This window comes from Hydra vulgaris, chromosome 03 (genome assembly GCF_038396675.1).
Source record: "Hydra vulgaris chromosome 03, alternate assembly HydraT2T_AEP".
NCBI lineage: Eukaryota > Metazoa > Cnidaria > Hydrozoa > Anthoathecata > Hydridae > Hydra > Hydra vulgaris.
The window spans coordinates 49,071,554-49,215,732 of NC_088922.1; the positions used below are offsets into that span (position 1 = coordinate 49,071,554).

Below are 144,179 nucleotides of genomic sequence, written 5' to 3' on the forward strand. Positions count from 1 at the left end.
ATATAATAGCAATTTGAACAAATGATACTTTAGGTATGAAAAAACACGGTCGCATGAAGAAAGAATTTTTACAAAAAACACGGTAACATGAAGAAAGAATTTATACACATTTATAATATACACACACTGTACCTAATATTTATAGATACAGCAAATATTAAGTTAACTTTTTATAAATAGATTAATAAATATGGTTGTACCCAAATTATTTATATATTTGTAATCCTTGATTACAGCTGGATATCTTTGAGACAGTGTTCAAACAAGTTGTGAAAGGTAAAATAAATTCACTGAAACTTATTTTTTAAAAAATCACAAAAGTCATTACCTCAGTATAATAAGTAATTCTTAATATTTCTAGATAAACAAAGCCTAAAATATTGAAATTTAATATATTCTTATCTGTATTGTTTTAAAATATTAACATATATCGTTGATTGAAGAGATTCAAACATTTTTAAACAATAAATCAATAATTTTTATATATTTTAAGTTGAAATCAATAATTATCTGCAATAAATGTTTATTTAAAGGGGCATCCATAAGGTACGTACGCAGTAAAACCACTGATTTAGACCCCCCTCTCCCCCCTTGTACAAACCTTTACGCTTTTAAAGACCCCCTCCTTCCGCGAACGTACGCATTATTTTTTTTCAAAATAAAGCCCTCCAACTTTCAAAACATTAAAAACAAAAAAAACATTTAGTTTATTTGACACTTCTCAGTACTTAATTAAAACTTAAAATGTTACTTAATGTACTTATTTAAATCTTAAAATGTTACAACATATTTTAACATTTTAAGAGAAATGATAAAAACCATTTTGCGTACAGAATTTCAAAGAATTCAAAGAATTCAAAAAAAGTTTTGAATTCTTTGAAATCTTGCCTTATTTTTGCACCTCATCTCGCTATCAATCAAATTACATTGCGAAAAATATAAAGTATTACCTGGAACGATTGCCGCTCGATTTCTTTTTTCTCTCCTCATTATTAGTAAATAACTGGGGTTGATATTTGAGCGGGGCCGGGTTCGATAAAATATAGCCAGGGCCGGAGTCGGGTTTGTGACCGGGGCTGCATAAATATTTATACATTTTAAAGTACATTTTATTTTTCAAAATATATGTTTGATTTTGTATATATATATGCATTTATAAACATCATTATAATCAACTTAATTGTCATCATCATGATCCTCATAATCATCATCATCATCATCATCATCATCATCATCATCATCATCATCATCATCATCATCATCATCATCATCATCATCATCATCATCATCATCATCATCATCATCATCATCATCATCATCATCATCATCATCATCATCATCATCATCATCATCATCATTATCATCATCATCATCATCATCATCATCAGCAGCAGCAGCAGCAGCAGGCTTTAGCCTTCCTCTTTTATACTGTTTCTCTAATCATGGCCAAAGCTCAAACGAGCTATCATCTCTGTTACAATAAACCAAAACTCATTCTTGCAGATACAGTAAAAGGATGCAACTAGTTGCATCCTTTTACTGTATCTGTCCTTATTTGTTAAATACTGTCATAAATATATGCCAGAATTCAATAAATAGTAAATGCAAATATAAAATTATAATATATAAAGAATAAGAAATTTATTTCTAGCCGCGGCTATTAACGTATTTTGTGACTGAAGTCAGAAAAAAAAACACAATACTGATTCGTTACACACGTGAAATTCAATGTTTTTTATGGATAGCCCCTAAGAACAAGAACGCTTTTAAAGCCCTTGCTGTTGACGGTAAAAAAAAAAATAAAAAGCTGGATCAGATCAAATGGTATTAAAATTAATACTTGTAAAAAGTTTTTAGCATCGGGTTGAATTAGTTTTGAGATTCAGAAGCCACAAAATAGAAAAATAAGCAGCATGCATGACTAGACTTTAGATATAAACCTTGTTACGAACATTGATGTCAGTCAATCAGATAATAAATTATTAATTAATACGTATCCTTAAAGTATTCATTTGAAATCTAAATAGTACAAGTGCCAAAAATATTTATTATTTATTATACAAAAATATCATTTCTTGTACAAAAATATCTTCTTTTTTTATTATTATTTATTTATTTTGAATTGCAACTCGAATCAGTTTTTTTATAATCAGTTTATGAATAATCACTAACGTTAGATTTAGTTATTTTAAAAGAATTTAAAGTTTTAGTTTTTATTCATATTCACGGAGCTTCCCAGTGGACACGCTCCGTCCAGGGGACGTCTGTCGAACATCTAGATGTCCGTATGATGTCCCCCGGACGACGCATGCCCACTGGGTTAAGAATAATTTTTACAAATTGGTCTTATTTTTTTTTATTCTCACTAAATATCATAGCTTGTAAAAGTAATTTCTAAACACGTGTAATAAGTTGATTCCAGTGTTTAGTATTGTTATTGGTATAACAATATCAAACACTGGTTTCAGCTGGCTTCTGAGAAAAAGTACTACCATGTCAAACTTTGTCTTGCGTCCTCAAACGACATAATTTGGCATGAAAGTAATAATAAACGAAACGAAAGTAATAATTTGACTCATGAAGTAAACTTCAAACTAAGATATGTTTATATCAAACAAGGACACTTTTTACTTTTGATCACATTCTTAATCGACGATAGAGGAGGGTGTACGCAAGATCTATATTTTTAGGTTCCATTCACTGCATTTTTTTTCAAAGATTTTAAATTTGAAATAAGCATAAACAATTTTGAAGTTTACTTGATGTCTTTCTTTGCTAATTGCTAATCTTTATCATTAAATGTTGTCGCAACCTTTGATTTTTCAAAGTCAATTCCAGAACACTTATTTTTACAGGCATGTAACAACGGGGGGGGGGGGGGAGCAGCAGGGGTATTTGCCCCCCAATAATTTTTCAAATAAATAACTGTGAAAAAATTGATTATAAGGATGAAGAGCTTTCTTTTTTTAGATGTAAATTGATATTGATACCTACTACCCTCAGTATCAATATTATTTTATGGGATAAAAATAAACCTGTTGCATTTTTTACCTTATGAAATCTTTACACATTTTCTTAAATGTGTAAAAATTTCATAAATCAAAGTGGAAGCAGCAGTTGTTTGTATCAATAAAAACGGGCCTACAACATATGTTGACTAGTGAAGTAAGTTTTGGAAAGATTGAATAAAAAGATTTTATATTTTGTTTAAATTATTACTTAAAGTTTTTCTTTGCTTTTTGAAAAGTTTTCCACAGCTTAAGTCCGCCGTCTGACATTTTATATCCAGAAAACTTGCCTTTTATTCTAGGGAATTTGTAAACATTCCATTGGTTAAAGAATACTTTTTTATAAATTTATCATTAAAATTTTTTGTTGAAAGCTTTGTTATATCAACACAGCAAATAATGATGGAATAAAAAAAAAATTTGATCTTGTTAATAGGCGACTAGAAAGATATATATATATGTATATATATGTATATATATATATATATATATATATATATATATATATATATATATATATATATATATATATATATATATATACATATATATATATATATATATATATATATATATATATATATATATATATATATATATATATATATATATATATATATATATATATATATATATATATATATATATATATATATATATATATATATATATATGTGTGTGTGTGTGTGTGGCCATATTTTGTTTAAGTGGAAAAAAAAATATATATGTGTGGCCATATTTTGTTTAAGTGGAAAAAAAAGCGTGAAGTTATAAACGAGTTGACCATAGATATATTTATCAATGCTCAATGTGGCACACACATTGTGGTTCACATAGTTACACCACTTAACGAGATATAAATTTTAATTACGTTTGTGAAAAATTAGATTATCATATTTACCACAATATGTGGTCTACATAATTATGCACCATTATGCGATAATCTTCGAACAAGAAAGGTTTATATGGTCTACATATTGTTATAGTATTGATCATATATATTAAACACATGATCTTGCCGCATTTTTAATTTTAATCAGATTTTAATTATTTTTAAATAAAAATAGAAAACTGTGACATCACAAGAATTCCATGACATCACGCGGTTTACAACGCTGTTAACTTTTAATAGTTTTTTTAGTCTGTTTAAGCGGGTTTTGTAATGAATATTTTTGAATAAGTTTCTAATATTTAATTTAAATGACGGTTGTTGTTTTTTTTCAAGAATACGTAATGGTTTTATCAGAGAGCACTGCGGAAAAGCTTTTAACATGTAAGTTTTAGCCTCCTTGCTTACCAATGACAATTATCTGGCCTTATTTAATTATTACCTTTTCACTTTACAATTTAATACAACTGAATTGGTGAGAATAAAAAACAGTACTAGTCCGTTTTTTTTAATTTGCACTTTTTTCATAACTTCATTTAACTTATGTCGATCTCTCTATGTACTACAAAAATAGTACTAGTCCATCTTTCTTTCATTATTTTTTACTATAAAGTAGATATAAACTAGTCGAAGAACATTACTTAAACATTGATTATTTCGAAATGAAAATATTGGAGTAGTACTGTTCTTCTTTTCACCCATTCAATTCGTTAATAATAATTTTAAACAATTACGAGAATTTAGTTCTAATAGTTGGAAGGGTTTTTTCGAAACCGTCGCGAGCGAAGTCTATCCGATATAACATGTGAAAGTCTATCCGATATAACATGTGAAGTCTATCCGATATAACATATGAAAACATTGAGCATTGAGCAGAGCGCACGTGTAAACGAAGAAAGTTAGAGATATTTTAATATATTTGACTTTTATATTTTTTTGATTATTGTTATGGAGAACGAAAAGGTAATTACTATGGGAATGCTAAGGGAATTAATGTCAATTCAATCTGACACAATTTTAAAGTGCTTTAAAGAAACTTTCAGAAGCTTCCAAGAAAAAATTGATAGCTTAGAAAGAGATGTTGAAGACCTTAAACGTGGCCTAAATTTTAACGGTGATCAACTTGAGACAAAAATAAGCAAAGTTGACAAAAAAATGGACGAAATTAAAACTTCGTTAATCGGAATCAAATCTTTTCAAGGAAAATTAGTCAGCGAATCCACCGAGAATAAAAGGAAAACAGTTGACTTGGAAGATCGAAATCGCCGAAACAATTTGCGAATTGTGGGTGTTGAAGAGAGACCCAATGAGACAAGCGAGGAAGTTTTAAAAAAATTGAAAACGCTTATTAAAGAGGATCTTCAAATAAATGAACCAATAACCATAGAAAGAGCCCATCGGGTTGGAAAATTTGAAAACAAGCCTAGGACAATTATTTGCAAATTATTAAACTGGCAGGAAAAAGAAAACGTTCTGGCTAGAGCAAGAAATCTTAAGGGGAAAAATATTTTTATTAATGAAGACTTTAGTGAAGAAACTATGAGAATCCGCAAAGAATTATTTGCACAAGCAAAAATCCATCGAAGTCAGGGAAAATATGCGAAGGTAGTATACAACCGCCTGATCGTAAGAGAAATGCCGAGTATAAGCAATGCGACGTCAAACAAAGATAGGTGAAAACAAATTTATTTTTATTGTTTTTATTTTTATATTACTTATTGACTTGATTAAAAATTATTAAACGATCTAATAAGAAATGAGTTCAACTAACAAGAATAATATAACAAATAATATTGAAAACTTAGAGTCTCCAGTTTTAAACTTTTTGAGAGCTAACAAAAATGAATATAGTTTTTTGACTGAAATAAATATTAGTTGTCTCGACAACTCATACTATAAACCTGATGAGTTTAATAGAGAAAAAAACGATAAAGATTTTAGTATCCTAAGTATAAACATAAGATCAATGAATAAAAACTTTGAGGCTTTTAAACATTTTTATTACTCTATAAACTATCTTTTTGATGTTATATGTATCTCAGAAACTTGGGAAGATGCAAAAATGCCTTTGTCAGAAAATTCTTTGTACAATTTATCTTCATACAAAATAATAAGTCAACCACGTGTTGGAAGCATGGGAGGCGGCGTTGCAATCTATATTCTTGACAAGTTTGTATTTAAAGCAAAAAAAACTTTTTGTAAAGCAAACAAACATATTGAAACTTTGTGTATTGAAATTCTAAATAAAACTGGTAAGCCTTTTTTAATCTCCTCACTTTATCGACCACCATGCGGTAAGCAAATTAACTTTCAAAATAGCCTTAGAGCAATTATATCGCAAATGAGCATTCAGAATAAGCATATTTTTTTCGCTGGTGATTTAAACTTGGATGCTATGTGTTATGAAAAGTTTTTAAATACAAAAAACTTTTTTAATTTACTACTTGAATTTAACATTATATCTACCATTTTTAAGCCAACGCGTATTACAAAAACTACATCGTCCTCAATTGATAATATTTTAACTAATAATTTTTTAGATACTTATTTCGAATCTGGCATTTTTATTTCAGATTTCTCTGATCATTTTCCTATCTATCACATTGCGCACGGAGTTTCATGTAACGACGGCAATAAAAAAGTATTTGTTACTAAAAGAAATCTTTGTATTAAAAGCCTAGATAAACTTAAAAAGAAGTTGTACGAAGAGCGATGGGAAGATGTCTATTCCTCAGCAGACCCCAATAGCGCGTTCGACAATTTTTTGAATACTTTTCAAAATGTTTATGACAATGTCTGCCCAAAATTAACCACTGAAATAAAAAATAAACAACTTAAAAACCCATGGATGACAAATAATTTGATAAAATCATCAAAAAGAAAACAAAAGCTTTATATAAAATTTCTAAAATCTAAAAAGGAAATTGACGAAAATGCGTACAAATCATATAAAAAGTTTTATCAAAATAACTTAAAACAAGCTAAAATAAAGTACTATTCTAATCAGCTGGATAAAAACAAGTTTGATATCAAGAAAACTTGGTCTATTTTAAATGAAGTAACTGGAAGAGAGAAAAAGAAACTCTCTTGCTTACCAAAACAAGTAATTATTAACAACAAAACTATAACAAGTGAAAAAAATATATGTCAAGAATTTAACAAATATTTTGTTAATGTAGGCGCCTCTCTTGCATCTAATATTGTTCAGTCGACTAAAATGTTTGATGAATACTTGGGAGATAAACCCGCGACTAGCATATCTAATGAAAAAATAAATAAAAACGAGTTTAACAAAGCACTATTTGAACTAAAGCGTAACAAGTCATGTGGATATGACGACATTACTAGTAATGTAGCTATCTATGTTATGGATAGTATAAGTAAACCATTATTTTATTTAATAGCATTTTCATTTGAGAATAGTATATTTCCTGATAAATTAAAATTAGCTAAAATTCACCCAGTTTTTAAAAATGGTGATTGTTCTTCTGTTTCCAATTACCGCCCTATATCACTACTCCCTGTCTTTTCAAAAATATTTGAAAGGGTAATTTTTAATAGAATTTATGATTACTTGACATTAAATACGCTTTTATACAAAAATCAATTTGGATTTCAGAGATACTGCTCTACTGAACACGCTATTATTGAACTTTCTAATAAAATATCTATGTGCTTTGATAAAGGGGAACAAGTACTTGGAGTATTTATCGATCTCTCTAAGGCATTCGATACCGTTGATCACGGAATTTTGCTTTCAAAGTTAAAGCATTACGGCATTAAAGGCCTAACATATAAGTGGGTTAAAAGTTATCTTTTTAATAGAAAACAGTTTGTTGTCCTGGAGGAGTCAGGAGCTCTTGATATTGATTGCGGTGTCCCACAGGGATCGATCTTGGGACCTTTATTATTTTTAATATATGTTAATGATATGAATAAAGCTTCTCATAAAATATCGTCAATTATGTATGCAGACGATACAAATTTATTCTACAGCAATTCTGATGTAAAAATATTGTTCGAAACAATGAACGCTGAACTGGAAAGCTTTAACCAATGGTTTATAGCTAATAAGGTATCATTAAATTGTAAAAAAACAAGTTTTACTCTCTTCCATAAAATAAGACAATCAACTAATCTTCCGTTAAAGTTGCCAAAACTGTCAATTAATAAAAATGAAATAAATCGAGTAAATTATACAAGGTTTTTGGGAGTAATATTTGATGAGAACCTATCATGGAAAAAACATATTAGTCTTATTGAAGCAAAAATATCTTCTGCTATAAGTGTATTATATAAATCTAGGGCCTTTTTTGATTATAAATCACGCAAAATGCTTTACTTCAGTCTTGTTCATTGTCATCTCTCTTACGCTAATATTGTTTGGGCTAACACACACAAAACTAAATTAATAAGATTACAGAGGCTACAAAACCACGCATGTAAAGCGGTTAACTATTTAAAAAGATTAGAAAACCCTTCCCCTGTAATGAAATACATGAATGTGTTAAATATATCAAAACTTAATTCGCTTCAAATATTAATATTTATGTATAAATATAAGAATAACTTGCTGCCAAAAGTATTTTCTGATATTTTTACATTGGCGTTTTCACAAAAATACAATCTACGATCAAATAGCAACCATAACTATCAATTGAGCAGAGTAAAATCGCAAGTGTCAAAATTCTCAATTATTAACCAAGGTCCGTCATTATGGAATCAGTTAAAAAATAACAATATAAAAGATTTGAAAAGCACTTCCTCTTTTAAACGACAAATGAAATTGCATCTCCTTAACTTCTGATATTTATGCGTGTATGTTTATATATGTGTGTGTAAGTATGTTTGCATATGTGTTTGTGTATGTGTATGTGTATATATGAGGATGTATATATGAGTTTTTATTCTTCACCTAGTATTTTTCAGAAAAAATATTTTACTGTAAATTTACTAAAGTCATGTGGGCTTTTAAATGTTATTAAATGTTATTGTAAATTATGTTATTGAGTTTTATTCTTCACGTAGTATTTTTCAGAAAAAATGTTTTATTGTAAATTTACTAAAGCCATGTGGGCTTTAAATGTTATTGTAAAGGGGCTCTATGAAAAGATTGTGGTGACACCAGTCATCCGTATCTTCTTTGAGCTCCTGTCTGTCTTATATATATTCTTTGTGTAACGTAAAAGTTTCATTGTAATTTTATTATTTTATTTTATATAAACAGCAAAAATAAAAAAAAATAAAAAAAAAAAAAAAAAAAAAACATGTGACTTGATATAACATTTTATATCAAGTCACATTTCTCCAACTTTTCTAGCCCAATGATTATTTGATTTGTAATGCAAATTTTATTTGCATTACAAATAAAATAATCATCGTTTTTTTTTTTTACATAAATTATATAAGGTGTAAAACTTAATTACTTAAGTTTTTTAAATGAGTAACTGTTACTTGAAAAAGTAATTTACTTTTACAAGTAAAAGTTATTTGCACTTTTACTTTTACTTGTAAAAGTAAATTACTTTTAATGGTAAGTCGTGTAAAGTAAATTACTTTGAAATGTGATTTTGGTTATAATTATGTAAAAAATTTACACCGAAATGTAATTTACTTTTTAAATGTAAAAAAAGTTATTTATAAATTAAACTTACGTAAATATAATATTTAAAAACTTACTTTACAAAGTAAAATAAAACTATATCATAACAACAAATTACTTTTACGTGCAAAAGTAACTAATTAGCAATAAAAATTTACATAAAGTAATTTGAAAAAAATTGTTATTTATTTTTACAAATAAAAGTAAACTTTTTCTTTGAAGTTTTATACTTTACTTTGTAAATAAGTAAAATGTAAGTTATATTATTTACTTTTTCAAAGAACAATCATTTCATATTGATTTAACATAAATTTTGAAATAGGTAGCGAATTCAAATCCATTGCCTGTTTGAGGCACTTCTGGGTAATACTTCAAGTAATTTTCTGATGTATGTGGGCAATGTTTGTGGTGGGGCATCGGGAAAGGATTTTTTTTCACGTATACCATAAAGGGTAGTTCTATTATAATAAGGGGCAAATATAGTCAACATTCGGGTACACCAGTAGTGTAGAGACGGCCTTCCTGCCGCATGAATGCTAATATGGGCTGCTAAATAATCATTGATTTTTTATTTCTTTTTTTTTGTTGAGCAGAATTAGGTTAATGACCGTAATGAAACTTTCGCAGAAAGAGAGGGGGAGGGGGAGAGAGAAAAGGGCATAATTTCTAAGCTATGGGTAATTCATGCATGTGTAAACCATTACGAGGTCACTGTTCCTTTAAGCACGCTTTTTCTCCTATTTTTTTCTTTGTATTTTCTTTTTCAATCAAGTATTTTGTTATGGTTATATGACGCAATATAACATTTTTGGTATCCGCAAGGACATCCTCTGCTAAAACAGTTTTCAAAAAGTTATAAGCCATTTAAACTATCTGATATGATTTATATGATTAAAGGAGTGTTTATCAGACAAAATCTTTTGTTTCGTTTTATCATATTTAATCTATTTGAAAAAACATGGTAAAGAAAGCTGTTCAGTTTTCTATTATAGGCACCCTAATAACCTCCTTTTTGTTGCGTTGGTGTCCAACACGCACAAGGATGATTAGAAAAATAAAATCTTATTCGATTAAAATAGTGCTTTAGAATAAACGTGTATTTTTTTTTCAAACGTTCTAGACTACCTTCCAGACTAGCTAGAGCTCTGAAACTTCCAGCATTTGAGTAAATTTAATAAAGTACATCTTAAAAATGTTTTCAGAGCCAACTAGAGAATTCCACTTTTTTGAATCTCTTTTTTTTTTTTTGATTTTACTTGATCTTTCAGACTTTACTTTGATTTTACTTTATCTTGACAGCATTTGAGTAGTCCCGATGAACATGCGTGTTAAACTTGTTTCCTGGGCAAGGGGGGTCGTACCCTTCTTTTTTTTCTCTAATATTTTGTTTTTCTTTAAAGTTGTTGTTTTAACTTTTTAGAAAGAAAGAATTTTTGCAAAAAAGTTTTGAAAAGGCATTTTTTTTGATTTATTTGTTTTAGTATTGATTTTTTTGTCAAGAGGAAATGGGTTAGTGGCCCTGACAAAAATTTACAGTAAAGGAGCCGGGCATATTTGTAGCGATGCTGCTGCTTTTCGCTTCTCTTATTCAGCGTGGTTATTGTGAGGGCCTTCTCGAAGAGGTCTCTCATTTAGGAGGGAAGGGGGATGGGAATTTGACATTTGCCATCTATGCTTCAAAACTTGCCAACTGAAATGCTAAATGTGCTAACTCAAATCCATATAAAACAGCTGGGGGGGATACCCCCTTCACCCCGTTCGGGACGGCTCTGGTCGTAACAACCACTCTCACAGAAACGAAATATTAATTTTTTTTTTAATTTTTTTATTAATAACTATTCATAAAACTGTTGTCTGGAATAAACTAATTTCAATTAGTCTATTCCAGACAAGAATTATTCCTTTATTATTCTATTATCTAACAATTATTTTAGTATTTTAAAGAAATAACTTTCATTTTGGTTTTTCATTTAGATTGGTTTTTAACACGCTGAATAAAAGAAGCCAAAATACAAAACGTAAAATAAAATTGCAAAATACGGAGCCATTTCCAAAGCAAGAACAATAAACTAGATAGTCTTTTAAAAAAACTTTTAAATAACTGATGTAAATAACATCGAGATTAATTAAAAACTTTTAAATAACTGATGTAAATAACATCAAGATTAATTAAAAACTTTCAAATAACTGATTTTAGGTAACATCAGGATTAATTTAAAAAAAAAAAAAGTTAAAAAAGTAAAAGTAATTAACTTAAAAAAATGTATAACTTTTCATAACCACAACAACCGCTTATTTTAATTTATTTAATATAGCGAATTTAGAAGGATGGTTCAAAAAAGCACACTTTCAAATTTAAAATTATATGATCGATTATGAAGAAAAGTGTCTTGATGTTATTTTATCATACAGATGAAATAACATCAAGTTCTTTTTATTTCAGTAAATTTTATTACTTTTTTTACTTTGAATTTTCAAAGTAAAAAAGTTAACAAAAGCGCAAATCACAGTATTTAAACAACCAGATTCCAATCATGTATTTAAAATCAGGCCCGTAGCAAGCTTTTTGTTTTTGTTTTAGAATTTAACTTTATGTAACGACATGGAGCAAACTCCAAACATTTATATATTCATGTTTATATAAAGCTTTTTAAAAGTATTGCAATAATCGGAGTCTGTTAACAATAAACCCCTAAAATGCTAACTTCCCATTTCATCGCTATTTTCATCGCTCTCGCACTAATAGCATTTCATGCCATTAGTGTGAGAGCGATGAGTTTACAACATTTATAAATAGGTACATTTTTTTAACATTTTAAACTAAATTTAAGTTCATTAACAATTATCTAAAGTCATGCAATAATCTCTTAGTGTTCAAAAACTATGACCATATAAATTTTGAGCAACCTCCCCAATCATCTAGGGGATTTAAAATATTATCTTAAATTAAGTTATAGGTTCGTCTGACAATCAAATTCTGTTCCTCATTTAAAAGTTCCGAGAGAAAGTTAATTTAACTCCTATTTCGTTAATAAGTAATCAAATGACGCGGAATTAAAACTTGTTGAAGAGTAACGAAGAAAATTAAGTTTTTATAAGTGACTTTAGTCTACAAGATCATTTGTATTTTTCAAACAATATTACAACATTGTTCAAATTATTCTTATTTTTATTATTATTAATTTGATAATTATCAAATTATACTTCTTTTTTCAAATTTAATTTCGTCATTGATTTTTGTTTTTTTTTATTACAAAAAGACATTTTTTTATGCACTGGTTGATTTTTAATTTTTATAATTTTTTATTTTTCTAAATTTGCCGTTACCAAGTATTTTTTTTCTTTTGTAAAATATACGAATGGCAGGGGCAAGAAGAAGACAAAAATAGTCTTATTGACAAGTCCCTAAATATCCGTACCATAAAGTCATTAAAAACTTATCATTAAAAATTGATGATCATGCGTTTTTCTGAAGTTTGAGTTTAATAAGTTTATTTTTGTTGACAATTATAGTTTTGTATTTTTTGGGAATATATCTAAAAAATTAATATATATGTAGTTGAAATACCAAAGCCTCCTGTTTTAGAATGTTATTATAGAAAAAGAGAAATTATTTTCTGAAATAACATACTAAAACAGTAGAAATATTGCACAAATAACAGAAATTTTGAATAATATTATTTTTTTAACATATAAATAAAATGGTTTAATAAATATTATCCATGAAAATATCAACTAAACAAAATTCAAGATTTAATTTTAAATTGATTTAAATACAAGTATTGCGTGGTATTATACCACGTGAAAAGCAATGCAAAATGGTTTCATAATTTGAAAATGCGGCGATTCCTTTTATCACCAAACCGATTAGAATTACTTAATTAACAGCATCTTTAACTAATAGTATTATTAATAGTTACGTACAAATGAGGTCTTTTAATGTGTTATTAAAAACCATATTAAACTCATTAAAGACGTTATTGTTACCAATAATATAATGTCTACTTGCGTAAATTTTGAGATGTAATTTTATTATAATTATAAAAAACCAATGATTTTGGTTAATAAATATACTTTTGGTAAATAAAACATATTTAAGTGCCAAACTTAAGTATGTTCTTATTCACATTAGAATGTTAAGGAAAATGTTGAATCAACCACCTTATTTGGTTTGGGTGTAAACTTCATATAATCATAACTTTTGAATTTAGAATTTTAAAACCTGTCGACTTAAATTTAGTGTAAAAAAATAAAAAATTAAAGTTACTTATTTGTTACCCTCACACTTGGGGTAGAGATGGTAAATGTTTCAGGGTATTTTTTTTCCTGGCTCCAATCACTGGATGCGTAGATTAAGATTATTTCTTAATTTAAGTATAAATCAATACTAAGCTACAGCTCGGGTTATACGTATATTACACTGTGGCGTAGCAAAATACTTTTGATCAGTAGACATACGTGGCCAAGGTGCCCAATTTCCGTTTCTCAGGAACAATAATTTTTCTAAAAAAAAACTCTTTAAATATATTTTAGGGCTCTTAAACCTTGCGGCTTCAGATTCGATTGCTTGAGAGACCGTAAGTTTTGCTTATACTGGCCACGCGGTAGCTAGGCCACTGATACTACACGCAGATAAAGATATTTACGTGAAAAGTTCTAAATTTTTCATGCCCATATAAAAGTACCGTAGTTATTTTATATATTGTTATTAAGAAGACCTTTCGGTCTTGTCACAGAGCACCGCGGAAGTGCATTTAACCAGGAAGTTCACGCCTTCTTCCTTACTGTGACGCGAAAATATGTCCAAAGCTCGTTTCGAACCTGGATCTCTTGCTTATAAAGCAAGTGCTCTAACCACTGCGCCACGGTCGCACAAACCATTATTTAAACCAAGACTTTTAGAATTAAAGGATATTCTTGAGAAGGTGATCTTTTTATACCTAAAACCTTGCATATCAAATGTTGCCACAATCTAAATGTTAGTGACTTGTTGTGTAAAATGTTAGTTAGTTTTACCTTTTTGCAATACTTTTGTACAAGATCTTGTCAAAGTTATTGTAAAATATAAGTAAATTTACTTACTTTATATAAATTACTTTTAATTTATTTTACAAATTATATAAAATGTAAGCTTATGTAATTTAAATTTTATTTTATATAATTTATTTTTAATAAAGGTTTTTTATTACTTTTAAAATAAAAAATTCCTATTTAAAAAATATAATTTTATTGGTAAATTTAATTTACATTTGGTAGCATATTACTCTTATGTAATTTACTTTCATATGCAAGTTATTTTTTAATATAATTTTTTTTTAATTAGTTACTTTTATAGGTAAATGTAAATTATAGTTGAAGGAACTTTTATATTATGTAATGTAATTTTCAAAAGTAATTAACTTTTAAATGTAAACAGCTTTTTTAAATGACTTGATTTTACATGTAAAAGTGAATTTCTTTTCGATGTAATCTTCTTACTTTTGAAACGTAACTTACTTTTGAAAGTAAAAAACTTACATTATAAAGTGAAAGTCATTTAAAAAAAATTTATTACTTATAGGGTAGATACGCCAATTAATGGCCATTAACCATTTACTGGCCACTTTTAAATAGTTTTCTTATAAAATTACTATGACACAACTTGTCTTATATTATTATTTATACTCAATGACTTCATTAAAGCTTTGTAAATATCGCAATTTCAGGAAATTCCTAGAAGGTTTTAGTCGCTAAAACTAAATGTCAAAAGCATTATAAAAAATATAACAATTTTACGCTTTGTTTTCTTAAATTCATACTTTAGAGTCTTTTTTTTGTGCGTTGCAAGTATTTGTGCCAGTCCATTCAGGAAGGAAAAAAAAGATAAATATCTTATGTACACTTTGAAAAAAAATTTTTAGTTGATGTTTCACATATAATGTTTTAACTGAATTAGATTAATCCTTTTCTAATAAACCATTTACTGGCCGGTTAATTAATCCATTTACTGGCCATGGCCAATAAATGGTATCAGGTATAAATTTTTTTAGTTTCATATTTTTATATAGGATTTTCTCACACTTAGTTATTATTCATGTGCGAGAAAAGTTAAGTTAAGATATTAACAAAATCCAAATTTAAAATAATTTCTGATTTTTTAAATTTGGATTTTGTTAATATCTTAACTTAACTTTTCTTATATATTTATTTATCAAAAATAAATATATAAGAAAATATATTTATCACTTATGCTGATAAATATGTTTATCACTTATGCTGCTAAGCTTGCTAAAAAACATTACATAAGTTTTTAAAATGGTCGACCTAGTGAAAAGTGGTGGCAACTACTTAAAAAGAGACACAGTTGTGTTAGTCTTCGTTGTCCAGAAGCTACAGCTTCTATACAACACATGTGTATGGATTGGATAAAGGTTTCCAAATATTTTACTTTTTTAGAAGTTATGATACAAAGTAAGAATTTACAGGACAATCCAGAATGTATGTGGAACATGGATGAAACAGGGATGCAACTAGAGCATAAACCTAGACGTGTTGTTGCCAAGATAGGCTCAAAATATATTCAGAGTCGAACAAGTGGCAACAAGAAAATAATTACTGTTATATGTTGCGTAAATGCAGCTGGTCAAGTCATACCACCTCATATAATAGGGAAAGGAAAAACTGTACAAACTCTTTATGGTTTTGATACCGAAAATGCTCCAAGAGGAGCAACATGGCGTGTGTCTGAAAAGGGCTGGACAAAACGAGGTATTGCAGAGTTATAGTTTGAGAAAACATTTCTTCCAAATATTGGCTCAGCAAGACCACAGATTTTAATCCTAGATGGACATGACTCACACAATTTTGTTGAAATGATTGAGCTGGCTATCGTAAACCAAATTGAAATTGTCGAGCTTCCAGCTCACACCAGCAACTGGTCGCAGCCTTTTGACAGAGGAGTTTTTAAGTCACTGAAAACTGCCTATTCTGAGGAATGCTAAACAATGATGAATGACCCAGGTGTAGTAGTTTCGCGTTCTAACTTTTGCGGTTTATTTTCAAAAGCATGGAAATATGCTATGACTGACACAAATATACGCTCAGGATTTAGAGCTTGTAGAGTTTATCCCTTTAATCCAGATGCTATTCCTAAAGAGGCATGTATTACCAAACATTTTATATAGTAAATATTCAGATGCTGTCCCAGATCAAAATGTATGCAACATTTCAACAATAAACAACCTTCCATTATTGTCTGATCTATCAGAAAACAGCTTTGCGATTAACTCGCTGTCTTCTACCAAACCAGAAGAAGAAAATGAGTTTATTGATTTTTTAATTCAAGACAATGCTGTGCAATATTCAAATATTGTTACAGAACAGAGCTATGCAAGAATCAAACAGGTACAAGACAATGAATTTATTGATTTTTCTGTTCAAGACAATACTCTGGGTTTGAATATTAATACTGATATATATCTTGAAGAAGTAAAAGTAATTGAATCAACATTAGATTCAAATGTTAAAAAAAAAGTTTTTTGCAAAACATTAACAGATCTTCCATTTGCTAATTCATCTTGTCCATCAGACAAAGACTCAGATGTTCTTACATATCCTTCTCCACAAATTAAGCAAACAAAAAAACACTCAAAAAACTCTAATTTAAATTTTTTTGTTCTGACCTCAGAGGAGGCTTATAATGCAAAGCTTGAAGATAGGTAGCTATTAAAAATAGAAAAGTTGAAAAACAAAAGATTTTGAAAGAAAAAAAAAGAAAATTTTGCAAAAAAAAAGCTAGATCATATATCAAACTTGAAGAAATTGACCAGGGTGAAAAAAGATGATATTTTATAAGAAGGTGAAAAAAGATGATATTTTATAAGAAATATTTTTTAGGTACTTTTGTTCATGTTAATTCATCTTAATGAGTGTATAAATAATTTAATTGAACAAGTTATCTTGATTTTATAATGTGCTTTTTATTTTTTTTTAATTTTATGATAATAAATCAATTACAATACCCTATTCAATCAAATACAGCCAACGGCCAATAAATGGTTAAGATGGCCAGTATTTGGTAAAATTGTTTACCTTTAATATCTGGGTTATATGTAATTTTATGTTATTTATAATCACAATAATTTTTACTTAAAGTGTCAGAGCTTTTAATTTTCTAAAATTTTATATATGGTATGTAACATATACTTAGGTATTTTTCTGTAACGGGTGTTTCTTGTAAAAATGTGGCCAGTAATTGGCGTAAGTACCCTACGGAAATGTAAATTTACATAAAACGTTTAAAATTACTTATGTAATTTACTTTTTGATGAAAGTTAACTCGTGTAAGTAAAAAAAAAGTAAGTAAAAGATCCTTACAACCTACATTTAAATAGCAAAACACTTTGATTTGTGAGTAAGGAATACAATCGCGAATTCTACTGACAATAGACATGTTCTGCAATTGTTTGCGATAACTTCAAATTCATTGCAATAAATTAAAATTAATCAACGTAGATTTTCACTTGATATTGACATACTGACATTAAATAAGTGAAAAAAAAAATTGATTTTCAAATTAGAAATAAGAAATTATTTTTATTTTCTTTAATTCAAACACGTTTTTATTTAAAACTAGTGAGCTGCCAAATTTTAAATTAATTAAAAAACAGTAATAAAATTTTTATATACATTGCGCGACATAATGATAAGACATCCCAAAAATTTTTATAAAACTCTACTATACATTTATATTTAAAAACTAATTTTTATAGTAAATGAGAGCAAAAGGATAACAAGACTAAACAACATTTAAAAAAATTTATTTTAAACTTAATTCGCATTTTATTAAAAAAAACGATTGCGACAAAATTATAAGACACTTTTGGAAAAAATTCATGTAAATTGTCATTTATATAAAAAGACGTCTCAATTTTAAACAATCAATAGTGGGTACTTTTACCATTTTTTTGAATCACTTCAATCATTCTAGAAGGTAAAGAATCTCACAACTTTTTTATGTACGAAATGTCAATTGCATCCCATGCAGATGCGATGAATGATTTCAAGTCAGCTAGTGAACTATATTGTTTACCACCTTCAAACACTATATGTGACAGCTGTGCCCAAGCATTCTCAATAATGTTCAGGTCTGGAGATCTAGCTGGCCCATTCAATGTTTCAATTTTACTGCTGTTTGCAATTTTACTGCATTCAGATGATTTTATGAAGTAAGTTTATGTTTATTCTACATTATTGTGTTATTAGGATATTTAAACACACTAAATATTACTTTTTATTTTATTTGGCTGAGGTAAGCAGGCTTTGTGATAGAAAAAAAATGCTTGAAATTTTTTGAAATTCCAAGTTTTATCTTTTTATTATCAGATTTTTATAATTGTTTATATTAATTATTATTTTTACATTTATATTTTTGTTTTGTTATCTGTTTTATTTCTTATTCATGAATTACAAAGTAATGCTCATTAAATTTTAAAATTGTCCGGATTTTATTCTTCTTTTTTTTTTTTGTATACTTTTAACTTCATTAAATATTTTTATGAAGGATAAACTTTTTACTTGGTTACAAATTATTAACTTATTATTAAGTTATTATTAAGTCGATAAACAAGTTTATTATTGATTACAACAGTTTTATTATTGAAAGACCTCCAGGAGTGTAAAGACTGGTACTACTGTAAATAAAATGTATAAACAGCTACAAAAAAGTATTTTAGGAATTATAACTAGTATATTTAAACGACTATTTGAATATGTTACATTATATAAGTAATAAACTGTAGCGTTCACAAATTTTCTATTTTTACAGATTTAAATGTTTTATATGAATAATTTTTTATACAAATGTTGGTGTATATCTTAAAAAACTGTGTTTCTCTCATTTATATTCATTAATATCCATTTATATGTTTCATGTTCAAAAACAAAAACAATTTGTAGTTTGTTTTTCAAAGTTGATAAACATCTGAAACAAGGTATCAGATATACTTTGTATGAGGTTATAGTATTCTGATACAAGGAATCAGGTTATTAAAAACCTTGATGTTTGTGTTAAGGTTATTTAAGTAAAGCCATGATCCAAGCAGGGATGCGGAGTCCCAAAAGGACTCCGGATTTGTATGTCACAAAAAGATTACTTCAAGTATTGTGAATTTCAAAATAGGTATCACAGATGTAATGACTTGCAAGGCTGCTCAGTTTTATGGCTCTTTATTAAAAAATTTGTGCTGGCAAACATCAAAAAGAATGTACAAGCAACAAGTTTTTTGGTTTCATTTTATTTCTGAAAATCCTTTTGCATTTTGATTATATCTCGATTTTAGAAATTATATTTGTTCAAATTAATTAATATATTTTTTTAGACTTGGATTATATTTATATCATTTCAAGATATTTTCATATAACCTTCATAAAAAAGATTAGATATTCAAAATATGAAAATAGTTTATTTCTATTAGTTTTTATAAATATTACCTGTTATAAAAATATCAATAAGATGACATCTTTCTTAATGTTATGCTTTTTTTTTTTTTTTAAGCAATCAAGGTGTAGATGTATATAGTAATTCTATTGGTTTAAAGTTAAGTTATTGTATTGGTTTAAGAATAAATTATTCTATTGGTTTAAGACCAAGTCAAGGTTAGCTATTTAATCCACAACAAATCTAAAGCTCGTCTGTTCAACAAGCTATGCAAGTTACAGTGTGTGTAGATTTATGAAATAGAATTTATAAATTGAATGAAAATAGAACATTTATGATAAATTGGTAGGACGATAGTAATTTTTTATTTTTGTTTTTAGGTATTGGCAGGCTGTACTTAACGGCAACAAAATCAAAAGAACCTTTAACTACAAACCAATTTAAAATAACTTTTAAAGCAGTATTTTATTGAAGAATTTTCCCTTTATTTTATTTACTAATTAGATTACTTATGTTTCATAATTTCTTTAAATTATTATTGGAGATTGTTTAATTTTGGTATTTTACAAAATTTTAAGTTTAAAAAATTATTTTACATATAGATTTTTAGTTTTTTAATAATTAATTTTTATTCAGAGGTACAAACTATAATTGGAGTGTCCAATTTTTGGGATATTTTTTTCTGAAAATATCAATTTGATATTATGTCATCAATGTAAATGTATAATCTCAAGATATAATTTAAAAAATGGAGGATGAGGTACATAAACATACGGTTTGTTATCTTATTAATAAAATTCAAGTTTAGCGCAAAATGTACCGATAGAAACCACTAGCAAAAACTTTTGATAGTAATTGGTTTATTAAAATTTTACTGTTACTTTTACATGGTTTCCACATACGATGTCTGTAAGTGTGAAAATGCGCAATCTGGCAATCGGGAGATTTTTGAACAAAAATTAACGCCGTGAGATGGTTGGTTATACAATTTAGTTTCTAATGTTTTTTGTATTATATCCTTTTTTATATAGAGAATGACAAAAGCATCTAAGACTTGGGATTATTTTTCAAAGATTACGGGTTAGACAGCAGCTAAGTGCCTTAAATGTGGTAGTTTTATACAAACAAAAGGAAGATATACTAAAGGATTGATAAATCATTTGCGCCTTTATGATATCCAAATTGAAAAATGTACAGCATCAGGAATTACCAACTCCATCGAGCCAAGTTCTTGTTCCAAACAACAAAAACATAGTAATGAAAATATTTTAAATTTTACGAAAAGAGAATCAAGAAATAAATTACTAGCTAAATGTGCCGGATTTAAGGATTTAAGGACGGATTTTCATTTAGAGGTATAGCACATTCTGAAGCTATTCGAGGTTATATTTTATCCAAGAATTTCTACATGCCAAAAAGTGAGGTTACAATTAAACAGTGTATCATGAAATTCTGCGAAGAAAAAAAAGTAGAGTTAAAACAACAATTTCTTGCAAAAAAGAAAATTTGTAATGCTAAAGTTTTTATAAATTGTAAATTTAAGAAAAGTTTAACATTACTGTTGATTAGTGGACAAATAATAACTGTACGCGATTCATTAATGTGACGCTAGATTCATCAAAAGAGCAATATAATCTTGGATTGACTAAAATCGATGGTTCATATAATGCAAAAGAAACAATTTTGTAGTAGAATCTACATTATATAAGAATGGGTTGAATTTAAAATCTGACATTGTTACATAAACACATGTCTGTGATGGTTAAATATGGAAATCAAATTGACACAATAAATCAACTGTGTTACAACAATGTAGTTCATTTGACAGTGCTAAGTGTATTTTGTTCAAAAACTTCGCAGGCCCAATCAAATCATAAAACAAAAGAATTTTCTGAAAATTATGAATATGAAGATAACGAGTTGAAAAGCAAGGTAAAAATTTGAACTTGTTGCTAGATTGTCATACGCGCTGGAATTCTTTGATTGATATGATAAATCGTTTCATATTATTATGTGACCTTATCTATATGACTTTAGAGGAACTAGGTGCAAGGGTACCATCTGGTGACCATACTTTACGCCTTAAAGAGCTTGTAGCAATATTGGAACCTTTAGCAGAAGCTGTTATTGAGTTAAGTAAAAAAGTCAACTTTGATTATTTCCGAAGGAACTATGATTTTCGTTTTCAATAAACTTAAAAAATTTGGCACAACTTTGGCTTTAAATATGTGTATCGAGCTAATTAAAAGAATCAATAAACGCCGAAAGACATCTATAGTTTCTCTATTGATGTTCCTTTACAATGGCCAATATACGCAACCAAATGAATTTTTATCGTATTCATCTAATTATAATGTAAAACTAATTGCATATAATAAACCCGGTAATCGGGTAATCCGAGTAGATCAAAATTGAAACGTCGAGTACCCGGGTAGTAAAATTCACGAGTAATAGTATTCCTTACTTTTTAATTCACGAGTAATTGTACTTCTTATTAAAAAACCTAAAAAACGCAAAGAAAAAACGTTAAAAACAAAAGCTTGTAGTTCAAAGTAAATACCGCCAAAAATACCGCCAATAATCGGCCGATAATTAAACTCCATCAAATTGGTTGAATACAAAAGTTTCAAAAATCGGAAAAATAAATTGGTCGAAAACGAAAACGTCATAAATTGTTTAAAAATAAAAAGAATCAGTTAAAAACACATTAGGCCTAAGTTGGACATTTGAAAATTATTTCCAATTTTCAGTAGATGTTTGTTTTTGTAATCAACTTAATAGGTTGAAGTTTTTGTAGATCGAAATATGCATTACCAACCACACCAATGCAATTCTTTAAAAAGGAATGGTAAATGCATAATTGACATAAATGTGGAGCTTGTTCTGATTTAGCGTGATTTTAATCCTATAATTATTATAGTCAATCATAGGCCGTATCAGTGCCATGCAATTAAGGAGAGTGGTACATATATGTTCAATGTGCAACTGCCACCTATGACCCACATGTCTCTAATCGTTTTGAAAGTTTCAAACTGTTGAAAAAATAAAAAGAGTCACAAATTAAAAAAAAATAATTTCTTTTCAAAATAATTTTTAAGTCGTATATATTTATGTAAAACCAAAGGGTTGCCTAAATCAATTGTAAGCTATTAAAGATATACTTTTAAATCTACCAAGTATATTTTTATCAAAGATATACCTTTAGATATAAAGGTATATCTTTGATAAAAGTATACTTGATAAATTTAAAAGTATATCTTTATTAGGGATGTCCGGATTTACAAAAGAGAACACAGTAAAAATTTATTTTCACAGTATCGGCGCTGTATTCTCCTACATAAAAGTCGTAAATCTGGCAACCCAATCTTTAATAAAGTATACCTGGTAGATATTAAGTATATCTTTGAAATATCTTATATAAAAAGTATATCTTTGATAAAAGTATACGTGGAAGATATTAAATATATCTTTGTAATATCTTATATAAAAAGTATATCTTTGATAAAAGTATACCTTTGATAAAAAGTATACCTTTGATAAAAAATTACCTTGTAGGTATAAAAGTATATCTTTAATAATACCTGGTCGATATAAAAGTATATCTTTGATAAAAGTATACCTGGTAGATATTAAGTTTATCTTTGATAAACTATACTTGACAGATATAAAAGTATATTTTTGATAAAATTATACCTGGTAGATATAAAAGTATACCTAGTAGATATAAAATTAAACCTGGTCAGCGACAGATTCAAGGAGGGTTGGGTGAGGGTATTCATTTCCCCTCCCCCCCTAGAATCTGAAAGTCCTAAAATATCTCAAAAATTAAGGACCTTTTTTTTTAAGAGACGCAAAAGTGGTGCAAAATACAAAAATTTTTCAACATCCAACACCCCCTCCCCCCACCACCAAAAATTCTTGGATCTGTCACTGAACCTTGTAGATATAAAAATATATCTTTGATAAAAGTATACCTGGTACATAATAAGTATATATATGATGTTTTAATAGTAATAATCATTTTTAAAAATAACTCTATTGTTTGAAACATAACACTTCTTTGGCTCTGTTTTGTTATTTTTAGAGTCAAGTGGGTCAACTTTATCAAATCTTAAAAAAAATTACAATTGAAGATGTAGCAGTAGTTATACATCAATGATACGACAGATAAAAGAGATGCAACTCATGTGACTGTCATATATTTCTGTTTAATGTCATTAATTGCAGCTGTTTAAATAATAATATTTATAGTACTTTCTGATTCAAAATATTTTTTATTTTTTTATATTTTTTATTTATTTAAGTGCTCGAAAAAATCCTTATGGTCTTATCACAGAGCACCGCGTATTAGCATTTAATTGGAAGTTCACGTCTCCTTCCTAACCAATGTCGTAAAACTTTCCCAGAGACGGGGTTTGAACCACGGATCCTTCGTTCCTGAGGCAAGTGCGCTACCACTGCACCACGGCTTCTCTAATATCTTAAACTATTTTGTTTGCAACCTTATATTTGTTCGGTGAAATATTAACCATTTATAAACTTTATCTTTAAGGATTTCTTTTTAAATTTATGCATACTAAGATTTCTATGGAGTTTATATTTTTAATTATTCTTTTTCATATTTTAGAAGATGTAGTAGTTATTTTTCAATAAAACAAACTGTTTTCTTGAATTTGATAAATTTAGTAGTTTGACTTTTCTTGAAGCAATAATTTTTGATTACTGAATATAACTCTTAAAAATAAAAGAAATGCGAGCTTCAGAAGAACAAAGTTTAATCTACTAACCCAAAACTTTTTCATTAATACAGAGTACACTTATATGTTGTTATACCTAACAACTTTTATAACTTTTCTAGAAACTTCTGAAGTTTGTTCTTATTTCATATTCTTAAGCAGTAGGAATTTTATCTGGCAGGTTTAAAGTATGACCAAAAGGTTTTTAAGTAAAACTTTTTGTTGTAACTAGAGATTTCTTATAGATATATTGACGAGTTAGAGATATATTGAAGAGTTTTCCAAATTAATAATAATAATTCATGAACTGTCAAAAAACGTCAATAAATTGAAAAAAAGTTTAAAAGTAAAAAAATTTACTTCAAAAGTTAATTTCTAAAGCATGTTATTAAAACAAACGTGCAATTTCATCTCATTTTGAAATTTTATCATAAAAATAAATCAAAAGAAGAATCAGATTCATTTAAATTACATAGTTGTTGCTTGGAATGTTCGCTTTATCTCAGATAGCAATAACTAACTTTACCTCAATTACTTTACTTTAAACTTTTGATTTTTTTTCATTTAAGCAACTAAATTAAAATAACAAAAAATATAGGTTGCATTCTAATCACAAAGCAGTTAATTATTTCATAAGCAAAAAAGCTAAACAATATTAATAACGCATTTTCATTTCATATGCACAGTTTTAACAGGTAGGGGAACCTGTTGTACCTTTGACCACGTTGTACCTTTGGTCACTCTACTCTGTTGGCTTACTATTATTATTTAAAAAAAAACGGGAAGTGTCATTTGAAATAGTAGTCCATGACAACTCTTCTTATCGTAAAACATTATACTTGGGATAGATGGTATTGATCCACAAGCAATTATAAGTTTTGACTCTTAAAAAGTAAATATTTGTGTTAATCTTATTCTGATTTTAAAACTGTGATAAATTGTTGTTTGATTCATCTACGACATTATAAACATTACCCAACATCTTTTTTTTGTTATGGAAAATTTTGGATGATTATGTCTGACCGTAAATGGGGATTAAGACAATAACTGTTAAAGAAACCCATCTCGTGTACCTTTGACCAGTCAAGGACGTTGTACCTTTGACCAATAAAAACTGCTTCCTCGGTAATTTGCGGACTTTAAGAGGGCAAGATTATAAAATTTATAATCTACCTTATTAGGCGTCGTCTGTGCTTTATTGCTTTTTAATGCAAAATTGTTTCTAGTATTATGATGATGAAATAATTCCATTGAATTTTAATGCAATTCACTATTTATTCTTGAACCACTACTACACTTAGAATAATCAATTTTGTTAATTTAGTTAGTTGGACAGCTGAAGCAATATTATTGTCAAGTTCATTTTATTACCTAGTTTCTGCTCAGCTATAGGGAATTAAATGTATCGAAATAGTTAATTAATTTTGTTAATATATTTTAGTTTTAAAATGCCAAGGAGCAAGATTGGTGTTTTTCGCAAAAAGATTTCCGAAATGGATATGCTAAATGCAGTGAATTTTGTGCTTCAACAAAAAATGAGTTTAAGTGAAGCTGCAAGACATTGCAACATTAAAAAGTCAACTTTAATATATCAGTTGAAGCAGTTTAAAAAATCTGGTAGTTGCGAATATTTATATTCACATACCAAACCAAAAAAAGTATTATCAACTGAAGAAGAATTAATTTTGGTAAACTACTTGGCAGATGCTGCAAATATGCATTATGGACTTACATTAAAGCAGATAAGATCCTTTGCATATGAGTATGCTTTAGCAAATCATAAAAAAATTGAAACTTCATGGATGAAAAATAAATGTGCAGGTGAACAATGGCTGCGAGATTTTCGCAAAAGATATAATAACAAGCTATCTCTACGTAAACCACAACCTACAAGTCTTGGTAGATCTTCTGCATTCAATAGAGAAACTGTAAGAATTGTATATAAAAATTACAAAAATGTTTTAGAACGTTATCATTTTGACCCATCAAATATTTGGAACTGTGATGAAACAGGAATTACCACAGTCCACGTACCACCAAAAATTCTAGCTCCAAAAGGTAAAAAACAAATAGGGAGCATAACTAGTGCTGAACGAGGCAACAATGTAACAATGATTGCAGCCATTAATGCTACTGGAAATAGCATCCCACCATTACTTGTATTTCCACGTGCTAAATTCAAAGACTACATGTTAAATAATTGTCCTCCCCGAAGTGTAGGAGCAGCTAATAAGTCTGGATGGTCAAATGAAGTCATTTTTGTGCAATTTCTTGAACATTTTATTAGTAATGTGCGACCGTCAATTAAAAAACCTGTTCTTTTATTAATGGATAATCATGAGAGTCATGTAAACATTTCTGTTATTGAGTTAGCAAAAAAGTCAGGCATAGTTTTAATGACATTTCATCCTCACACAACCCATAAAATGCAACCTCTTGATCGTGGTGTTTTTGGACCATTTAAAACTTTTTATAACAATGCCATGAATAACTGGATGATATCACCAGGCAATGCTGGTAAACCAGTCACAATTTATGATATATCTTACCTTGCTGGTCAAGCTTATCCTCATGCTTTTGTACCAAATAATATTATAAACAGTTTTAAATGTACTGGATTTTATCCATTTAATGAAAATATTTTTACTGATATTGACTTTTTAGCTGCAAATGTTACTGATAGGCCAATAGTGAATACTGAAGCTTGCCTTTCTAATGAGATTATTGATGTTAAAACTGCTCTATCCAGTGTACCATCAACGTCATCTATTGTTTTAGGGGAAATCCCTACTGTGAGTTTACCATCAAGATCAATTGTTTCACCTGAGATAATACGACCTCATCCAAAAGCCAAATTAAGAAAAACAAATACTTCAAAAAGACGTAATAGAAAATCATGTATTTTAACGGATACCCCTGAAATTAAAGTTATTCTAGATTCAAAATCTAATAACCAACAATTTAAAAAGACCTCTTCAAGCAAAAGAAAAAAAATGGCAAAGCAGATTATTTTTAGTCAGTCTGACATATGTTTAAATGATGAAAGCTCTAATGAAATTGATTTTGGAGTAAATATACTTGATAATGAAAGTGAAATTGTTTCTGGAGATTTTTTAATTGTCAAGTTGGCTGGAAAGAAATGCTCTAGATTTTATGTAGCAGAAGTTTTAGAAGTTGTTGGTATAGTTTACAAAATTAAGTATCTTAAGAAATCAGGAGACTTTTGTAACAAGTTTATAAGAGAAGATGACAATCTTTATGATTTGGAACTTAAGGATATTATTATGAAACTTCCACCACCAAGTATTGGTCATGGTTCATCTAAGCGTCAGTATCTTATGTTTGATGTTGATCTGACTATTTGCAATAGTTAATATATTTTACTCTTTTATCATTGTATTTTTTGTTGTCATCATTAAGATATTTTCTATAAAAAGCATTATGATCATATGTAAATGAATATAGACCGCCAGCTAACATAAGTTATAAAAATATATTTTTGCTCTTTTCTTATCTAAAATAATAAAAATAACTGTATATATTAGAAAATATGTTTTGTACAATTAAATCGCGTTTAAAGTTTTGGACCTTAATCCTAATTATTTCATGTAAGTAGCATCTAACTAAAGAAAATATGTGACTTTATCTAAATAGTTATAATAACTGATTTTATTGAAAAAAATTAGTAATACTGAGTATCGTAACTTTAATACACAAGTCTTTGCAAGATTGTAAGTATTGATTTTTCTAGTTTTTTTTTAGACAATTAGGCTTGATTACAAAATAATTAGATTTTTTTTATTGATATAAGATGGACCAAAAGTTTCTATATAATATATAACAAGCTAAAATATTAAAAAGGGTTCAAACATTGCATGATTTTTTAATAATAACATTTTGGTCAAAGGAACAACGCGCATCGATCAAAGGTACAACGTACGTGTTGTACCTTTGACCAATAGACTTCTTTTTTTAAAACGCGGGAAAAAGATACTTCTTGGTCAAATGAAAAAAAGTTCTAAGTATAATTTTTGGGCAAAATATAAGAGAATATTATAAAGTTTGAATGGTTTGGATTTACTCAATAGGCTACGCAAAAAACGCCTTAAAGCAAAAAGTGGTCAAAGGTACAACAGGTTCCCCTATACAATTTTTTACGATATTAAAAAAATAAATATATTGGATCAATATTTATATCACAAAATCTCTGGCAAACAAGGAAGTATTTAATTCTATTGTAGCATTTATATATATATATATATATATATATATATATATATATATATATATATATATATATATATATATATATATATATATATATATACATATTTATATATATATATATATATATATATATATATATATATATATATATATATACATATTTATATATATATATATATATATATATATATATATATATATATATATATATATATATATATATATATATATATGTATAAATATATATATATATATATATATATACATATGTATATATATATATATATATATATATATATATATATATATATATATATATATATATATATATATATTTATACATATATATATAAATATGTATATATATATACAGTATTGTGAAAAAGTTACGAACCAAATTTTTTTTTTTCAAATAAAGTTAATTAATTTTTATTCTAAAGATAATAAAATAGTCTTTTTTTTCAAACATATTAAATAGAACTTGAGAAAAAAGAAGATTTTTTTTTTTTGAAAATTAACTAATAGACCTATAAAAGTAAGGATTAAATACTATGTCTTAACTTTTTTTAATATTTTTTTTGTAAAAAAGTTAAGAACCACAAAGAATTTTTTCTGCTAAATGCGGCGGAAACGTCTTTTTTTAATTTATTTTTACCTTTTTTGTTTAAATATCTTATTAATGACCTGAGTCATTACCAAAAAGCCAATAAAAATGTTAAAAAAGTATTTAATTTCAAACAAAAAAAAAGTCATTTCTTTTGAATAAATGAGCAGAAAAGCTATTACCTATGAGATCGTGTAAAAGTGGTGCATTTTCACCAGGAAGGTAAAACCGCTCGTGAAATTGGAAAAATAATAAAGCGATCACATAGTTCGGTGCTAACAATCATCAAAGAATTCAAAGAGACAAAATCTTACATTGTCCGCAATTGTTCTGGAAGAACAATGGCGATCAACGTAAGATTTTGACAACACCCAATGATGATCGCCTTTAATCAGGTTGGCAAAGCAAAATCGAACCATGCCGTCGCATGAGTTAAGAAGGGAATGGAAGCTTTCAAATGGACGTCAAGCATAGGCATCACTTGTGCGTAGGAAACTAATAACTAACAATATGTTATGGAAAAAAGCTGTTCTAAAACCGCGACTTACCAAACAACATATAAAAAAGCGAAAAGAATTTTGCCAAAGCGTCGAAGAATGGTCTGAAGAAAAATGGAGGACAGTTATGTTCAGTGACGTGATGAATATCTAGGTTGATAACCGATAAAACCGAATTATGATTCGCAGGCAGCCTTCAGAAAAGTATAATCTCGATTGTATTGTTCAAAGAACAAAACAAGGTAGCGGGTTGGTTGGAATATGGTGCTGCATTACATATTATGGTCTCGGTATGTTGAAATTATTTGATGGTCGACTTAACTCTATTTATTACGTCGATATTTTAAATGATAACTTGTTGCCATCAATTGATGCACTTGAGCAAAGGGTTCCGTTCATTTTTCAGCAAGACAATGTCACAGGGCTAAAATTCTCTCTGAATGGTTTGAAAGCAAAAATATTAGACGTCTGACTTGGCCACCTAATAGCCCAGATCTAAATTGCATTGAAAATCTTTGGAGTTGGCTTGATAATGAGACCAAGGAGCCTTGAGGAGTTGCACAATATTTTACCAACAATACTTGGAAATGTTCCCAAACATATTTTAGAGAATTTAATAGGCTCAATGCCAAATGGTATAAATGAGTGCTTAAAAACTCATGGTAGAATTATGCGGTATTAGGTAAAAATGTTTTTTGTTCTGTGGTTCTTAACTTTTTAACAATTTTTTTTTTAAATAAAAATTATCTATAAAACTTTAAATACATTTTTTTTATTTGTTTAAAAGTTTAGCCGTGGCGCTTCCAATTAAATGCTCATCCGCGGTGCTCTGTGATAAGACTGTAAGGACTTCTCGGGGCGCCTAAATAAAATTATATATATATATATATATATATATATATATATATATATATATATATATATATATATATATATATATATAATATTTTTATAAATTTTCTTTATGTAAATTCTATTTTCTTTGTCAATATTTTATAGTTATTTATCGTTCATTATATTTCATTGTAATTTATGTATTTTTTTGTTTTTGTAAGTATAAAATAATAAAATAAACAACTAATTTATTAGTTACCTAAATTATAATTATTTGTTTTGTTGTTATTTTTTAAATATCATTATTGATTAATTTCATTTATCACGAGTTTAAAAAGTAAAAAGTAAAGAAAAATTGTGCACTGATACAATTCTTGGTTTCACACTGCCCAACAGTAATTAAGGGTTGTTTCACACTTTTTTTTTTAATTTAAAAAATCTAATCTTATCATATGATAACTGCTTTTTTGTACTAGAGGCAGTCATTTTTGCCGCTAACCATAGATTTAAAGAAAATATCTGCTGCTGACTCATCATATTATCCTAAGTCGTTTAAAGCAGTCTGTTGGTATACCACGGTTGACGCGTCTCATATAATCAAATCCTAAGATAGTATTAATAAATTTATGCATTTTTAATGATAAATAATATATAAATGTTTATATAAAATATAAATTGATTAGACAATGGTTAACTGTGATGACAGCGGTTAAATATTATATTAGGCCTTTAAAGCGACATAATTTTAAACCTCTGTCATTTTTCTTTAGCTTATTCACATTTGTCGATACTTAACGAATTATCAATTTTTGCTACGTTATTCTTTACTATCTATTATTTTTTACTATTATCATTACTATTTTTTACTTTTCTTTTTTTACTACCTTACTATATTTATTATATATCACAATATTTTTGACTGACGGGGTATCGCAGTGTTTTAATTACAAGCCAACAACACCCAAAACTTTGTTTTAATTACAACAACACCCAAAACTTTGTTTTAATTACAACAACACCCAAAACTTTGTTTTAATTACAACAACACCCAAAACTTTGTTTTAATTACAACAACACCCAAAACTTTGTTTTAATTACAAAAACACCCAAAACAACACCCAAAACTTTGCTGAGAACTTTGAGAACTATTTAAAAAAAGACTCGCTCACATTTTCTGATTTAATTCAGATGATTAAAACAACTTTTTTTAAATAAACTTGTTTCCAAATAGAAATACATTTATTTACTATAAGGTAGCGTCTTATCTTCTGGTATTACTATAGTAATTTGACCTCTTCGAGGTATATATACCTGGAGGAGATCAAATTACTATAGTAATACCTGAAGATAAGACGCTTGTAACTAGTATGTACGGAAAATCTATAACTCTTTGACTCTTTTAAGCATATGAATAACAACTTTAAAGTACTTTACTGTCGGTAAGGTATACAACTTTAAACCCCCAGACGGTAAAGGTTAACACCGTAAAGATTTAGGTTATAAAATGATACACTAGACCAAAAGTGACCCTATTTAACGCTAATCTAATAAAACATGATCAGTAACACAATTCTAATGTTAGCCCTATACCCAACAAACACCTAGTTTAAAAAAGACGTTTTTAATACGTTTTTTAAACTTACTAAACGTTTTTTATTCGCTTAAAAGACGTCTTTTTTAGACCGAATGTTTGCTTGGGTCACAATCAATCACCCACATGCAAACTCAATGCATAAGTAGACGTTGCAAACGCAACGTCTACAACTTAACATTAACAGTGGCCAAACGTAATATTCACTAAACGAAACAATTACGGTACCAACATCAATCTGACGAGATTTTTACTAATAATATTACTACTCCCTGGTGCAAACTTAGTAAGTCAATAAAAGGTTTTTAGCTATATTTAATTACTGGTGTTATTATTCTAATAAATGTAGATTCATTATTGCTTAGCCTAAAAGTTACTATTTGGTTATTTTTCTAATTATATAAAGTGCTTCAAGATCGGTTGCAAAGCTTGCAATTTATTACAAAAACAGTTTACAAAATGCGATTGCAGCTCATATGGGGTCATCCATAAAGGACGTCACGCTAAGTCCATAAAGGACGTCACGCTAATGGCAAGAAGTCGGAGAATTTTGGCTCTCGTGCGCAGAGATTTTTATGTATTATAGCGCCTTATGTTCAATAAAAAATCTCCGCGGAAGGGAGCCAATAAACTTCTACTTCTGGTTAGTATTTAAATTTTAAATGACGTCCTTAATGAATGATCCCTGTACCGACACAATACCAACCATATTTGTTCGTTGGGCTTTACCGTCAACCTCTTACAGCGTTGGAAATTTATACAAATACAAATTACTTCATTTTTCTTGCAAGAAATGATGTTCTACACAACTTGCACATAACAATGCAAATTGTTAACAGGAAAAGGATTTGCTTTTCTCATGCTTCAAAATGCTTCCCGAGCAGTCTGTATTGTTAAGCTGACTGCATTTTGCTTCAGTTGGCGCAAATGTACTGGATTTGCAGTTGAATCAACCGCATTAGCAAGATTGTAATAAAATGTGCTTCTCGGGTTTGTTTTTACTTTTAAAGGAATTAAAGATAAAAGTAAAACAAGTAAAAATTTATAACAACGTTATAATTTAAATAATGAATTTAAGTGTCTTTTTATTAAGAATCATTTCTTTTTAAATATAAATTATCATTCAATAAATAACTTTCTCTCAGCCCTATACTTCGAAACACGTTGTTATGCATTTGAATGGTTGGTGTTTAAAAAGTACAGAAACAAAAATGAAAAAATCTTAAAAGCCTGTTAATTTTTAAAGCAACTTACTCTTGTAACTAAGAAACAGAGATTTTGTAACAAAAGAACAATGGTTTTAAAAACCAATTACATTATTTTTTTTACAAATGACTATTTTTAAAATATCCATTTTAAAAATCCATTTGCCACGTCATTTGGTAATTGATTAAATAATTAGGTAAATTTACACGGAAGTATTAATTAAAAGGATGTCAGCAAGGAAACTTTTTTTCTTACAAAATTAAAACTTACCGGGATGGAGTTGTGAGCCCGACCTTTAAATACTGGAAAAATTTAATGAGAAAACAATTAAAAACAAACAAAGCCAAAACAAAATTAACAAAATAACTATATACGAGTAAACAATATAACAATAATAAATGAACTGATATAACTCTATCGCCATCATTTTTGGTGTATTGATTGCAGTTTTAGTAAAGGTTTATCTCTTGTGCTCACGTAATTTTTTACATTGAAATTATTTAACTTTAACAAGCTTTTAACTACCTCTTATTAAATGGTTTGTAATTCTGGTTAACTCAAACTAGTTCATAATATTTTCTAAAATTTATAATATATCCGAAACAAAATTTCTCTTAAATTAAATACTTTAATAAGCATTTTATATTTTTGTTGATATTCTCGATATTGTCGTCTCAACAATCAGCATATTTGTAGAATAATGTAAGATAACTTACGCGATTAAAAATTTCAGTTGCAGACAAGTAAATTATAGCAAGTGGTTTAAAATTTTGTAGGGAGGATCAAGATGTATCTTTTGTGGGATTTAATATTATCATGTAAACAATTTTCTTCCTCTGAAGGTCATACTTTTTATAATTTATTTAGTATAAATTTATAGCGAATATCATTTTTAAAGAGTTACCTTTAGTTCAAAACTCCCTCTAATGGTCCTTATACGCATCTATATACGTTGGTAATGTTTATGTTTATATAAACATGCATGTTTACATTTACTAGGTTTTGTAAAGTACATATAAAACTATTAAATTAACTTAAATATAAAAAAGTTATGCAAATTCACAACACAGTGTTGTTTAAAGTGCTATTAATCAAATTTAAAAAAAATTAAAGGTCAATAAAGAATACAGAAATGACTCTAATTTACAACACTGAAGGAAAAAGTAGCAGTTTATAATTATATTGAGCAAGGAAAAGTCCTTGCTCAATATAATTAAAAGAAAATGATTCAAATTGAAAAATCCAATGTTTAATGCATTTGTATAGATATAAGAAGAATTTAAAGAATGAAAATAATACGCATTCAAAATCTAAATATAGATTTCGCTTTAAAAACTTTCTTGCAAACGTTAAATTTTTTTTTTAATAAATCATTTTTTACAATTAGTACATCAATTTTTAAATAGTTGCGGTTACATGGTTCCTTAGTCGTGGATATAACGGAAAGATATGAATTAAAAACAAGTTGGTTAAAGCATCCTTAAGCATCCAACACAATTCAACAAATTGCTACAAATTAAATGCGTCGTTAGTTTTAACGAGCCGGAAGATAAAACTTTGATTTTGTCCATTGTGAAAACTTTATGATTATGTATATATGTTTGTTAATATGAAGAGTACTATTATTCAAAATATTTAGCTACATTTGTCTGCAGTATTTATTATGACTAATCTCACACAAACCGAGCTTACCGAAGTAGAATCGCAGCTTTATTTTGATATGGATTGTATAGACGATGATATTTTGGAACGTTTTATTATTGAGCTTGGTATGAGAAGAAATCATGTAGTATCCGACCCTAAATGCTTCATATGTCGACAATATAATAATAATAGACTAGAAAACCTTCTCTATCCAAACACACGAACAACACATACTATACATTATAAAGGTTCACAAGGATCGACGTAGTTTTAATGTTAATATAGCAAAGTCTTTACCAATTTAAGTCTTTACAAGTTCAGTTTTTTTTTCTGTACAAACATGTAATTTTTTTTTTTTCAAATTAGATTTTTTTCTGTACAAAGCTGTAAATTTTTTTTCAAATTGCAATTTTAGTATGTTTATAAAACAGAATTGTTTCCATACTTTTGTTATGATTATTTGTATATTAATATATTCTTCAGTATTTATTTGTCATGCAAATACATATTTAGAAAATGTTTAAAGTTATTTATCAGGTTATTTTCAAAACGATCCCCGCACAAAATAAAACCCTTGAGGCAATAGTAACAACTACTCTGAGTCCGCATTAAAAATTATTATGATATTTAAAATTTTACCAAATCTAGCTTTTTTTTCTTAAAAGTTCTTATTAAAATACTTTTTACATTATTTTTTAAATTTGCACTTTTATATTTAAAAAAAGTTTTTAATATATTTATTTTTTAATAATTAAAAAAAACATAAAGATTAAAAGAGAAAAAAAGAATTATAAAAAGAATTATGTTTATCCTATTTTTTATATTGCGGCTTTCTAGCGCCCCTATTTTCTTTAGGACCAAAGCTCTTTGCTTTGATAGGACCATTTCCCATTCTCTCCAGGTGGACATAACCCCACAATCAAAAATAAATACGGAGATATGTCATAAGAAAACAAATAGTGATAACTTTATAAAAATATTTTTATTACGTCTGAATGCCCAACAAACTTAAAAAAAAAATGCACAATTAAAAAAATATTAAAAAATAGACAAGCCTTAGATGCAAAACTTGGTGTTAAACTACGTCATGATACTTGGTGTTATCCTACGTAATGATTTTCAAAACAACCAATGGTTAGCGCATTTGCTTTATAAGCAAGGGATCCAGAGTTCAATGGTAAGGAAGGAAGAGTATACTTCATAGTTAAATGCTTATCTTCGGTGCTCTGTGACAAGACTGTCTGGTCTTCCTGGTATGCCTAAAATAATAATGTCCTTTTAAACAGATTTAAAAAAAATTTTGTAAACAAATTTAAATAAAGTATTTTAACTAAAAAAATTGCGTTTTTATTTTTTTCTTATTACTGAAAAAAAAAACTAAACTAAAACCACCTAAGCATTTTTTAGGAATTTTTTTTTGGTTCTTTATTTTAGATTTAATGTTTATTTCCATACAATATATAAAAAAGAAAAAAAAATTACAAATGAGTTTATCGATAAAAATTAAGAATGTGGAGAAATTGCGGTTCTGTGAGAAAAGACCATTTGGTCTTGTCACAGAGAACGGCAATTTGAGCAACCCTTAAAAGTGGTCCAAGCGCTAACAAAGAAAAAAATTGCATCTAATAAATTGTTAATCTTCGCAGCAGATGAAACTCTTTGATATTTTATAACTTTTCATGATCTCAATATAAAACAGTCTAGTATACAAAAAATCATAAAACAGAAAAAAAAAAGTTATTAAACCAGTTAATTGTTAATTAACAAAAGTTTTTCTTGCTTATAAATAAATGATATTATTTATTTATAAGCAAGAAAAACTTTTGTTAAACAAAATTTTGCATCTTGAATGACACAATAAAACTTGCTATTGAAGACCTTAGCCTAAAAAAGGGATTATATTGTTTTTGCACCTAGGCCTTCAATTGTATTTGGAGGATATTTTAAATAATAGTCAACCTTTATTTTTTTACGACAAAAATAAAGATCAAATACTATTTAGAATATCTTTCAAGTGCTTTTATGCAAGCTACACTTCTTTTTTGGAAAAAAAGTGTAGCTTGAATATAAATCTTTTTTTGCATCAACTTAATTAGAATCTAGTACTTACTTTAGGGTGTTTATGGATCTTATTTGGACTTTGATTAACTTGTTGCCCATCCAGGCCCAAACAGATTCATTTGAATTCATATCTGATGATCGAGCTGGCCAGAGCAATAAATCTACTTTGTTTTTTTTCATCTTTTAAATGTATGAGTTGTGTGAGCAGGCTCTAAACCTTTTTGTGACTGTCACCATTTGTTTTAATCAATCAGTATGGCTACTGATCTCTAACGTTTTTATATATATTTGAAGCAAGACATTTTTTATGATTGGATTTTTTGAAGTAATTAATCTGTTGGTAAATTCACAATTCTTTAACCTCGATATGGCTCTTGACGAAAGATAGGATTACTTTTGCACTCCTTTTTTTTTAAACTTTCCAGATCCTGCATGACGTTGGTTGCCGCCTATCGTTTTAAACATTTTCTGAGTATTCTTACGTGATTCTCTAAAATTTTTAATCTTCATCCTATTTCTTTGTGACTTATCATGAAGCCATCCTCCATAACTTTTTTGCCATTTTGTTGATTCTCTTACTGTTTTTCGACCCATTTTTGTGTATCTTAATTTTTAGATGATATCAAAATATCAAAATATTTAAAAAGATTTTTAATGTGAATAAAGTAATAATTATAAGCAATTATATGCAAAACGTTTATGGAAGATTGTCAAATAAATCATATATATATATATATATATATATATATATATATATATATATATATATATATATATATATATATATATATATATATATATATATATATATATATATATATATATATATATATATATATATATATATATATATATATATATATATATATATATATTAATAATATTAGTGTTACATTTCAAATTGCATTTAAAGTGACTTCTTCAAAGAAGTTCTTTATCAAAATAATAAGTGTAGTGATTTTTAAAAAACTACTCAAGCGAAACGTTTTGATAACTCGGCATAGGAGTAAGAGCGAACGAAAAACTAGTGTTCTGGTTTTTAACCGAAGTTTGCGCTTTTGTAAAGTCTAATTTGAAAGATAATAAACAAGTTTAAAATTATTACAATTAAGAATATTAAATTGTATACGTAAAATCCTAAAGAGTTTTATTACTTAAAATAGTGTAATAATAAATGGTTATGGTGCACTCAAATAATGACATCTAGCCGGATTCTTTATCTCTAAGGTAAGTAAAGACTTAACGTATAGATATTTTTAAAACACTGCATATATGTAACTATACAACATTTAACATATTTTTCTTTTTTTATCTTTTTCATGTTCCCCTCTATAGTTTAAAAAAAAAATTAATTTTTTTTGGAGTTATACTAATTAAAAAACTGTAGTCTTCGGTGGGTAGCCCATTTTTGCAGAGAATCGACTTTGTTATTTGTAAAAAAAGATTTTTTATAATTCTGGCTTACTTTTACTTTTAGGTCTCAAGTAACTCGGAGGTTACTAACCAACCTTAAACAAACCTTATTCATATTATATTTTTACAAGGAAAGCGCTATATTAAATATATAGTTTACATCTGCAACGGTTTTAATTATACTGCAAAGCACACATTTAAAAATTGCTGTTTTTTTGAATATAAAAGCAAATTAAGTTAAACAAAGCTTGATCTGAGAAATCCTAAACCCCTAGGCATTTGTTTTGAAAATTACTTACTAAATGTCTTTTAAACGTTTTCTAAACGCTCTTTAAGTTTTTAAGACTTTTAAACTAAAGATATTTATATGAAATTTAGAACGCTGTTTAACTCTTGTCAAAAAGTCCTATAGGGTCATACATGAATTTAAAACAAACAAAAATTTTTTGGACTTAAACCCCATTAAATTAAAATACAAAAGTTAAAAAGTGTTTATAGTTATCAAAGTTTTGTCTTTTTTTTTTTGCTTCAAAATTGTATAGGTCCTTTAGAACTTTTTAGCTAGGGAAGTTATTAGTAAAAAAGTTGCAGTTTGTTTTTAATCGTTTTATCTTAAAACTCAAAAATGAGGAGATAGAACAAGATAATTTTAACCTCGGATAATATCAAAATGCCGTTCCAAAAATAAAGTTTTCAAATGCAATTTTACTGTTATTTAAGCTAACATAGTATATTATTTTTTGTAGCTACGGTTATACGTAGTACAATATTTTTTTTAGCTTTTTAGCTTTAAACTTGAAACACAGAGTTATCTTTAAAACAAATTCAATTCTAATAATTTAATCTATAATATATATATATATATATATATATATATATATATATATATATATATATATATATATATATATATATATATATATATCCAAATGGTTTGAGTAGCACTAATTTAGTAATAGTTTAAATGTTTCATGATTCACAATTGACGTCATGAGGCCTATTCACAAATTGGACTTGATGATGTCAATTGTAATTTATAAAACATGTTGTCAATATATATATATATATATATATATATATATATATATATATATATATATATATATATATATATATATATATGTATATGAATATAAATATATATATAAATATATATATATATATATATATATATATATATATATATATATATATATATATATATATATATATATATATACTCACACACACATACATAGATAAAGAATATTTAAACGTAAACAATAGATTTTAGTTATATTAATTAAAAGTGTAAATAAAAATTTAACTAAAACTGCTTTATTTAGAATGGCAGCGTGCAATCTCTTAGTTGGATTATGTCTTTTTTTATTCTCACCAGTTTTAGGTAAGATATAAGTTATAAAGAAAAACTTAAAAAACACATAAATAATATTTAAAAATAGCTTAATTGATTCAGTAAATTAAATCGATTCTATAAAGTAATCAGGATTTTAACCAAAACGAAGGAATACAAAAGAATGCAAAAAAAAAAGTCGAATTATAATTTTATTCGTATGATATTTAGCGCAAGTCAATAGAAACAATAAATCTTACAAATATCATGTTATTGTCATACCTTATCGGTTCTGAAAATATTTTTTTAAATGTTGCATGCATATGAACGAAAATTTTTAAAACTAACATTCAAAATAATAAAAATTTCTTTGAATTTTTCAGCGGTTTCAGTAGAAAAAGGAAAACAAAATAACTTACAATTGTTAGACGAAATCAATAGGAGGCAAGCAATACCTTTGGCGGTTGTTCAAGTTAGCACTTTAAGAATTTTTCCTCATCAAAATAAGAAAGCAGACGATGAAAAAACAGCGACACCAATTAGCGATTTGGAAAAACGTCTTCAAAACTATAGCCCATTCATAAAGAAGCAGGCACAACAAGATATTAGGCTGAGAGAATTAGGTGGAAAGTTAAACATAACAGAATCATTGTATAACGGATCAATAGCTTTTGCGATTGACAACAACAAAACGACCGCTGTACACAACAACACAATACATCTTTTGCAAAGTGTTGTTTCATCGGAAAATAACAAAATAAAGACGGTCTCGTTAAGCCAAGTGTCTAATAAGACAATCGAAAAGAAAAATAAGACAATTACTATTCCGATAATGGTTTTGACGCCTGATCTCAGAAATACTTATACTCAGACAAATAAATTATATAACGATCAGCTGTCGCAAAATGGGTCAGTTGTTGTTTTATCTGAAATTAAAAATAATACAAAACACGTAGCAACTATTTTATCAAATGTTAAAAATACTACCAATAACGATTCAATGGTTTTGTCAGATATTAAAAATGATTCTACCAACGCCTATAAAAACTTATCTAATGCAGAAGTATTTAATGTTTTGGAGAACAAAGAGAATCTCCAAACCAAAGTAAAAACGTCGGATTTAATGCACAGTTTGCCGTCACAATTCACAAATATATACTACTTGAACAAACTTGACTTCAATAACTCGTCAAATAATAGTGAGAAGTTCCCATTTTTAAGTCAGTGTTGCTAGAATCTATTAAACTGGTTGAGAAAAGAAATTCTAATTTTTTTATTGATTAATAATATTTGTTGCTTGATACTAATACTGAAAACTTGAAATATTTTGATTAATTTAAATCTTTAGGTAAACAAGAGGTTAGAATTAAAGAAATAACAGAAGAACAAGGTGTATTAGTTGGTCCACTAGACACTTTGCCTAACTACCCAAATGGGAATGGTCCGCAAGATAAAAAACTTAAAGATCTTGGTACACCGGGTAAAATTGGATTAGGTAATAAGTTTTTACTTACCTCACAAAACATTTTAGTTATCACCATAAGTTTAATGTACAATATGTTTTTAATTTAAGGTAATAGTAATACAAAGAAAGAGAAAAAACTAAACAAAGAAGTTAAAGTTCGAAGAAAGAGACAATTATACAACTTTCGTGGACCAGGAATGCACATGCCTTGGGATTATGCAATTGATTCGGAGCAATTTGAAAACAATGGCAACATAAACGAGCAAAACAATGATTTTTTTGTTCCCACTAGTCCAAAAAAAAACATATTTTTGAAAAATTTATACGATTCAAGTACTAACGTTTTTAATAATTTAGCGCGGGATAGCGTTGCAAGAAACCAGTGGTTACCAAACAGTTACTTCTTTAATAGTGAAACTCCAAAACAAAATTATAATCAGCTTTTAGAACATGAGGCTACTTTGGTTGATAAACATACTTCACCTATTATAGGGTCTTTTTACAACACGGAAAATCTGATGCATCGTACCAACCAACCAAAATTTCACTCTCCTTTAATTGTTGACGAAGATGCCAGTGATGAAAATGAATTTCAAGGAAGTTTTCAAAAAACATATATACCCGATAGCAAGTTTAATTTAGGCCCAAGTACTTTTACAAATGATTTTAGTACAAATATTAATGACGGACCATACACAACTCTGGAAAACTACAATGTTAGACCAAACCCTCGAGATCAAATAATTGAAACTTTTTTGAACAACTATGATCAAGAAACAAAAAAAATGGCGGATTTTTATAAACAACAAGCTATAAAAAATAGTATTGACTTTAGCCGCATTAACCCAGAATCATTAACGGATCCTGAAGTGAGCTTAAACCAATACCGCTCAGATCAGTTTCAAGATTCATATTTTAACACAAAAGTATCTCATGAACGAGTTTACCCTGATGCAACATTCCAAGATCAGAGGCGAGATTTACTTCAGCGACGAACGGAAAAACCTTTTGAACTTGATATTCGCGCTAAACTCGCTCAACCAAGTTATTTCCCATCATATAACTTTCCTGCTCACTATTTATCTAATCCTAGTATTAATAAAAGAACAGAGTTTTTATCCAATCCGTATCCATACAAAAGAACAATTGAATCAATTCAACCGAGCCTACTATCTGATTTAAGACCAGAAAGTATACTTTCAAACAATTTTTTACCGGGAAATGTGCTCACTTCGCAACATGCAGTTACGTTGAATTTGGCTATTCCTACCAGCTACGAGGGAGATTTTTTTATAGGTGATAAACAACCTCGTAATGATATTACTAACCAACAAGGCGTCGTTATGTTAATGGTAAAAACTCCAGTGAAGGAAGATGACGAAAATGAAAGAGTGCTTATCGAACATAAAGGTTTATTTAATTACTTTTTAGTTGTTTCTTAGCACATGCAACAAAATTTTTTGTTTTAAGTACATTTTTTGTTTTTATAAAGTTTTTATTTGTATTATTTTTAAAACAAATTAAGGTGATAATTTGTTTTAAAAATATAACAGTAAGAAAAATTTATTATCTTTTTATTCTACATATACAATATGTTATTATATGGTGTTTAGATATATGGTATTTAGATATATGGTATTTAGATATATGGTATTTAGAAACATAAAATTCATAAGAATTAGCAAACATTAAAAGCAGTAATAACTATTGTAGTGTAGATGTTAATGTGTAAATGCAGGATGCCGAATTTCAGATTAATTAAAAGGAAAACATCGCCAACCATAGAAATATTGTTTTAAAATAAACCCACTTTGAAGACAATATATTAACTATTTTTTATTAGAAGTGTTATTACAATTATTCAGTATTCGAGTCGTTTATGCCACGCTTATGCCAAGATATATCAAAGCTATATGTAATTTCTTTAAATAATTCACTGATTTACACAACAATTTACTGATATGCAATAGTTTTTCAGCTGCACTTACATTCTAGATAAAAGTAGCACCATTGTGTTTTTTTTAGTTGATTAAAATCCATCATAAAGTTAAAATCCTGTATAACTTTTTTTTTGTTAAACAACTTCTTGAACGTGGCTAAATGAAGAATACTTAAACGAAAGGTATATCTGTAGTTTCGGTAGAATAAAAAAACGTTATATAACTGTTCGCATTACATACATTTTTATAACTGTTTAAAATCTTTTCCAACAAATCAACAAATCAACAATTCAACAAATCAAACCAACAAGAGGCAGTAAATGGATATAAACAAATCATTGCTATGAACAAATATTTGCATGAAATCATTTTTATACAAACTTTTACTCATAGTAAATATTAAAAATAAAAACAAATTTTTTTATAGCTAACTTTTTTTAATATTTAGTATCGTGTAACGTGTAACGTGTAACGTGTAAGATATACTTTGAATAAGATTTTTTTTACAAAATTTTACTTAAGCATAAATTTATTGTAACTGCGCGTATTTTTTCTTACATAAATTAGATTTTCTTAGGCAGGGGGCAACTACTATAAACAAGGCTACAAATTTTTTTTTTTATCTCCATCTTTTCACTCTATCATCCAAAACACTTGAAAAGCATAGCCGCATCAAGAAGAAACAAGTTATATTTCTACAGAAAATTGAATATAAATATAATTAATAAACTATTATTATTTAAAGTCAACCTTAGAAGACCAAATGGTTTAATCTTAAAGCAACACGGAAGCAGAGCCGCCGAGAGCCGTCACGCCGCCTGGGACAGCAACCGTGATTGGTGCCCTTATTTATCAAAATTTTCCTTTATTATAGATGAAGAACTTTTTTTTAACTACCTTCTTTTCATTTGACGCCCTTTCGATATCTGATGCCCGGGGCAAACTGTCCCTTTTGACCTCCCCTTTCGGCGGCCCTGCACGGAAGAGTATTTAATAAAGAAGCTTTTTTGCTGACTATTGGTCGAAGGGGGCATTAATATATCATTTTTTATATCGATTTCCTCATGTTCAAATTTTGTAGATTAATGCATTATAATGTTTTATTCTAGTTAAATTTTAGTTTTAAAGACTTATTTGAAATTTAATCACAAATTAAATTGAAATATTAAGTAATTGAAGTTAGCATGTGAATTAAAATTTATTAAAAAAGATTCAACAGGAAAATTTAAAATCCCATCGGTTTACCGATATTCTGTAGTATACAGAGCATAAGATGACAATTTTAGACACAAATAACTTGCCAATAGATAAATATTACGTTTCAAAGTTATCCTAGTATTATGAAAATAAAAAGTGGTAAAAAATACAAAAGTAATAAAACTTTTGTATCATCTTTTTTGTTCAAGTTTTTCAAGTTTTATTTACTTCATACGAGAATCGTCAAACTGATAGTTGCCACTACTGATATATACCCATTTATGTTAAAACGTCCAAAATACCTTTACTGCCATTATTAAAATAAATAACGTAGAATAAGTTTTTAACTCTTTCTTTTCATTTCAACTCTTAATAATATATGATGCTTTGTTTTATTCCAGTGCATGCAGCAGTTTTCAGAACCACGAGGATAAAAGTGGTGGCGTTCATCTTGATTTAAAATATTAGTAAAATGGAAAAGAATAACGTACATAGAAATCTTAATAGCAAATATTGGTAGTATTCCTTCTAATGGTCGTACTCTAGTAAATCTGAATAGAGTTTATAATTATATCTGCCGGTTTATTTTTACTAGACAATGGAGTTTTGGTACAATTATGCTATTCTATTAAACTTTTGGTAACTAAATCATCTGGTAACCATGCGCATGCGCAAAACATGTCTAATACATACAAGCTTTACTGGAGTTACTCTTTGTTCAACATAATTTTGTGTTTTTACAACATCAGAAAATCAACTTGTATCGCCACTTCCAAGGTACTCTTTATAAATCAAGTTTTGATCAAAATTAGAGAAATAAAATTTGTAAAAACCCGAAAAGTTTTGTTTGACAAATGTGTTTGCTTATGTTTTTTATTTATCTATCTACATTTTGCAGCCATAAAAATGCCGTGACCTGATTTTCACACCAAGATATTTGTTTTCTGTTATAACACAATGCAAAGAAAAATAACCACGTTGTTAATATGAGTAATATATTAACAGAGACTTTAATACAATTGATATTATTAACAGCATCAGTGTATTCGGCTACTTTTTATCCAAGTTGTTACAGCTTTTTAAATCGTAATTTTAATCTGCTTGTTTATAAAATGTATTTTACTAAACAATAAATCTGACATATTTTTATCCGCAACAGTTTCTCACAGCATACCCACAGCCAATTTTTAAAAGGCAAAATATAGCTCGAGAGTTTCTCTTCTTTGAATTGGTTCCTTGAATTCTTTATATTTCTTTTATTTCTGGAGAGGTATAAAAATGTTACATAAAAGTACGTTTTTGATTGCAACATTGCAGTAATAAATTATAATTATGTATTTATAATTAAAATAAATTTTTTTTATTCTGTGCACAAAAATAACAACAAAACAATAGTAAAGTAAAAAGTAAGCAATTAACAATGATTAACATAAATAAACAAGTTAGAACATTAAACAACAATAAACAATATCGAATCAAAATAAAACAAACTGATATATATTATGTATATTGTGTATAGTGCTTTTCTTTCATTGGGATAATTAATAATAATGTTAGAGAAACAATAGATGCATGAAAAAAGCTGAACAATATTTTATAACGCAGTAAAACAAGATAAAGTAAGGTAAAGAAATGTCATTTTGTACCCTTGACGAAGATAACTTTCTGTCACGGAAAAAAGAGGATTGAAAAGCATTTGAAATCTTACAAGATACTCTCTTAAGTATAGCAAAATTCTATATTCTTTATTTATTCCAAGAAAGTTTTTTTTATGAATTTCTTTTTTCATGTGTGTTTTCTATTCCAGATGAATAAAAAGTCAAAAACAAAAAACTTTTGTTTTTGATGTTTATTTTATGTGAGTTATGTGAGATATAATTAATAATATAATTAAATAAATTTTCTGTTTGTTTCGTGTGTTTGTGTGTGTATGTCTGTGTGTATGTGCGTATACACGAAAAAAAGATAAATTTATTTAACTATATTTTTACATTTATCTCACATAACTCACATAAAGTAAACATCAAACAGTTAATTAAAATAGTAGAGGAGTGAGGAGAGAACTTCAATTACGAGAAGTCACTAACCAGCTTTATCTATTGTAAACAATGAGATTTTCTTTCCCTCTCTTTACCAGGCATTGCGTCGTCTCCATGCGTGTAGTTTAAACCGCATTTTTGAAAAGCACCCTAATTTTAAAATAGGTAATAAAATATAAAACTAAAACAACTTTTTGAGGGTTGTAGTTGGACAAAAAAACTGATATCCCGTTTCTCCTATATCACGTGGGCGTAATTATACTGTGGAAACCTCCAGAATTCTTTGATGAAGATTGCGTGGTTTACAATTTTTATAATTTTTAACTAATGTTTTTCGTTAAGGTGATGTTAATTACTTGCTTTTCCCACTTCAGCTCATACCTGTCCCACATTACGAAAATGGCACGATTCCTCTAAAAACAAAAATATATGTACATTATGATAACCTGCAGTCAATTTTAGGGGATGGAACCAGTGCTCTATATGATGTTTTATTTTTTTAAATCTGTTTGGTGCAATGTATATTTATGTAAAAAAGATATTAGAATTATTTTAGAAATATTTTTCAATGTCTTACTCTCCCCTACAATATCAAGAGTTCATTACAACTACTTTATAAAATTTCACAAAACAAATTTGATTTTAAAGTATAGCTTAAAACTCTATTTAGTGCTAAGAATATAAAAAAAAAAAAAATACTTTGGCATAGACTTTAGGTGTTAAACAATGGTTCTTCAAATAAATGTGGATAAAATTTGAAAAATGAGTTCAAAAACAATTTTTGGATATTTTACGCAAAAACCTAGTAGTCTTCGACGTTAATGAAATCTAAAATTTAAAACATTTTTGTTTATGATAATGTTATGTTTATGTTTATAAAAATGTTTATGATTATGTTATGGTTATTTTTATACAGAGATTAACGCATAAATTGGACATGAAAAGACAGTGGAAAATTTTTTTTTTTTTGTTATTGTGCTTACATTGGGGAATGGGGACCAAAACATCAGGGCTTTTTGTTCCCAGGTTCTGATCGTTGCATTTCTATATTAATATAAAGTATAAACAATTTTTATTGATATGAACTTAAAATATTTTTTATAGTTTTTTCCAAATCTGAAAGTTACGAATCTTAAACACAAAAAAAAAGATGTTAACGTCCATGAATAATAGATTTTAAATATAATTTTTATAAACAGCTTTGATACTTATTTTATTAATTTCGTTATTTTACTTTCAATATAGAGCTAACTCACGATGGTATAACAAGACTGAGTAGCAATATTTCCAATGACGAAGGTTAGAATATTTTACATTTCTAAACACATTCTTTTTATTTCTGATTAAATTAAAGCATATGATTAGTGTTTCAAATATATTTTATATTTTTAATGTTTCATACTTTAAAATGGAAGTGTTATGTTTTTATTGTTATGTTTAATAATTCATATCTTATTTATATAATTTGAAAAAAAACTTAATTACGCACGATTGTTACCCAGCAAACATTGTTTTAGTGGATTTGCAGTGGACGTATTTAGGTATTTTTGAGCGGTTCATTGAAGTTTTGCTCATTGTTACTTAGTGGACAATTAGTGGCAGCCACTATAAATGGCCAGCCATAACTTTCCTCCATGTTATTAGTGGCTATCATCCATTAGGCGATGACAACCGCCTAAATTGGCTGTCATCGGCTAGCCACTTTAGGCGGCTGCCTAATGGTCCTAAACTAATGGTCCACTAAGCAACCGATAAGCAAAACTACAGTGGACCACTCAAAATGTTTTTATAGGTCCACTGAAATTCAACTGAAAAATGTTTGCTGGGTAGGCAAATTGCATTTTGGGAGCGAACTGACAAAGTGCAAACCTTTTAGCGTATCATAACCTTGTTTCTAGTTGATGATGTATAGTTTCCTAGTGTCAGTCAAAGTAATTGCGCTTAAAACGTATAAAATATTATTCAGTAAACTTATTTATAAATTAATAAAGTATTTTTAGTCTTTAATAGAGAGTGTTTTGGTTTTGAAAAAAAATTTGCATTTTATTGGTTTGCAGTTGAAAGCTCAAATTTTTACCAACAACCGTTTTATACCATACATTGCAAACTAATGAGGTTTAGCTTTTAAAAAAGTTTGCCGTAACACAAACCATAAAAAGAGACAATGCTAAAGTCAATTATTGTTAGTGTATCAAAAAGTATTGCATCATGACAGAAAATCTCATATGAATCGACTATAAAGACTAAAGCTAATCATTTTTTTTTTAATTTAAAGCTATTTTAATTTTAAATTTTACTATTTTTATTAATTTGACACAAAATCTAGTTTTAATGAAAAGTACCTCTATCATTAAAATTGCCTTCAATTACCAGCTGTCAATAATGCAGTTCATACTTTTTAAAAATGAAAGAAGTTTGCGTAACAGAATATTTTGAAACATTAACAATATTAGTGTTATTAACTGTGCTGATATGCTTGTATTTAAAGCAAACTTTGTACACTGGTAACAATTACAGAGACAGCAACTGCATGAGAAAACAATGACAACTGCAGAAGTTAGAGGTAAACTCTTTTCACTGGAAATAGTCTTCAAATTTTTCTAGATTTCAGTAAGATTTTAATCAGGCACGTAAGAGTTTTGTTTGACAGGTTGGAAAAGAACTTGTATGACTCTCATACTTTAGATCCTTTTAAATTTGTAAAATCTTCATATATTAGGTTCAAGTGCGATTTCAGAGTTGCTTTCATAAGGGAGAAATTTATTTTTAATTAAAATCTAGCATATCTTTAAATAGTAGTAACAGAAATACTTCAACAACAACCTCGTGGTTTTTAAAAAACCAATTCAAACATAGTTGACCTAGTATTAGTAGTTATCGAACTTAAAGAAAAAGAACTCTCATTTTTTTGTTTGTATCTTTGTTTTGGAATTAGAAGCTAAAGGCAGTTTAAGACAGGACCAAAAACACATGAGTAAAATAAAGATGCGCGTTTATATTGATTTGGAACTGACTGATTAGCTGGTTCAACAAAAAAGACCAGTTGAAATTTGCTATGTCGCCATACAAATTCGTTCATCAGTTCTCAGTCCAGAAAGGTCTAGTATAGATGTTACTTGATTGGAAATTTTTCGTTTAGTGTTATATTCGGTGAGATAAGGTTTTCCTAAGAGTTATTAGAAATTATTTTTGCAAATTGTATTTTTAATCAATAAAATAAACATGCATTTTTAATAATATACAAAAATGTTTGTGAATGCTATTATAGTTGATTCCATTCATCAACATTTTACATAAATATAGTATTGAACAAAATATTTACAATATTACTCTTTGTTGTTAATGCAAGTTTTATATGCTATTATAGTTGATTCCATTCATCAACATTTTACATAAATATAGTATTGAACAAAATATTTACAATATTACTCTTTGTTGTTAATGCAAGTTTTTTTACTTTTATCTATTTATTTATTTTTTACTTCATGTATTTTAACTACTGTTTTTTTTAATTTTATATATTTTAAATACTACATAATATTTTCAAGTGTTAACATTATAACACTTTTTCTATGAAAAAAAGATTAATTATAATTAGATATACATTATTACTATTTATATTGTCAAAAAAATTAAATGAAAATAAAAAAGCTTCAATTAAGTTTGTTTTATGCATCTGTTCGTATATTTGTTTAGTTGAAATAAAATAATATATATGAGACATAGATATAAAAACACAGAAACGAAGTAGTGTTGTTTTACAAAGATTTTTATATCTGATTTTTAAATTATTAGATATATTTTTAAGCAACTGCTGGTTTAAGGATTGAAGCTTCAGAAGCATGGTTTAATTAATTTCAGATTAACCAAGGGCTTTTATTTTGTTTATGTCTTGTTTTATGTAATTTCAATAAGGTTCACTTTGTTGCTGCAAATGATCAATCATTAAAAGAAAAATGCTAAAACTTGGTTTCAACAAAAATAATGTTAAACATTAAACATATAAATGTACACCAAACTATTCTGAAAAGAAATTATGTTCACGTTATGTTCTTCGTTCACGCAGAATATTCATTCATTTGTTCATGTAAAATACTCACAAAACAAGTTTTCTTAAAACAGTAAAGTGCAAAGTTCAACAGTAAAGTTTAAAAGTTCAACAGTAAAAACACTGGGTGTTTTTAGGGCTCTTTTGTGAGCATTTTTGTGAAATCTAAAATAGGCTTTAAATTTTCCGTTGATTGCTATATATTGTTCTTTAACAAACTTCTATTACAAGATTTGCTGATAGCTACACACTGTGACTCTATAGAAAGCCATTTAGTTACAAAACATTGATATTGAAACTTTAAAGCTGAAAAAATCTTAGGTTTATTGTTGCTAGTCGTCAAGTGAGAGAGTTTATGAACTTAAATCAAATGCAATTCTCGAAAATATTTGGCATAGACGTTTAGTTTTAACATTGCTTTTGATGATTGTATACAAGAAGAAATTCTAAAATACAAATATGATTATAATAGACCAGGTTTACAATAAATATGTGAAAATATCAATATAGAATAATTTAAATATATGTTTAATTAATATTTTATCAATATTTAATTAATATTTATTGTTTAATTAATGCTATTAGTCCTAGAAATGTAGAGTTTGTTTGCTCAAAAAATGTGTCATGTATGTAGATCCCTATTTCCAAAAATATATATAAACTCAAAGAAGAAACAAAAAAATCCATGTTTTACTGACAAAGTAGGTTATTTAGTTTGAAAAAAAAAAAATTAAAGATAGCAGAGTTTACCTTATAAATTCAAAAACCCTGGTAAAAATACTGAGTATGAGAAAATATGCGTAATGGTCACAAAAGAAGCTATCAAGGCACAAAAAAATTTTGTGATAAAAAAACATAAATAAATAAAAAAAGCAAAAATGACTTAAAAAGATACTCTGTAAATATGAATAAACAAAAAGAAATGTAAAACGATATATCAAAGTTTTAGAAATGGTAACGGTTTTGTTATAAATTATCAAATAGAAATTGTAGATTTGTTTACTTAACAATTTCAAAATATTTTTACAGTTAAAATAGCAAAACACCTTTACCTGTGATAGGAAATAAAAAAAATGGTGAAATAGGATTACCATTAAATGATAAGAGTTATCATTTAATGGTAAGTTATTATAAAAAATTAAAATAGTCAGCTAATCATTAAAAAGATTAGTTGAGTATTTTGATTTTTTGAGCAGATTAAAACAAGTTAATTTAAATGAACTGTGTAGAGTAAATGCAATACATCCAGCGATTTTAAAAAAGCAAAATAAAACATGTTAGTATCTGTGAAGCAGCACTAAACCTGGGTTGAAGTGTTTTTAAGAATATGAATACAGTCTTGCAGGGTAAAATTTTTTTTTTTGGAGAGAAATATCAAAATTTGTCAACTGCAGATGTTTTTTTGTTTGATAAATAATTTTCTCTGCTATTTCCAAAAATGTATAAACCTTTTTTGTATTGCTGACTGTTTTAAAGTTATATAGTTTTTAGCGCCAACCGGTAACTGAGCGCTTATACATCGTCAATACCTCACAAAACTTTTCAGGTTGTTAGTTAGGAAAAAAAATCACTTAAAGTTACTCTAAAAACAATATTTTTCTTTTTCGCGGCTAAAATTTTTTGGTAAAACGTATAATAAAAGTTTTGCATGCTTGCCATCAAATAAAAGTTGAAAAAAAGCTTGGTGTGTATTTGGTGATGTAGTTTGGGGATTTCTAGGAAATTGCAAAAACCCTAATTATAAACTTGTGACAAAACTTATGAAAAAATCAAAAACTGGGTTGTTGTAAATAAAGATTCATAAGATTCATATGTTGCACTCACACCTAGTTTTTTCTCTGAAAACATGGTTGATATCAGTGTCTGGCATGTTGAAAGATTTCATCAGGACATTGCAAAAATAAAAAATAGATATCCGATTGTCCGATGGGATACTGACTTGAAAAAAGTTTACATATGGTCTTAAGTGGGAAAAGATGAACGTATGCAGGAAAATTGTGATCACCATAACACTTCTCGAGGAAAGCATTTATAGTAAAGATTTGTAGTAAAGATTGTGACAGTAAATTTAAAAACATTTTTATTAATAATTTTATTATTTTTTTTTGTTTTGTTTTCACTAACATCATGATTAAAGGGCTTAAACCATAAGCAGGTTAAAATATACCGGTAATACCAAACAAGGATCTAGTATTTGTTTTGTATTTAAGTTAAGTAACTTCTAAGTAAGTTTACTATTTTTTGTATGCTCACAGTTATGTCATATAATGATGTTTTACTAAAAAGTGCACTGATTACCGATTAGGAACAAAAATATTCTAAAAAGCCGCATAGATGGTGGGAAATTGGTTTTTCAAAATACTAATTTTTGTATCTTGGAATAGATGAAAATTTATTCAAGCATTTAATACTTCATTAAATATTTCTTTCCCCTCCCACACACTCACACACACACACACACACACACACACACACACACACACACACACACACACACACACACACACACACACACACACACACACACACACACACGCACACACACACACCCACCACTTAGCTTATAATCTTTACAATATGGTATAATGCTTAAAATAAAAATCTCTCGCTAACATTATATGTTATTAACTTTTAGTATTTAGTTTTTTGGCTTCATTGGGGGGTTTTTTCAATTTTTTTTATTGGTGAAAACTTAAAAATGAACTTCTTTGACGTTTTAAAGAGATTATAAACTGTATACTGTTATAACCTTTAAACGACCTAAAATTTTTTTTGATAAAGTTTCAACTGTACTCATAAATTTTGATTTTATTTAAGGAGGCAATTATTTGTTTTGAATAAACTGGCCTAAACCCAAAAAAAGAAAAAAAAAGCTTGTCCCACAAGGGTTCCATGTGGGTTCCTCAAGGAACCCACATAAAACCCATGTGAGAAAAGCGTTTTTTTTTTCACGGAGAATGGGGGCATTCTGAGTGAAAAAAATAGGTGAGCAACGCTCACGTTTAGGGTATTTTTTTCTTCATGTCTTAATCAGCGTAATTTTTATGTACATACAAATTTGTAAATTCAAAACCAAAAAATCCCGAAACTTATGTTATTAAGGCTTTTAGGCTAAAGAAGTTTTAACTATTTTTAGGCGACTTTTCAATAAATTTAAAAAAAGCAGCTGATTTTGTGTTAACAAACGCCGTATCACAAGGCAATATTACAGTTAAGCAAAGAGATGCGATTGAGAGAAAGTTAAACATTATCCTAGAAAAACGTTACAAAAATAAAACTAGAGGTACTGATAGATAATTTGGTTAAAAAAATTTAAACAATAATAATATTTAATTATCTTAACTAAGCATAAAGTTTATTAATCATGTTTACTTAGTTGAAATGAGTGCAATGACTCGTGAAAACATTCCGCGAATATGTGAAGACACTATTTCGGATTGCGCACAACTTAAAATTGGTGGTGTATGTCCATTTATGACAACATTTATGAAAGGAACCTGTACTAAAACCTGCAGTGATTGTTCTCCTAGTCAAGGTTTACTTTATGAAACTGTTAGAGGATTTATTACACATCCAAATTATATCAATGAATATCGTACTTTCAGAGGAACTCAACGATCACTTATAGAAACTGTTTCCCAACGAAAGTTCACCATAAAAACATTAAAAAGTGAGTTTCACTTTTTATTCAACTTTGTCAATCTTTTAATTCAATTTGATTCGATACTAAACGATGTACGGCAGGTAGGCTGTTTATTGTTTTAAACAAAAGATGCCATAAATCTCTTAATTAAGTCTGTTAATTGTTTTAAACAAGTTTACTTTTTGTTCTTAATATTTTCACGTAAAATAACAGACTATTAAAAAGTATATTTAATTAATATAAATTAGTACCTGACGATCCAGTAATGTATTTGACATTTGAATATACAAATCAAGACGGTGTAATTGAAGATAGCTCTCTTAACAAAAACAACGCATTGCTTGAAAAAGGCGCTTCTCTATCGCCAAGGGTGCTGGGTAAGATTTTAAGATTGAAAACTCTTTTGTGACAAAAATTTTATAATTCTTAATTATAAATTAATAAGTATAATTAATAAATATAATTAATCATATTGCGCATAGTTAAAAATATCAAAAAAATCAGTTTTTTATTATTAGGTACTTGTGGTAAAGCTGTTGAATTGAATGAGGGAAGTGTGACATGGAGCGGGGAAGAATTCAAAAGAAAACCCGATGTAGCAATATCAATTGCAATGTATGTAAAAGTAAAAAAAAGTGGAGTTATAAATTGGTTTGCAAATGGAAAAACAGGTGATAAGAAATTTTATGCAAAAACTAAAAAAACTGTGGTACCAGCGAAGATATGGACACACGTAGCAGGAACGTACGACTCTGATTCAGGTAATCATTTGAATAAGAGTTTATTGGATGAAACTAATACCCGGGACAGAATGAAAATATATACAGCAGTTAATTAAACGTTTTAGCGACATTTCTTGCTGTATGTAAAGTTATAATAAGTTATAAAACATAAAAAAATCAGCGTACAAACTAATTTTCTTTTATTTCGGTCGTATAGTTTGTATAGACAGTCATTAAACGTAAAAAGCAGCAGTTAATAAATTTTAATATTCAAACATCCTATATTGATTCGATATCAGTTAAAATCATTTTTTCTTCATATTTGATTAGGACATTAATTTCTAATAAACTTTTAATATTATTGTTTTTTTATATTACTGTATTTATAATTTCTACTTTATTTAAATTTCTACTTTATACTAACTTTTTTTCTAACTTTATTACTGTAATTATCATTATTAATTTTTCTCTGTTCTAGAAGTCTCATTAATATTATTTATAATGGTAGTGAAAGTGATTTCATGGTAGTAAATATATATATATATATATATATATATATATATATATATATATATATATATATATATATATATATATATATATATATATATATATATATATATATATATATATATATATATATTAGGGCCCTGCGAATCTGCATTTTTAGTTTCGAATCAAACCTCGAATCGAAGCGGGTCTTGATTCGCGAATCAAATCGAATCACGAATCGAATCAGTAATATGAGGAAATCCAAGTTTAAGCACCTTATTTTTAAATAAGAAAAACTTCACTCAAAATTTTTTTTGCCCGGGATAATATTTTAGCGATTGTTTGGAGGCAGGATTACAATTACTTTCGATTTCTTTACTCTGGCTGAGATAAATAAAAACATTTTGATAGCATCTTAGCGTTGGATATCTGAAAAAACAATAACACTCACAAAATAAATAGTGATTCGAAAAACTCGAATAATTTTTTTCAAATCGAATTTTGATTCGAAGCAACAGTTAATTTGCAAATTGAATTGAATCGATTCACAGGGCTCTAATATATATATATATATATATATATATATATATATATATATATATATATATATATATATATATATATATATATATATATATATATATATATATATATATATATATATATATATATATATATATATATATATATATATTATATATATATATATATATATATATATATATATATATATATATATATATATATATATATATATATATATATATATAGAAAGAGAGAGAGATCTTTTAGGGAGGGGGGTTTGAAGTATTTGTTTTATGTCGAGTAAGGCCTAAAAAAATATTATTGCCGACTAAGATTTACTTTTACATGGGCATAATTTCTAAATATATATTTTAATAAACTTTCAGTAAATTTTTTATCTAGTCTTACTTTAAAATTATTAAACTCAATTATTAAAATAACACGGAACAGAATGAACCGTAAGTTCATTATTAACTAGCAAGCTAACTTGTATAGTTGCAGTAATACAGCCACGGAAAATGATGTACTGTGATAACTATGATAGTTGCTGGTCTAGTTTTTTTTTAAACTGTTGATAGCAGAGGCATTGACAATATCATCTGGTAAAACATTCCAAGTATCCGCAACCCGAATATTAAAAAAGTTAAATTGAACTAGACAACTGCTAATAATTTCGCGACAAAAGCGTTTGCGACGATCAGAGATGGGAGAAATGAACTTTGGGTCAGTATGCTAGTTAATTAAATCAGTTTTTTTTTAATTTCGACTTTTTGGATAAGTTCACCACATTTTCTTCTGTCACTTAGTGAAGTTGGTCTAAGTTTAGCACATCTTGACTTCTAACCAAGGTGCTTTAGCTCATGAGGTATTTTTGTAGCACAACGATGTTTTTTTTCAATTTCAGTAATGTCTTTTTTTTTAAAAAAGGACATTAGGCAGTCAGGCTCGTCCCGAAGAGGTTTTAAAGAAGGAGGGTTGAAGTATATGTTTTTTGCCGAGTAAGTCCTACAAAAGTTTTTTTGCCGACTAAGATCTGAAAAAAAAAAGCCCTCGTTGGCTGACATTTGCCAACTGCCGACTATAGATCAATTTTGCCGGCTCTAGTGTCCAATTTGCCAACTAATAAATTTCGTTGGGGGGCTAGACACCCTCCTACGCCCCCACCCTCCTCAGGACGCATTTAAGTTGTACAAAGGCTTTTCCAGACAATTGTATTTTTGCCAACAAAGGTGTGCTTTAACATACCTAAGATAAGTTGCAATGAACGCCTCCCCTCTTTGTCACCGGTTGCTAGAAACTTCGACTTCTCTTGAGAATATGATGATAATTTGCGCTGATTTTGAACTTTTTTTTTTTCAACTACTTGGAGTATATCTTAATCCTTTCTTTGTCTTTTGTCACACCTAAGAAATTTTAACATAGCATTACTCCTCTTTCAGCAGTTTCGTTGACTACTAGAAGACTTTAAACAATTGTCTTCATTTTAAGAAAGTCATCCATTTTTGTCAATTTATTAGTTAATGTTTAAAGAAACTTATTTGGAGCATTCACAGTATGGAAAAACCTCATTGATTCAGAGCGAATTAAATTACTCAGTGAATTTATCTCCTCTGAAATTGGCTTAAGGTTCGGCTTTCCAAAGGATGCTTCTACACAATCCGTAATATTTCCAGTAATTTTAAACTGGAGGAGCCAGGGGCTGTTTTCAGTCCTGGGTAGTCATCAATTATCTGTCCCAACGTAACACCATTTTTGGAGAAGGATTCCATTTGTATTTCATTTGCTTGCTGATATGGGACAGTACTGATGCTCGATATTGATGGGTTAACTGGAACATAGATTTATCCTTGAAACATCTTCTCGAATAAGTTCATCTTAGTATTAATAATGTTATTCCTGACACTCCAGCCAATAGTAATAGGATTCTTGAGAACATCATGCGGAGCAAATATGTGTTTACTAGATTTAAAATACCAATTCATTACAAGAACTGATGGTTAACTAAAACTCAAAAATTTATTTGAACATTACCGAGTGGTCTCTTTTGGGAAAAGCTTTATTATAAGTTCTTTTCTGCCTTTCTCAACAACTTTTGCATGGACTTTGTCAATTCCTAAATAGGATGTTCTCCTATCAGTTATCATGCTTTGCATGAAAGCAATGTCTGCATTGATGGATTTTTTCTATTGATGTGTTATGTTATTTTTGAGCTTCTATATCCTGGAGAACTAATTTCTTATAAAATTTTGAGGTAGCGTCTAATTTAACTTTAACTTTACATTTTTTGATGTTAAATTGCATAAGCCATATTTGGGTACAATTGAAAATGTTATCAATATCAGGTTGCAGACAAAGTTTGCTTTCTAAAGTGTTAACTACACTGAGGACCTTTGTGTCATTTGCATACATTTTGCAACTATTTTTACTGCTAATATGTTTTGATAAATCAGTAGTATAGACTATAAATAGGGTTGGGCTCAGTTCACCAAGAACTGAGCCCAGAGGAACGCCACTAGTAACCTGCTCTCAATCGAATGCAACATTTCCACGGATGACATGTTGTGTTCTAATGGAAAGAAATACACTAATCCGATTTAAGACATTGCCTTAAATCTCATACGGTTCAAGCATTTTTAGTAACATTTTGTGAGGAACTTTGTCAAATGTTTTTGCAAAACCAAAAAATAGGGCATCAACAGTTAACTTTTGTTGAGGCAGTATAGATCAAAAAATCTATAGTTTCAAGTAAACTTGTAATACAGAATTTTTTACTGACAAATCCGTGTAAAAATTGAGAGAGAAGATTCTTAGATATTAAGTGATGTATAACCTTATCTTTCACCTTTTTCCATTATTTTACAAGGTACGGAAATTGAAATCGGTCTGTAGTTTGTTGGGTCAGTTCTCGATTTGTTTTTGAACAATGGAGTTACATTAGCAACAAGCCATGCTTTTTTTACAATCGATTGTTTCCTTCACATTTGAAAAATTATTTTAAGTGGAGCTGCTATTGTACTGGCGCATACATGGCGCAGAACGTATAGACTAATTTTGTTTTCTCTAGTAGATTTATAACAGTCAAGTGTCTCATAGCGTCTTTGAATAGATTTATAACCAAACGAAATGTTAAAAAGAGAAACAGATGTGCGTTGAGCAAATTGAGGTAGATTTTGATTATGAGGCTCTATAAAAAAGACAGATTGGAATACCTTGCTCAGTTTGGTGGCGGTCAAAACATATATTATCGGTACAAAGTTCACTGGAAGGTGAACGCAATATGTTGATATGATTATTGACAGTTTATTTGCTATGAAAGAAGGCAAAAAATATTTCTTGATTATTCTTTTCTTGAAATAGGTTGTTTTTAAATGAACGAATTCCAGCTCTAGTTTTAGTCTCTTTTTTTTAATAAGATTGAGAGTACACGAGTAATAATTAGCCAGGGAAATAATTTTTCACTTGCTGTTTTAGTTAAGAAACCACAGTTCTTTCTTTCGTTTAATTAGCAATAAGAGTTCTTTAGTTAACCAAGATCGCTTCTTATGCTTCAAAGGAATAAATAACATTTTTTGCAGCCTTTATTTTAGATAGGGTAGGTTGGAGTGAATCGATCGCCGTAGTAGTGTTTTGTAAACTGCAAACAACCCGATATATATAGAGAGACTTATTAATTACTAAACTAAACTAGAACAATCTGTATTTAAGTAAAAATAAATGTTTTAATAAAAAAATCTGAAATTGAACATGATGTAATTCAATATTACAACAACTCTTGCAAAAGATCAATGTATCCCATGCAATTGGGTACTATGAACTCCGACTTGGGGCGCTTTAATCTTATGTGAATATCATTATTTACATGTTCAATACTGCTATACCTAAATGCTTAAGTTGAAGGGTATTAGTATATATTATACAATAAATCTAAAAAAAAAGTAAAATTATTATAAAAAATATATATCATTACGACCTAAAAAGTATAATATATACACACACGCACACACACACACACACACACACATATATACGCATATAAAGTTTTGAAACAAGTTTTCATTTCGGAATTTCATTTCAGAATGACCACAATTGTATATATGAAAATAAGCTCTTTATATACTACTAACATATAAATATGTGTAAAGTTTTACAAACCTTGAAGCTTATAAAGTTTATATGAATACAGCATTTAAAAGTTTTGTATGAGTCTTAATATATAAGATTCATACAAGACTTTTATTAAGACTAAAGTTTACAAAATTATCTTTTAATTTCATTTGTTAAAGTCAAGTCGTGAGCTTACAAAATTATCTTTTAACTTCATTTGTTTACAAAACTCAACTTTCAAAAATTTACAAATTCAAACTTCAATTATCTTTTACAAAATTATCTTTTAATTTTATTTGTCATAGTCAAGTCGTGAAGCTGCTTTTACTTACATTAATTTTTATTCTTAAGCAAGTAGCTTTTAACTTCTCCTCTTTTTTTAATGTTTTGTGATAAGTTTCTTTTTGTTGCTTAGTTTGGTTTAGGGTTTTCTTTTCTTTAACCAAACGAATTTCATTTGTTGCCTACAATTTGATTTAACACTTCTTTTTCCAGCAAATGCTTTTAGGTAAGGTTTCAAAACTTTAGGTGAGAGTAATGAAGCAATGCTTGGTGACACTTTGTTCAAAAAGCTTGTTTCATAATGTACGACAGGCATTTCAGGCTCCATGCTATCAACATGTGCTACATTAATTTCAGGTTCTGTAAGAATCGTGTTTACAGCATTTGGAGCAGCACGATCTTTAATTGATGATGGTAGATATTCATCATCTTCAAAAATTTCTGGATTAAATGGTTCAATGCCAGCTACTTAAAATCCTCTCTGTATATGAGATGGTGAGAAAGCTTTTGTATATGGTTTGAAAACCATTGAAAAAATATCGTAAATTGTCATAGGTCTTAGATTTGTGACCATTCAATTGTCACATGCAGCATTGTAGAACCTTTTCAATGGTCCGAAAACAGTTTTATCCAATGGTTGCAATTCATGGGTGCAACGGGGAGGAAAAATTAGCATTGTTATTTCATGTTGGATTGCAAGATCCAAAGCTCTAACAGAAATATGACTTTAATGGCTGTCCAGAAGTAGCAAAACTGGAGATTCGTGAGAGTAGTTTAAATACCTCGCAAAATGTTTTATCCACTCTATAAAAATGTCTGAATTCATCCAACCAGAAAGGTTTAATTTTTAATGCAAGTAGTAAACGATAGTTTTGTAATTAGACTTAAAAGATTCATTTAAATTGAGCTTCTTTTTATGAAAATATCTTTTAAAAGTCATTCGATTTATACTAAACTTGCGAGCTACAACATTCACTGGTCTGCAACATTAACTGGTCTGCAACATTCACTGGTCTGCAACATTCACTGGTCTGACCTCTAAAACTTCATTAACAGCTGCTTTCATTGTACCACATGATATAGCAACTCTGTTTTTTTTTTCTATATCTAACCATTTAAAGATCTCTAAAATTAAATTTTTTTTTTTTAAATAAAATAATTGTTTAAAAAAAAGTATTTTACATAATAATGTTATGTAAACTAATTGTAAAACTTATGTAAAACTAATATAACCAATATTAGTATTTAATACTATAACATTTTAAAAATGAAATGTTTAAAATTATATTTGTTTTATAAAACTTTTTATTCGTCATAATTATATGTAATTAAAAATAATCATAATTAATTAAAAATAAGACTGTTGATGATGTTTACAAATTTTTTATTTAAACTTGTTCAATGTTTGAAGCGTATGTCTACCTTTTTTTCCATTTGATGTTTGGGAAGTCTGCGTACTTCTTTTTTTTAGTAAACGATTTCGCATATGAAATAGTATTTGCAATTTCATTAAAAGCTTTTACTCCGCTAGTTGGTGGGCGATGAATACAACCAATAAAAAAAGTGATTTTAAAAAAAGTGAATAAATTCAAAGTGATTTTGAGCCAGTTTGAAGTACCATACATTGCAATACCACTTAATAAGTAGATCGGTCTTTTCTGAAAATATTATAGTTCGGAAGAGACGGGGCGGAAAAATTGTTAGACCAAGCCTCTGTGATAAAAATGATATCATATTTATAGTCAGAAACATTGAAAATTCTAGAAGTTTGTTTTGGTTTAAAGATGTAGCATTGGTATAGCTTAAAAATCTATAAGGTGATGATTTAAGGTTTAAGGTTTGGTCTGTACTTGATACTTTGTTAAATTTATTTTTGACTATTTTATTGATTGATAGTTGCTGTTGATTGTGTCAACGATGATTTTAACATTTCTTGCGACTGCCTTTTGCTTGTCCACAAACGGATATTTTTTGACTCCATTGATGATAACTTTTTGGGTAACTTTGATACAAAGAACAGAATTTCCGCAGACAACATATTGAAAAGGCTGATCAATTTTAAAATTGGCATTAAGTTTATCATTGAGTTTCTTCTTTTTTAAGTTGAACTTGTTAAAGTTTGCTTGTTCTTATGGGGTACGGTTCGAATCATATAAGTCGAATGATGATCTCTTTGTTCTTTGAATAGCTAGGTTTCTTGGTACAGAGTTAACCTTATTACGAGCTTCTACTGTGTAGAAAAATTCAACAATAAAAGAAGGTGGGAATTTATTTATTGTTAAATATGCAGATGTTCGGCTTGTGTTAAGTAGACGGTGAATTGATTTTATAATCGCAGGTGAATCAATTATTACAAATATATCTCTAATTGTTTTCGTGTCATCTTTAGAATGCTCTTTTTGAGTGCCTTTTTTTGAGTTTTTTTACACCAATATCAACTATTTTGGTGACTCTGTCGGCTTGCATGGGCTGATTTATGTTAATTATACTCATAAGAGCATAGTTCGCAGTTGTTCTAATTTTTAGTTATATCTAGATAAGATGGCCTACTAGGTTGAATCTGATGTGGAAGAGATTTCTCTTTTCGAAGACATTCTATTTGCTCGCGCAAACTAGTGTTTTAATCTCTAGGCATTAGAGTTTCGTTTGTCATGGCTTTTTTAAATTCAAGAAACTGATTGCGGAGCTCTTCGTTTTTACTTAAAACAAAAGCCACCGAATTTGTTTCCAGATACGACGTTGTTAAAACTGACACAGTTGATCCAACTAATGCTGAATATTGAGATAACCCGCTAATGCTGAATATTGAGAACTACCGCACTTAATTACAGCGGATTACTTCCTGGTTGTGAATTACTTATTATATTAGTTAAAGAAACTTATTAACTAAAAAGTTTCAGTATGTGTGAAACAAAACAGGACACATAAGTAACCATAAATCTACAGTAAATACAAAAGTTTAACATACTTAAAACAAATATACATATGCATAGATATATCAATATTTAAATCGAATAAATAGATGTTATTTTTGTGTTTTAGCTATGTTATATACATATATATGCATACCTATATACATATAAACATATACATGCATACCTATAAACTTACACACACACACACACATATATATCATATTTATCTATGTATCATATTTATCATAAAAACATATTAATCTATGTATCATATTATTACACAGGGACTAGAAAGTTTCATTGTGTATTTTTTCCGTGATTTAAATAAAAAATCAATGAGTAGTCCTTTTTACCATTTATACCTTTATAGCACAATTCTAAAAACCAACAAAACATAAAATAAAGATTAGAGAATTTACCAGTATGAATATACTGCATTTTAGTTCGCAAAACAAATCGATAGTTAGTATTTAAACTATTTGAGATACGAATCTCCTTTCTTTTGTTCAATTTTAGTTTAAAAGTTACCCTAGTTCATTAAAACATTATTGGGTAAAGTATAGCTTTGCAAACTTTTGCAAAACTTTATGTGTTTTGAATAACATAAACATGCCTTTTATTTTATAATAAAGCGATCATAAATTTTGAGTCATTGCACCTAAAGTAGGCATGTAACTTAAAAAAGAAAGTGATATGAACTTTTGTTATACATTTTTAGGTCTTGCAAGAATATATATTAACGGGGAATTAGAACAAGAACAGACACAAAGGAAAGGAGAAAAGCTTTCAAAAGATTGGTTAGTAAATGGTATTGGCACAGGATTTGGTGACGACAGTTTGCACTACGCAGACGAGGTTTTAATATACGACAGAGCTCTTACGCAAAGTGAAATTAAAATGCTTTTTAATCGATGCACTTTCAACCGAATGATACTTCACTTTGGATTTCAAAAAGGTAACAAAACGAGCATTTCGGACCAATCGGGATTAGATAACGATGCAATTTTGGTAGGAGGTAAGGTTTAATTTGGTATTACATATTATAAAAACATTACCAAACGACCGTTTTCCCGCATTAAATAATACTAAAAATCCAGAAATAATTTTTTACTAGAACTTTTCAATTAAAAAAAAAAAAATTGTTTTTGGTTTCATCCTTGGTAAGTAAACAAAATTAAGATTTTATATGGTAAAGTATATGGGGAGACCGGGGCTAGTTGCAAAAGGGGTAAGTCGCAACAACTGGCATAAGTGCGAACTGGCACAAATGCAAAGCATAAATTGGCACGTGTGAACTGGCATATAAACCTTCAAAAAAATTGCAAAAAATGGTATAAGTGCACCAGAAGAATTTGAAAACATTAGCATAGAGATCGACACTTATGCTAATGTTAGCAAAGTTATTTGGCGCACTAACGCCAATTCGCACTTACGCCAGGTTTTGCAACTGCTTCGCACTTATGCCAGTTTTTGCAACTGCTTTGCACTAATGAAATTTTACTCATTCAGCCTCCCGGATAAATGTAAGTGATAGGAGATAAATGCAACTAGTCCCGGTTAGAGGGTTTAAAAGTTACCAAAATTTGTATTTTTACAAAATGAAGGGAAAAAAATAATGAATAAATTAATGTAGTCAATAATATTCAAAAACTCATTAAAAAAATATTTGATTATCTTGTTTTTCGTGTCTTTTTATCTTGTGGTTTCTTTTTAAGAAAAAAAGAACTATTTAAATAATCCCTTACTTATTTCCGATTTATAATTCCAAAACAGTTGAAAACTCTAAATTACAAAACTTTTTATATAAAAAAAATACTATTATGCCCTACTAAGCTTTTTTTTTAATTTTTATAGGTGCTCGACAAAAGGAAGACGGAGAGAAATGCGGTTATTGTCTTGATCTTACTAACGGGCCAGACCCAGCAATGAAAATTGAACAAATAGCAGTTAAAAAGTTACCAAGAACTAAGATATCTATAGCTCTTTGGATTAATTTAAATAGCACGAACGGAATCCACAACATATTCACAACCGAAAGCAGCGAAGGTAATATTGGATATCGTTTACAAGTTGTTAATGGTAGAGTAAGATGGGCTATCGGTACAGATACAGTGCCAGTGTTGTTTGATCACATGACTGAGTCACAGGTTATATCTGAAGCTTTGTGGACGCATATAGTTGCTACATACAACAATGAAAACGGTATTGTTAAAATTTACGTACATAGCAAAGAAAAGCTTAAGGAATTTGTACCCGACGAAAGGCGCGAATTTCTTCCGACTAATTGGGACAATGATGCAAGTATTGGAGATCGCACCTTTCGAGGATATATCGACGAATTTATTATGTACAACTGGGACCTAGATAGTTCTGAAGCACTTTATGTACGCAACTACTGTGCTGACCGTCCAAAACTAGTCAGATTTACAGTAAGAGTACCTCTAACAAAAAAAACTGTCGTTCCACATTCTATTGATAACAATTTGGAAATAAAAGATAAAAAAAAATTGATTGCCTACAGGAATGAGTTTGTAAATGCTCGTACACTTGAGCAACCAAGTTTAAAGACGTCAAAACTTGAACAAAACGATGATCAGAAAAATGTTAAATATAATTTTTTTAAAACATTACACTCAAAAGGAGTATCTTTACAAAATGTAGCTGCATTGAATATTGTTCAAAAAAAATATAAAAAGGGATTCATTTACCGGAATAAAGATATGAAAAAAAAAACTTTTCTAGAAAAAAAACTTATTGAGCTAAAAGAAAAAATCAAATAAAGAAAAAGTTGATTTTTCAATAGATGATTCCAAAATATTTAACAAAGATCTTTAACAACTAACCTTCCTATAATACCAAAATTATTTGAACCAGACAAAGTATTTGTTTTACAGAAACGCTGCAAAAGAAACTAAACCACAAAGAGCTCCATAAATCTGAATTTTAACCAAAATGTTTGACAGAAAAACAGTAAAATACGAAAAGCTGACTTACTAAAGATTCGATAGTCAAAAATAAACAGGAATTTTACGAAAATTTTTTAATTTCAAGGAAGCAGAGAAAACCTTAACAATAATGTATTAGATCACGTGTTTAGCTTACATTTTTTAAAGAAAACAAGAACATTTCCACCGAAAAAACTGGAAGATTATTTGAAAACAAAAATAAAACTTTTTAAAGAAAATATTTAAACTTAAAAAACTAGAAGTACAAATTATATTTTATAAAAAGATAAAAACTTTTACCAACAAAAATAAAAAAAAATCATGTACATAAACAATTACAAACAAAAATTTACATGAGGTAAACTAGACTATCTGTAGAATGACCATTTCAAAGAAAAGTACATTTTATTTTTAACAATTTGGGTATATAAATCGATCATTTTTTATCAATAAAAATGCAAAATTGAGAATACCAATAACATAATAACATAAGTGAACATCACCAATAACATAACATCACCAATAACATAAATAACATAAGTGAACATCACCACTTCATTCCAAAATGATGTAATTTGCCCCGATGTACACACACACAGTACTTTTTTTATACTCACCACACCAATATTTGTGTGTGTGCGTGTGTTACGTTACACAGTAAATATCTTTCAAACGTATGAAAATAAAATCTTTAATTTAAAATAATAAGAAAAAAGCAACCAACAAGAACAACTTCAACAACAACAATCATTTAGTAGTAACTAAAAAAGTCGTTCACAAATTTGCTTTAGCAGAAGTTGTTCCCTAAAAAACATGTTTTAGTAGAATTTATGAGTGTATGAACAAGTTTTTAGTTATATAATCGCCTTATACGCCTTAGAAGGCGTATAAGGCGTATAACATTATTTTATTCTAAGTAGCCTTAGAATAATCTGGTAAAAAAATTACCTTTACAAGCTCATCTATCGCTTCATTTAATCGACGTCCAAAATCCTGATGGACATCAGAAAAATTCTTTATCTAAAAAAACATCTGTATGTTGTTAATAATATATATATATATATATATATATATATATATATATATATATATATATATATATATATATATATATATATATATATATATATATATCTGTGTGTGTGAATGTGTGTATTGAACACCTCAACAGCAACAGAATAGTGTCGCATTGGAAATATCTACTAATCTACTAAACCACGTTTATATTTCTAAAACAGCTAACGAATTAAAAAAACATAAATAATTGATTACAAAATAAACAAAAGTAAACAAAACATAAATAAAACAAAAACAAAAGTTATTTAATTCTGCAACGAATTTTAAAACCACTACAAACCATACAAACAATATAAATATTAAAATTTCTTTCTTTTTTATACGAGAATTTAAACTATACTGGCAAAAAACGTAGACAAATAATTGCTGACTTAACGACTAGAATGTGACATTGTCTCAACTCTAGGTCTTTTCGATTCTCTCAACTCTAGGTCTTTTCGATTGTATTGTAGATAGCAGTAAATAATTTTTAATAAAATCTTATTGGTAAATTTTATTAGATTGCTCAAATATAAAACTTACATCGGTTAAGTAATTTTTTTAATTACTTAATTAATAGAATATACCAAAATGAATAATTTACAAAAGTTTAAATAGAAATTAGAAATTTAAAAAAAAAAATAACTATCTAAAAAGAACTGTTAACAGAGATAAAAAAGATCAAACCAGGTTGAAATAAAACATCTTACAGTAATATTCAATTTCTAACCACAAAATAATTGTTGTTACAATCTGAATATTTTCTTACACTACTATGTTTTAAAATTATATTTACTTCTTCAATCAAAACAGAATTAAAATTGTGTGTGTGTGTGTGTGTGAGAGAGCGTGTGTTAAAAAAACAGAATTAAAATTGTGTGTGCGTGTGTATGAGTGTGTGTGTGCGTGTGTGTGTGAGAGAGCGTGTGTTAAAAAAACAGCAAAAACTAATAAAAAGTAGTATTTTAAATAAAATTTTAAGGTGCTGATTTTTTGCCACAACTGCAAATAACTTGCCAAATCAAAGTTTTATTAGCGAACTTGTCATGTTTTGTGTATTTAAATTTCTTATCTGCTTTTTCCTCTATATTTGGCAATATAATAAACAGCACCAGGAATTTATTGATGATCGTACTTGATATAAGTTTCATCGTCATCAATAATACAGAAATTTTTAGAAATAAAATTGTCATACAACTTTCTGCCGCAGGTTCTTGCACTTTTTTGTTACTTATATCAAGTACGATCATCAATATATTCTTGGTGCTGTTTATTATATTGCCAAATATAGAGGAAAAAGCAGATAAGAAATTTAAATACACAAAACATAACAAGTTCGCTAAAAAAGCTTTGATTTGGCAAGCTATTTGCAGTTGTGGCAAAAAATCAGCACCTTATATTTCTCAGTCCACACTTTCTGGTCAATATATGTTAAAGAATGTTTACAAAAACGCCTTTTACCTCTCATTAAATCACACAATAACAGACCTGGGTTCTGGCCTGATTTAGCTTCAATTCATTATTGTAAACTAGCTATGGAATGGTATAAAAAGAATAATGTGAAATTTGTGCCTAAAACAGGAAATCCTCCAAACTGCCCAGAATTGAGGGTTATTGAAAAGTGCTGGGCTATTATTAAAAGAAAAATGAAAAAAACAAAAAAGCTTTGTAGAAACATTAGAGATATTAAAATATCATTTTAAAAAGCATCAAATAGTTTTGATTCTTATTCTGTGCGCAAGCTTATGTGTACCACTAAAGCAAAAGCTAGAAATTTTATTAGATTTCCACAGGAATAATTAATTTTTTTTTTAATGTTTGAGCTTCTTATATTATTGTATTAAAATCATTACTTGGTTCGAAATAAAAATTGAGGAGTACTTTTTTTTAGTTGTTTTTCTACTTTCACATTTATTTCGTGGACACGCTTTACGCCTTCTTCTTTAGTCATTTTTAAAACTAATTTTAAGTTAAATCCAAAAACTAACATATTTTTTTGAAACCACAACACATTGTAAACAAAATACAAAACAATTAAGAAGATTTTAATACAACCACTGAAAAAAAATGACGTGACTATTCTTTCGCATTTATTTCGTGTACACGCTTTAAGCAATTTAATAAAATTTACAAATAAGATTTTATTAAAAATTATTTACTACTATGTACAATACAACCGAAAAGACCTAGAGTTGAGAGAATCGAAAAGACCTAGAGTTGAGAGAATCGAAAAGACCTAGTAAGCTTAAAGAAACAGAAAAAAGAAGGAAAAAAGTTTTTGCCATGCATGTTTATGCCAGCATTTTCCACTGTTGCTAATAACATAACACAACAGCATTTAATAGACATAATAATCCAATAAACAGCATAATAATCCAAAATAGCTTTTTGCTATAAAACTTCAGATCCCTGTGTGCTTGAAATGCACTACATTTAAATTTGAAAACTTTACTTATCAAGCATTTTTTATTTTTTCACTGTAAAGCAAGTTCCAAAAACAAGCTATAACTAGGTGGGAGAAAAAAGGGGAGGGAGAGGGTTTTTTTTATAAATATTTAGCCTTCTACTTCAATTTCAATCAAAGTAATTATTTTGACAAAACAATCAATTAATAAAGTGAAAATTTCTCTTTTTCAATATATTCATTCTCAAGTAAAAGGGCTGCCTTGCAACTTTAAACAAGCTTAGATAGAATTTGTCTTGAATGCCTGATGTAAAGGCTACTGTTCCTGTTATATTTCCACAAGGAATTGTTAAAATTGACATTATCATTCATTTCTTCTGAAGCCCATTGCAATGAGTGCCAATCTGATGCTTAAGTTCAATGTTATTTGTAAGTGTTATATCAACTCTAAAAATATTTAATAAAAATGAAATACTCATTAGTTATTCTATCATTGTAATTTTCTCCCAACCAGTAATAACTTCTTCTCTTCTGTTGAAGAAATATAGAGAAAATATATACTAATATATAAATATACATTAGATATATACCTACAAACCAACTAATATCTAATCAAAGTGTTCTTTAGTATTATTTGAACCTGACCTCAGCTTTTTTCAAATTAAAAAGAACAATTTTTGCTTTTCATTCAAACTTGTGTAATTCCAAGTGATCATTTGATTTCGAACAACTTTTTCAAAATTCAACAACTTTTGATTCAAAACAGAAATACAATTATAACTGCAAAAACTGGTACAAAGATTAAAGAAACAAGGATTATTCTGATTTTATTTAGGTTTCAATTTGGTTGCTATAGCACCTTTTTGTGCACAGCAACAACCTATTTTTAGTACTTAACGGTTTTTTATTTGCACTATTTACACTATACTGAGCATGTGTATTAAAATGAGATTCCCATTTCTTATGGATATATTTTTAAGTGGTTATATTTTTTAGGATATATTTTTATGTGGTTGCTATGGATACTTTAGTTGCATAGCAAAAGCATATTTTTGATTGTAGTTAGTAATTTAATACCAAGAATCAGTGGTCTGTGCAGCATATATAGTATAATATTAACTGTTAAATAAAAATTATTTGTAAATAAGAACTATTTTTTAAGTTTAGATATGGTTTTTTTAAACTTAGACATAACTTTCTCAAAGAAAATAATCTTGGTATTTAAAAAATATATATTATTGAAGATTTATTCAAAGTTATTCATCCAAAAAGGCTGAACTTGAAGTTGTTGATGTTAAGCATGCTGTTCAATAATTTGTTTAGTTGTATAAAAAAAGGGGAAAATTTGTAAACTTTAATCAAAAGTTTTAAAAATAGTTTAGTGAATTGGCTTAATGATTGCTTAATCCTCAGAAAAAAAAGAAAAACGGACAAACTACAAGTCATTGACATATCCAGAGGTTATTTGGGGACACCGTTATTAAAAAAAGCTCCTTATACGTCCACTTATTTGTATTGATGTAGCAATACACGCTGATGTTCTGAGGACTTTTTTAAAACACTTTTAATGTAACATTCAATAACAATTTACGTTAACTTATTGTCAAGGGAGCATGTTGTATACACTTTTTTTCTATATTTTATATACACTTTACCTTTTTACCTTTTATAATGCTTTTACTTCCCTTTACCTTTTATAATGCAAAGAACTTATGCAAAAATTATATCCATAATTAAGTACTGGAAATCGGGCACAAATTTGGGTGCCCAAACCAGTATACCGGTGTCAAAATTGTCCTGGATATGTCAATGCAATGTGGTTGAAAACCAGATAATGCTTCTATAAAACTAAAAAACAGCATTATCTGGTGTGAGTCTCATTCATTCAATGAATTAAACTTGTTGCTAGTAAGAAATTGTGAGATTAATGTTATTGCTCCTAAGAACATTAAGCAAACAAATAATATTTGATGTCAGTTTGACCAAAAGCTTTCTATCAATTAATTACAAGTGGAACCCTGGTCACAACACCCTGGAGAGAGATTTTTACTCTACTTACAAGGATGTCAGTGATGTCAGGGATGCTAGTCAGGGATGCAAAGTTAAAATGTTATTCTGCAGCAAGTCTGTCAAAAGTAAACATTTAAAAAGTTTAGTATAGAAAGGAGGCCAGAGACAAAATAACTTTGATGGTAAAACTATTAGTGATGTACCTTATTGTGATGTAGTGATGTAAATTATTAGTGATTAAACATTTTTGGCCAATGCTGATACTGATAAATAAAAAAAGGCCAATACCAATGCCAATCACCTGATACCAATTAATTAACCAATTATAAAAATCAATAATATACAACTAAATATTACAGATCAAGATCAAGATCACTATAATTACCCAGCTTCTGGTAACATGCGGTAGTGGTGTAGTGGTAGAGCGCTCGCTTCACGAGCGAGAGGTTCCGAGTTCGATTCCCGCCACGTCTCTGGTAGTACCACGCTCAACTTGTTTCTCAGCGCAGCGCCCTTGTTCGTCAAGGTTCGTGTTTCGGAGTTAAAGAGTTGAGAGAGGGTTATAACCACAAGTAGCCTCTTCATCTGTAATGGCCTTCTCGGCCTTGGGGAGGTGAATTATAAAAAAAACAAAAACAAAAAAAAACATGTAATTAAGTATAACCTGTCAGATGTCATGCTGCCTTGTAACTATGAGTACAAAGATTTTCTGTAAGCAGAAAACTTTTGCAGGACAACCTTGCACTCCTTTTTCATTAATAAGCTAGCATAGTTTTAAACTTGTGTACATTATTTCCTGCCTAGGACAATATGTTTTTCATCTATATTGATCTTCCCAATTTTCCCTAAAATGACTTTATTTGCTAGTTGGGATAACTATATATTTTGTTCAAAAAAGTTATGTGATTTTAATTAGTGCTCCTTGTTCTTACTCCTGATTCCATTCTATAGCTCTATAAATCTCTTATTCATCCTTATATGGAATACTGTTGTCATATTTGGGCTGGTCCTTATATTTATGCGCATTCTCTTTTATTTTATAATAAAAAAACACATTGTAAATGAATTTGGACCTGCACTAGCTGGGAGCTAAACCAGGTCCAACTACATTTACAATGTGTTTTTTGAGAGCTTGTGCTTCTGTCCCATATGTCATATGGTTGCATCTTTTTTTATTTTCTACAACTACTACTTTGGTCACTGCTCAGGCGATGTACATCTCTTACATATCTTTTGGTAAATTCAAAAAAATCAATTTGTCCCAACACAAAACTCTTGTTCTACCTAAACTCAATCTCACATGATTCAACATTTAGCAAAGTCATATCCCTTAACTGGATTCTACCATGCTCAAAAAACTTTTAAAACCTAGTTTTTTACCTCAAACACAATACTTCAGAAGTCCTATCTTTATGTTTTCCTCACACATGCAGTTTACAGTTTTGAAGGTCATCTCTCAGCCATTTTTTTGTTATTTAACTTTCTCCTTTGCTTTCTGCTAACTACCAACTGGAGCCATTTTGGAAATAAATTTTCTATTAAAAACATACATTTTAAATTGTATAATTTTGTCTCAAAAATAAAAGGTATATATTATATTCATATACCTATATTATATATTAAGAGAGTTTGGTTCATTTAGTATGTAACTATTTTCATAAAGCAGAACTAAATTTTTTAAAAAAAGCAATCGGTTAGAAAATTGGTAAATCAATAAAAAAAAAAAGAAAATATGAAAATCAATAACAAACTTTCCCAGGAAACGCGTGCAGTTTTTCATTTTGTATGACCACATGCGAGTATTTTATTTTAGATGGCCATAGATAGACTATGTCACGGCCATTTGCAAGTTTTATAATAATCATTGTGAAAAAAGTTTTAAAAACAAAAAAACCAAAACTAAATAGGAAATAGAAAGCAATCTAAATAGAAAAAATAAAAATAAATTAATAATTTAAATTTGTGTGTTGTTTTTATTTTTGTTTCTTAAGAGTGTTTGTTACATTCAGCAACAAAATTAGATATGGCGAAGCAAAAAAAAAAACAGAAAAAAACAACATTTTCAGGTCTACAATAAAAAGAATGATTTTTCAAAAAAGTTATAAAAAATAAAAAAATAAACTTACAACTACAAAAGCAATAACACCCTAGCAACTAACTGTATTATAAAAGTAATAACACTATAATAGTGATACTACTTTTATAACACACTTATAACTTTGACGGAGGTGTACTTGATTCATGGTGTTAGGGGAGGGTGGTATATCTTAGATGATTTTAATTAAAAAAAGGCTAAAATAAATCATTGTTTTATTTATACATGAATCAAGTACACGTCCGCCATAACTTTTATAATTCATTCTTTGTTTAAACAACATTAGTAATCCCAAATTTTCATTGAAGTAGAAAAGCATCTAAAAAATAGAATGGATATTCAAATAATATTTAAAAGTTGAGGAACATTTACAAATCACTTAAACAACTTTATAAAAACATACTGTATAAAAAGCTTAGCATAATGAAAAAATTTACTAATGGTCCGTAAAAACGCGCATTAATTTTAAAATCAACCAATTAAATTTTTTATTGGTTTTTTTACAACAATTTTTTTACAAACTATTAGTAACATTTTTCATAACACTAAACTTTTTATAAAGTACGTTTTTAAAAAAGTTGCTTAAGCGATTTGTAAATGTTCCCAAAGTTTTTTATAGTATTTGAATATCCGCTTTATTTTTCTAGATGCTTTTCTACTTTAATTAATGTTTGGAATTACTTATGTTGTTTGAACAAAGAATGAACTTTAAAAGTAATAAGTGCTTTATAAAAGTAATAACACTATTATAGTTTTATTACTTTTATAATGCAGTTAGTGACTAGAGTGTTATTAGTTTTGTAGTCATAAGTTTTTTGTTTTGCCTTTTATAACTTTCTCGCTAACAAACTTATAATAATTTGCTTTTTGAAAACAAAGTATACGGCTTTGCATAAACTAAAATTTTGAAGACCAGATATTTTTCTAGAGTTTGCAAATCACGATCACTTAATTTAACCCTTGATAGGTGGCCTATAACAGGACCTAATTTTGAAATTTCTAAAATCATAGAGTATGACAATTTTGATTTTAAACCTACAACTTTTGATTTACTTACTACTAATTAAAACATGAACTACTAATTTTAGGGCCTTTTCAACCTTCTGAATTCTCAACCTACTGTATTTTTGATCGACTTTATAACTACGTCTTTTATGGTATGTATTTTATTTATTTGTTGTTGATTTGAATTAGGGCTGAATTTATTCAGCCATGTCGCAGTGACTGGAGTGCTGACTTATAATTGAGAGGTCAAAGGTTTGATGTCTGGTCTAGGTATATAAAGCGGCGTGAAATTTCTTCTTAAATGCTCTTCCACGCAGCTCTACAACAAAACCGTTAGGTCTTGTTAGAGCACCTTAATAATTAAAAGAAAAAGAAAAAAAAAATCATTTTCTAACAGATGTAAATGGCGGTATTTTATTCTCCAAGGAGAATCTTATCGTAGAGCACCATGGAAGGGCATTTAACAAGGATGTTTACGCCTCTTCCTTTTCTAATGCCGCTTATCTGACCTCTTTTTTTTTATATTACTCTCGAGCCCTTAATACAAGGTGGGGGGGGGGGGGCAGTAAAAACACAGAATAGTAGGTTGAAATAAATATTGCCTATAATTATTTGAAAACCAAACTATCAAAATCCGGTTGAAAATAAAAGTCTTAAAAATTGGTTGAGAAAAAAATCAGTCAAAAATGAAAACGTCATAAATCAGTCAAATTAAAAAAGGACTATAATAAGTTAAAAACAATTTGGGCTTCAGTAGGACATCTAAAAAGTATTTCCACTTTTTAGTAGATGTATTATTTTGATGATCAAGTTTGTAGGTGCAGGGTTTTGTAGGTTGAGCTATGTGACACGCCTTGATATATACTTGTTACATTAAAATTATACAAGTATATTTTACAAATAGATGACAATTTATATTTTCGCTTTCCTCTTAAAAAAATAAAATATAGGAAAATCATTCTTTTTAATGTTTAAAATTGTATTTATTTTTTGCTTTGACTTAGAAAATTTTGCTGCCGAAAATAACAATCACTATGAAGTAACAAAAATAAAAATAGTACACAAATTATTTAAATTATTGTTATTATTATTTTCTATTTAAGTTTATTTTAATTTTCTATTTTGTTATTTTGCTTTCTTATTTTTGAAACTTTTTCAGCAACACATATAATAAAATTTGCAAATGGCTGTGACCAAGTTGTCTAAAATAAATTACTCAAGCGCGGACATACAAGACAAAAAACCGAACGCATTTCCTGGGAAGCCTTGAACAATGATACAAATGCACCCTCACTGAAAAATAAACTTAACGAACTTTCATTATTAGCACAGTTAAACAAAATAGATGTTATAATGGAAATGTGGTTTATTGCAGACTCAGTGTCAAACATACATGACGTATATATTTTCAGAAATGACAGAATTAAAGGAGGAGGTTGTGGAGTATGTATCTACATATGAAAAAATTTTATAATTTTTGAAATTAACTCAATTGAATTGTTAACCCAAAAATTGAAAAAATAAGATGTAGTCTCATTACCGATTAGAGTCAACAAAGTTCTAAACTCAGCAAATAAGTTAGACCTTAATAATTTGGTTCTGACTGCAAAACACATATACAATTACCAACTTAATCCATTAGGCTGGGGCAGATGTATTCTTAATACATTGTTTCCAGTTTAGGATGTTGAACGCTGGATCTTCTTGACTCAATGCATGGGTTTTGCTTGTGTTTCCATTTTTATGACTAGACAACTCCTTCTATCATCTCCTAATGAGGGTACAGCTCTAAAACTCAGTTTTATGGTTCTGAGGCTGGCTGGTAGTCAAGTTTCCCGAACTCTGTGGTAGCTCTCAGAGAGGCTGATACCTTAAAAGCTAAAAAATATCAAAGTATTACCAGTGCCATGTTGCGCATGGATGGTGTCCCTGTTTGTACTTTTGGTGTGCTTTGCCAAGGCCACATCTGACACCCTTTATTACGGCTTAGGGTTTATTAATAGTAATGAGGCACTTGCTTGGACTATTAAATAGTGTACTGAGTACTATGCATGCTTTGAGTCAAGCTCTTTAACAAATTTAAAAATGACTAAAGTACCAAAAACTAAAAAACAGAAAAAGCGATCGCCATCACCAAGTTCTTTAAACCTATCATTCACTAATAATTGTGGTCTTTGAAGTAACTTTTCTTCTGTTGAGTCTTCTCTCTTGCAAAATTCATCAGACCTACTTGCTACAGATTATTCTTTTTCGTGCTTTCGTTTAGCACCACTTCACTCTATCACCTTTCTCTTTGTTCTATATCGCTCTCCTTCATCTCAAGACTGCACTCTTTTTGATGTTATTTCTGACCAAATTGACCAAGCCCTCTCTCTTTATACACCAGCCAATATCGTTGTGTTGTTGGTGACTTTAATACTCATCACACTGAATGGCTTGGCTCTAGCGTCAGTGACTCTGCTGGCATTAAGGCCCTCAACTTATGTCTTCTTTCTGATCCTAGTTAGTGCTCAGTTTCTCCACATTCACCCTTAAGTGCTTCTGATCACGGTTTGATCTCTCTAAAACTATTATCTCATTCTTTTTCATCATCAATCCCCCTATCATGGTACCTCTTAGAACTACCTTAAAGCTGACTGGGACACTTTCCACGATTTTTTCTTTTTCAAGAAGACATTTTCCAAGAGTTTTTCTTTGTGATGACCCTTGGGTAGAAATCTTTTGTCTACCTGCTGACAAATGTGCTTCTTACATAACTTCGTGGGTTCAGGCAGGCATGGAATCTTTCATTTCCTCTCTACGATTCCAATTCAAGCCTTACTCTTCTCCATGATTTTCCTCACATTGCATTGCTGCAATTTCCAATCAAAACTGTTACTTCCATATATAGGAGCAAAACAATTCCCCAGATAGTATCAATAATAAGGGCAAATCTGTTATTCCACCTCTCTTGTATGGTTTAGGCTTTGTCACCTAACCTAAAGACAAAGCTGAATTGTTTGCTAAGAACTTTTCATCAATATCACTTGATTCCACTAGTTGCGTTCTACCTGATATAGCCATCAAACAGGTTGGTCTATTGCTTGACATTTGTATTACTCCAGCTTCTGTATCGAAAGTGATTTAGACTCTTTTATAGCTTGTGGTCCAGACAACATACCTGTTGTAGTCTTGCAGAAGCGTTCTCCAGAGCTGTTATAGAAGTGTTCTCCATACTTTCAAAACTAGTAACAACAAGTGCCTATCAGAGTCTTGTTTTCTGGCATACTGGAAAGTGGCATCTGTTATTCCTATTTTCGAAAATTCTGGAGAGTGATCTGACTCATCTAACTACCGCCCCATTAGTCTTCTTCCTATCATAAGCAAAGGTTTTTGAATCTTTAATTAACAAACACTTAATCTCTCATCTTGAATCTAATAATTTCATTTCTGACCATCAATATGGATTTCGATCTTCTCGTCCTACAGCTTGCTAACAATAATAGCCAATAGGTTTGTGGAGAGGTAAGGGCTATCGCTCTTGACATTTCTAAAGCATTTGATAAAGTTTGGCATGCTGGTCTTCTCCATAATCTTTCTTCTTACGGTGTATCTGGTAACATCTTTACGATTATTGAGTCTTTCCTTTTAAATCATAGTATAAAAGTTGTCCACAATGGACAGCATTCTTCTTCATAGCCTGTAACTTCAGCGGTTTCTCAATGTTCAATCCTTGGTCCTATACTCTTTTTAATTTACTTTAACAATCTTCCAGATATTCTCACATCTAAGGTGGCATTGTTCACTGATGATACTACCATTTATTCTTGATTGTCTTGATAAGAAGCCTTTGTCTTGATAAGAAGCCAACACTTTGTCTTGATAAGAAGCCAACACTTCTTTGTCTTGATAAGAAGCCAACACTCTCTGATTGCTTGGAGGGGGCATTTGTGCTTGAAAAGGATCTCACTTCTGCTACAGCATGAGGCTCACAGTGGTTGGTGAACTTTAATTCAACTTGTTTCTCCGCGCAGCGGCCTTGTTCGTCAAGGTTCGTGTTTCGGAGTTATAGAGTTGAGAGAGGGTTATAACCATTATTAAGTAGCCTCCTCATCTGTAGTGGCCTTCTTGGCCCTGAGGAGGTGAATAACACAAAAAAAAAAAAAAAAAAAAAAAAATTCAGATAAAATCCAATTTTATTCAGCCAATTGTTATCACAATAAATTAGATCTTTTTGTATTTATGAACAGTAATGTACTCGATGAGTCATCTACCCTTCATCTTCTTGGATTAACTCTTACTTCCGTTCTTTCTCAGAAACCATATATCAAATCCATTGCAAAATTAGCATCTGCTAAGGTTGCATCTCTTTATCGTGCTCAACACTTTTTTACTACGCATTCTATTCTTTATCTCTATAAATCTCAAATCTGTCCTTGTATGGAATACTGTAGCCATATCTGAGGTGGATCTTCCAATGATGCCCTTCCTCTTTTAGACAAGGTGCAAAAACGCATTGTAAACATAGTTGGACCTGCTTTTGCAGCCAACCTCCAACCATTATCACATTGTCATGTTACTTCTCTTTCTCTTTTCTACAAATACTATAACGGGCACTGCTCTAAAGAGCTAGCGTTTCTTGTGCCATCTTCTAAAATTCATTCTCGTGTTACTCTATATTTAATTAAGTCTCATCCTTTTTACTGTGAATATTCCTAAGTGCTCCAAAAAGTCTTATTCATCTACCTTTTTTCCTCAAATATTAGTTCTTTGGAATTCGCTTCCTTCATCTTGCTTTCCTGATTCATATAATTTGCAACCTTTTAAGTTGTCTGTCAATCGTTATCTTGTTCTACAAACTTCATCTTTTCTCTTCAAATAACTTCCAACTTCTATAGTGGTTGCCTGCCGCCTTGTTGGAAGTGAGGAAATGTAAAAAAAAAAAATGTAAAAAAAAAATTGTTTGCTATTGTTTGCTGGTGATTTTAAATTTTTAAATATAAAATTGATTGACAACAGCTTTATCATTTCATGTTAAGATCAAAACAATTCTGAATTTAATTTTATAGAAATAATAAATGACAACTTTTTGTCACAAAATGTATTCTTTCCAACATTTCAAAGGCCTGATAAGGAATCATCTAACATACTTGATCTTATATATACAGAAAACCCAAACCGTGTTTCTAAACTTGCATCAAACCCTCCTTTAGGTAAGATAGAGATAAAAAATCACTTTGACATTTTACCTTCTTTAGCTAAAACGTCAAAATAATGTGTGCTCATACACACATTATTTTATTCGATAATGCAAATTAAAAAATTATTTTTTAATTTGTAAAAACGATATAAATAAAATAATCAGCTAATATAAAAATGATATAAATAAAGTAATCAGCTGAAATAATTTTACAATTAAAAACTTTGGAAAAACACAAAGCCTTTGGAAATGATGTGAGCAGGTACTCAATACATATGGAGTCCATCCATATGTATTGAGTACCTGCTCTGGAAGTTTAAGCATCACAATTGAACATATTTTTAAACTATCCCTTGAATAGGGAGAGGTATCAAAAGCCTTGAAAGATTCAAACATAGTCCTAATTTTTAAAATTTGCAATAAGCTTGATCCTTCTAACTATAGACTTGTTTCTCTTTCATCAGCTATATGTAAAGTTTTAAAAAGGATTATAAAAACAAATCATTCATCATTCTGCACCTTTTAGATAATAACATGATAAATAAGAATCAGCATGGATTTTTACCAAGTAAATCTCGCATTACAAATTTACTTGAGCCAAGATATTTTAACTCTAGCAATGGATCAAGAATACCCTATCTATATCCTCTTTACTGATTTTTCTAATGCATTTGACAGAGTTTATCATAGAAAACTTATATTCAAAATTGAAATGTATGATATAAAGGGTTTAGTCGATAAAAAGGAATCAATCCAAAGTGGATTGATTCCTTTTTATCGAAAAGTAAGCAAAGAGCTGTTCTTAGACACTTTACTTCTACATGCCTTAGTGTTTTAAATGGCTCAAGTTATGAGACCAATTTTGTTTTGAACCTATATAAATGATCTTTCAGATAAACTAAAAAATATCTTCATGCTCTATGCTGATGATTGCAGCTTTTAAATGATCCATAATAACAGTTGTAATGATCTTCAGGTTGACATAAATTTTATTTTTAAATGGTGCAATGACTGGAGTATGCAATTAGATATAGAAACATGTAAAGTTATGCATGTAACTAGAGGAAAAAAGTTTAATAAAAATATTAAAAAACATTAGATTTATAATTATCAATTAAGTATTTAAAATGTGAAATCAAACTTGGTGTTATGCTAAAAACAATTTGAAATATAATCTACTTGTGTTTCTAAAGGAAACAGCAATTTTATATCTTATCTGACTCACACATTCATTTTTAAATGCTGATACAGTTCAGTTGTTATATGTTTTGCAAGCATGCACTCATCTTGAAAAAGTTTCAGCTATTTGGAATCCATTTCTGAAAAAAGATATTAGTCATATTGAAAGAATACACAGAAGAGTAACGAGACTAATTCTAAGACTAGTGAGACTAATTCCATGATGCTCAAAGGTACAAGAGGAAAGATTAAAAAGATTGAATATCAATGAGAAAAAAAGAAGTGACATAATTATCTTTTTTAATTGTATTAATAATCTTTACCAGCCTAAAATGGTATCTTTCTTAAGGAACTTTTATCTACCAACAGAACCAGCTAGAAGTGTCCATGAATAAATCTATAATCAAAGATAAATTTCTGATAACAGTAGACACTTAATTAGAAGAAATTGCTTTACCAATCGCGTTATCCAAATTTGGAACAATTTGCTGTTTGCGTCAAACAAATTACATCAGTATTGAACTTAAAAAAAACTTGATGAAACTTTATGTAACTTTAATTGTTAAACTTTTTAAACTTTCTGCAAAAGTGGATCAATAACAGAATTTATTGTATCTAATATGCACCTGAAAATCATATTTGTTAAATGACTTCTCTAGCTCTAGATTTATTAAAAAATTTCATTTCATTAAACTTATTAGCAAGCTTTGTGTGATCAATAACTGCATGGAGAGAAACACAAGAAAATAAAACCAAGCTTAGCCAATTTTCAATTTTTAAAAAATTACATGCAGCTCTTCTTATAAACAAAAACAACTGAAATTCTTTACTCAACCTAGTTCAAGGTGGTAAAATTGAATAAGCAACTAAACTTTTTAATTTTCAACCCTGCTTTTTCTATTTTTATTTAGCCTTTTTTTGTAGGTGTGTGTATCACCCTGATCACTATTGTTTACCAAAAATAAAATTGGGTCTAGAAATCTTGGGATACTGAATCAATGATTGCCATAATAAATGTTCTGATAATGGATTCATGATAATAATGAACAGTATAATGTAAGAGATTTTGCAGATTGATCATACAGTATACAATGATCATACAATAAATCATTGTACATATGAATTACTAAAAAGTTTCTATTTGAAAATTTCATGTTGTCGCTGACATTAGACATATTAGTAAATATTATTAACAACCTTACTGTTTAAAAACAAAATTAATTATTATTTAAACAACAAATTCATATAAATTAACTAATTTAATAAAAATATTAAAAAAATATTAAAAATACATCATAACAAGCATCATGGATTGCACCATAAAAACATTTTGTAATATTACTTACAACTCTCTTGCGAATAAATTCTTGAGCATTTTTCAAGTGTCCAGCAATATTAGATATTAGATCTGATTTTTCTTTATCATCCAACACATTTTCCCAAAACAATTTTGGCTGAGAGAAGTTATCTTCATCACCTGATTGATATCTTCTACACTCCCCATTGTACTAAATATAACAAAATGCTTATTCAAGATTTTCAGAAAAGAAAAATTCCAAAAAGAATTATTAGCAAACAACTCTCCACAACCTTCATAATAACATTAAAAAGAAAACTCCAATATATTTAAGATTTAATTTAGCATAAAAGTAACGATGATGTAACTTACTTGTAATTTTAATAATATATAAACTTAGTATAAGCAAAGTAATAAACAAAAACTATAAAGTGATCAGATATAAATGTTATAACCTAATAAAAAAAACTTATATTATTAGTCAAAATATTTCATAAATCGAATATCACCACTTTCCACTAAATCACACAATTGCAATCTAACTTGGTTTAAATAAAAAATTGAATAACCATTCAACCAAACACTGATACCATTGCCTGACAGGCTAAACATAATATATCCTATCCAGGTAAAGTAGAAACAAAACAGCAGTAAATAAAAAACCTAGAGAAAAGCTAAAATTAGAAAAAGAACTAAAAATTTTCTCACAGGTCAAAACTTTTCCTGAACTATCATTATTTTAAAGCAGAATTGTAAAGTACCCAAAATACTTATTCAAATTTTTCCTGCATAGATAGTTCTTTGTTTTCCAATGAAAATTGAAATGTAAAAATGTGTCTTAAAAGTTTCATAATAATATTAAGATATACTAAGATATTTAAGAACAAAAAGTTTCTAACAGATTATGATAATGAGAATTTTTTTTATAATTAAAAATTAACAAATAAAAAAGGTAGGTATGTTGTTGTATTAAGTTGGGAAGGATTCCAATATCCAGCGTTAAAAAAAACTTAAAACTGGGATCTTCCCCATGTTTGACAATTGACATCTTAGACAAGAGCTAAAAATAATATATGATTAGTTGGTTTTATAGGCTAAATCAATAATTGATCTACATATTTACAATGCTAGATCATGAAGATAAAATATAAGATAAATTATAATCAATTTTGACACCCAAATATTTTATAAAACCAACAGGATTGATTTTTTGACAACTTAATATTAAATTTGGGTGTTTATTTATGTTTACCAAAAAAAAACTAAAATATGGTCAAATTTTAGTTTTTTTATGGTAAGAACAAAGTTTTTTTGCTAGAAGTCTCAGAACTGTTGTTTGTTTATAATTTGTGAAAACCAAGTCACAACACTAGTTTAGTTATATCGCGGTTAATGTTTTAAATTTATTTTGTGATTTGCTTATAGCTTAAAATTGTCACAAACCATTAACAACATCAAATTAGTTAATAACAACAATTAAAATCGATAATCAATTTAATACATTCATTACTTAATGAACATTTTGATTTAACTATAAAGCAATATATTAAATAATATAAAGTAATTTTATGATATAAAAAAATTGAAAAAGGTTGAAAAAACGATTCTAACAATCGATAAATATTCTATTAAAAGTTTAAACAAACACATACACTATCAACATGATTATTAAAAGTTTAAACAAACACATACACTATCAACATGATTATTAAAAGTTTAAACAAACACATACACTATCAACATGATTATTAAAAGTTTAAACAAACACATACACTATCAACATGATTGCTAAACTCTCTTTGTTCTTGAGGACCATTAAAGCTGTTAGGGAAGTAGTTTGGAGCACTACCTTGATTATTAAACGCTTGAGGTCCATCTCTCTGGTAGTTATGTTGACCTTTTAATGGACAATTTACTGGCAACTGTTGATAATTGCATCCTAATCGATGGCGATGTGTATCACCATAGGAAAATAATCTGCCCTAAAAATATATTAGCAAACTAATATTACAATGCATGTTAAAAAAAAAAAAAAAAAAAAAATCAATTTTAATTAAAAATATTTGTGTGTGTGTGTGTGTGTGTGTGTGTGTGTGTGTGTGTGTGTGTGTGTGTGTGTGTATATTAAAATATTTTTAATGAAAAATTACAAGTTTATAATGGAACTTAAAGTTTCATGCTATTCGGCAATCATCAGCCATATCATTCAAATATAAAATAAAAACCGTTATAAAAAATACAAATTTAGCGCTGCAACGACATCTGATGTCAAGTATACATGATCATTGCCAAATGGCATGTTACTTTAAGTTCCATTATAAAGTTGTATTTTTTCATTTAAAATATTTTAAAATGATTTGATTTATTTTTTTAAAAAAGATATTGATCACTCTTAAACAGAAGAGAGTTCTATTTCCAGCAGTGTACAATATTGGAGCTTGGGAACAAAAAAAACCCTAATTTTTGGGCCCACCCAGCCCTTAATGTAGGAGCAACGAGTTTATAAAATATTTTCTTTACTATTTTTATCTAAATTCATATTCATCAACAAATTTCAAGCTTCATGCAATAATCTCTTAGTGTTCAGTTTTTATGACTCTGCAATGTTTACAGCCCCCTCAAATTGAGGGGGATTAAAATTTTATATGGTCATAGTTTTTGAAAAATAAGAGATTATTGCATGAAATTTGAAATTTATTGATGAATATAAATTTACATAAAAATAGTAAAAAAAATATTTTATAAACTCGTTGCTCCCATGTTAAGGGCTGGGTGGGCCCAAAAATTAGGGTTTTTTTTGTTCCCAAGCTCCAATCACCCCAATTCTTTGCAAAACATTCTTTTTTGATATAAGCATTAACATACAAAAGTTTGGAGTTTGCACAATGCCTGTAAGTGTCAAAACTCAAACATCTAAAAATATAGTGTACACCACTGTATATATATATATATATATATATATATATATATATATATATATATATATATATATATATATATATATATACATATATATATATATATATATATATATATATATATATATATATATATATATATATATATATATACATATATATATATATATGTATATACTTAAATATACTATTAAAGTTTAATCTTATTCATGAATTTGGGATAATAATGCAGAACATTAATTAATACTTTTAATTGATTGCAACAATGAATCTAAACATAAAAATTGCTACTACAACACAATGATCTAATTAATTGATTTAGACCTTTATACAAAATAAAAAATAAATGTTTGAGATTCAAGTAATTACTAGTTTATGAAATGAGTAACAAAACAAAGTTATAGAAAACTTTAATTTCCTTATTATTTGTATATAACTAATCAATTGGAAACAATGTTACAGATATTAAATTAAAATGTTTCTATATTAGATTCAAATTCACTAAAATATATTTAGACTTGGAAAAGATAAAACTTACAAAAGAAAAATTAAAATAAAATAAAAACTGTATATATTGTAAAAATATGTATTTCTATTATAAAAGAAAATGTTGGTAACTGATGTTTCAATAAGTCGAACAGAGTTATATTCATGCATTTATATACATATTTACTAAAAAGGTTCTACTTTTTCATCAACATTGATGCTTTATCAAACTTTGGTATGTTCCTTCTATGCTGTTCCACTAATTGGAAAAGGCACTGCTTTTGATTTTCATCCCATGTTGGACTTTGATTAAAGTCAGTAACTAGTTTAACTGACCTTTCCGCTAAATCGTTGACAACTTTTAGGTCCTTTAATATCCCAGATATGTAGTTAAATTCATAATTTTTTGACCACTCATCGGGGTATAGTGAAAGCCACTTAGTATTTACTTTCAAAAGATCAAAAAGAAGTTTCCATATTTTCATTGTTAATTTTTTTCAGTATTGTTAAAGCAATTTTCTTTTTTTCATGGGTAGACACAGATCCTGAAAAGAGAGCAAAGGGTGCAACTTCTTCACTTAGGTACCATAGGAGTCTTGTTTGAGCTATCAAAGCTGCTTCTGCTTCTCCTGGGTCAATTTTTTTAAACATTCGCATGTTCTTCCAAAACTGTAGGTCGTTGATAGGAGCATCTATGGCGTTTGAAGATGTCAACCAAACTTTTACATAGAATAAGCTTGTAAATAGGCAAAAGCAATGCAGTTTCTGAATCATATTTTTATCATAACCTAAGTACTCACTGAATACATACATTTTAGCTGCATATAGAATGTTTGCCATCCATCTAGCAAGATGGAAAGCTCCTGGCTTAAGCCACTGTTCTCCCTTTTTCACACTTTTCTCACCAAGGAGTAACAACATGACATAAATGCATTCCCTATAATCATCTCTTATAAATGTATGTTCTTGGAGGGACAGTTTAAGAAAATTAATCATATTTTCTTTTGTGGATTTCATTGAACATTCATTTACGTCCAGCATTTTAAAATTGTCATTCTTTTGAGGGATTGTGTCTCAAGAGTTCTTTAGTTTTAGAAATTCTATATTGGTCGGGCCTGTCGTTGGGCCAAACAGGTGTTTCCATACGGACGACAAAATAATCTAAAAGATATGGTGGTGACATGGTAAATAAAACAGCTTAGAATTCAACTTTTTTTCTAGAATGACAGAAGCTCAATTTTTCCATCCTGAGTTGGAAACTGTGGTATCAAATACCATACCGATGATAGATTTGTTCAACTCCCAGTCTTTGATGAGATCAAAGCTTGTCTCTGCTTGGACTAATCCTGTCCCATTCATGATTTTTGGAATGCCCAGCAACTTTCCTTCTACATAATTTGGTGCACCTGCAACTAAAACTGCCAATCCCCTTCAATAATTTTTCCATCCCAATGAATTGTTAGAAAGTCCGGCTTGTTAAAGTCAGATTTGATTTTTTTCTCTCTTGCTCTGTTTTGGTTCGTTCATCTTTTATTTTTAGTTTCTTTGCGTATTGATTATTTGGTGTTCCCAGTTTCACTCTTTTGTTATCTTTGATCGCGATTAAAAACTTAATGTCTTCACTTTTTTGTTTATCGTTCCGTAGTCTGTCTTTCCGAATGGTTTCTTCAGCGTTAATGTGGGCAATGAAAAAATAGTTTTCAAGCATTGCTACAAAATTATTTTCTTTAGTTTCATTTGATTTTTGGCCTTTTCTTTTTTGAACGGTCCTGTATTCATCGTGCAATTTAGTCATTTTTTCTTTGATTTTATCTTTCCTTTGGGTTTCAATACCGGTCTTATGCCAGACTTCTAGAACTGCTTCATATACTGCATCAGCAACAATTGAATTTGATTTTATTGATTTCTCAGTTTTAAATTCACAGTTCTTATGGTGAAAAAATAATTTCAAAATATCCCCATTAGTAGAAATAACTGTTTGGCTCCGAGCATCAATAGAATTTCCTATCAACCAAATATTTTGTGACTGTTGTCTTTTTTTCGATATTGTTGATTCAGCCATGCCTAAAGCAATCACCAATCATATACTAACAATATAGTTAAGGTATATATATGTTTTATTCATTTATATTATAATATTTATATTATACATATAAATTGTATTCATATTAGGTAGTTGTTTAAACTATATTAAGATAAAACTAAACCCATCCAAAGGAAACAAACGTAACATTAAACCCATTTTTTGATTCAACAATGTTTCAACAACATAAGGCTGCCAACTATAATTTAAAAGGATATATCAAAAACCTGAACAATGTAATAAAACACCCACACTTAGCAACAGTCAACTTGTCAATGGAGTATAGCATGAGGGTTAGCATGAGTTGAGATGTCAATTCATGTTATAACACGATTTTGCCACATACAATCCTGTTAATTACTATACAATTCACTAACACTATAATATATATATTCAACTTACTATTAATTCTGTTGATATATATGTTTGTTTAGTGTTTACCAACTTAAAATGTATGGTATGAAAAATTACATTAAATATAGACTTTTGTATGGTAAAAAACCATAAAAATACATAAATTCTATTAATTCTAATGCACAGTGGCAACCTTAAATGTTAATTCAGACTTAAAAAAATTTAACAATATGTTTATATAAACAATAGAAATGGGAAAATTGCCAGGGAGCAGAAAAAATCAAAAAAAAAATTTTCTCTATTGAATTACGGAACGCCCTAATATAATATATACAGTTTTTATATATATATGTATATATATATATATATATATATATATATATATATATATATATATATATATATATATATATATATGTATATATATATATGTATATATATATATATATATATATATATATATATATATATATATATATATATGTATATATATATATATATATATATATATATATATATATATATATATATATATATATATATATATATATATATATATATATATATATAAAAACTGTTTATCAAGTTTTCTTAATTACTTATACAAGTATTTTGAAAGCAATTTCGAAGCAAAAACTATAAAATAAGCAACTATAACTACAAAAACAAAGTTCAATTTACCACAAACGAATATTTAATTTTAGTAGAATTGCTTCAAGTTTTTTTTTATTAGTTATTTTGTTTTGAAAATGCAATTTTAATAAAACATAAATTTTTATAACAATAAACTTTAATATATAACTCTAACATTTTAGGATTAAATAATGGCCAGAAATAAATATAGTAACTTATTTAAGCAAAAAGTAACTGATGATTTTAGTAATGAAACTCAGCAACAAGAACTAACTGTCAAGTATAATGTGGAAAAACCTTCAATCAACTGATGGGTCAGTAGATACTAAGTCGTACATCAAAAACAGATCACAATGGAGATCATCCCCTAAAATATTAAAATTTCCTGACCGTAAGTAGGTAATATTTGTGAAAAAATGTTCATTTGCTGCTACACAATTTATAATTTAAAAATTAAAACAAAAAGTTTCAGAAACTACTGTAAAAAGATGCCTTGATATAGCAGAAATATTAAATTACAGATCTGCAAAAAAAAAAGTTTAATGCAGAAAAAACCTTCCTTATGCTTATAAAAATTAGCATTTTATGGAGTCAAAATTTAACTTGGGTAATTCAGATTGGAAAAAAATGTCAGATGCTGAAAATGCAAGCAGTTAAACTTAAAGTATATATGACTTGCTGTGCAACATCACATTTTTTTGTAAACAACATGCACGCTCATACTGTAAGCAGAAAACATTAAAACTTTATAAGAATACATTCATAAGTTACTATATACAAACACACAAACAAGTGTTTTTTGCATTTCTTTTCATTAAATTTCAAGTAGTTTTTTTGCAAATTTTAAATTTAGATTGCTCTTGTAAAACAAAACCAACAAAATTCTTATTTTTAAATTTTGCTTTTTGAAATTCTTTTGAAGCTTAATAAATAATATTATAAATAAAATATTTTATATTGGAAAATTAATAATTTTAACCATAAGTAGTGACAAATCAACAGAAAATGTCAGGAAAGTTTACAGCATATTTAAGAGACCTAGCTTTAAAAAAAACTATAAATTCCATATAAAGACCTAGCTTCTCTATAAATTACTTTATAGAAAAGCAGATTGCTGAACATCCTGCCCAAGTCAGAGAATTTAACAAATTTTGCAAAAGTCAAGAAATTTTGATTGATTTCTTTGGAAAATTAGATAATTTTTATGAGTCAGGGAAAATTCATGGACAATGAACATAAAAATTTGCTGGCCAACCTTATAATATACATTTACATTAAGTAACTACACTCCTATTAAGTTGAACAAAGTCATTAATATCATTAATACCATGGTATTATCTAACGAATTGAGTGATCCACACAGTCATATAAATAATGGGAAACATTATATACTTCAAATTCATCCATTCACATATATACAAACATTAGAAAACTGTCTAGATTACTTTTGAACATGGTGGCGATAAAAGAATGATTGTTTGAGAATATTTTGCAGGTATTTCCCATATGGAACCTTAACATAAAATCAACTGCATTATGGACCACTTTGAATATAAAAAGATTTGGTTAAAAGAAATCCTTTTGCAGATAATAATAAATGCCTTTAAGATGGCTATTTTAGCAGGATATTGACCCTAAATAATAAATATACATCCAAACCAAACATGATTTACATAAGTTTGGATGAAAAATCAGTTTAATGAGATGGCCAATTATCTTGCCAGACCTGAACTCCATTGAACACAATTGGAGGAACCTGGGTGAGACCATCTGACAGAAAGGAACAATTAGTAATGCTGATCAGTTGTACATTGGGTTTAGGCAAGTAACTAATTTGCAAAATCATAACAGCATTGATTGAATCATTGCCGTGCCATTGTTCAAGAGTGTCATTAAAGAAAACTTATAAAAAACAAAGGATATGCTATTGACTATTGATATAACCTGGTTTTCAAATAAGTAATTTCCTATAGACAAATGGTATTAGCAATGTTTTAAGCTGGATTTTTCAAAATAGCTTTAGTTTTGGAAGTAAATAATTTTACCTTTTTGCATTTTTTTTTTTAATTTTCTTCACAATATTAATTTAAAACTTTTGTTTTCTTATTATTACTTTTTTTTTAAATGGTTTTCAGTTATAAAATTTTTTTTTAAATATTTTTTATAATTTTAATGTGTTTTATATATAAGGGTTAAAGATGCTTTAATTTTAAAGTGTGTGTGTGTGTGTGTGTGTGTGTGTGTGTGTGTGTGTGTGTGTGTGTGTGTGTGTACACACACTGATTGATAACATGGTTTTAAGGTTTGATAACATGGTTTTAAATGATAACATGGTTTTAAGTATACACACACAATCAGATAACATGGTTTTAAGGGTAGCTTTTGAATATAATCTTGCTTGTCATCCAACTGATATGATTATCATACATATATATACAACTTTCACAATAAATATAAGTACAATAGTAATTATGTACATGCAAAAACATAGTTAAACCTGTAACATTTTATCAGGAGATGTTTCAACACCTGGTGGCATATGTGCAGGAGAAAAAGCAGCCTGTTCAACATCAGCAAAATAATTTTCAGGATTACGATCCAACACCATTTTTCCAACTTGAATCAATGGATATTCACTGTGGCTCCACACCTAAAAACATAAAAGACATCTGTGGCAGTCCAAAATATTATACATATATACATATATACATATATATATATATATATATATATATATATATATATATATATATATATATATATATATATATATATATACATATATATTTATATATACATATATGTATGTATGCATATATATATATATATATATATATATATATATGTATATATATATATGTGTATATATATATATTTATATATATATATGTGTATATATATATATATATTTATATATATGTATGTGTATATATATATATTTATATATATATATGTGTATATATATATATATATTTATATATATGTATATATATATATATATATATATATATATATATATATATATATATATATATATATATATATATATATATATACATACACACACACACATGGTTGTACACTTGGACTTCGGTCGGTCGCCAGAAGGGAAACTGAAAGTAATTAGTTAGTTTTTGGTTGCTTGCTGATTTTTGAGTCGGATATCACTATTTTTATTAAAAATTTTTGCATTCAGCAGATTTCTTGCATATTTTAGTCATTTTTCATTATAGGGCTAAATGTTGACTAGAAATAAATTGGGTAAATAAAATTAATATTGTAAGCTATTGATAACATTCACTTTTCTACTTTCAGATAAAGCGCATGCAGATATATACACCATTAGGTTTTTCACTTGAACTGAGTGCTTATTTTATTAAAAAAAGATGCACACTTATTTACCAATATTAAAGTATTGACAAGTTTAAAAAAACAATTTACAAACACTTTAAAATCCTTTGCTTTTGATGTGTTGTTTTAATGTGTTAGAACTTTTATTTAAATGATAAAGCTTTTTAGTTTTCATTAAGGAAGTATTTTATTAAATACATTTAAACACTCATACTTTTTTTTTATGTTCTAATTAACAATGAAAAATGCGAAAAAAAAACTTTGACACAGTTACTTTAAAAATATAGTTTTATTATTATTTTAGACAGTTTTTTTTTTTATAGAACTCTTGAATTAAAAGAAAAAACAAAAAAATACTAGAACTGCTGATAAAAATCATTAGTCACTCTTTCAGGCAACTCAATTACATCAAAGGAATATTTTTAGTTGCTCTTTACCACGAGTGTACACCCCTGATAAAATATATATATATATATATATATATATATATATATATATATATATATATATATATATATACTATATATACTATTGTGAGTATGCATTGAAAATAAGTGTTTTATATTGAGACTCATAATTTGGCAAGTATATATCCAATTGCGCCGAAGTAAATTTGAAAGCTAAAACCCTAGGCTGCAAACATCAGTCCAATTACAACTTTCAGAATGTAAAAACACTTTTATGAAAAACTTTAAACTTGGTTGAGTTTGTGCCTACAAAATCGTTTTTTCGGGGATTTCTTTTACATTACTTTCACAAAAAGACAACAGCAGCTCAGGTGCATAGAATATTAGTGGAAACATAGAGAGACAATGCTCTTTCAGAACAAACATGCGGAAGATGGATTCAAAAATTCAAGGATGTTGATTTTGACCTTGAAGATGAAGAACATCCTAGGGCTGAGAAAAAGTTACCAAAAACAGAGGCATTACTTGATGAAGATTCATGCCAGAAAAAGGAAGAGCTTGCTGAAACATTGAGAGTCAACCAATCAACAGTTTTTAGGTGCTTGAAACAACTGGGAGTGATTCAATAGAAAGGAAATTGGGAGCCGTATGAGTTGAAATAAAGAGACATTGAAAAAATATTTTTTTACCTGCAAACAGCTGCTTGCACAACAAAAAAAGAAAAGGTTTTCTACATTGAATTGTTATTAGTGATAAAAAGTGGATCTGTTACAACAACCCTAAATGCAGAAAAACATGGTTCAAGCTTGGCAAGCCATCAATATTGAAAATAAAAGCAAATATTCATGGTTCTAAGTTCATGCTCTGTATCTGGCAGGATCAGCTTGGAGTAATATTTTATAAGCTGCTTAAACCAAATAAGAATATTACAGCAGACGGTTACCACTGACAATTGATCAAGCTAAGCCAAGCATTGAAGGATAAAAGGCCACAATATGCTAAAAGACATGAAAAGATTATTTTCCAACATGACAACGCACAACCCCATGTTACAAATATTGCACAAACTACCTGGAGAACCTCAAATGGGAAGACCTACCCCACCCACCAAATTTATCAGATATTGCCCCCTCCAATTAACATTTGTTCCGGTTGATGATACATGGCCTGGCTGAGCAGCTATTTTCTTTTTATGGCGATACCAAAAAATGGGTCAATGACTGGATTGCCTCAAAAGACCAAGATTTTAGCCAACCCTAATTCCAAGGGTTGCAACATATATATACAAAGTATATGCATAATGAAATTTTTATTTTTAATACAATTTATTTAAATACATATATAAAATAAAATAAAATTTTTATTTTCAGGTTATTGTTTTTTCACAAAATATTCAAAACCAGTCTGAAAATCCTTCTTTTGATAAGGAAAAAAACTTTAAGAGTTACTTGCTCAAGTTGGCTGTGCAGGCAAGTCTTCAGAAGTGTCATTCTAGAAAAAAGACGATCTATGCAAGCAGTATTAAATGGAGAAACCATTAACAATTGCAGTAAATTTTGGAAATTTGGATACATTTCTTCGATTATCCTGAAGCAGTTGCTCCATAACTTTGCTGGTATGTAATGGCTGTATCTCATACATAGGATCTTAATTACTTCCTGATTCTTTGCTTATATAATTTTCAAATCAAAACTTTCTCTGAACTCTTGAACTTTTGAAACATGATTATCATCACTATTGTAACCTCCAAAATAATATTAACAAAAAATATTTTTCTTATGAACGCACGTTAAAGAGAATGCCTCTTTACCTGCACCATAATACTCTGTAAGAGCAGGGATCTCTTCTATACAAACCATCAACCTATTCATTTGCTTTAGGTAACATCTGTTGGTCAAAAATAACAAACTTTAGCCAAAACTCAAGGTGAACAAACTCTCTATTGATTTTAACTTTGAAAACAGATAAAAAGTCTTTGTATATGCTTTATTTGTAGACATATAGAGACACTTTATTTGCAAAGATTTGTCTCAACAGGAAACATAGCAACTTGTTCTGAACTAATTTGTTTAAATTTATCAAATTTTTTTTTTAAAAAACAAGGGCAGTCCCCGGATAGAAATTTATCAAACAAAGATTTAGAAGTGTTAACATAAGTCTTCACAACTTCACAAGTTTCTATTTTAATAATGCTACATTTAGGGGAGATATAACTGAGAATACATCATAAAGTAAGAGTAATGTGGCTAAAAATTCTTTTAAAAAACCGACAGCAAATAAATTAATGGCTTTAGGTTCATACTTTCCATTTAAACTGACCAAGAGACCACCTAAATATTGTTGGTATCCATCATAGCAGCCTTACATGCTCTTTCATGAGCTGTCCATCTGCGTAAATATTTGCAATTTTCTATAGAAAATTGAGAGCTTAATGAAAAAACTTTACAAGTATTTAATAATGTTGCATCAGAATAACTAATTGAATAAAAAGCTCCAAGCAAATCTTTAAAGCAAAGAGCTAGCTTTTGATTCATCGAATCCATGGGAATGGCATGGGAATGGCATGCTTCAAAAGACATTCTAATCCATCAATTTTTCCCAGAATTAACATTGGTGTTGTCCATACAAGAAATGCAACAGTTGGCAATTTGAACTTCAACAGTTTAAAAAAATTCAATCAGCACTTTTATGATGTTTGCTGTGCACAGTGATGTTCAATCAACTAATTGGTAAAATATATAACATACTAATTGGTAAAGTACCAAATTTGTATAGAAATTCCCATTTAACTCATGAGTTTTTAAGGACTTGCAATAACATTTTGAGTTGTGTGAAGAAGACATGACGTAAGATCATGACAAGACATAGCGAAAGTTATTTTTTTACATTAATAATTTTCACATATTTTGCTGCCAAACATTTTTTAATACAGGTTTTTATTGGTTTTATTAACTTCTTTTGTTTGATCTAACGTAAAGCAAGAGTTGCTAGTATCATACTAAGGCTTTGCAAATCAGAAATTCTAACTTTAAACTGAAGTCACCTATATATTTGCGAATTGAATCTTAAAAAAGTAAGTTTTTTTTCTATTTCTAATACTTTTTTTTTTCTAAAATTTTGAAAAAGATAGGGTAACTATTTATAAGACCTTAATTTATAACTTAATGCAGTAAAGTATTCATTGCCATCGCAAAATAGCTTGCTACATTGACATTTTGTAGAAATCACAACATGCTTAATGTTTATTTGTCCTATTTCTCCTTATAATCAAAAACACTAAACTTTTTTTTTTAATTATATTGTGTAATATGGGCAGGGATGCAAAGTCGAAGTCCGGAGTCCCTGTTTTTACCCCGTCTTGAGTCCTGACTATCTTAAAAATAGTTGGTACTCCAGGAACCCGGGATTTTTTTAACTTTATATCAACATTTTAACATTTCCTAATGAACCCTTATTAACTAATATAAGTTTATTAATTTTAAACTGTTTAGCCAACATTTACATATCTTTAAACCAGTAAAAGCATCAATGTATTATATAGCACTGCATATGGCAAGCCTTCTGGCATATAAATTATTCAAAAATGTGAAGTGTGTTTATGGCTTATACACCTATAGCATACATTGCTTTTAAAGAATATAAAAGGCAAATCACAGCTATCATTGTATTATCATTACACCTTTAGTGTACACCGCTAGCTAGATGCCGATTTATGTTTAAGTACAAATATTTACACACTCAAACCTGCGCCAAAGTAAAAGAAAGTATTTTTCTAATGGCTTTTTTCCAATGTTTAAACTAAAGATAAACTAAGATTTAAACTAAGATATGGTTTTACTGATAAAAAAAAAAGTATGAGTCATATAAAAAGTATTGAACAAGCTGAGCGCGGTAATTGAACTCAGAACTTCTTGCACACAGCATTACACCACTAATGTATGTAAGTACAATAGAAACAAACTTGTTATTTAAAGTATATTAGTAGAAATACCTTCAACCTTAAAGAAATAGTTATTTTTTGAACGAAGACATAAAATCAATAATAAATTAAAATTTTTTACAGCATAATTAAAACTATATACAGTCTACTCTAGCATTTCAAGGACTATTTTATCCTTAAAAACTCTGGTTGACTCAAAAAAATTATTAAAAAAAAATTGGCCAGGAGTCCCTATTTCTTAACCCTGGAGTCCCCTAAAGGTTTATATGACTTCACATCCCTGAGTGTGGGTCATTTACTTTATAAAATATTATAAAATTTTTTTTTTGAAATTTTTTTTTATGAAATTATGAAATTTTTATGAAATTATGAAGCTTTTATGAAATGAGCTTGATTTAAATAATGGAAATTTTCTAATTGAATCTTGAATCACTTCTCAGAGTCAATTCAATGTAAAATTTCAAAGATTTGCAAGGCTCTATTTCATATGCGGTCAAAAGAAGTTAAAACAAATGGTGTAATTGTAATTTTTTTTACTTGATAATAGCAAATCGATACAAGTGTGAACATTTGTAAAAAAATATGGATACTGAATATGTCTGCAAAAAATTGTAAAAAATGCACTGGTTCAGAGACAGAAAAGAATTATTTACATGCAGATAAAAGGTATCAAAAAAAATTTAAAAAGTATTCAGTTTAAAAGTAATTTATTTTTTTCATACTTTATTCAATTCATTCTTTTTTATTACAGCAGCTACATTTTTTTAGACGACGGTTATATTTTAATTATCACAAATATTATTTTATCATTTTTTAATATAAAAGTAATTTAATTTAAAAAAAAAAGATTATTTTTATAATTATATATTGAACAATATATATCATTATAGAACCTATTTTTGCGAACAAAAACTAAAAAAAAGAAAAAAAGAAATTAAAATATAAATGTAGTTCAGCCATTTACTCATGGAAAAGATATAAGTGAAAGTTGCTCTATTAAAATCAGCAACTTAGTACTGAGTTTAATAAAAATTACACTGAGCAAAATAGCATTGAACTTTTTGAAAGACCTGAAACCAAATTTTGAATAAACGAGTTCTTTGGCAATTTATTTTATCTTATACTCCCTCTGTTCCAAAACACTGTTCTGATTTGCATTCAATGTAGAAGAATTATTGAAAACAAATTATGCTTTTAATTGAAAACATTTTTTATATAAAATATAGATGTTTTTCTATATTATTATGAATAATTCATGGCAATAATATTATCCTTTACAACCACACCACTAATTTCTAAAAAGGATGTTTTTTTTATGAAACATTTTGTTCTGAAATACTGTTCAGATTTGTTAAAAATGAATTATAAACTTAACAACATAAAAAATTTAACGATGTAACATTTTTAGCGGAAAAAAATTATATATAGTAATAGCTTTTGAAAAATTCTTATTTTGTATTAAATTATTTAATAGTGGTTAAAATCATTTAGTTTAAATATGTTATGCTTAATAGATAACTTTATTGTTTTTAAATCTGTAACAAATAAAATCAGGAGTTTAATTGCAAGCGCTCTTATTGCATTTACTGCAATAACATTGAACTTAGAAACAGACAACACTTTGGTTTATAAAGATTTCAAATGTGTTTTGAATATACGCATGAACTTACAAACGAGCAACATAGAGTTATTTACAATGAATTATTATCTCAAAGCATTAACAGAAAAAAAAAGGGCTTACTTTAAAAGACTGTTGAAGAATTCAATGTGTGCACTAATACAATCAGTAACCTTTGGCATTGTGGAAAAGAAATCTTACCAATTTCTTTTTTTGTCTAACTAAGTATTCTAAGAAAGGCCTTCAAACTTTTACGCCAATTAATAATCTAGATTTTTGATTTACTTTATCATATTATCATATGTAAGCATGTGTAGACAAAGAGATAAACATATATATATATATAAGATAGATAGATATCCTAGATTTATTGTGGTAACTGCATATATAAGATAGATAGATATCCTAGGGTTATTGTGGTAATTGCATAATTGTGTGTATATGCACATACCGAACCCTTTGGCTTTGGTATGTGCATATACACACAATTGTGTATAAACCAAAAAACATGAGCTGAAGCACCAAAAAAACAAAAAATGACCAAAAAACAAGAGCATATATATATAAACAAATATATATATATATATACACACAAGGGCCAAAGCCCTAAAAAAACCTAAACTAATAAATAGAGTACGGCAAAAAATATGATATGTAAAAAAAAGTTTAGCAAAAATCTAGAGGGGGCACAAGGCCCTCTTGGTACTCCCAAGTCAACAATTTAAAATTTTTGTCAAACTTTTAAATTGTTTTGCGATCACAACATTTCATTTGTGCCTAATACAACATTTATTGGCTTATATCATAGAAAAAAACAACTTACCTTTGTGATGTCAAATGGGTTTACAGGATGCTTCTTTGCTTGTTCTAAACTCATGATTTGTAAATACATTGTCCAAGAAGGCTAAATTTAAAAACAAAAAAAATTGAAAATGCAAAAAAAATGTATTAATATTAAATCAAAAAAAGTTATATGATTTACTTACAAAGTTACCTTCTTCAATTGAGTCATACAAATCTTGGATGTAATAGTCAGGATTCTGTCCTGTTAATAAACCAGCTTCTTTATCTGAAAGATTTTTGATACCTTGATTGGTCTATAAAATCAATTATTTAAAAAATCAATAATCTATTATAGGAGGTTTTTCAATTTCAAAATTTCAAAAATTATTAGAAATAAATGTATTTTTTAGATTTGATAAAATTTAGTTTTTACTAAAACTAATAAGCATATATATTTTTTTGCTAATTCTAATATTGTACTTTTTAATTAAAACATTTTAATAATTTAAACAATTTTTCATTTTAATTTATATAGTTACAATTTTTATCTTACAACCTTATGTACAACACATTTAAAAAACAATAAGAAGTATAACAAAAAATATTTTTTTAAACTTTATACAATTTTTTTTTTCAGTAAAAATATCTATCCTTTATAATTATCCTCTAAAATTATCCAAATAACTATCCTATTATAATTTTTTGTTTCAAATTTTGATATTGTTATGGTAGATAAATATATAAAATGCAACTAACATGGAAGAGAATTTTTTTTTTTTTTAATTTTTTTAATTTATTGATGCATTTTTTTTTCAACTTAATAGCTCCAAATTATTAATCTTGATTAACCATTGAAAAAAAAAATTGTTTAGAAAAAATGTTGATAATAACAGAAGGCATTATTCAACTTGTTTCATTGGATGCAAAAAATAATTATTTTATTAGTTGATAATATTTGTTAAATTTGCATAAAATTCTAAATTTAACTAAATTTAAATGATTGAAGTCTCATCAAGTTTATTTGATTTTTATTAACTTGTGTTTATAAGAACATGTTTTTTGCACAAAAAATCACTTTAGTTAAGTTATGTGACTTCCCATAAAACATTTCATTAACTATTTCACAAAACTATTTTAAACAAATTTCTAAATACCTTTAAAACAGTTTCAAAGGAAAAAAAAAGAAAAAAAAAAAATTTTTTTTCTTTTCCAAGTGCAACAGTTTTTAAATAATCTTGGAAAAATTAGAAATAAAAACTATATATACCCATATTAATTAATCTAAATTTAGCTATCTATTTAGCACACGTGCCAACTGATTTGAGTAGACATTTATCTACACCACAATAACACAGCAACATCAAGCAGAAGTATGCATGAAGATTTTTTGCATGAAGATTTACTTTCGTGGAAAAATTAACAGCCGGAACTACTTGAATGACCAAGTTCATCCTATAGTTTTAAGTACTGTTTCAGAAGAGGAAATGCCACCCTTCAAGATTATAATGCCCCAATCCGTACAGCTAGAATTGTGAAAGAATGGCACAAGGAGCATTTTGGGGGTTAAAGAGTTACCACATTTACTTGCAAAATTTAAACATAGAAATATTTCTATTTATATCTTATATGTTGTTAACATATAATAAGCTTATAACTAAAAATTATTCTAACAAAAAACTTTGAATAGAATATGAAAAACGCAATAACTTTTTTTTATATTTTCATTTTATTTATAGGAATATCACGATTAAACATTTTCTATAAATACACAAGTTGTTTTTAGGAATTTATTTTTAAAAGAAATCAATTTGGCTGTGGAATTTTAGTCTTCTAAAATTCTCTTATTTAAATAATCTCGAATTTGAAATTTGAAGTTTTAAAAATACTTTGAAAAATTTTAAAGAATTTTACAAATATTTAAAACTCACGCACTAACATTCACAATAATAATAAATTTAATTTAATGGAAACAACATTTGTAATACTCATTATCATAGCAAGGATCATTCCTGAAAATAAACATAGATCTAGCTACAGTAAAAATATGATTTTGAAGATGCAAGTGAGGAAATAAAACAAATAAAACAAAGTTTTATTTAAATTTTTAATAGTTAATTATTAATTAATTAATTTTAAACATTTTTAATAGTTAATTATTTTATGTAAAGGTGTCATTATTTTTTATTACTTAAAAAAGTTTAAAAAGTATCAACATTTAAAAGTTAATGCAAAAGTTTAACAAGTGAATTAAAAATAAATTATAAAAATATAAAATTAAAAATATAAATTATTCTAATTCTATTCAAAATACTTTTTTTTTTTTTTAAATTTAACGATATATTTAGACTTAAGGGAATATAATTTGACTTATTAAACTAAACTTTATTCTCTTATTTAATTTAATTGCAAATCAATTCGAATGAAAAAATCGAATGAAAACGTCGACTTAAAAACCTTTAGAATGAGGTTTTTAACCACGGTATTTAATAATTTTAGCATTTTTTTTTAGTTGACTCTTATTTTTTTGATTTGATCTTATACCACAAGCACACCGAAAATAAAACAAGTTTTAAAAATAGTACTTGAAACATGTTTTATATTTTTTCATTCACATCAAATTTAGAACTGGTTTTAATTCCAAACAGAAAACAAAAAAGCTATTTAAATAAAATAACCTGGCGATGTTGTTTTCTGAAGACACTATTAAGTTTATTTAACTGCAGTTATGGCATGAATGGAATATAACACATTTGATCTATAGATAGATCATATTTTTGCAAAAGTATGATAAAGTGACCAAGTTGTCTAAAATAAAATCATATGTGGACATACAAGACGAAAAATCGCACATGTTTCCTGAGAAGGCTTGTTACTCGTTAATTTTTTTAAAATAAAAAAATCATTTTTAGTTGCAAAGCTACAATTAAAAATTTAAGAAATAATTTTAAAAAAATTTAGCATTTTAATTAATCTATACAAATGTAGAGAAAAGTAAGAAATTTTTTTATATCAAATATTTTTAAAAATGTAATATTAAATTTACTTATTTACAATAAAAAAGTTGAAAGAAAATAAACATTCCATAATAGCATTTTTACATTTATTTAACTCGTTTTGAGGTAATTAATAATATCAAAGGAGTTTAAAAAAAAGTTATTGTCTTAAAAAATAAAGAGAATTTTATGACATCAAATTCACATTGGGCTTTTCGAACATAAAACAAGGCCTGTATTATGTTTAAAAAAATAGCAATAACAAACTAATGCACAAAAGATACAATTTATTTTAACGCAACCACAAAATAAAAATATTTGCGTTAATTCAAGCCTGCTGACAAATTATTAATCTAAGGCATCACAAATAATTCTACTGTTTGTGTCTTCCTCATGTAGCTTTTACTTGATTTTCGAAAAAAAAAAAATTTTTGTTCTTGGACTATGGAAAATTAAATTTTCAAGAAGTATCTAACAGTCTGAGAAAAAAAAGTTACTTTAAACATGGACGAACAAGGCGTGCCACCACATATGCTTCCCAGGAAGGATATATCTTCCTGGAAAGCATATGTGAATTATCGTCATAAAACTTTAAACTTATTATTTGTTTAAAAACATGCTCTATTTATAGACCAAACAAGTAAGATCAAATCAAAAAAACAAACAAGTACATTAAAAAAAAATACTAAACATATTAGATAACTCATTTTTTCTAACTAATTTGCTTCTTGATCTAAAATATGATTAAAAATTTTAATATAATTAATTTTTTTATTTGAAGGGTTTTTAAGTGGACATTTTTATTCAATTTTTTTTTCAAATTATTTTGCAATAAAATAAAGTGAGAGAAAAAAAATTTGGTTTAATCATATTATATTTTCATAAGTTTAAGTATATTCTTAAACTTTTTTTTTGAACATAAATAGAATAATTTTGTTTTTTTAAATTTAATTTTTATCACTTTTATGTTTCTACTTTATAAACAATTTTCCAGAAACAAAAAAATGACGCCTTTACAAAAAATGTTAAAGTATTAAAAATGTTTACAATTTAAATAAAAAAATTCTTCCTCCCTTGCACCATTTTCTAAATCTGATATTGTTACTGTAGCTAGATCAATGTTTAATTTCAGGAATAATCTTCGCTATGCCACAGGGTATTATGGATGTTGCTGCAGTTTTCATTTGATTAAACTTATAATTATTTTAAATCAGCTTTAAAATTCTTCTAAATTTTACTTAAAATTTTTATTTAAAATTTCAAACTCAAGATTATTTGAATAAGAGAATTTTTGAAGTCTAATCTTGGTCAAATAGGTTTTTTTAAAAACAAATTCCTAAAAACAACTTGTGTTTTTATTGAAAATATTTAATCCTGATATCACTATAAATAAAATGAAAATATCAACAAAAGTATTGTCTTTTTCAATTTTTTTTTTTAATATTCTGTTCAAAATTTCTTGTTAAAATAATTTTTAGTTAAAAGCTTAATTTGTTTTAACAACATGAAAGATATACATAGAAACATTTCTATGGTTAACTTTAATGATTGTGTAAACTTAAAATTTTTTTTTATATTTGTTTAGTTATTCTTATACTTATATTTGTTTAGTTAATTTTATATGATTTTCAGCATAAATTTAAATACTAATATTTCTGATAGAATATTAGTTATTAGTATTGTTATGCTATATATTGCAATTTTAGTCTATCTGCTGCATTAGATTTATCAAAGATTTCAGGAACTTCTAAAGAATTCTTACCCCTCCAACCTCCAACCTCCTAAAAAAAAGAGTTATTTGAATTTACAAGCTAAGTAACTTTATTAAAAATTTTTTATAAATTTAAAAAAAGGGACCTTAAAATGAAATTTGCACCAACATGCTTCTCCATCTTTATTAACAAGTTTAAAAGTATGACTACCATAACCGTTCATATGACGATAGCTTGCAGGTGTGCCTCGGTTTGAAAACAAAAACATAACTTGATGCGTGGTTTCAGGTCGAAGTGAAATGAAATCCCAAAACATATCAGGGTCCTAAAATTTTTTTTTTTCAAAGAAAAAAAGAAAAAGTATATACATATATATCAAAAAATATTTTATGATAATAAATGTTCTCCCCCAATAGATATAAAGAATAAATAAAATATATAGGTTTCTATTTAGAAGCATACTTTTAAATGAGTCTTTGGGTTTCTCTTTTGAGTGTGTATAAAACTGGGAAATAAAATTGGATCACGAATAAAAAAAATTGGTGTGTTGTTTCCAACTAAATCCCAATTTCCTTCCTCAGTATAAAACTTTAAAGCAAAACCACGAGGATCACGTGCTGTATCAGCGCTTCCAGATTCTCCTCCTAGAAACAAAACAGTAGTAGTAGTGATAAAAAATATATATACATCATCTTGAATATTTTACAAAAATAAATTGTAAGCAAGTTTAAAAATTTTCAAAAATCTAAGGTACCATTTATAATATCTATACACCTCCTTCATTAACTAACTTATTACTATACTATATCTTAAAATTTTTATAAGTTATGCATTACCTACAGAGGAAAAACGAACAACCATTCTAGTTTTCTTTCCAACTCCATTCAGAGCAGCCAATTTTGTGTATTTGGATACATCATGAGTAACTTCAAAATATCCAAATGCTCCTGCACCTTTAGCATGCACCACACGTTCAGGTATTCTCTCACGATCAAAGTGTGCCATGTTTTCAATAAAGTTGTTATCTTGAATAAGCAATGGCCCATTTGGTCCAACAGTCGTTGAGGCTGTATTTGTCTCCATTGGGGATCCTGCTTCAGTTGTCAGAGCAACAGCCTAAGGCCAGTTAAAAATAAGATTTTATTTATTTCAAAAACGGTTGTTTTATTTTGAACTTTTTTTCTTTTAAGATTTCTAATTTTATTTTGAATTATTTTAATAGAAACTGTGTTCAGATAACAACAAATAATAAAAAACAAAAATCAAAACTATTTATTTCACAACTTTTTTTTTTTTTGCTTTAAAGGATTTATGAAATTAGCATTAAAAGAAATTTTCCAAAATTTACATGTTGTAATATTTAATGAGCTTATTTTTTAAATATTGATGTATTACTATTCAGGGGTGTACCCTCTGATTTTTTCCTGGTTGCCCTGCAGGCGACTGAAATAGTTTTTATTTCTTATTTGAGTCATCCGCTATGATAATCAGTAGTCCGGTGTAAAAGTTTTTTTTTGCATTTTTTCTTGGGTGAAAAAAATGAAGAAAAATTTAAACTTATTACATCTAATAAGAAACGGTTTAGTTGAAAGCAAATTAATTAATTAATTAAAGACGTGTTGTCATTTTTGCCGTAGTCGATTTCTGTTTCATGTTGTTTCGTTTTGTCAATCTTAACAAAGGTTTCATTATGTGAAGCAAAGAAGTTGAAAGTCAAAACTGCAAGAAATGTTTTATAAATAGAAAAATATTCCATTATTCTCTCTCAATCTTCAATCAAACTTAATTTAGTTGAATGTTTAGTACATTATTTTTTATATGTTTTAAACATTTTCCATAATACTAAGATGTTTTTTTTTTAGAAAAAAAGAATTTCCACATGCATCATTAATCGGATTCTTATAATGATTTTTCACATGCATCTTTATAATGCTTTTCATTTTGCTAATTTTGTTTGACAAAGTTGAAATAAAAATTTATTTTACTTATGAAAAACAAAAGAGATTCATTGTTATAAAAGATTCAACTGCCCATTCAAGTAATTCAAAATGTGACTATAAAGTATAAAAATTACATTTACATTACAGCAAACATTAGCATTTGGAAATAAAATAAAATATAATTTTAAAATTCATTTTAAAATGAGAAGAAATGTGGTTTAAAATGCAAAAACAATGTTAAAAAAAACAGCCGCACTTCGAAATATTAAATCACATGTAGGCTTCTTTTTATAAAGTTTTTATAAAAATATATGATGCATCGTAGTTTAATACTTGTTTAATGTACCATTGTTGAAAATTTTAAAATTTTCTTTTAAATAATCGCAATAAAATAAAAATCATAAATAAATTGAATAAAATTCAATAAAATTCAATTGCAGATCAAATTATGGTTTGAATAATAAACATATTTTTGCAAGTAAAAACTGTCTGCTCATCGTATTGCTTTTTTTTTTTTAAATTTCAGTCCTTCTTAGAGAAAATGAGTTGTCCCGTGCCACCAGAAAACCATGAGGGTACGCCCCTGCCATTAGTACAAAATATTGAAAAGACAACTATTTTGCTATTGTGATAGTGATTTATGTGGCACTATAATTTGTTTTGTTGTAACTTTAATTTTTAAAATGCTGACTTTGAGGGGTAGCCCATAAATTATGTCATGCTATAATGGGGGTGGTGGAAGTAGGTGTTTTAGGATAACTCATAGAGGATTAGCTACTAAATTGTTATGTTGCGACGAGGGGGGAGAGGTTAGAAACGGTCAAAAATTGCATGAAGTATTTTATGGACGACCCCAACACATTTTTTCAGACAAAGAAAAACGATAAAAACTGATTTTTTTTAAGCTTTGCTAAAATAAATGTTCACGCAGTCTGCTTAAATCAAAACCTACGGCTATTTATATATATATATATATATATATATATATATATATATATATATATATATATATATATATATATATATATATATATATATATATATATATATATATATATGTATGTACAAAATAAAATAATTATATTTAAATAATTATATGTATATCATAAATTATTAAAACCATTATATTTATATAAAAAGTAATAATAAATAATTACTCACATGATTTTTGTCACGATATTCTTGAAGTTGATTTGCAGACTTTGGTCTGTTAGCCATTTTCAAAGAATATATTGAAAATCTGTGCTTTTCCTTACAAAATATACAAATTTATTAGGATTTTATTAAGCTTATTTAGCTAAAGAAAAGTTTAAAAACATATTCAATTACTTATTGTTATATTGTTATTTTATCCAATAGAAGAATGCTATACTAAATTTTAATGCAATACATTAATGTCACACCAAACTTTTTGACAAAACAAATCTTTTCAGATTTTATTAAATTTTGTGATTTATATAGTAGTATAAAAAACTTTTTTAAATAAAACTACAACCAATCAAAAACCAATAAAATATAAATTTTTGAAAAAGAGAAACAGACTAAGTGACTATTTTTAAAATTTCAGAATATCTTGTTATTTATAAGAAATATTTATATTTATAATAAATATTTTTAATTTATTTTCAAAAAATTTCATGTTTATAAAATGACTACCACAACCAACCATTGTCTTAAAATGAGAGAAAATCTGAAGTGTTTAGAATGTCTGGGTTGATGTAAAACTATGTGCATATAACTGAAATAGTCATTGCTACATAAATTATTAAGTACATTTTTTGTAAACATACACATTTATCCCAAATTTTTACATATATACATATATTACAACGTTTATTAACATTTATTAAAATTTTAGGTATCTTTTTTTCAAATTTCTTTAAAAGATTACAATTTTTCCGTTCTGTGTATCAATCCCACATTATACAATAATCCCACACTGAGCCAAATTCTAACATGGTTTAATGGCTATTATTATTTATTTTTGAAAAAAATTTTCATACAAGTACACTCTAACACATATAGTTTTTACACATAAACACATTTACTTTTTTATTAAGCAGATCTTCAAATTTAATGTTTTAATATAACTATTGAAACATGAGGATCTCTAAATAAAAAATAATAAAAACCATTAAAAACTTTTTCTTTTACTATTGTTTCTGATATTTTCTTTTTTTTGAAACAGTTTTTATTCGCTTTATATTACTTGTTATTAAAAACTGTATGCCTTAAAAGTTTAAACAATTTGATTTAAAAAACTATGATAATACAACAGGATGTAACTATTCTGATTATAATTAAACTAATTAAATGGTGTTTTAGATTATATGTTATTTAATCTAATTGCAAAGACTTAATTCATTGTAGTAAACAAACTTTTTGTAATTTTTAAAGGAAATGTTTCTTTAATTTTAATTTTTTTGTTTTTTTTTTAACAGTATTGAAAAGAAAAATACAAGTTTTTTTTAATTCAAAATAATTTTTTTTTTAATTTAAAAGTTTTGAGTTTTAAATTTTTTTTTAATTCTGAAATTTAAAAAAATATATTTATTGGTTTTCTACGTTGGACTTTAAAGTTTGACAATATTTCTAACATTTTAGGAATTGTGTAAACCACATTTTTAAACATGAAATGAGAAAAGTCTTAAAAGTAAAATATAGTTTATTAGCTACTTAAAGACTAAAAAAGATAAAACAGAACGCATATATTTGGCTTGTCTAAATATCACATTTCAAGAGTATGAGAAAAATTAATTTAATGTTATTTTTTTCTTGATTGTTATCTAAAACTTGGGTAATTTTTATCCTAAACCTTTCAATAACTGATAAGTGAAACTTAAGCTCCTAGTAAAACTTACAAAAATAAGACATAATTGATAAATATTTAAAATAAATATTTAAGCCTTCATGTTGCTTTTCAGTAAAAAAATTCTTCTTATATTTTTAAACTTAAATTCCTAAACTTATCATTAAAAAGAAAATTTGTTTAAATAAAAGCCTGAATGGTTTAGGGAGGGTTGAACCAAATTATATTTCAACAAATATCGGAAAAGCATTTTTAAAATTGACAGACAAACATGATTAATAAAAATGAATTTCTTAAAGACAAAAACACTGAACATTTTTTGCAACAAATTTGTAATTGCAAGCAAAAAATGGACTGCTCTATGAATGGCAAATGCTTATTGAAAAATATTATTTACAAATGCATCGTTTCCTCACAAAATTACCCTGATAAAAAATATATTGGCTTAACTAAGGGCAAATGGAAAAATCTTATGTGTTTTGAAACTAGAAGTTCATTTAATAGTACAAACAGCAAAAATATTTAAAAACATCAAGTTTTGATATAATTATTTATTCATTATTAATTCAGAATTCAAATATAAAACTTATTTAATATGAAAATATAAAACATCATTAATATGCTTTTCTAAAAATCTTGATTCACTAAATTTTGTTTTTTGAAAAAATCAAAGTAATAAAAATGAAAAATAAGTAAAAAAAAAAAGAAATATATATATTTTTTTAAAATAATTCACCTCCCCAAAGCCGAGAAGGCCACTACAGATGAGGAGGCTACTTGTGGTTATCACCCTCTCTCAACTCTATAACTCCGAAACACGAACCTTGACGAACAAGGCCGCTGCGCGGAGAAACAGGTTGAGCGCGGTACTACCAGGGATGTGGTGGGAATCGAACTCGGAACCTCTCGCTTACAAAGCGAGCGCTCTACCACTACACGACTACCACATACATATAATATATATAATATAATATAATAAGTAAAAAAATATAATAATATAATATAATAAGTAAAAAAATATAATAATAATATAATAAGTAAAAAATATAATATAATAAGTAAAAATATAATATACAATAAAAATACAATAAAGTAAAATACAATAAAGTAAAACTACAATTTACAATAAAAATACAATAAAGCAAAATACAATAAAGTAAAAATACAATATAATATAATAAGTAAAAAAAAAAATCACAACAAAACCTAAAAGATTGATTTAAAAAACCCAAATATTTTTTTTATTAAAAGATCTTCAATACTCTTTTTGCAAACTTTCCATGATACTTATTACATCTTGTTCTTCTAATTCACAAAGACTATCTAGATAGAAACTGATCATGTCCCAAAACTCTTTTGATTTTTGAGCTAATAAATATTCAATAATTTCATCATTATTATTCAACTTGTCAAGAACATTATAAAAGTCAGTAGGAACAAATCTTTTTAAATTAAACAGAAATCCAAATAAAAATCCCCATGGAGAGGTAACTCTATACTCTTCAAGAAACCAAGTTTCATTATAAAAACAATCTTGGTCAATACCATATTGCTGACAAACTTCCTGAAATGTTTCAGAATACAAGCGTATTAAACCTGTCAATTGACTTCGCCGAAAACTTGGAGAACTCACTTGACAAAGATATTGATGAAAATCAGTCATACAAGGGGCAAGACGAATAAGCTGAAAATCAAAAAACTTCACTTTCTTCAAATTTTTGGAATATGCAATATTCCACATATGAAAATCTCCATGACACAACAAATTGGTTTCATCTTTACCAAGTTGAATGTTATGCAATATTACCACAATTTTGGAAGATAAACTTTCAAGCCTTGAAATTATCGAATGGCTAAACTTTATTAACAACTTTTGATTTCCTAAATTATTTTTATATTGAGAATCTTCAACAATGGCTTTCAATAATTTAATATTGCTTCTGTACAAATGATTTGTGAGAGAAAAAAACACATCATTTGAACTGTAATCAAATAAAAAGTCTTTCAAGGTCGGAAACTTTTCTTTGACATTTACTTGGCTTTTACACTTAACTGCATATGATGAAGCATGAAATATAGCAAGAGATTTTAACACACACTGAATCTTTCTAGTGAACGTAAAAAGTTTTCCCTTGGAAAAACTACATACTTTTCAGAAAATCTTCTTAGAATAATAATTACATCTTTATCAATAGACCCAGCTCCATAAAATTTTACAAATAAGTTTTGAAATAATTTTTTGGAAACAAATTTTTTTTCGTATTCATAAAAGAAAGGCAATATATCTCGGTAAAAACTAATTTCTTTCTCAAAAATCCGAAGTAACGCATTTATTGAAGCTAAAGAAGATTCTTCTGAGCATACTTTCAAGATTAAATCTAAATGTGACACTTTATTTGAAAAAATTATTTTCAGATTTTGCATACCACCTTGACAAGTTTCAAAATCAACTTGATCATTGTTTTCATAATGTATGTCAATAATTTCTTCAATGTTTAAAACCTGTTTGTTGTTAGATTTAAGCAGCCCCATAATTTGAGATAAATCATACTTTTTCATGGCTAAAAGAGAAATTTATATAATAAAAACTAGATTTAACTATTATAGACATGAGTGAAGTGCCCTTAGGTTCAGTTCTTGGTCTGATTTTTATTTTTAATTTTCATAAATGAATAATAAATAAATATACTAAATAAATTAGAACTATATGCAGACGATACAATATTTATTTCAGTAATTAAAAATGAAAACAGCAACAATCCTTTTTAAGAATATTTAAATAAGATATTAAACTGTTCAATAAGTGGTTAATTAAGTTTAATAAAAATAAATATAAAGTAATGCATATTAGTAAATCTTTTATTTAACTTTTAATTTATTTTTAATTACAAAATAAAAGAATTGTCAGTGTTGCAAAGAAAACTAATTAAACACTAGGTTTAATAAATAATATATTTTAATATATTGATGTTGTCACACCACAGCTATTAAACAAATCAACTATGATGCCACACTTTGAATATGCACCAATGGTATGGAGTCCATTTAGGATTGAAGATGCTAATAGACAGAACACATCCAGCATAGATCTACTAGGATTGAAGCACCAAAAGGTATGTGTTGTGAATAGAGGAGGACTTAATAGAATTGTTTAACATATCAAATTTAACAGATTATATTAAATTTGAAGATCCCTTAAAATTCTACAACAAAATATTCAAAGATTATATATGATCTCAAAATGATCAGAAAATAATGAATTTTTTTAATTATACTATATTTCTATTATTACAGCTTCTTGTACAGCATCATCTAACTTTTCTAATGTAGGTTAGAGGAGTTAATTATCTTTAGGTTATCTAAGGTTTTAAAAAATGTTAATTTAAAATTAACTCACAGAGTTTAAAAAAACCCACCTATTAATAATGTGTGCATAAAACTAATCGTCGAATGCAAAATCATGTCAAATGTGAAGTACAAAGTAGCATATTAAATAAACACCATTATCATATATATATATATATATATATATATATATATATATATATATATATATATAACACCATTATCATATATATATATATATATATATATATATATATATATATATATATATATATATATATATAAATATATATATAAATATAAATATATATACATACATATATATGTACGTATGTATGTATGTATATATATATATATACAGAGAGAGCGAGAAAGAGAGAGAGAGAGAGAGAGAGAGAGAGAGAGAGAGAGAGAGAGAGAGAGAGAGAGAGATAGGTATATATATATATATATATATATATATATATATATATATATATATATATATATATATATATATATATATATATATATATTTCAAAATTTTATTGGATTTTTTTTTTTAAACATCTTCGCTTCCAACAAGGCTGCAAGCAGCCACTAATTAAAGTTGGAAGTTACTGTAAGAGAAAAGATGAAGATTTTAGAGCAAGATAACGATTGACAGACGATTTAAAAGATTGCAAATTATATGTATCAGGAAAGCAAGATGAAGGAAGCAAATTCCAAAGAACTGATGTTCGAGTAAAAAAACTAGACGAATAAGCGTTTTTGGAGCACTTAGGAACAGTCACAGAAAAAGGATGACACTTAATTGAATGACGAGTAACACGAGAATGAATTTTAGTAGATGGCACAAGAGACGCTAGCTCTTTAGAGCAGTGCCTATTATAGTATTTGTAGAAAAGAGAAAGAGAAGCAACATTACGACGATGTGATAATGGTTGAAGGTTGGCTGCAAGAGCAGGTCCAACTATGTTTACAATGCGTTTTTGCACCTTGTCTAAAAGAGAAAGGGCATCATTAGAAGAACCGCCCCAGATATGGCAACAGTATTCCATACAAGGCCGGATTTGAGATTTATAGAGATAGAGAATAGAATCCAGAGTAAGAAAGTGGCGAGCTCGATAAAGAGATGCAACCTTAGCAGATGCTAATTTTGCAACCGATTTGATATATGGTTTCCAAGAAAGATTGGAAGTAAGAGCTAATCCTAGAAGATGAAGAGTAGGTGACTCATCGAGTACATCACTGTTCATAAATATAGGAAGATCTAAATTATTGCGATAACGATTGGCTGAAAAAAATTGAGTTTTATCTGAATTAAAGTTCACCAGCCACTGTGAGCCCCATGCTGTAGCAGAAGTGAGATCCTTTTCAAGCTCAAATGCCCCCTCCAAGCAATCAGAGGGTGTTGGTTTCTTATCACAACAAGAGTAAATGGTAGTATCATCAGCAAACAATGCCACCTTAGAAGTGAGAATATCTGGAAGATCGTTAATGTAAATTAAAAAGAGTATAGGGCCAAGGATAGAACCTTGAGGAACCCCTGAAGTTACAGAATAAGAAGAAGAGTGTTGTCCATCGAGGACAAAGTCTGAACCATACAAGAGAGGTGGAATTATAGATTTGCCTTAATTATTGATATTATTAAAGATTCTCCAGAAGTCACGAGAGCCTAATTTTTGTTGTCTGCAATCATCATGTTGTCTGCAAGTTGTTTCTAGCAGTAATAAACAGACGTCTGTTTTCTGGAGAATTGTCTTGCTGATAAATATGGAAGTAACGGTTTCGATTGGCAATCGCAGCAGCACAGTATGAGGAAAACCATGGAGGAGAGTGAGGCTTGACCTGGAATCGTCAAGAGGGAATAAAAGATTCCATGCCAGCCTGAATCCACGAAGTTATGTAAGAAGCACATTTATCAACAGGAAGTTGAAAGATTTTTACCCAAGGGCCATCACAAAGAAAATCACGGAAAGAATCCCAGTCAGCTTTACTGTAGTTGTAAGAGGTTCGATAATAGGGGTATTCAGGTGATGAAGAAGAATGAGAATGAGATTTAAGGGGAGCACCAAACCCTTGAACACTTACCAGGTCCCTAATATTATATAAAAAATTTTCTTTTTAAATTATGTCATGATGGGTATCAAAAGAAGCGAATTTATATAAAAAATTGAAAAAAAAATAATAACATTATTAAAAATTATTACTTTAGAGTTTTTTCCAGAAAAATGATACTTTTTAACCTAAAAAAAAAAAAAAATCTATAATTTTTTGATAAATATTGCAAAAAATTTCTTAAATATAATTTTTATTATAAAATGATTGCTATTTTTAAAATTTTTATATAACTTTGCTTCTTTTGAGACCCAACATTGCATACTTTTGGAAAACTTTTTTTTATATAATATTAGGAACCCTGAAAGTGTTTAAGAGTCTTGTGCTCCCCCTAAATCCAATAAAATTTTGAAAAAATATTACAAAGTTGCTTGTGAGAACCAATAAAAAGTTTTCATAATATGAACAGATCTTTTTTAGAATATAGAGGGTGGATGTCACACCCTTATATATATATATATATATATATATATATATATATATATATATATATATATATATATATATATATATATATATATAAAATAATCAAGAAAATTTATTAAATAAAAAACCTGAATTAATTTCTAAATGTAGGCACGGAAACAAATACCTCTTAAAAAACTATAAAAACAAATGACCAAATTAAACTATCCCCATTCCAAAGAAAATTATTTCATAATTACTTTCTGTAACTTCCCGTTAACAAAAAAAAAATATAGTAATTAAAAACTTTTTTATAATAATTTATAACTTCCTGTAAAATATTTTTTTCTATAAATTGAATTTTTTTTGAGATTTAGTAACTCTTCCTGATGATCCAGCAATGGTGAAACTTCAAGTCAAAGATAAAAGTTAGATAAGTGTATTTTACTAATTATATATATATATATATGATATGACCAAAAATTATAAAGTTAATAACTTTCTTTAACAATAGAAAACATAGCCATCGCTCTATAAATATAAAATGTATTTCTTTACAAAACAAAGAAAAAAATGAAACGTTTTTATTAAAGTTAAGCAAAAGTTGCACATGACATCGATCCCATTATACCGGAAAAGTTTATATATAAACTGTCATATAGAATCTACCCGCGTGTTTTTACGATCCTATCGTGGTCCATGTTGAAATTAATGTCTGTCCGGTAAATTTTTTCCATGCTCCCGTCAACAACGTTGTTTATTTATTTATTTTTAAATTAGTTTTCAGTTGATAACCATGAGCGAGACTAGGTTTTTTCAAACCCAGACGAGACCGAGACGAGAAGTTAGTACTTCTCGTGAGACCGAAACGAGACGAGAAATTTAACAATTTTTGAAAACAAGTTTATTAAAATCCAAGTAAAAAAAAATGTAAACTTGGTTTTGACAAATAGACACAAATGACATTTGTCAAATGTAAACAACTTTTTCAAATATTAATTCAAATATTAAATTTTTTTGCCAAACTTTTCCAACAAGACAATGTTTTCTCTGATTAAGATGATTTGTTCTACTTTTTCTGGGTGTAAGTTATGTCTGGATGATCGGACAACATTTCCGCCTGAGCTAAAAACTCTCTCTGATTTAGTTGAACTTGCTGGAATAGCTAAAATTTGTCTAGCTAATGAAGAGAGTTCTGGCAATGTATTTGAATGCAATTTCCACCAATCAAGAATCTTTCTTTTTTGGCATCAGGGAGATACTTATACTGGCACATTTTGCTCAAAATAGGTGTTAATTGTTGGAATAGATTCAGCCGACCACGTTTCTGTAACTTCTTTAAGTGGTGCCGAAATTTCTACTGCTCCCTCGATTGATTTCCACTGTGATGCACTGATGGTCTTTGAAGAAAAAATATCTTCATTTGCACATAAGCTGATAATTGCACTCTTTAGATGTAGGACAGAAGCCATGCAATCCAGTTCACTATTCCATCTTGTGTCAACAGATTGGCGTAACTGTCTAAAATTGATTCCTTGAGCGTCTGATTCTGATTCAAGCAACTCAGCTGCAACTGTTGACTGGTGAGTTAAAGAAGCCAAATCTTTGCATATTTGCAACGCATCATCCATTCCAGCAGTCATTCCAAATGAGTCTCGAACTGCACATTGCAAAAAATGTGTGTTGCACAAGTATTGGTCAAGGCGCTTTAACAATTTGACTGCAAGTTTCATGTTTCTTGCCTGGTCGTTCACGCAGTACATTGGCAAATCAGCAGGCAAATTTAGTTCTTCTAAGAAAGAATCCAGCTTTCCTTCAATTAAGATACACGTGTGTCTGCCTGGGAACTGTTGGATATGAGGTGTCCAGCGATGAAGTCTTCAATTTTCGTCAATAGCATGAAAAGTCCAAGAGATGTAGCTGTCCTGAGCTCTAGAAGTTCAAAGGTCAAAAGTAAATGCAGCACTTTTTAGATTTGGCGTAATCTCCGTTATTATGCTCTTCATTCCAGCTTGAACTTCTCTTGACCAAATTGAAAGCTTTCTTGAATATGTTGTTCTGTGATGAAGGCTCAGTTTAAGGTTTGCAATGTCAAACAATTTCTTGAAACCTCTTCCTTCGACTGCTGAAAAGGATGCCAGATCATTGCAAAAGTAATTCAGCATTGCAGAGTCAAACTGTTTTTGAATGGAATTGTCTTTGTCATATTTGGACTTTGTTTCAAGCATTTCGACCATGGTTCGTTGTTTCTTCTTAGGAGGAGGGAGAAGAGATTCGTCAGTTTTTTCAGAATACTCAACGTAATCTTCGCTGTGTTTTTTTTCGAGGTGACGATGAAGTCCGCTTGTGTTTCCATCTTTTGTTTTCAAAGACTTTTTGCACGTCTTGCATTCAGCACCGTCACTTGTTTTTTGAAAACATTTTAATCGTTGAAATGAGGCAAGAATATTTCTTTTCAATATGAACAATATGTGTCAAGTTGAATTCCACTGGTAAACTAATGAAACTAAGTCGAAAGTGCACCATTTTATACAAAAAGTTTTTGTATTTAAAATCTAATTAAAAATATTTAAAATCTAATTAAGATTTTTTAATTAGATTTTTAAAAAAAATCTAATTAAAAAATCTAATTAAAATCACGGAGTCAAAATATTAATTAATTAAAAAAACAAATTATTAAGCATTTTGTAAATTATAATAATTTTTAATTTGGAAAATAATATAATATTAAGGTCTCGTCTTACTTCTCGCGAGAATTTTCTATTTCTCGTTTCTCACGAGAAGTCCCATTTCTCACGAGAAACGAGAACGAGACGAGATCTCGCTCATGGTTAACAGTTGATGTCATAGTAAATAAATTACTTTCACAAACACGAGCAAGGTTTTTGAAAGAAAGTCGTACTGATCTTATCATCAGAACCTTTTACAAGCGTGTCTATATAAACTACATTAAAACATAATCAACAAAACAAAACGTAATTTACAATAAAAGTTCTAAAGAAAATATAAAATTACAATTAGAAAAACCTGACTACATTATCCATTAAGATAATTAAATTTTTCACTTTGCATTTGAAAATGGGAAAAGTAAAATGTATTTCATTGCTAAATAAAATTCATTTTTGTTTTGCTTTTTTTTTTTTCTAATTTTCAAAAACTAAAATTCACCCGAATGGTGTTAAATACTGAATGGTGTTAAATACTTGACTAGTCGACTAAATTTGTAAAAAAACCGACTAAAACTAGAAAAAGGTACCTCCCTAACCCAAAATAACCGATAAACAACTCCCTCGTCCCCCCCTCCCTCCACAAAAAAAAAAAAAAAAAAAAATTGGGGGGGGGGGTTCATTGGTTGTTTTCGGAGGTTGATTTTTTTTTTCGGGGGGGGGGGAAACTTTTTCAAGTTAAAGTCGGTTTTTTTAAGAATTTAGTCGGCTAGTCAAGTGGGCTAGTCAACACTATTCAGTCGGGTAAATTTTATTTTTGAAAAACTTTTTTTCTTTTTTTTTTTTAAACGCTTCTCGCCCCCCCCCCCCTCTTTATTTTATTCGTCGAATCGCCACGATATATAATACAAAACTGATTAAACTTGGTTCGACTAAAGGGTTCATATATAAAATTATTATTTTAAAGTGTATTTTTATTTATTCGTTTTAAACAAAAGAGATCTTTGAAAATTGGTAAAGATAAGTCATTTTTCCACATACACATAAAACATAAAGCATTAAAAACATGAAGCTTATAAATATTGAGAATTTTCATTTCAATAAAAAATGATTTGGAATGAGTGTATTGATCCGCAAAACTTAAACGGATCGCATGTTTTTGACGACGAAAAACTTTTTTCAATGCTTCCCCATGCAACATTAGCATAATTTAAATAACTGAGAATTAATGAGTATTAAAGTTTAGACTTTTTTACATAGATGTTTCAATATTTTTAAAAATTTTTGTACAAATATAGTCGATATGCGTTTTCCTTGTGATGTTTTGATCAAGAAAAACACCTTAGAAATTTGTTATATTATATCATTTTAACATCACCAATAAATATTTAAGGCAAACTTTAGGGTAAAAAAGCTTTTTTTGAGACTAGGTGGAAAAGAACCCAAATTGTTTTTTTAAATCATTCATAGTATAGAAGAGTTTGTAAATGCCATTATCGGAAAAGAATAAGTTAGTATCATTAGCAAACATGATTAAATTCGAGGCTTTATTTAGGTTGCTTATATAAACCAGAACAATAGTGGTCCCAAAATGGAACCTTGTGGGACGTCAAATGATAATCATTATTTCTGAAAACAAATTGTTAACGGTTAGATAGTTAACTTTAAGAATCATTTCATAATTTTGCAATTTATTCTATAATATTTTAGCTTGTGTAGCAAAATTTCATGATCAACAGTATCGGATGCTTTCGAAAGTTTGATGAAAACACCTAATGTATATTTAGAATTTTCAAAAGAATTAGAGATTTCACGTACAAATTGGATAACTGCATGTTCTGTGGAATTATTTCTTTTAAAGCCGAATTGATAGTTGTATAAAAAATTATTAGAATGAAGATAATTGTATAATCTATTGTACATATATTATACATTAGAGATAGAGCCATAATTACTTCCATTTGTTTGGTCACCTTTTAAAATTGGGCTAAATTTAGCAATTTTATGTTGTTCAGAAAAAACTTCTTGGCGTATAGATGCTGCATAAACTTTAAATAGGATATCTTTTAAATGCTCAAAACATTCTATGACTATATTACTGTTTATGCCATCTGCTCCGGTTGATTTATTTTATAAACTATAATTGTTTGTTATTAACTATAATCGTTTGGGGGAAGGAGCCAGAGCATTTTTTTTGTCTACCACTAATTTCATTCATTGTTTGCCAAGTGAGTTTTGAGTTATTTTTTAATTTATCTATGAGTCTTGAGCATAGCCGACGACACGGGTTTTGAAGTGGAGGGGCCCCATCCTCTATTTCTAAAAAAAGTCGTCTATATCTAGAATTTTCTCTGGAAGAAAAAAAAAAGAAATGTTTTTAAGAAAAGAGTGGGGGATAAGTTTTTTTTTTTATCTTTAGTAAAAGTTGCCCTCCCCCAGTTTTGTCGGCTCTGTTGAGGAGTAACTTTTTTTCATGTTTTTTACTAACTTTTTCAAATAGGTAGGGGAGACCGCAGGGGTAAGTTGACGAAATGCGTTTATCTTCTTAGCCTTTAATCAGAAAGTGACAAAAATTACACAGAACCTTCCAAATTGACCATTTCATCATTCACTATAGTATTGTCAGGATTCGCGCATGCGCATGGGAGATATGAAATTTATGCGCTTTTTGGACAAAAACGTAACTTTTGGAACATCGTTTTCTTTTTACTTTAAAAAGAAAATAGTAAGTCGTATGAAAAAAAAGTTATTGTAAAAGTTCCAGTTACAATTGGTTTACTATATCCAGTCAAAATTTTTTTTAAAGTTGCCGTTTTTTAGGATCTATAGACTGTTTATTGAAAAAAGGCTTTCGGGGTAAGTTGACAAAATTTTCACGGGGTAAGTTGGCTCATAGCATTTATTATGGGAAAAAAAAAGTTTTTATAAAATTAATTTTTTTTTTTTTAATTTTTAACAATATTGAAAAAACTTATTCTTACAAAAAAATTAAAAATTTTTTTTTTTAGGTTTTTTTTTCACAGATAAAAACCTTTTTAAAAGTACTTTGTTAAAAAATAATGCTCAAGTTCTCACTAGAAGCAGTCCAGAAAGCTTTGCATAAAGTTTATCAAATCTATTTTTAGAACCTCAACGGTACCTTAAAAGGGTAAAACAAAAATTTTAAAAAGTTTAAGTTTAAAAAACTAAAGTTCTTAAAAATGAACTTTTAAACTTTTTTTTACAAAAAATGCAAAGAAACTTAATTATAATAGTTCAGTGCTAATAAGTTATCAATAAACGTATAAAACTAAATATATTTTATTTCATTCAAAGATACAAAAAAAGGCATTTCAATCAATTCTTGCCTCTCTAAGTATCGATTTTAACAATATTGAAAGAACCCAAACAATTAAATTTCTTGGAGTGGTTATAGACGAAATGCATAATGGACAGCACAAATAAATTTGTTGATGGCCTTTATTTGTGGACAGCACAAGTAAAGGCCATCAACACTCAAATATCAAAAATCTTGGCTTACTTTTCAAAACTAGACCATTTTTATCACAAAAAACTTGAAAATTCTTTACTTTTCGTTTATACATAGTCATCTTACATAGGCTAACATTGCTTGGGGAAGGACACACAAGCACACACAAGATGGGGAAGCACAAGGATTAGGGAAGCACACACAAGGCAAAATTAATGTCTCTCTCGACGGCAGAAACATGCTTCGAGAAATATATATTATAAAAACAAACATACACATGCTAAACCTTTATTAAAAGAAATGAAAGCGCTAAACATTTATCAAATTAATATCTATGCTAATATACTATTTATGCTAATATATAAAATGGGATTAGTTTATTCACGATTTACAGAAAACTTCTTTCTTTCAATTACCAATAAGTTTAACACTAGAGTAACGAGTTACTTTATCGTACCCCGAAAAAATACAAAAACTCTCAATTCTCTTATCGCGGCCCCTATTTATATAACAAATTAATTCCTAAATACACCTTATATATATATATATATATATATATATATATATATATATATATATATATATATATATATATATATATATATATATATATATATATATATATATATATATACCATTTAAAATAAAAGTAAAAAAATACGCACACAAATCATAATACAATTAGAAAAAACAAAACAAAATTTTATCACAATAATATTTAAAATAATTGTGCATAAAAAACACAACGTTTATGTGTATCTTGCGCAATACCTCAAGGTTCTTGATGACTTATTCAGTCTTATCAACCTTGTAAAATTATATGAAGGGCTTAAGATAAATTATGTTGTTATAGGGAACTCTACGAGTTCTTTATAACAATATAGTCTATCTTAACAAGTCCTTCATAATATATTCAACTAATGCTTCCTAAATTTAAAATTATTTTATTTTTTTAAATTGTTTCTTCTTCTTTTTTAAATTGTTTCTTCTTTTTTAACTGAGTGTTATTTTTTCTGTTAAATGTTTAATAACAGTATTTGGCAAAATATAATCTTTTGTAACGGAAGTATATTTTGCTTATATTACGATGTGAAAAAATTGTAACTAAATGACTTAAGATTCAATGATAAACTTGGAAAAAAGGATAAAAGAAAAATGAAGCTTTCGAAATTATGTATTTAAACAAATAGTTTACATCTTGTAGATTTTCTTGTCGAAAAGAAATGAAAAGTATATTAATTTTAGAAAAGCTTGAGTTAGATACATTCGGTAACTTTTCAAATTTATTTATGTCTTTGTTTGATATGAGTTGTTACTCTTTTTATTTTTTGATCCTTACTTAAAAAACTTCATTTTTTTAAGTAAGGATCAAAACACAAAACAAAAGTTTTGTGTTCTGAAGTTTAATATTCAATAATAATAATAATAATCAAATTGAGGGGGTGAGGGGGGTGTAAACTTTATAAGGTCATAAAAGCCGAACAACAAACGATTATTGAATCAAATTTGAAATTTGTTGATGAATATAAATAATGTTTAAAATAAAATAAAAAAATAACAAATTTGACTTATTGCCCTCCTATTTGGGGCTGGGGGGGGGGCTAACGTTTTGGGGTTTTTGTTGTTCCTTGTCTCCAATCACCGCAATTTTCTGCATAGCCTCTTCATTCCTGATATATATGAACATACTTAAATTTGAAGTTTTCTTCATGTTTCAAAGTTGCTTAGCTCAAACATCATAAAAAGTTGTCTACGACCTTGGTATACATTACCTATAACATAAAAGTAACGGAATACAGTATTTACACTGAGCAAAATAAAACCACAAATTAAATGTTTATTACAGTTATTATGGTTTATATTACATTTTATTTACAAAAAATATTAAACTTATTTATTAAATTTAAAATAATTAATATATATATATATATATATATATATATATATATATATATATATATATATATTTAAATGTATATATATATATTTATATATATATATATTATATGTATATTATTATTATTATTATAGTAAAATTCTACAATAGAAGTTAGACTTCTATGAGTCGAGTAACTAACGTGACCCGACTATAGTAGACCGACGTGAGAGAGAACGGTTCCATTTGTCGTAATTGTTTTTGAACTCGTTAACTGAATTTGAAGCAACTACCGAAGCAGGCAAAGTGTTCCATGATGACACCACTCGGTTTATAAAGAAATTATGTCTTTGAGTGTTTTTCGTTAATTCTCGTTCAATTTTATGCTTGGCACCACGAAGATGACCTGCAGGTCCATCACATAATAGAGCACTTGCTTGGTTTGTCTTCTGTTGCCAGTTAACAACATTTAGTTTTTTATAAATTTTAAAAAATTGGATTACATCTCCTCTTGTTCTACGTTCAGCTAATGTGCTGAGACCCAGATTTGCTAATCGTTTCTCGTATTTCAAGTTGCGCAATTGTGGAACAAGTTTAGTAGCTCTACGTTGGACTAATTCTAATTTTTTAATGTCTTTTAGAAGAAAAGGGCACCAAATTGGTGCACAGTATTCCAATATCGGTCTTACATATGCTGTATAGAGCTTCACAAACATACTAGGATTCCATTTTTTAAAAGTTCTTCTGAGTAGGCCAAGTACAGAGTTAGCTTTAAGAATGGTATGACTAATTTGTTCTGACCATTTGAGTTTATTGTTTATTAAAACGCCCAATGTTCTCTCAACGGATACATCTTCAAGAGGAATTTGACTGCCATTATTATTCACCATTGTAAAGGGGATACTAATGTCTGTGGAACCACCATGAAACTTTAGAACCTTGCATTTATTTATGCTAAGTTCCATGCACCAAAGTCTTGACCAATCACATAAAATATCAATGTCTTTTTGAACAAACCCCAAGTCTGTAACTGTTTTTATTTTGACAACCAACTGGCTATCATCAGCAAATAGTTTGCAACTGTTTTTGACTAATTCTGGCATGTCATTAATAAAAAGCAAAAATAGAAGAGGTCCTATGACCGATCCTTGAGGAACACCACTCTGGACATCCATCCATTCAGATGCGAAATTTCCCAGAACGACACGCTGCTTCCTATTTTCAAGAAAGTCCTTGAGCCAGGCAAGAATATTTTTGCCAAAACCATAGCCAGCCAGTTTGTGATAAAGCAGAGAATGTGACACACGATCGAAAGCTTTGGTAAAATCTAACAAGATGAGCAATGCAGCACAGTTGTCACTTAAGGCTTCGGTAATGATATCCAGTACTTCAAGAAGATTGGTGATGCACGATTTAGATTTGACAAAACCGTGTTGATGCCGAGATAACAGGTTATGCTTAACTAGGTGTTCAGTCATGACATCACGCATTATTTTCTCCATTAATTTTCCAACTGCAGAGGTGAGGGAAATAGGCCTGTAATTTCCAGGATCAGTACGCTGACCCTTTTTGAATATTGGCGTTATATTAGCAAGTTTCCACCCAGACGGTACTTGTCCAGAATCAAACAACTTGATAAAATAGAGAGAGAGGCACACTGATTTCTTTGGAGCAACTTTTTAGCACTCTAGGATGGATTCCATCGTTGCCAGTGCCTTTCGAAGAGTCAAGCGCGAATAAAAGTTTTTCAATATTGCAACAACTGAATATGGAGCTTGAAACTGGAGAACAAACAATTTCAGTTCTTCGAGGAAAATTTGGCGCTTGGGAGTAAGTGTCAGGTGATGAAAATGCTTTAAAAAATTGATTATTTAAGCAGCTTGCAATAGACATTTTATCTACTAACTGCACTCCATTGTGATCAAAAATATATATATATATATATATATATATATATATATATATATATATATATATATATATATATATATATATCTGTGTGTGTGTGTGTGTGTGTGTTTGACAAAATTAATGTCTTCTTCTTGCTCCGGCCATTGATTTTATTTGTAAATTTATCTAGGCTGTAACTTTACTTCAACGGCAAAATGCTGTTCAAAAAAAAAAAAATTTTTTGTAGTTTTGTAATTTTCTTTATGTTTTTTGGATTTCGTTTTCAAGTATTTATTATACAACTTTTATTTTAGATTTGAAGACTTTTTTAGTCCTAGTTTAGTTATCCAAGGATATAATATGTTTTGGCATTGAGAATTATCTCACATAATAAAAAACTGTCATCATAGGTTATTATGAAAGTTTCAAAAAAGGTATTATTGATAATGTTTATGTTATCATTAAAGTTAATGTAATTCTAGCCCTACTGAAATTTCGATCTTTGAACGATTTTAAGTTAACATTGTTAACAATTCGCTTTTTTATTGTCATTCTACCATCGTTTTTTATTTGTTAATCTGATTTAATAGAAAAAAAATATGGGAAAATGATCAGAAACTCCAGATTTTATAGTTTCTTTTTTTAGCGATTTGTTAAAATAGTCTGCAATTAATGTATTATCAATTATAGTCGACAAATGATTTGTAATTCTAGTCGGTCTATCTATTATTAGTATGGTTCTCATTTTAAATAAATCGTTATAAAATGTTTTTAGGTTTTGGTTTTCGCTATACTCAAAACAATTTTTTTTTTTTAGTTTTTATTTAATATATTTCAATAATATAGTTTACATTTTTACCTTCATAACTTGTTAGTGGTGATAACTGATTTTTTCGATCTCTAAAATTTGTTGCATTTATAAAAAGTTTACTTGCAGAAAAAACAATCCAAATTGTAGTCACCCAAAATATAGTTTTATTCTATTAGATTGTTTTTCAAAAATTTACCAAGATTTTCTGTTCTTCCAGTTGAAGGCAACACCTGATTAAAATGTTTTTAGAACTTTTGTTTATTAGTTTAATGGTGAAGATCTCTTGATATATATATATATATATATATATATATATATATATATATATATATATATATATATATATATATATATATAATATATATATATATATATATATATATATATATATATATATATATATATATATATATATATATATATATTATGAAAATAATAAACCTCAAATAATTTTTAAAAGAACCTTTACAAGCAACAAAATCTAAACTTTTAAAAAAAAACTGCGAAAAAAATCAAAATAGTTAAAAGTTAAGTCAACTCAATATAGATTAAAGTATTTTTTGTTTTAGCTTGGCTTTTGAAGATCTAATTTTTTAAGTTTTTTGTTTTTCAACTCCTAATGATGTTTCTTGCCTTGCGTAAAAAATAAAGATTTTTTTATTTCTTCTCTTTCTGGGGTGTCAGTAAGAACCTCAGATTTCTCACTTTTTCTGCCTTTATTAGTTTTTTTACGAGTAAGAGCTTTTGGATATGGTCTTACTGATTCAGGTGTTATTGTGTGCTGCGATTGTAAGGCATGGCTTGTAATTTTTTGCTCATCATTCTTATAATCAATCATACAATATTGTTTTTGCATAACTATGCCTTCAGATGTAATAGGAATTTAATGTGAATTATCAAAGGTAGCTATACTAAATGTTTCTATCAGAGGGCGATTAGTTACTTCAGCACTTTGAAAGTTGTCATTGTAGAAAACAAGTCGTGAAAAAGGATATATTCCAGATGTGGAAAAACCTTCAACAATGTTTCTGGCAATATATGTTGTAGTATATGCTGGTGTCACTATGCCAACTAAATCTTGTATTGTTATTGTTTTTCCTGAATTGCATACATGCCAATCATTCTGAGAGATAGACAGTTTTTGCTTGAAAAGACCATTTACTGCCACATCCAAAGGTTGCATTCTATGAGTGCAGTGAGAAGGAAATGTTAAAATTACCATTTCGTTTCATAAAAATAATTAATGGCATCTAATGTACAATGGCTTTCATGATTATCCGTTAAGGGTAAAACAAGATCCTCTTTCGAACATCTGAGTAGTTTTTTTATATGTTCTAGAACCTTTAAAAACCTTTAAAAACAATGGCTCTGTCATCCAGCCACTTGTTGGACTGTTTGCATAACCAATACAACCAGGTGGTCCTCCTTTTTATCATGGTGTCATGAAAGCGTGCTCTTGGAAATATAAAGTGGAAGGAAATTTACTATGGCATTTCCTATACCACACATAGTAATTAGTTGTCCACGCTCAGCAGACACACACTGTCCTACTTGTTTTGTTCCGCGTGATGCTATAACATGGGGTGTTTGTTCTACTGTCATAATGCTGGTTTCGTCGATATTATAAAGTTAATCAGGAGTGAAAATATATATATTTTAAACTTTTTCATAGTTATCAAAAAAATGATTTAAATTGTGCTGATTGAAACTTGTTGAACGAGACAAACTTGTATTTTCAGGTTTTCTAATTAAAAGTTCTCGGTGACGTTTAATGAAACCTTTCAACCACTCTACACTAGCTTGTTTATATTCCATCCATTTACTTGGACATTTGCAAAGTTTTATAGCATAATGAAATGCTGATTCTCTTGCTTGTTTATATGTTAAGTCATAATTCATTTTAGAGCTTTTTATTAGGTAGCCTCTTAACAATATTTCCTCATCTTTGTTAAATTACTTGCGCAACAGTATATGTAATTGTCAAACCAAGCTTGGTCTTAGATAAATTTTTATACTTCTTAATTCTGTAATGTAAAGTATTACGTTCTATATTGTAAGTTTTAGCAGCTTCGCTTGACCTCATTAATCCATTTACAACTTGGAGAACAGCATTATTAATATCTTCCTCTATGACTTCTGTCACTTTTTTTTATAATTTTGAACCATTTTTAATATTGGACAATCAAAATTTAGACCGCAATAATCAAGCAATACAGTGCGAGAAGTTTAAACGATTCAAAGGTGACCCATTCATTTTAATCAAAACTGCCCCCAACAAGATTTTAAATAATAAACAATGATTTTTTCAAACAAAATATCTCAATTATTGATATTTTCCGCTTAATTGTAAATGTTATGAATTACTATATCTTATAAATAATATTAAACATCTCACAAGTAAGAAACGTGATCAGGAAAATCTTACAACTTTACATCGAAATGCTTACAATTTGTCCTCAAAAACAAATCAACCAACTACTTTGTCCAGTTTAAGCAAAATGCCAGGAAAAACAGGTGACAACTGCGAGAGTAAATATTATCTTCATAAAATATCTAGATTTATTAAGCTTAAATACAAAAACGCATTTTTTCAAAGCTGCCCCGTTCAAAGCTGCCCTCCTCTCCCCGATTGCTATTGTTGTTATTGTTGATATTCTTGTTACTGCTATTGGCATTATAATTAATAGCAACTATTATCGTTTTGTTATTACTAATAACATTAATATTATTTATTTTATTACTCTTACTAATGTTATTGTTATTATTACTATTATTACTGTTAATTAATATTACAAATATTAATAGTATATTTATCTTGTATATTTGATAAAAATTACTGAGTTATTTTAAGTTGTCACAGTCTTTTATAACTGTTAATAACTGTTTGTGACTGTTACTATTCACATTATAAAGTGAAATGTATGAATCATTAATTGGTTCTGAATATGATAGCTGACCCTTACCTTTTTTTTTTTAATTTTTTTGGAGTTACAAAAAAAACATCAAATGTTTCATATTTCCTAATAATCTCTACTTCAACCGAAACTCATTCTGGTTTAACTCTTCATTCAGCTAATTCTCTCCCATTCTCACGTTTTCCTGACTCACACAACGTATAACTTTTCATGTCTTCTGTCAACTATTTATTGCTTTTTATCTCTACTCTTTGTTTTCTAGTGATTCCCAACTTAACAATGGATGCTTGTTGCCTTGTTTAGAGTGAATTATAATAAAAAATCGAATATAAAAATAAAAGTTATTTCTTTTAAAAATAAAAATTATGTGTTAGTAAATAATACTTCACAATGTTATATATGTTAAAAAAATTTTGTAGCACATTGAATATTTAAAAAAAAAGTGTTAATTAAAATGGTTTTTACTTACTTACAGAGAATTAAAAAGGATATCTATGGCATTATTTCACAATTTTCCGACAGATTTTTCAACAATTTTGAAAAAAAAAAAATGAAACTGAAGAATTTTTTGTATTGCGTGCAAGCTTAAATGCATAAGAAGAATGTAAAACTTGGGTTAAAATGTATAGTGCTGCTTCGAGGACTAATTGAATATTTAAAAAGCATATTAAATCCCCTGAAAGGTTTCATGAGTTGATGATTTTTTTTCCCACTATTTTATGAGTTTTAATTAGTTTATTTATGTATATTTTTTTAGTTTTTCCTCTGTGATTTGTAAACTCTTACTAGTTTTTCTTTAATAAAATAATGCACACGCACACGCACACACATATATGTGTAAGATGTTTCACACTACATTAAAAAAAAATTTAGTTTACAATACAATTTCTTGTATATAAAATGTATTGTTTATACAATTTTTGAAATATGTATATATATACAGTGGCGACAACATAAATAGCACACTTTCATGACAGTTGGTTTTACTTTTTGATGCCAACTTTTTTGTATTTATAGCAATTGCTGTTATTTTTTATAGCATCAACAATGTTCACCTTTTGGAACGGAAATACTCATTTGACCTTTATAGCTGTCAAAATTGCTTGTTTTGAGCATTTAAGCGGCCATGTTTACCTTTTGACGGTCATTTTAAATAGCACACATTTACTTTTTATTTAAAAATAACTTAAAGTCTTTTATTATATCAAAAGATAATCATTCTATTCAGTATTTAAAGAATATTCTTGTAATTTATTTGGCAAAAAAAAAAAAAAGCATTATCTATCATTTATGGGACGAGGTAAATATGGAACAAATGTCTTTCGAGGACAAGTACAGGCATCTCGAGATCTAGGAATGAACAATTCTGAAATAGCTTGAAGATTGGGTTGATCTCGTAAGAAAGTTATCAATGCTAATTATTTATTTAACAATACTAGTTCATTAAGCAACAAAAAACGCAAGTCTCGCGAACAAAAGACAAGCCCCAGAGAAGACGCAGCCATTGCCCGTATTGCTAAGAACAAATTGCTCAAAATTTAAAACTTGATCTGTCTGTCTGCACTGTTAAAAGTCGCTTACGCAAAAATAAGCTATTTGGAAGGGTTGCCCGAAAAAAACCATTGGTCTCAAAACGTAATCTCGTCAGGCGTTTGAAGTTTGCAAAACAACACGTACACAAAGATTTAAGTTTTTGAGACCAATCAAAGCCGTGTTTTAACAAACACGGCTTTTATTTCATTTTAAACTGATTAAGTAATATATTCTTTTTGGTAGCAATGTTTGGTAAACTTTTTCGCATAAATGGTCCGCGATTCTGAATTGAATAACTCAGATTTAAATAAGATTTTGGTACAAAAAAGTTGTTTATGGAACTACTTTAGTGTTTCAATATTTTTATGAGAAAAAAAAAGATTAGTTATCTGCAAATAAAATAAAATTTAGTAAGTTTGATGTTGAAGATAAATCATTCATGTATGGTAAGAAAAGTAACGGTCCTAATATAGAATCCTGTGGAACTCCACAAGTTATAGCATTTTTGGTTGTTTCTATATTATCGCATACTCTGTTTGAAAAAATCCGCAAAAATGCTAAAGGAGTTATTATATAAATTGCTTATGCAGCAAAAACATAACTTAAAACGATTCTGGGAATTAATGAAAGAAACTACGGAAAAGCAAAAAGTAAATTCAACCTCTATGCAATAAAAGTTGGAAATAAAATAATTAGTGATACTAATGAAATTGCGACTAAATTTAACAAATCACGGCGTTAATTTTTGTTCAAAAATCTCCCGATTGCCAATTTACGCGTGTTTACACACTTACTGTCATAGTAAGTGGAAAACATGTAAAAATAACAATAAAATTTTAATAGATCAATCAATATCAAAAGTTTTTGCGAGTGGTTTTTATCGGTGCAAACATTTTGCGCTAAACTTGAATTTGATTTATAAGAAAACAAAGCGTATGGATTATTGGTTTATGTACCTCATCCAGGGCCTTCGAGAGGGAGGGGCAAAGGAAGCAAATTGACCCGGGCGCCAAACTTAAAGGGGCGCCGGATATTCCGCTGAGTTTTTTTTTAATAAATAGAAAACATTTCAATGGTTGACAATGTAAAATCTGCTTAGTTTTTGTATTTGAGATTGAAACTTTAGTACTCATAAAAATAAAAATGCTCACGCAAAAAAAAATAGTTTAAATTTTAAATTTTACTATTATATTAAATTATAAACTATTTTTTATGGAAAAAAAAGGCTTAGTTGTTGTTGAATTAGACGGAACCGGGCGTGTTCCGTAAGCCCATGAACAGTTAGCAATGTTAGCTCGTGCTCAGTTGCAAGGAAGATGATGCGATATGGTAATTATAATGTTAGTTGATCAGTCAACACTAACTTTTTGAAGCAGTCAACACTGATAACTCTGACAACTTCGTTGGGTAGTGCGTTCCATGGGTGAGTTATTGAAGAAGTTGAAGCAAACGAGACATTTGTCGTCGATTTCACAATAAAAGCGTTACTTTTTTAAGTAGTATTTTGCTGTTAAAGCAAAAGAGAGAATTATAGCGTCGCATTTTTTAGACAAATGAGCCGCCTTGCTTCTACCAGGACCCTGTGAGTTATCAAATAGTTAAGCTTTTGCATCTTTGCTGCACTCATTATGTGTGATTCGAAGGACTGTGGATCAGTGGGGGCTCCAAACAATTTCCTTGAAGCTGAACTAAATGAATTTCAAAGTGACTCATTAAAGTCAGGAGAAGAAACTTTAAAAGTTGAGAATGTAATGTTCAAATTAACTTGGTAATAATCAATACTAACATCTTTGTGGCCAGTTGTTTTGAGTAAATTATTATTTTTTCCAGGTGAAATAATACACGTGAATGGGAAATCTTTCTAGCTGGTGTGGACCTTATTGGTCGCCACAGCCCCATCATTGCATTCCAATTTGAAAATATGAGATGCCATCAACAAGAGGACTCCAGAATAAATGCCCTTCTCTCCGTCGTCTCAAAATAAGTTTATCATGTAATATGGTGGTGTCATTCGAAGTGCAGCTGTCGAAGAAATCCAGGATGGTATCTACTCCGCAATCATAGTCAATGGTACCTCCAATATTTCTCACACTGAGCAGATAATCTTTGTTATTCGTTTTCTTCTCTATGAACGAGAAACTATTTGCTGACAATTCTTGTGTGTTAAAGCTTTCGAGATGAAGAAAAGAGTCGATATAGCTAAGCTTATCACTGAAGTGATTTCAAGACTTGGTATCAATGTTCGAAACTGTCGCGGTTGGGGACACGATAATAGATCTAACATATTAGGTGCTTACAAGGGAGCTCAAGTCTTAATAAGACAGAATTATTTGGAGGCTCTGTAGGTTCCCTGTAGCGTTCATAGTCCGAATTTGGCAGATATGCACGCAGTTGAATCAGAAATTGCATTCTTGCTCAAAGATCAAAGTATTCTTTGAAAATGTTGAATCTTGGTACGTATTTTTAGTGCAAGTCTTGCCCGATGGAAGATTCTCTCTAAAGCGGCAAGAACTTCACTGCATACACTTTCTTTGACATGATGGAGCTCTCGTACCGCACTTGATCAAATGTTGGTAGCTCTTAAACTGTAGTTTCACATGCAAGAAATACTCCAATTACAATAACAGTCTCTTTATTCTCAAAATTCACCACTTATACAAAATTCACACTTTCTTATATTCATTCTTTATTTTCCCAGAAAGCCCTCGAAAACTCTACAATGAAAACGGCTAAGTGTATAAATAATTGTCATTGGTTAAAAAATTATAACGTTTGACGCATTTGAAGTTTCTAGCAATTTCGCCGCGTAAACATAACATTCCTCTTTGATCTTCTAGGATTACATTCGAGAGCAGTATTCATTGGATAGTTTCAGAGGTATTCGTCGTTCTTGATAGGCTCGTCGTATGGGCGCCACGGTGTTGTGGACCTCTCTGCCAACCACAAAATTATCTTCATTGCTACTTGTTGAAACATTTAGCTCCACATTTTGACTGTCTTCAACATGTTCTTTAGCGTCATTGCCGTTTCTTACTTCGCTGTTACTGACTTCCATTCCCTCATCTACTGTTTGCATAATTTCGCCGTGCTGCAATCCACTTCTTGATCTTACGTGCTTCACATGGCGCGGCATCCCATCCACCTCAACTTGCTCTGATATATCCTTAGTGATGGTGCCTGGATTTTTTATGCACTTTTGCTGGCGTGTTGATTTCTTGCTCCAATCCTTTAACTCTCCCCTCATAGTTGTACAGTACTCCCATTGGGTTCAATCCTTTCTTGTTAATCTAGACGTTATACCAATACAAAGCCTCCGCTATAGAGATTCTTTATTGCTCTGCTGTTCGCTTAATGGTGCGGTGGTTTCTCTCGACGATACCATTCCCGGACAGACAGTACCCTTCTCGAGGCCTCAAACACACGTTCGATTTCTCTAAGAATTTTGCCATTTCAATACTTTTGAATGCAGAAACATTGTCTGCTAATATTTCCATAAGTGCTCCTTTTTCGTAAAAAATGGCTTCTAGATGTCGGATAACCTCAGCACTTCCCTGCGAAGGCGCAATTTACTGAGCTTTCAAGTTTCAACATTTTCATCCACCGGTTGGATACTCTCGTGAGCGAATCGGCCGAATTGTCTTTCGATGGTATTAGTTTTATGTCAACCTCCAGGTTATAATCATCGATTAGATCACAAAACACGCTTACTCTTCGTCGTATTAGCATTTCACTTGACACTTTAGACTTCAGTCGCGATTTCCCCTTTAAAGCATCAGAAATCCAGTGAAAAACAGTCACGGAATCTGTGAACAATTGCAGTTTGTTGAGTTTCCATGCCAAAACCATGTTAATATCACGCAAAACGGCGTCTAACTCTGCTATATTAAAAAAATGACGACCCGCGATCTATTTTTTTAAACTTTTTTTACGTTTTTTAAATTTTTTAAAAGTTTAAAGCCAAAACGACTCATTACTAGGAAGAAAACCATTTTTTCACAGTTTTTTGAACTGTATCAAAATTCTAATCTAGTTTTATTGATTTTTTTCAAAAAACATCAATAAAACTTAAAAAAAAAAAAACATTTTTTCAAAATTTTTTTTTATCTGTGTTGGTAAACTAAATTTTAAAAATGCTCTCTAAAGTCTACCCTGTGCACCATTTTTTTATTACGTTTTTTGTATATTTTTTTATTTTATTAATACTCCATTTTAGTTCTAATAGTAATTAAGAATATTATTTAAAAGTAAGAGAAAGTAAAAACGCTGAATAAAATGATTTTTTCTATTATCGGTTTCATAAACGTTGTCAACATGCTTCATTTTTCAATTTTGCTATTGTTAAAACAAATGGTATCCAATCACAACTAACCAAATTTAAAAAAAGCTAATGATATTAAAATCAAAATCGACTCGTGGTAAAAACCGATCAACGTCTATTAATTAATATATTGACCACAAATAGTATTTGTAATGACATTATTAATAAACCAACAATAACCATTCTTTGTAATGATATTTCTCTTTTTATTATTATTCTTTACATCGGCATGCTTAGTTCGAAACAGCAGGAAGATATGTTGAGCAGAACAGTAAGCACCCTTTATGAAATTTTTTAGATTTTTAAATTTGCGAAAGGTCAAACAACCCTTTGAAACCTCATAAAAATATTTAAATTATTTATTTATGTCATAATAAAAATATTCAAAATAAGTGCTTTTTTTTTAATAAGTGTTAGAACTTTTAACTTCGAACTCCTTAGGGAGCTTTCTTAAAGTATGTAAGAAGTTATGGGGGGTGGAGGAGGTTTAATCTTTTTTCTAAAAATTTTTCTAAATAACTTTTTAATTTAATGCATTATGATTGAGTGTTGGGACCAACTTCAAGGCTTAAAGTGCGCTCTCAACTGCAACTAAATGTTTTAACTTTAAAGACCGCATTGAGTGTTTTAGGGTGCATAAAATATTTGGTGCCTATCCTTTTAAAACTGATTTAAAAATAAAATAAAGCAAAACAGAGTCGCAGAACCACAACCGCTGTGGCCTAATAATGGTCATTATTTATTGATTTCATTGCATTATATTCATTAGCATTATTTATACCTAATTAAACGTTTAGCTATGTATTTATATATATATATATATATATATATATATATATATATATATATATATATATATATTTGATATATATAAGATTTTCATTTCATACAGGGCTGTTCCAAGCTGGCTCGGGCCAAAATTAAGTTGTGAAGCTCTGAAATCTAAATGTCTTCTATACACTCACAATGTAAATATAATTGTATAGACTTTTTTTATTAAGAAAGTATTTAAGATGGTCTCCAAATCATTGAAGTCTAGGAATAAATTGTTCCGCTGTTGGAGCGGCCCTTCTTTCATATCGTTTTGTTCCATCATTATTTAAATGATGTTAAAAAATAGAAAGCTTATATATATTACTTTATTATTTCTACCACATTTATTTCGAAAAAAAAAATTATTCCCGTATTTCGACTAAATCGACTTTTAGTCAACTTAATCGATTTTAAAAATGTATTAGTTGACAGTCGAAATGTTTAAAAGTCGTAACAACTCTAGTTTTGGACCTTGAACGCCCGCAGGATTTTTTGATGCTTCAGATACGACACTTTCACGCATTGTGCAAACTCCGAGCTCAAGTATATTCATACCTATGCCGAACGAGGAAGCTTTGCAAAAACCCGGGAAAGTTTTTTATATATTATTATTTGTTATGTATATTTAATATTGAAAATAAGTTTTATTTGATGTATGCATGTATGTGAGTATATATCTGTATGTATTATATATATATATATACATATATATATATATATATATATATATATATATATATATATATATATATATATATATATATATATATATATATATATATATATATATATATATATCATATATATATCTGTATGTGTTCGTATATATTTTTTTAGTTGTTATAGTAGAAAACATTTATTATTATTTTATCAATTTTAAGTAGCTGATTAGATTTAAGTGTATTACTTAGAGGCGATTTTTAGAATAAAATGCGAAGGGGTGAACCCTTAAAAAGTATCGACTGATTCCTAAAAATAAGATCCTTAAAACTGAAATTTAACCGACTGAAATGTGTCGAATATCCGACTAGCCAACTAGCCTAACCTGAAAAATATCTTCTTTGGAGAGGGAGGGGGTGGTAGTTGATTTTTAAGTAATATTCTTACATGCACATCCTCCCTTCTCCTCCCCCCTCTCTGCGTAAAATCGCCTCTGGTTTCTCTGAATGACCAATCCAAAACCCTTTGCTGCTGTATTTAATTAAAACGTTCTCTAATATTATAACTCTGATCGTAGTGATTAAACTCACGTGTTCTGATTACAAACTTATAAAAGACAATTTAAAGATAATTTAAATAAACACAAAAATAAAAACAGAAAATCATAACAATAAAAAAAAAAATTTCTATCCAGACAATATCTGCCTATCTCACTTACGTATTCTTTAAACAATTAAATTAAATATAAACTAAAAATTAAACGAATAAAATTACCGTATAAAATAAGTTGAGTGTAAAACTAAAAGTAGCACCAAACCGTTGCTTAAATCAAGTTAAATATAAAACGATTGATAGCACTAGACAAAACATTTCGATCAATTATTAACAAACTAACCATGTATATAAAATAAGGCTAAATATAAAACTATGCATAAAACAAATAATCTCACAAAGCCCTTTAAATTTAATTAAATCTAATAAAAAGAATATATGCACTAACCGTATAACTTAAAAATAAATATAAGCTAAAAATTGTAAAGCCTTATAAATTAAGTTAAACTGAATATGTTTACAAACTTTGAATCGAATAACTTCACTAAAGCAATCAATCTAAAGAAAAAATTTACAAAGTTTGAATCGAATAACTTCACTAAAGCGTACAATCTAAAGAAAAAATTTACAAACTTTGAATCGAATAACTTCACTAAAGCGTACAATCTAAAGAAAAAATTTACAAACTTTGAATCGAATAACTTCACTAAAGCGTAAAAAAAAATCTAAAGAAAAAATTTCATTAACAAGCTTATTGTTTATTTATTCTTGAAAAATTTTTAAATTCTGGTCTGTAGTTTTTACCAAACAAACAGTATAGCCTAACAAGGTAAAAACATTTTTACCCTATTAAGTTGACTTATAAATATAATCTTTATTTTAACAAGGTATCCTATTTTTTCTAGAAAAAATAGGATACCTTGTTAAATTATCATGGATTGGCTATAGTTCAATAGCAAGCTTGAGATAGAAAAAAAACAACGTTTTAGCACACGTTATTTAAAATATAATTACTTGATTCACATTCATAATTTTTTTTTTCCTAAGACATCTGTCTTAGATTGGATTGATGAGTTCGTGTTACATAAAGATTTTTTCGATAATCAGAACAGACTTAGTTCTGATTATCGTCATATCATAAAAAAATATTTTTACCCTTCCTATTTATGGTGGAGGTAAGTGCAACGCGATCAAAAACTTCTTCCAACAAATAGTAATGATAGAATACATGACCTTTAACAAATGTTTTTGTCACTTTTTCTCTTTACTAAATTCTTTTATTAAAATCTTTATTTTAAGTATTAGTAGTTGACTTATCTAAAATTAGAATAACGTATAGATATGATTTTCATCCCGCATTAAAATAACGTATAGATATGATTTTCATCTCTTAAAAAGTTAAAATTTATGACCTGCTGTGTTACATTACTGATTTAGTTTAAACTAGATTTCAACATAAGGCTACATATTGAAAAAGGTTTTACTATTTTTAGTAGCAATGTAATTAATTGACTTACGTTTATAATCTTAGTTTCTTTCTAGAAATATGTCTAATTTTGTATATTGTAAATTTGTATAGTTTTAATTCAATATTTCCTATTTTTACGTCTGTGGCTGATGAGTTTGTGCTGCATGAAGATAAATAGATTTATACTGTTTTTCGCCATTTAAAAATTTTCAGCTTTAAAATTTTAAATTGAATTTAAACTCGTCGACAGATTTTCATTTTCGTAAAAAAATATTGTAAATTATATTTATAATTACCAATTGGTGTAGTTAAGGCAATTTTGAAATATTGCAGCGTCTGTATGATATTTTGTTGACTGCGACATATTTCCTTTAAGTAAGTGATCAGGTCTGTAAATAATAAAAAGACGAGAAAAATTAAATTGATAAATTTTGCGGTATCAAAAAATATAAATGTTTGTAGCAAAAAAACCCAGACTAAAGGTTCATTTAAAAAAAAAAAAAAAATCTTTTTAAAATCACAATCGCTTGTCCAAATTTGAATAAGATTTTAAATGAATACATTTTTTAGGTGAAACAAAGATCACGGTTTTGTGATCTGTTCTGACAAATGATATATTATATAACTAGATGTATAACTTCGATCCGAAAAGTGAAGCCGCATTTTGCCCTTTTTACAAATGACGGATTAAATTTGTAAACAAATATTTTTGACTTTTCTTTTTTTAAATGAATTAAATATAAAATAAATATATTTTAAATTTAAATACTAATTATGTAAAAGTGTTAAGCGGAAATTAGAATACTTGTAAAATATTAATTTATGGTTCCTCAATTTATTTTCGATTAAAAAGAGATTAAAGTTTTGAATAGATAAGTAAAACGATAGACGCTTCTGAATCATTTTTATGAATTAAAAAACTTTTTATAAACATAAAAATACTTTTATAAGTATTTTATGATTATTAAAACTTGTTTTTGAATTATCTTCTATTTATTGGGAACTTTTGACTTGAATTTTTAACTTTGACATTTTACACATCGGCTTCAGCTTTTGCACTTTTTACAAATGGCGGACTATTGTTATAAACAAATAAAAGCGGCTTCATTTTTTGTCTAATAAAATCCCGCAAGTTAGACATCTAGTTTATATAATATATCAGTGGTTCTGACCATTTGGCAATTTTTCTTAGTTATAAGCGCTTTCTTACACGGCCGTTTAGAAGGGACAAGTTATTATACGCAAGCGCTGTAAACATTTAAGAAAATTAAATTTTTAAAAATGGCTACGGCCCGTAGAAACAAACTTTTTTAGTTTGATGACTGTTTATTTACATATATTTCCATATAAATCACGACTTTTAACTCTTTTTATGGATGAAAATATAATAGACTTATCTTGGTTGCATAAGAAAATAACTCAAATAAGATTAAAAATATATTTAAAAATTTAAAGTTGTGCTTTCCTAAGAAATTTAACAGTTCAAGCCGAGCGTGATTTGTTTATACTTTTGAAAACATAATCTAATTATCTGAGCGTAGAAGTTTATTTATCTTTTCAAAAAACTTAGATAACTTTTATCTGTTTTTAATACCCGTTACAGAACTTAGCACTTTTTTTTTTTCACTAGTTTTTTTTATATGCACTCTCATATATTTGATATCATATATAATGATAGCCATTCCAGACGATTTTTTATAATTCAAATAAAAATATATAATTGATATCATTGTATAGAGCTTGGCCTGACTTAAAAATCAGGGGTCATTCGGCCTTTGAAGTTAAGCGGATCCAAAGTTAATGAATTTTTTGTAGTGCAAAAATTGATGATTTTTGACAAAAGGTATAGGGCTTAAGCATCGAAAATTTTGCGGTGTTATGGCACCGAAAAGTATTTTTGGATAATATTGACTTTAGAATAACTTTTGAACCGTTATTACATTGGACTTGACATTTTCCATAGTGATCCAGCAACTACAAGTAAACAAAATTCCAAAAAATTATTTTTCAATCTGTCGGAATTGCCCAGAATCATCTATTTTACAGACTAAGGGTTTTTAATTATTTTCTTGGTTTTGGTGTCATATTGACTTTTGAATAACTTTGAAACATTACATTTGACTTAAAATTATTCATAGTGATTTAACAGCTATAAGCAAATAAAATGCTACAATTATTTTTTTAATCTGTGCGGACTGCCCTGGTTCATCTATTTTACAGACTGAGGATTTTTACTTATTTACTTAGTTTTGGAAAATAAAATTTAGGGTTATATTATAATTACACCATGCAAATATGCATAATCGAATCATGGAATCCAAATAATACATATCGAATTTAAATGTATTTGATACTTTTTAACTGTTATTACATTTGACTTGAAATTTTCAACAATAATCCAATTTTTTTTAAATCGGACAGGGTTGACCAGAATTATCTATTTTCAGACTGAGGGTTTTTACTTATTCACTTTGTTTTGGAAAATAAAATTTGGGGTTATATTATAATTACACCATGCAAATATGCATAAAGGAATCATGGAATCCAAATAATACATCATTTTGAAATTATTGTTTAATTTCCAGATTAGTCAATAAATTACTGCAAAAACGCTGCAGAAACCAATTGGCATGTCAACTTTGAATGTATTTGATATTTTTAAACCGCTATTACATTTAACTTGAAATTTTCCATAACAATCCCATTTTTTTTTTAAATCGGACAGGATTGATCAGAATCATCTTCAAAAAACATCACAACAATAACATCACAATCACAAAACACACACATCTGGTGGCACTAAACGTTCTTAATTCACACTAGTGTTACTAAGTAATGGGTTAAATTTTAACCAAAACTAATGATCATCCTGAAACGCTTTAAGGTGGCTTGCAGATAGGCTATTTGCAGATGACATAAGAAACATGGATTTCAATCATCTTGTTTTAGAGCTGACTTGTTAACTGCAGTTACAGAACGGTACTACATAGCATTAGATAGAGGTGGTTAGGCAAATTCTACTGCTCTGGATATCAAAGACTTTTGATAAAGTCTAGCATGATAGGGACTTACCGATCTTTTTGCAATCTTTTAAGTCGTCTGTTAATTGTTATCTAGCTATATAAACTTCGTCTTGGCTCTTCCAGTAACTTCCAAATCTAAAAGTGGTTGCTTGCTTTGGTTGCCTTGTTAGAATAAAGATGTTTTTAAAAAAAAAATCAATCTAGCGTGAATTAACAAAAGATTTTTTAAGTTCTGTTTTGTTTTTTAATGATGCTTTCTCTGATTTTGTTGGTTTGTTACCTTCTGATGCTTACTCTACCCCTACTTCTATCCATAATAGTGAAACTGTTCCAAATCAAATTACTATTTTTGTATCTTCTGATTTAAACTTTGATTCTTTTATGTGCTTTTGTTCAGCACCACTTCACTCGATTGCCTCTTTCTTTGTTCCATATCAACCTCCTTGATCTCAAGACTGCACTCCTTTTGATATTATTTTTGATCAAATTGACCAAGCCCTCTCTTTCTATCCATCTGCCAATATTGCTGTTGTTGGTGACTTTAATGCTCATTACACTGAATGGCTCGGCTCTAGTGTCAGTAATTCTGCAGACGTTAAAGCCCACAACTTTTACCTATATAAATCTCTAACTTAATTAGTCAACTCGCTTCTCAGCAACCTGAATCATTTACCTTCTCTATTCAACTTATTTCTTGTTTCTAATCCTAGTCAGGACTCAGTTTCTCCACATTTACCCTTAGGTGCTTCTGATTACGGTTTGATCTGTCTAAAACTATTATCTTATTCGTTCTTATCATCTGAATCCCCCTATCATCGTACATATTAAATTTACCTTAAAGCTAACTGAGGATCTTTTTGTGATTTTTTTCGTGATGGCCCTTGGATAGAAACTTTTTATCTTCCTGCTGACAAATGTGTTCCTTACATAACTTTGTGGATTCAGGCAACCATTACTTCCATATTTATCAGCAAAACAATTCTTCAGAAAACAGACATCTGTTTTTTACTGCAAGAAACCATTGTAAACAGGTTTTGTCTAACGCCAAAGCCCACTAATCTCAGGTCATGAAATCTTGTACTTCATTTTAAAAATTAGGCTCTTGTGACATCTGGAGAACCTTTAATAGTATAAATAATAAGGGTAAATCTGTATTCCACCTTTCTTGTATGGCTCAGGCTTTGTCGCCTCACCTAAAGATTAAGCTGAATTGTTTGCCAAGAACTTTTCATCAATATCATCTCTTGATTCCACTAGTTGCGTTCGTTCTTGATTCCACTAGTTGCCTGATTTTGTTGTCAATCAGGTTGATCCATTGCTTGACATTCATATTACTCTTGTTTCTGTGTCTAAAATGATTTCCTGCTTAGACTCTTCTACAGCTTGTAATCCGGACAACGCACCTGTTATTGTCTTGCAAAAGTGTTCTTCCGTGCTGTCGTCTATACTTTCAAAACTATTTAGCAAGTGCTTTTGAGAGCCTTGTTTTCCAGCCTGCTGGAAAGCGGCATCTATTAACCCTATTTTCAAAAATTTTGGAAAGCAATTTGATTCGTCTGACTACCGCCCCATTAGTCTTCTTCCTATCACAAGCAAGATTTTTGAATCTTTAATTAACAAACACTTAATCTCTCATCTTGAATCTAAAAACTTACTTTCTGACCTTCAATATGGATTTCAATCTTCTCGTTTTACAGCTGATTTGCTAACAATAATAACTGACAGGTTTTTTCGTGCATTAGATGAAGGTGGAGAGGTGAAGGCCATCGCTCTTGACATTTCAAAAGCTTTTAATAAAATTTGGCATGCTGGTCTTCTCCATAAGCTTTCTTCTTATGGTGTATCCGGCAACATCTTTAAGATTATTGAATCCTTCCTTTCCAATCGTATTATAAAAGTTTTCCTTAATGGACAGCACTCTTCTTCATATTCTGTAGCTTCTGGGGTTCCTCAAGGTACTATCCTTTACCCCATACTCTTTTTAATTTACTTAAACAATCTTCCAGATATTCTCACATCTAAGGTGGCATTTTTCACTGATGATACTACCATTTATTCTTTTCGTGATAAGAAGGCAACACTAATTGCTTGGAGGATGCATTTGTGCTTGAAAAGGATCTCACTTCTGCTACAGCATAGCAGCATTTCAGATAAAACTCAATTTTATTGAGCCAATTGTTAACGCAATAATTTAGATCTTTCTATACTTATGAACAGTGATGTACTCGATGAGTCATCCAACCTTCATCTTCTAGGAATAACTCTTACTTCCGATATTTCTTAGAAACCATATATCAAATCCGTTGCAAAATTATCATCTGCTAAGGTTGCGTCTTTTTATGTTTTGACACTTTCGAAACATAAAAAGATGCAACCTTTTTGCATGGAGTACTATTGCCATATCTGGGGCGGATCTTCTAATGATGCCCTTTCTCTTTTAGACAAGGTGCAAAAACGCATTGTAAACATAGTTGGACCTGCTCTTGCAGCCAACCTTCAACCATAATCAAATCGTCGTAATGTTGCTTCTCTTTCTCTTTTCTATAAATACTATAATGGCCACTGCTCTAAAGAGCTAGTGTCTCTTGTGCCATTTACTAAAATTCGTTCTTGAGCTACTCGTCATTCAATTAAGTTTCATCCTTTTTCTGTGACTGTTCCTAATTGCTCCAAAAACTCTTATTCGTCTTGTTTTTTTCTTCAAACATCATTTCTTTGGAATTCGCTTCTTTTATCTTGCTTTCCCTATTCAAATAATTTTCAATCTTTAAAGTCTTCTGTAAATCGCTATCTTGTTCTACAATCTTCATCTTTCCTCTTCCAGTAACTTCAAACTCTAATTAAAGACATTAATTATTTTTATAAAGACATTACATAGATCATTAACTAAAGTGGTGTCACTTTATGGCAATGGTAAGGTGTGATTTTTGAACAAGAAAAAAATTGAGTGCTAGGATCAGTTAAAAGTAATGAAATGATAAAAGATTCATTGAAACAAAATTATAAAAAATTTTCAAATTTTACCATTAAAAAAAAAAAATGTAAGAAGCCTTACAAATCTATAAACAAATCAAATGAAGATCTTCATCTAAGTAAATATGTATCTTTCATAAAATTATGTTCTCTATTTATGACAATGACATGCAAAAAGAAATTATAAAATCTGATATATCAGACCATTTCCCAATTTCTATAACAATTAACACAATTTTAATTTCTTACACTAATAAATATCAAACTATAAGAAAACGTAATTTCAACAAAAAAAATTTAGAAATGTTTAAATATCAATTATCATTGTTAAACTGGAAGCATATAATTTTTAATCACGACATAAATGTAATCTCTAATAAGTTATTTAATATGCTTGGTGTTTGATACAATCAATTTGAGTCAATCATGATACCTTACTTAAAAAACTTAAGTTCTACGGAATAACTGGTAAATTGATCAAATAGTATAAAAGCTACTTGTCAAATAGAAACCAATTCGTCTATCACGGAGAAGAATTGCTTTCTATTGATCTTCAAAATAAAACATTAATTGAAATAAAATGTGCTTTTCCACAGGGTTCTATCCTTGGTCCACTTCCCTTTTTAGTATATATCAACGATCAAAATCAGGCCTCGAACGTTATGAGCATCATGTTTGCAGACGATACCAATTTATTTTTATTAAACGTTGTCAAACTTTTTTTAAATATG

The 144,179-nt window shown here is 28.3% G+C and overlaps 2 protein-coding genes and 1 long non-coding RNA gene across 4 annotated transcripts; 2 read left to right on the forward strand and 1 right to left on the reverse strand.

Moving 5' to 3' along the window:
- Nucleotides 1–4,157: 4,157 nt before the first annotated feature.
- LOC136077762 (uncharacterized) lies at nucleotides 4,158–11,700 on the forward strand. Its single transcript, XR_010637258.1, has 2 exons — nucleotides 4,158–4,281; nucleotides 11,474–11,700. It is a non-coding gene; the product is annotated as an uncharacterized LOC136077762 (long non-coding RNA).
- A 26,616-nt stretch (nucleotides 11,701–38,316) lies between these two features.
- On the forward strand, nucleotides 38,317–66,618 carry LOC100201907 (uncharacterized). 2 transcript variants are annotated; one of them, XM_065793519.1, is made up of 12 exons: nucleotides 38,317–38,543; nucleotides 40,055–40,113; nucleotides 40,446–41,261; nucleotides 41,411–41,557; nucleotides 41,636–42,937; nucleotides 47,949–48,002; nucleotides 53,888–54,034; nucleotides 54,128–54,421; nucleotides 54,643–54,771; nucleotides 54,913–55,155; nucleotides 64,153–64,449; nucleotides 65,289–66,618. In XM_065793519.1, exons 2-12 carry the CDS (start codon nucleotides 40,056–40,058, stop codon nucleotides 66,212–66,214), a joined length of 4,413 nt encoding a protein of 1,470 aa, XP_065649591.1. In that variant the 5' UTR covers nucleotides 38,317–38,543; nucleotide 40,055; the 3' UTR covers nucleotides 66,215–66,618. The 2 variants fall into 2 exon arrangements, with proteins under 2 accessions (XP_065649591.1, XP_065649592.1); XM_065793520.1 differs by lacking the exon at nucleotides 40,446–41,261.
- Nucleotides 66,619–66,947: 329 nt separating this feature from the next.
- LOC100197141 (catalase-like) lies at nucleotides 66,948–107,077 on the reverse strand (the record flags this gene model as incomplete). Its single annotated transcript, NM_001309673.1, is given in 11 exon segments — nucleotides 66,948–67,183; nucleotides 67,328–67,399; nucleotides 82,654–82,815; nucleotides 84,377–84,586; nucleotides 91,576–91,728; nucleotides 99,218–99,298; nucleotides 99,381–99,491; nucleotides 104,028–104,207; nucleotides 104,345–104,526; nucleotides 104,719–104,998; nucleotides 106,984–107,077. Coding segments are annotated over 11 exon segments (1,518 nt in total).
- Between the last annotated feature and the right edge of the window lie 37,102 nt (nucleotides 107,078–144,179).

Excerpts from the sequence above, each read along its gene's own strand:
- LOC100201907 (XM_065793519.1), top strand. The coding sequence starts at position 40,056 with ATGGCAGCGTGCAATCTCTTAGTTGGATTATGTCTTTTTTTATTCTCA. Across the intron at positions 48,003-53,887 it reads CAATATTTCCAATGACGAAG|GCGACTTTTCAATAAATTTA; the intron begins GTTAGAATATTT and ends AACTATTTTTAG. Across the intron at positions 55,156-64,152 it reads AACGTACGACTCTGATTCAG|GTCTTGCAAGAATATATATT; the intron begins GTAATCATTTGA and ends ATACATTTTTAG.